This window comes from Dryas octopetala, chromosome 7, assembly GCF_963921425.1.
Source record: "Dryas octopetala chromosome 7, drDryOcto1.1, whole genome shotgun sequence".
Taxonomy (NCBI): Eukaryota; Viridiplantae; Streptophyta; class Magnoliopsida; order Rosales; family Rosaceae; genus Dryas; species Dryas octopetala.
In genome coordinates this window covers 15,396,886-15,541,064 of record NC_141372.1, presented here as the reverse complement: position 1 = coordinate 15,541,064, position 144,179 = coordinate 15,396,886, and the positions used below count along the sequence as shown (strand labels likewise).

Sequence of the window (144,179 nt, the reverse complement as noted above, 5' to 3'; positions counted from 1 at the left end):
AAAGAGTTGTAGAGCTTCATCATCAGTTAATAGCTTAACCTTATATGTTTTATCTACTCTACATCCGCGCAACACATGTTCATCTCTTGATGTTATGATGATTCTGCTCCCTAAACCAAACCAACTTGGATCACACAATGCTTCCAATTGTTCAAACTTATCCACGTCATCAAGAATTATAAGAACCCTTTTGGTACATAGTCTACGCCTTATCACCTTTTGCACATCAATATTTTGTATATATACGTTACTTTCCAACAACATATCAGAAAGAAGCAACTTCCCGACCCAATTCTTGTATCAAATCATGCATCCACAATTTTCTTCCAGACAGAGTTACTAAAGATTTCTCCATGAGAACTTCTATATCAATGTCTGGACTGTAGCCACAACTTTCTAGTATTCTTGTTACATGATCTTTGTCCTCTCCTTTAAAGAAACACACAATGTCCAAAAATACATTTTTTTCTGTAGTTGAAAAACCATCAAAACTTATTTTTAAAACATCAATAATTTCTTTTTTAGGATTTGCTTTCAGTCTATCCAATTCACTTGCCCATAGTTTTGCGCTTCGACCATAAAGAAACAAACTTAAAACTTTAATAGCTAATGGAAGACCATTAGCATATTTTAAAATATCCTTTGATAGCTTGAGAAGGACTTCTCCAACCTGGTCTCTCTGGAAGGATTTCCAACTAAAGAGTTGTAGAGCTTCATCATCAGTTAATAGCTTAACCTTATATGTTTTATCTATTCTACATCCGCGCAACACATGTTCATCTCTTGATGTTATGATGATTTTGCTCCCTAAACCAAACCAACTAGGATCACACAATGCTTCCACTTGTTCAAACTTATCCACGTCATGAAGAATTATAAGAACCCTTTTGGTACATAGTCTACGCCTTATCACCTTTTGCACATCAATATTCTGTATATGTACGTTACTTTCCAACAACATATCAGAATGAAGCTACTTTTCCTCTCTAACATTGTCAAGGAAGCTGTAAGCTTCAAACTGAGCACGTATCCTTTCAAAAACTACTCGTGCAATAGTTGTCTTACCAATTTCCCATATTCCCCAAATTCCAATGACTTTACGAACATCAAGCAACTCTATTTCTAAGCGTGAAAGCATTTCTCTTATGTGAGAATCCATCGCAACTAAATCCTTTGATACACTTAACATTGTTTGATTCAATTGAGTGAAGCTATTTTGTACAATATCTTCAATTACTTTGGATTCATAACTGCACATAAATAAATATATAAATAACCATCATATATGTAAAACAACAAACATATGTGGATAATGTAAAGTTTTATAATGTTTCCCATTTTTTGTATTTTGATTAGAAGGGTCATAGCTTTTATCTCTTATTTATTTGAGTGACAAGTGATCGATCGATATTCACGAGAAGTCATGTTTTATTGGTTATAGAACTTTTTTCAGTAAGTGTTGGCATGAGTTGTAATTAAAATATAATTAGGAGTTCTTGTCCTAGTACAATTAGAAGATTTGTTTTCTTTCCTTATTCTCTATATTTGTACTCCTATATAAAAAAAATTCTCTGTGCAGAATGTAGTTAAAGAACAAACGCATATGTTTTATGACTCTTTTTTCACCATTTGATCTTACACTTGAAATGATTTAATTATTTAGGGTATAAATCATCAAGGAAACATATTCCTTAATCAGTTTTAACTCTCATGATTTTGAGTTCCAGTTTATCGGTTAGGATTTAGGTTTTAACTCCCAAGTTTTGGGCTACAGCCCAAAATTCAAGAGTTAAAATCTAAAATATAGAACCCTATATCCTAACATGTTGAACCCTGTAAAAAATAGCCCAAAAAAGACAAAATGTCATAGAAATACCCATGTTCGTTCTTTAGTTAAAGAATGGACGTCCTACAGAGAGAATTAGTATTTATATATAACTGCTAAGTGGGAAGAAGAATATATTACGTACAGATAATTTTTTGTTTAGCAGTTATGTGTCTTGATGAAAATTGACAATAAGTATTTATATAGATGATCAAGCCATGATCTACCAGAATGGAGGGAATAAACAGTTACTTCCCATGCATGTTACGGGAAACTTCACATGTTAATCAGTCACATTATTTAAAACTGATCATGGATAGAGGTGGGCACGGTTCGAAACTCGAACCATGTGGCTGAAACTGACAACCAAACTGACGATATCGGTCTTGGAAGAACAGAGACCAAAACCTAACCGGAGACCCTTCAACCGACAAGGTCGATTAACCGATGTTACCAGTTCGGTACGGTTCGATTTCAGTTTTACACCGAAGAAAAAGGCGAGAGAGAAAAGACTTTGTCAGGGCCGAGATCTGCCGCCGGCGAGAGAGAGAAAGAGAGGTGAAGAAACGCGATGCAAGCTTTCTGAAAAATCGCGATGGAGACGCCGAAGATAGAGATTTGAGAAAGAGAGACGAGAGAAAGAGAGGGATAGAGGATAGAGAGAGAGAGAGAGAGAGAGAGAGAGAGAGAGAGAGAGAGAGAAGTTATAGGATTTTAATGTTTTAACTAATGAATAATGATCCTCTAATATATTTTACCCAAAAAATATAATCATCTAATATATTAAATGTATTAATGGCAATTTATTACCTACTATTATTATAAATATATTTATTGGGAAATCTTTTAATCAAACAATTGGTGGTTTAGTTGTAACCAAAACCAAATATTGATGTGGTTTAGTGGTAACCAAAACAATTGTTAGCTCCCTTCTTGACAAGCTAAAAACTTAACCAAAACCACCCTAAGACACAAATTTAACTTACAGGTAACCTTTTAGAAGATCCAAGATATGGGAGCCAGTGAATAGACAAAACACAACGCAGAAAATATAACAAAAGCTTACCTCAACAAATATAACAAAAGATAGGGAACAACCTCGTACTTATACGCTATGCTTACCTCAAGCGATTCGTATACTTGCGAGCTACAACTTGGTATTCATTTCAAATTTCAAGTAAAACAAGTTGTACAGAAAGTGGCAACAATACTATAATAGAGGGTTTGGTTTAGTCTATAATAGGTATTAAAGCAATATATAAACTAATTACTTTATAAAAATTAATATATTTTTAAGACTTAAGTACATTTACATCCACCAACTATAGGGTGCGTGCATTTCAAGTTGGTACACGAACTATAAAATATTTTAAATTTTCCCATTAACTAACAAAAAATATACGGAATAGTCCATTCGTTAGGAATTTTGTTAAAGGGACTGTTAAGTGCCACGCTGGACCTAGTCCACTTGGTCTTCTTAAACACTAATTTCCATAATATCTAACAAAAAATCAGCCTTTACACTGTATAAGATTCAATTTGCAATGGAAATCATGGACAAAACTATTGGGTGAACAAAAAACCCTAATTTCAATGGTTAAATACGTTGTTTTTGGCCTTTAGAAGAAAAACTCAATTTTTTTAATTTATGGAAGCTTACGGTTTCATTCACAAAAGGGGAGAAAGTGGTGGGCTTATATCAGAGTTAGGTGCCAGGTGTCGTCGTGGAATGGGTGGGAAATTATATTGGGGTCAAACCCAATTTTACCCCCTACCAGTCAATGCCATGCCATTAAAAATGTCAAGTGGACGTACTACGTCCAACGTGACACTTAACGGTCATTTTCTCGAAATCTCTAACGGATGGTGTGAGACTGTATTTTTTAAAGATTTATTTTAAATATTTTGAATATTTATTTTAAGGATTTTAGGAATTTATTTGGAGTATAAAAGGGTTTTGATTTAATTTAAAAATTTTGTTTTTAAATTAGGATTGACCCAAAGTTGACTTTTAATTCTATTGAGCTTTTGGTTTTGACTTTGGGCACGTTGGATAGGTCTCGAGTCCACGAGTTCGTAGACACGCAGCACGCGTCGATCGGAGTTACAGTTTGGAAGTTACAGACATGTGAAGTGACTGGCAAGTTTGTAATTTTTACAAAAGGGATTTTAAAAACAAAAAAAAAAACCAGATTTTTATCTGATTTCTCTCTCTCTCTCTCTCTCTCTCCCTCCCCGACACCACCTCCCTCGAGTGCCTTCTCTCTCCAGCCTCTCCCTCGCCGTCCGGCTAGGGGGCGGCGACAAGCCACCGTCCTCAGCCCCCTTCTCTCTCTCTCTCTCTCTCTCTCTCTCTCTCCTCCCCCGATCTCTCTGTCTCTGTCTCTGTTTCTCTCTCATCTCTCTCCCTCCGATCGCTCTCTCTCTCTTTCCTCGATTTCTCGGCTGTCCGACGGTGGATGGTAGCGAGACCGGTGGCGCTGGCTTCGTCTCTCTCTCCTCTTCCTCCTGGTGGCAGCATCGAGCATAGAAACTCGACGACGATGGCGTACGAACTCGAGTTGACCCGACTGCCACCGGCGGCGACTCGACTATTCCGGCGGATTCCAGACCGCAATCACTTGGGTTTCCTTCCCCAGGCTCCGGCGAGTTCAGCTGTGCCACCCCTTTGCTCCGGCAACTGCTCACAGCGGTGAATTGACGACACGTTTCCGGCGACTTTTGGCCATCAGTCCAGTTGACAAAATCAATCCTCTAGGTTCGTACTGCCGTTGCCACCATCGGAACCACCATTTTGGTGGCGGGTTAGTGGTAGTTTGACCCAATTTTGTTCAATTGAGGTCCCAGGATGTGAGATCCCATATTTTTTCAAAGTCTTATTTTAATTATTTTAAGAATTTATTTGGAAATTAAAAAGGTTTTGGATTTATTTTTAATTTTGTTTTAAATTGGAATTGACCCAAAGTTGACTTTTAAAATTAGTCGACTTTTGATTTTGCCTTTGGACACGTTGGATTGGTGTCGAGTCCGCGAGTTCGTAAACACGAAGCACGCATAAATCAGAGTTACGGTTTAAAAGTTACGAGCGTTTGATCGCAAGGGGCATTTTAGTAATTTCAAGATGAGGGGTTTTAAATACCCAAAATCCAGAAATTTCTGGATATTCTCTCTCTCCTCAATCCCGACCTCCCTCTCTCCTCTCTCTCTTCCCTCTCACCCCGGAACCTTTCTCCCGCCGTATCTTCGCCGTCCGGCGACGGATGCCGGCGATATGGGTCCCGATTTCTTCCTTTTCATTTCTATTGTATTTGAACAACCCAGAAATTGGAAACAAATTGAAAATCGAAGAGAGAGAGAGACTCAATCGATGCTCGTCGGCGACCTGGGTTTTCCGGCGGCGTCGAAGTCTCCCAGTACAACCATCTTCTTTCCCCCAACGTTTTGAGCATGGTGGTGTCTTCGGATTGTCCAACCGACCGCCGTACACGGTGGTTCGAGGCCGAGAAGCCTGCGGATGTTCCATCGCCGATTCTGACGGCTGATGGCGGCGATTCCGGTCCCATTCGTCTTCTTTCTTTCAGGCCTTGGTGTGGGCGTGCTTGGATGTGATCAATCGGGTCCAGAAATGGAAACCCAATCCGACTGCCACTGTCATCATCGCCTGCGGCGGCGGCTCCGGCCACCTTTGGCCTTGGGATTTTGGGTGAGTTCTGCTTCTCTCTGTGTGTTCTTGCTGCTGGCTGGATTAAAATTATGTAATTGGTTGGAAAATAGGAAATTGCAGGTGAAGCACCCACTGCATCCGCGAGCTTCTCCGCGTGTCAGTGTAGGTGATCTTATTTCGATGGTTTTATGTTCTTTGTTACAAATTGGGTTTGTATGTGATGGATTGCACCTAATTGATAGCTTGAGAATTCTGAATTAGCGTTTTGAGTAGGAAATCTAGCGTGGGCAGCCATTGTTTGTGGCGGCCGACCCTATTTCCGGCCATTGTTCATATTTATAGTGATTTCTTACGAACTTTGATTTCGGTTGTAGGCTGCTAACATTATTGAGCTTGATTTGATTGAAATATGTGAATTGCTATGGGTGAATTGGTGATGTTAATGGTTTTGCTGATTGTGGATTGGTAATTGAATACATGGTTAAATGAATTTAAATTAGTTTGGTTTTGTTGATTGCGATATATGATGACTCGGTTAATTATAATTTTGGAGATGTTGAAATAAATGATGGGTTTTGCTGTTAATTTGAATAAAGGAATATTTCGGTATGTTGAATCAAATGGCAGCTCTAGGATTAAATTGATGATATATTCATTATGAATTGAATAAATTTGGAAAATCTTTCATTTTATTATGTGAATTTAAACTAATCTTTTTGGATGAGTGAAAGTGATATAATTGAATTAAATGATTTTGTTGGTGAATTATGATGAGTTTAATTATTGATGAGTTGGCTTGAGTTGCCGAAATAGTCTCTACATTATTATTAATCGAATGAAGTGGAATTGAGAAATGTGGTTATATTTCTAATTGAATGTGTACTGAGATTCTGTTGATTTGGTTACACTCATACGAACTTCACAACTTATGGGGTTCCTTCTGTAACCCGGTACACCATTCCGTGGGGTAGAGCATTTTCTAGATTAATTAAGGTGAGGAGTCAGCGTGGAGGGGGACAAGGCAATGAGACTAGTTCAAATATGAATATTAATTGTTTTTAATTTGGCTCATTAAATTGTATTTCTTTAAATATTAGCTCCGCAAGTAGAATATATTTTTGATAAATTCTGCTTTTTAAATTTAAAAAGCCTTACGTATTTTAGGGAATTTGAGAATACAATGGCAGACAGTTAGACGTTGTACTCTTGAAATTCTGGAAGTACGTGCCGCACGTGCCCGGGGTTCAGGGCGTGACAAGTTTGAGACCTTGTTAATACTGATTTCACTCTAGAACGAGTTTTCCGAATCGAAGTGAGCCTCGGACAAGTTTCTTTTAAGTTTGAGATTTATTCAGTAAAATAACTCGAAAGCTTATCGATTTGGAAAATAAAGGATTATATTTGAACTATTATGAGTACTTATGTTATATATAAAAGTTTTGTTATAAACGTTTTAAGTTTTAGGGCTTAAGGGTTATTAAATGTTTAAACAAATTATTTAAATACTGTCTAAATACCCACCGATTTTTAAGCTAAGTAGGTCTTTGGGACCCATCACGGCACACACATAGGCTTTGGGCCGTGTGCCGGGATGCCTCGCCCTTTGGGGGTAGTCTACGTGCACGTACAACACTTGGGCTTATTGTACGACGGCGAATCGATAGTACAAGGGCCACCGTAAGTTCACTTGCATGACGGCGTTGCGACGATGTGGGTGGAAGGTTTAGGGTCTACGTGCATGTACGACATTTTGGCTTGTTGTACGACGGCGAATCGACGGTACAAGGGCCACCGTAAGTCCACTCGTATGATGGCATTGCGACGATGCGGGTGGAAGGTTATGTAGACGGTTCACTTGGTGCGACGGTCTTGTACGGTACCAATGTGAAGCCTGTCAATTGGGTGCTTATATGGCCAACGTTTTTACCAAAAACTATATTAGATAAAAATATTTTTAGTTATTTTCTATCAGTTCAAGACTCAAAAGAGGTTTAAAGGTCAAAGTTTCAGTGTATTTATGGGCTCGAGGTTCGGGGCGTTACATAGGAACCCTTCTAGTTCCGTATGGTACGCGGGCTCGGGAAATCTTATTCCCGATACCGTCATGCTGCCATATTTGTTATCCGAGTGTATTGTCGTCCAAGGGCATTTCGGTCTTTTCACGCGATTAAACTGTAAGTGAAACTTATCGGTTTTTAATGTAGAGTACTGTTAATGAATTGTCTGTTTTGTGTGTTTGTTGTTATATGTTAGACAAGGCTAAATGTAGGATTTAGATCATGAGAATGAATTGATGAAGATTTGAGGCTAAGGAATTAATTGGGAATTATAGAGTTGTCTAAGAATAATTGTTTGATTAGAGAATAAATGCTTATTGTCGAGGATTAATGAATAATAATTAGGCAATTATCTTATAGAATAATCAAGTTACTTATTGAGGAAGTGTTGGTATGATTTGAGTGGCAAACAAGTGGGGGTCATGAGTAGGAATTAATTTCGGAAAGGATTCGACACAGTTCGGAGTAATTGTGAGTGGACTAACTTCTAAATTTTCTGAAATGTTTTATAAGTTGATGACTAAATTCTATTTTTTGGTTATATTGAGTTTGAATTTTAAGCTAAAGGATTTTAAGTTAGAATTTGATTTTTAAAAATCTTATTTCATAAGTTTAAATTGATATTTATGGTTTTTGCATATTCAAAGTTTCATGGATTTATGAATTTGGTTTTGTTAAAGAAAGTTTAAAAGGATACGAAATGACTGAGTTTTATTTTTATATATTTACGTTGTGGTTGTGGAAAGTGGTTTCAAAACCACCCTTTTCAATACCCTTCAGGTTATCAAGGTTGGATAGGTCTTTGGGACCTATTACGGCACACATATAGACTTTGGGCCGTGTGTCGTGATGCTTGACCCTTTGGGGGTGGCTCTGCGTGCACGTAAGATAGAATTCCTGGCTCTGCATACGTAGACAGATTCTTGGCTTTGCACGTGTATGACAGATTCGTTGGGTAACTAACTGGTGTATGTTTTCAGTTGTTAAGTATTTTAAGTGATGCGTTTATGACAGCAAAGGTTTTTAAGTATGACGGTTTTAGTTGAACAGTTTTATTGATTTTCAGTATATTGAGAGTGGTTTGAGAAGAAAGTTTTCAGCTTAAATTATTTATTTATAAATTGACAGTATAGATTTCAGTTTGAGAACTTGTTATTTTCAAAGATTGATTTTCAGTTAATTAATTTGTTTAAAAGATTTGCATATGATGAGTTTCTTTTTGTTATTGCATGACTTCCTTTTAAGGTTCTCACACATTTATTATTCTACGAGTTTTTTCTAATGCATTGAGTATTTTGAGGATTTGAAATAGTTTTATGTTCATATGTTTTTCTCATACTCTAAGCATGATTGTGGTTTACAAGAAGATTTTGAAATAGACTTGTGAAATTGTTTCAAAGCTGGAGAATTTCAAGGAAACGATGTGAGTGAAATTAGATAGTCTATTTCGTTGCTTTGTGTGCTTGTGTGCATTTGTTTGCTAGGATTTGGTTTGGGTAGGACTTGGTAAAGTCTAGGCTTGAATCTTGAGGATGGACAATGATGAATTGATTATGCATTGAAGTTATGAGTTAGGATGTGAATGATTCGAAATTGAGGTTAATAGTTGACGTTTAGGCAATTGATTTGCCAGAATGATGATTATTATTTATTGAAGGGATTTGATTTGAATATGAGGATTTATGATTTATCTTGATGCTTGGTTGATTGGTGATGAAATTATCATATGATTGAGTAATTATGGATTTTATTGTGGATTATTATTAAATATGGAAATTGAAGATATAATTGAGGATAATTATTTCGTCATTTCACTCATACGAGCTCTAGTGAGCTTACCGGGTTGTTTGTTTGAATGACCTGGTGTACCATTGATCTGGTGCAGTGTGGTTAATGTTTTGCAGGTTAACAGGCTGAGGAGGCAGTGAGGAGAAGTCGAGGCAGTGGGATCCAGGATATTTATTTAAATTGTTTTTACACAATGTTTTTGGTAAAATTGTTTTTAGTTATATTTATGTGCATGGCTCGAAGAAAAGAAAAAACAGATTTAAAAGGTTCATGTTTCAGCGTTTTATGGGCCCGAGGTTCTGGGCGTTACAGATGACAGGACCACCCCCGGATTCCACCCTGAAACCCGGAGAGGTCCTGTGGGATCCAAAATTTAGGAAAATCCTACCGAAAATTTTGCAGAACCTCCTCTGAAAATGGACTAACCCAAAAATTATAAACCTGTGAAAACACTTCTAAAAACTTCAACCACCTCTACCACAACTAAAAAGTTCTTATTCACCAAGGCACATAATAATCAGAGTAAAAACTAAATTTCCATTACAAAATAAAAATTAACTCCATAACTTAAGGGAAATGACGCCGAAGATCTGAAAGTCCTGCCTCGACGTGGTACGGCTCAACCTTAGCGATCTATAACACCTCGAGGGAAAATGTTATAAACAAAATAAAAAAAACGTGAGATAACTTTCAGTGAGTGGACGAAATATAAAAACAAAACGTTAAGTTATTCATCCTTTCAAATTCCTTTAAAATCAAAACTCCTCTAAGACCTCACATCACTCTTTGAAATCTCTCAATTTTAAAACACTTTCAGAAACACGTTCAAAATTGTTTTCATAATTTAATAAACCAAATAGAAGCATAAACCATTTATCAAATAAAATTCAAACCTTTGAAATTCTGAATAGTTTATAAATTTAAAATAAACGATCGCAATAAAACCGTATAATATATATATAATACAACACACCAAGTCAGTTACCCAAAGAATCTGTCATACACGTGCAGAGACAAGAATCTGTCGTACGTATGCAGAGCCAGGAATTCTATCTTACGTGCACGCAGAGCCACCCCCAAAGGGTCAAGCATCACGACACACGGCCCAAAGCCTATGTGTGTGCCGTAATGGGTCCCAAAGACCTATCCAACCTTGATAATCAAAAGAGTACTGAAAAGGGTGATTTTGAAACCACTTTCCACAACCAAATCATAAATATATAAAAACAAAACTCAAATCCTTTCGTGTCCTTCTAAACTTTCTTTAACAAAACCAAACTCCTCAAATATGCATTTGTTCAACTCGCAATATCTAAATTCATAAATCCATGAAACTTTGAATACGAAACCATAAATCTCAATTGAAACTTAGGAAGAAGAATTTAAAAGCCAAATTTTAACTCAAAAATCCTTTAGCTTAAATTCAAACTCAATATAGCCAAGTAATAGAATTTAATCATCAATATATAAAACATTTCAGAAAAATTTAAAGTTAGTCCACTCACAGTTTAATCGATCAACGTCTAATCCTTTCCGGAATACGTTCCCATTTCACGATCCCTTATTGTTCGTCACTAGAAATAGCCAAAAGACGAAGCTCCATCCACCTAACACAAAAGTACCACTAACTTTAATAGTCGAGAATACGAGTGTCGATTGAAATTGAATGAAGAAAAATCTAAGTGCCCCTATGACTTATCCGAAAGTCTAGAGTTTGTCCCAAGTTCACTTAATTTAATATCAAACAGACGCGATTACTAAGTCACCCAATTATCAATACAACTCCAAGATCAACGTAAGCGATATAAACAAATCCTCCCCAAGTAATTATCTAAACCACCTTGTTAATTCGATTTCACGTTCGGCAACTGACCAATCACATAATCGAGCTTCCCAAACATCCTAAATTCACAAATAACCACCAATAGCACACCATCACCCTAACTCCAATTCAATACACACCCAAAATGAAAACATTGCAAAATACTCAGATACCAATTATACCTTTCTCGCGTTTGATAACCATCGTGACACGGCTTAAGGTTTCGTTAATTGATTGGCCACGTATTGCATGTTGTCCTTAGGATATGCATAATCTGTCCACAAAAACAATGCATTACAATCTAATTCCAGAGTTCACAAATAGTATTAATTTGGCCGTTGTTCAATCGATTTGGGTGATAACCACCACGCACGATGGCTGCTCGGCTCTAACTAACACACCAAAACTCACCCAAAACACAATGGAGTCTGGAATTAGCCTCGAGAAGTCTCGGGAAGACTGATTGGCGCGAAAACTATTCAACCCGCCACCACGAGTGGCAGAAATCGGAGGTGGCAGGGGCGGCATGACCTGGAAATTACCCAATTTCAACTCCAATTAATTCTAATTACACCAATGACCCTTCAATTGCATAAAAACATCTCAATTTCATCTCCAATTTAAGAAATTCGAAAAATAACAAAACCCTAAAATCAAAATTTTGATTTCTCAGAATTGGACAAACACACCTTAGGGGAAAGATAGCCCATACCGAGAGGGTCAATTTTTGTAACTGGGTCGATGGCCAAATCTCGTCGGAAACACCGGAATCGACGGCGGAAGCCGGCGGCTGCATTGGACTTCCAGAGCTCATTGCTCCGTCGTGGAGCATCATCGGAGCAGGAGGACACCACGGCTGAACTCGCCATGGTGAGACGAACAAGACCCAGTAGGTCCGGCCACCCAAATCTCGCCGGAACAGTCAGATCGATGGCGAGGCTCGAATCGGGTCCAGGCTGGGTTTCGGATTTTCGGGACTTTTCTGGGTTGAACGGAGACCAGGGGTAGAGGGAGGAAAGGGCAGCGATGGTGGGGAGCCAAAGCCTGACACCAGCCGCCGCCGGACGCGCCTTCACGCGCCGGTGGCAGGGGCGGCGAGAGAGAGAGAGAGAGAGAGAGAGAGAGAGAGAGAGAGAGAGAGAGAGAGAGAGAGAGAGAATCTGACTTTTGGGTATTTAAAACCCACTTTTGTAAATTTACAAAATTACCCCTCGCTTCAAACGCATATAACTCTCAAACTGTAACTTTGATCGACGCGTGCTACCTGTCTATGAAATCGTGGGCTCAAAACCTATTCAACGGGCCCAAGGTCAAAATCAAAAACCCATTTATTTTTAAAGTCAGCTTTAGGTCAAGCCCCACTTTAAAACGAAAATTAACAATTAAATCAAAACCTTTTTATTTTCTAAATAAATTCCCAAAATTATCAAAATAAATCTCAAAATATTTAGAATAAATTCTTGAAAAATACAGAGTCTCACAAATTTTAAAAAATGTAACACTTTTAGCCGATAAGTTTTAAAATAACGTTAAATCAATTGTCAGTGAACACACCAAATAAATTCTTAAAACACTTCTAAAATAAATAAATTTTTTTTTTCGAGGTCTTTCAAATTTCATTTCCTTATAAAATCTCTTAAAATGAACAACGTAGAATAAAAATTTGAAATTTCCAAAGAAATTTGGGTCCGATTGTTACAACAGATGGACCATTCTATATGTTTTTGTTAGTTAATAGGGGAATTGTAAATGTTTTATAGTTTGTAGATCAACTTGAAATGGATCTTATAGTTGGTGGATGTAAATGTAGTTGAGCCTATTTTTAACTGGTGTTTCGGTTCGATTCGGTTAAAAACAAAATTTTCATTATTGAAAACCAAAACTAAACCATCTTGATCGTTTTGGTTCATTTTTTAAACCACAAATAAAAAAAACCAAACCAACCCAAACCGGTTGGTTTGGTTCGGTTCGAAACTCGATTTTCCAGTATTTTTGCCCACTTTAAGTGTGAAATGTTTTGGTCTTGCTAGGATTAACTAGTCATTAGTATTATAAAGGGAATGTGGGGCGTTCAACATCCTTAAGGATTCTTAGCCGGTTTGCCAATTGCCTGCTGGCAATCCTAATTGACTAACATATATGCCACTTAGATGAAGGCAGTTGACACTCTCAAATCAATGCGAACCAAAAGGTCATGCATATAGAAAAAAGGCAATTACACGTATATATCATTTAAAAAAACTCAAAATTCAAAAATTTTAACTTTATGAATTCCCTAAAACATACTAAATCATGCCTAAGCACACTCAAATAAGACCCAACAACCAAAACGAATTATAAAAAAACATGTCAAAAATAGGGAAACTGAACTACAGTACTGAGTGCTCGGCATGGTTTTACTAATATGCGGTCGCGCGTCTACCAACATATATTTAGGGGCTTTTGAGTTTGAAAAAAATATAATTAAATATATGCTCACTTAGGCCATCCACAGTGGTGAGAGTGAGAGTGAGAGTAAGACATAGTCTGAAAAGTGATTTTTTGGCCTGAAAAGTGATTTTTTGTCCTGAGAGTGAGAGTGATATGTGCTGAAGCTACAGTGGTGCTGAGAGTAAGAGCTGAGAGTAATGTAATTGTATATAATTAAATTAAGCCTAAGTTAGATTAAGTTATAGTTAAGTTATAATTTATAGTTTAAATATTTATAAAAATTATACCATTAGTTTTATTTTAAAGAGATCTTTAATATAAGGTCAATATTGACTATATTTGAATTTATAATTTTATTACCTAAAATATAAATTCTATATTTTGTCTCCACCAATACCTTTATTTCATTTCACCAACATAAAACAAGAAAATTTAAGACAAACATAAATAAACATAAACAAATAAAACAAAAAACAATCACAAACAAACACAAAACGACAGCCACAAACACAAACACAAACACAAACACAAACAAACACACAATGGTATTGGAGACATCTTCAACATTTCGGCGTTCATCGCCGGCGTCGGCGTTGTGCTTGGCCACGACTTCCTTCTCGCGTCCAAAGGTGCTGGACCAAATCATTCTTCAGTTGCCGGTGGAGTGTTGTTGACCGTATCAACCTAACCCGAGAAAGCCGTTGCTCTAAAAGAATTGGCTGATAACTTTGGCCTCCATCATATGGTTCAGTGTCATACCGTGCCACAGCCCGGGAGATTCTTTCCTGAACGTGGTCAATGTCATCGTCCGATTCATCGTCCTCGTTCTCTGGACGCTCGTCCTCAATGATCATGTTGTGCAAAATTATGCATGTCTTCATAATATAGCCCAGATCATTGGCTTTCCATCCTCTGGCGGGCTTTTTTAGAATCTCCCATCTAGCCCTCAGAATCCCGAACGCCCTCTCGACATCTTTCCGGTAGGACTCTTGATATCTTGCAAATAGCTGACTTGCCTCTCCTACCGGATTCGTTATTGTTTGTATAAGCGTGGCCCATTTGGGATAGATCCTATCCACTAGATAATACCCCATTGTGTAGTCATTGCCATTAACCTTATACTTGATCTGATGGTTACGCATCTGCTCCTCATCATCAAAAAGGTGTGAGCCATCCAATACGTTGATGTCATTGTTGCTCCCTGGAAAACCAAAATTGGCATGCCAAATCCACGTGTCGTACCCGGCAACGGCCTCTAATATCACAGTTGGGGTGTGATAATGGCCTTGATATGCCCCTTGTTGTCCTACTGGGCAATTTTTCCATTCCCAATGCATGCAATCCAGACTCCCTAGCATACCTGGGAATCCTCTTTTTTTAGCCTTACGCAATAGCCGTTGGAGATCAGCCACTGTTGGTGTGCGGAGGTATTCCGTTCCGTACACCTCCGGAATAACTCTTATGAACTTCTTGAATGACTCCAGCACTGTGGTTTGGGCAATTTGGAAGCCCTCGTCTGGGGCATCAGCCGAGTACCCAGCGGAGAGCATTCTCATGACCGAAGTCAGCTTTTGCTCTGGCATACAGCCCCATCTTCCAGTAGCGTCTTGTCTTTTTTGGAAGTAGACATCTTTGTTGCACACATCTTGCATCATCTTTAAGAATAGTGATTTCTTCATCCGATAGCGTCGTCGGAACATCTCTTCAGTATATCTTGCTCCAGGGTCGAAATAGTTGCTCATAATAAGACCATGGCCTAGTTGTCGGTCTCGAGGGATATATCGTCGTGGTTGGGATGTGCCTCCATGTATTGGCCTTCTTTCACTTCGTTGTGTATGTCGTCGGTAAGCAGCCATGGCACACGCCGTGATATTTGCGAGCTGGTCATCGTACATGTCTAGTTGTGCCTGAAACATCTCTTCATCTGAATCATAATCGTGGGGGGTAGACATCCTGAAGCAAAGTGTAAACGAATTTTCTGCAATTACTAAGCAAGGTGAATTGGTGAAGGCACGACATGGTGAAATTTATAGACTAGGTGTGATAATGTAAACGAATCAAAATCTTATCATCTTGGAAAATTAAACGAATCAGAATCTTATCATCTTGGAAAGTTAAACGAATCAGAATCTTATCATCTTGGAAAGTTAAACGAATCAAAATCTTATCATCAGTCATAACAGGCTATCTTATCATCTTGGAAAAGTAAAGGAATCCGAGACATATTTAATAATAGGGTATTTTATTTTAATTCATAATAAAATGCATACATAAAGTACACGACAGAAATAGTTGGAAAAATAATGACACGTCAGTCATATTGTGAAAAGTCAGTGTTGGGGAAGTACCCTCCCGAGCTTGACGTGCCCTGATTGGCCTCGTTAGCAGCACTTGCATTCCACCTCGCCACAATTTCACGCTGTCGTGCCTCCCAAAACGCTCGTTGTTCTCCATGCATGTTGGTGAGGTCCTTGCCCATGACCTCATAATCTTGCTGCTTTTGTTTGAAATCGGTGTGCTCTTTGATCAATCGGTCGCGTGAAGCAGCTATGTCCTTCTGCCCTTGGCAAAGAAACCTGATACTATCGGCAAGGTCATCATCATTAGTATCAACTTGTTTGGCCCTCTTGGAGTTGTTTCTACCAGGTGGCCTCGGGCGACTACCGCTAAGTGGTTGAAAGGCCGGGGCATCCTCATCCGCGCTCAATTGAACCGCTTCAGCTTCGGTATCGGCATCAGTGGGGGTGTCGGTTTGTGCATGTTGCCACTTCACAAAGTGTTGCATCTTAGCAAAACAATGGTGCCAAGCAAAAGGACGGTTTTTCGAGTTTGTTGCTTGGTATCGTGCGTTGGCAAAGGTCACCTAGTAATATGAAAACAAATTAATGAATTATAAATGGTACTCAAATATTTGAATTTAATTATCACAAATATTTGAGTTTAACTAGCAAAAATAAAGTATACACAATCTGAAATATTGATCAAACATAAATATGTGAATTTAATTAACAAAAATATTTGAGTTTAACTAGCAAAAATAAAGTATACACAATCTCAAATATAGTACACACATATTGATCAAACATAAATATGTGAATTTAATTAACAAAAATATTTGAGTTTAACTAGCACAAATAAAGTATACACAATTTAAAATAAAGTACACACATATTAATCAAACATAAATATCTGAATTTAATTAATAAAAATATTTGAGTTTAACTAGCAAAAATAAAGTATACACAATTTAAAATAGAGTACACACATATTAATCAAACATAAATATGTGAATTTAATTAACAAAAATATTTGAGTTTAATTAGCAAAACTCACCGTATCAATTTGATTTTGCCCGCTAGTGCGTGATCGTTCGGCCGCCAAGATACATTTATGATATTTCGAGGTGGCTTGCCCTATTTTCTTGAAGTGAGCCATGACCGCCCCAATTTGTCGCCCATTCCTCACGGCGAGAGGAGATTTCCGAATAAATTGATCGTACACTTTATTCCAAAATTCCATGTTTCTTTGATTGGATCCGATTTCACAATCTTCCGAATTTTCCATCCAAGCTTCAACAAGCGCTACCTCTTCTTCATTGGACCAATTCTTTCTCTTTGCATTTTCCATGATTGGAAAAAAAGAATTTTCTAGGAAAAGTGAGGTGATTTGAATAGATTGATAAAATGAATGAATTGGATAGATAGATGTGTGAAAAAATGAAGTGTGAATGCTCAATTTATAGGAAAAATGATGAAATAGCCGTTATAAATTTTTCAGAATTTTTAAATATTTTTTCGAATTTTTTTTGTATTTTTTTTGTATTTTTAATTGCATTATAACGGTCAATTAATTCTAGCCGTTGATCTCCAACGGATACACTCATCTGAGCCTCCAGACGCTGCCACGTGTTGCTGCCTTCTTTTTTTTTTTTTTTTAATTGAAACCGGGCTTAAAAAGGGGACCGTTGATCTGCAACGGGCAAGTGATCTGGGCCAACGGTGTGAAGCAGGCGCGCGTGTGGGCGAGTGGGAGGCAGCTGCTGCGGTGAACAGTGGCTTGTCGGCCACTTTATTCCCTCCCTCCGAAGTACCAATATGCCCCTGCCTTCTTCGAAAATTCCGGACTGTGCTGAAGGGTTTTAATTTTTGTTGAAGCCCTTTTTCGTCTTTTCGATTTCGGTGCTTCTGCTGGTGAACAGTAGCTTGTCGGCCACTGTTTTCTCTCCCTCCGCAAGTACCAAATTGCCCCTGCCTTCTTCGAAAATTCCGGACTGTGCTGAAGCTTTTTAATTCTTCTCTCTGCCCTTTTTTGTCTTTTCAAATTCGGTGGGGCCCACTGTAATAAAAAACTCACACACTCTCACTCTCAGCCGGATCCTCTCCTCACCCTCAACTCTAACCCTCACTCACCCTCACTCTCATTACTCCGGCCCACTGTAAGCAAAATTAGAGCTTCAGGGCACTCTCACTCTCACTCTCAAGCTCACCACTGTGGAAGGCCTTATAAGTCTTCCTAAAAGTTTTTAGGAACTTTTCGATCAATAGTTTTCTAGAGGCTTATTTATTACTTCATCTCCTGAAAGTAACTTCTAATCTAACTTCACCCCCTAAGGTTTATTTTGTATCACATTATCCTTTAAAATTAATTCTCGTGTATCACTTTGCTCACTTCCTATATTTACAAACTTTGAAAATTAATTAAAAATAGCTCCGGACTCAAAAAAATACATGGAAAATTCCTACGGACTCGTCCTAACTAGCACTAATTTCCTATGGGGTCAAATTACTAATTTTCCATTCGAATGTTTCCAGAAAATTAAAATACTCTTGACTCTTTGGAAATTCATAGGATAATCTCTCGAACTCCAAAAAACACGAGGTTTGCAACATTGGTCTTCTAAACAATAAAACTACCTTTCTTGTGAACACTTGCTACCCAAAAAACCTCTCAATATTAGAGGAAAATAAATTTCCCTCTATAAAATAAATTCGAGAAAAATTCTAGAATGTTCGTAAAGTCTCGAAAGAATTCTCGAAAACAGATTTTTGGTAATTTCCAAAATATTTTTGAGAATTCATCCGAGACTTTACGAAAATTTTAGAATTTTTATAGAGGGAAATTTATTTAAATTTTCTTAGAATAAATTTGGACTTCCCAAATTTCTGGAAACTCTCAGAGGGAAAATTGGTAATTTGACCCATAGTAAATTAGAACTAGTCAAGACGAGTCCATAGAGATTTTTCGTGTATTTTTTTGAGTTTAGAGATATTTTTAATTAATTTTCAAAGTTTGTAAAAATAGGAAGTGGGTATAGTGATATACGAGAATTAGTTTCAGAAGGTAATGTAATACAAAATAAACCTTAAGAGGTAAAGTGAGGCTTGAAGTTACTTTCAGGAGGCAAACTAGTAAATAAGCATTTTCTAGAAGTTATTTGGGCAAACTGTAATTTAGTACCTAAATTTGTCACATTTATACTACTTGGTACCATATGTTTAATTTTCAACTTTCCAATTCCTCTACTTCAATTTCTTGGTAAATACTTGATTTCTTAAACATAGCCACGTGGAAAAATAAAATATAAAAATAAAATAAGTGGACTAAAATTGAACTTAAAAAAGACTCGTCAAATTTAAATAAATTTGAACTTAAATAAATAAATAAAAACAGAAAATTTAAAGACTCGTCAAAATCAGAGTAGCTATAAAAAAAAATAAAAAAAAACAAACAAACAAACCAAAACCAAACAAGCAACAAAAAGAGAGGAAAAGAAAAAAGCTTTCACATACACTCCACCATAACTTAGCATTAGAAACTGTTTTCTGAACTTCAGTTCACCGAGAGCTTCTAATTGTGCTTGTTCCGGTCGCTCTGGAACTGGTGACCGAGTCGGAGTCTCAGCTGTACCAACACACACTCTGAGAACTTGTTTGACAGTGCTTTTAAATAATAAAAACGCTTTTATTTGCGTTTAGTAAAAAAATTTAAAAGTGTTTTTGCGTTATAAAAAGAAATGCTTTTTTGTGCTTAATTCCTTAGTTAGTGCTTTCAAGTACGTTTAACAAAAGCACTTGAATTTTTTTTTTAATTTTTATCAAAAAAATCTATGTGCTTCTAACAAAAACGCTTCTAGTGAAAGCGCTTCCTATAGAAGCACTCCCAAACAGGCCAGAGAGAGAGAGAGAGAGAGAGAGAGAGAGAGAGAGAGAGAAAATGATAAATATGTGGAAAATGCGAAGGTGTGAGAGGAATGAAAAACCTTGGGGACTCACTGAAGGAGAGTGAGGAGAGGAGGAGGAGGAGGAATTATAGGGTGGTTGGCGGAGCAGGTGGATGATGAAGCCACTAAGGGTTTTGATTTCTTTGCTGCTGTAGATTGTGAGGAGGAGCTGGACCGCCAGGTCCTCGCTGAGGGTGGCGAGCCACCGCCGGACCTTGGCGTCCGGCTGGGTCTGGTTCCTCTCGACGCAGATTCGGTTCAGCAGCTGCTCCACGGACGGAGGTAGAAATGCATTTGCTTCTTGGAGTTGCTGCGCCGAAGAACTAGAACCGCCGCCCACGGCGGTTGCTGAAAGCTCCGTCATGTTGTTGCCGTTCTGGTACATTATTATTGTACGACACCAACCGAGAAATCATGAAGCTAGCTGCTTGCTTTTTCTGGAAAGTGGAGAGTGGAAACTACTATTAATAGCAGTATTAATATATTAAATTTACAAGGAAAAAACACAAAGAAGAAAACTTTCATTTCCATCAAAAAAGTACTTCTACAGTGCAGTTGAGATTCTCTTACAAGAGAAAGCAAGCATAACCGTGACTTTTCTGATTAGTCATAAAACCTATCTTTTCGTGCTACAGTATTGTTCAATTATACTAGGGGAATCCCCAAAAAAACCGCCCTGGATCTAATGATCTATTCAAAATTTCACATTTCAAGCTGAGCACTTGCTCAGGGCCCCACTTTGAGAGGGGCCCACATATTTATATATATAATTTAATAAAATTAACAAGTATATATATATATTTAATTGTGTTTATACCACCCAAAGTTTGAGTTGATTCTCACTTTATCACTCAGATGTTTATTTGTCTCATTTTACTACCTACAACTATATCTCGTGTCTTACTTTATCTTTCTCCGTCCATTTCATTGTCAAAACCGTTAAAAATGCTAATGTGGCAAAGAGATTATTGTCATTTGTGGCAAAGGGATTATTGTCATTTCGTCAACTTGAACAAAAAATAAATAAAAAATTCTCCTAAACTTTAAAAATTGGTGATGTGGCACCTATATGGCCATTGTTGGCCGTTTTTTCTTATATAAGTTGCCATGTATAAAAAAATTAATTAAAAACATAATATTCTAAAACTTAAAAAAAAAAAAACAAAACAAAACTCATCTCCTTCCTCCTTCCCTTCCCCTCCCCTATCCCAAAAAAAATCCTTATATTTTTAGATTTTAATTATTGTAATTAAATTTAATATTTTATAAAATATAAGAAATTTTAGTAGATATTTTTGTCCAAGTAGATGAAGTTGAATGAAGAGAGGAGAATATGTCCCTGCCATGTCAGCATTTTTTAAGGTTTGAATGACGGAATAGACGGAAAAATGAGTGTGACATGAGAAATAGTTGTAGGCAGTAAAGTGAGACAAATAAACATCTGGGGTGGTAAAGTGAGAATCAACTTAAACTTTGGATGGTAAAAACACAATTAAGCCTATATATATATATATATATATTACAATACAAATTTTTATATTATGGCTTAATTGCAATTATATACCCCAACTTTGGGTCGATTTACAACTACATACCCCATCTTCAAAAACTAGCGCTAAGGTACCTCAAGTATGAATACGCGTCGCTAAGCTACCTTCGTTAATTTGTTCGTGAACAGGTCTGTTAAACGCCTACGTAGCGCTGACTCAGCAAAAATAATAATAAAATATATAAAATAAATTAAAAAGGAAGAATACATGTGCAATTGATTTGAAATTACCTTGCCATCTCAAAACCACGCTCCAACCCTCTATTAAAGACCCCAAGAAAGTTGATCTGCATTTATTATGGGGAAGGTCGATCTGCATGTATAAGAGTGAGGATTTTGGTAGCCAAAGCTGACTTTGAATGTCTTAATCTTCATCGTGAGTTTTGTAAAATTATGGGTTTGACCCATTGGGTTTCTGTCTAGTTCTTATTTTTGGGTTTCTTTGTTGGTTTAGGGTGGACGAATGGATTGGGGAACGTGTAGCTGCGGTCGTCAACCTACGATGCTTACCTCCTGGACAGACTTGAATCATGGGAGGAGGTTCATTCGCTATTCGAGATATGGGGTATATGCTTGTTTGAAATTTGTAGATTAAATGGATCTGGATTTGATGAATAAACTGAGCTTTTACCCTTTTTAATGAAGCAAATTGGAGGTTGTCAGTTCTGGGACTGGGTGGATCCCCTGATGTGCGAACGATCTAAGGTCATCATACCAGGTTTGTTGAGAAACATGTCCAAGCTTGAAGATGAAGTGAGGAGAGATCGAAAGAAGAACAAAGTTTTTTGGTTTATACTGGTGGCTAGTTGGTTTGTTGCTTGGGTTATTTATGTGGGTAGTAGTTAGGATCAATGGGTAGAAGGTGGATGGTCTTCTTTTGATGTGTTAATGGTACGTGGAACTTTTTGGATTAAAGGTTGAAGGGTGATATGATAGTTTGGTTTGGTATACGTATTTTGTGGGAAGGCTGTGGTTTTATTAGTAGTTTTGTTAACCCCCATAGAATGTTGTAATTTGATGTTTTAAAGACGTGGAACCTTTTTATGCTATGTTTAATATTGTTCATCTTGTTGATATGTTATGATTTGGTGCTTTAGCTTCAATTTGTTTACATGTTTTTGCTGTACTTTGCAAAATTTTAAACTTGGCATTGAACAGTAAATTGGTAGATAAAAGTGTTCTAAAAAAGAACACATTCAAAATGATTATGAAAATACTTAATAATCTCACATAACCAAAGTACTTCCTGCAGTATCATATATAATTAATTACCATCAAAATAAGTCTTAAATACAACATTGTTAAAACATACCGTAATAGCATCAAATTAACTAGGTCTTAAATATTACACAAAAAGGGTCCTAGAGTACATAACAAATTAACTAGCAAAGTCTAATATGCACATAACATTGTGCACTATCTAGCAAAATATAACCATTCCAAACTGTCCAACACTACAAAAGTCCAAAATATTTAATGCATATGACTTTGCAAACAACCAGATAATGTACTCCACAAAATAATTTCCAAACTCCCAAAAATATTTGTTTATCCCCAAGTGCTTTGTGATATCAGTTTCCAGATGCCTGTGAACTTTGAGTTGGTAATGGTGCTGATGAAGTGCAACCTTGTGAAGACTGTCCATTGTTAGGTGTTGCTGTGGAGGTGCTTGTCTGTAAATCATCATTTAAATACATCAATTAATGTCCTTGCATGATAATTTATATGCATACATGCAATCATATACTTGCATATAATTATAAAACTTCACCCATGTTAATTAAATGACATACCTGAGATGGTCCATTTTGTATGCGGCTTCTTGATGGTCTTTCTCTTGGGGGCAAGTTTCTTTGGCAGATTCTCACATTGTGGCCAGGTCTTTTGCAGTGACTACATTTCAAAGTCTGCTGTTGCTTCCTACCAAGGGTTGTTAGGTCCAGGGCCGGTCCTAACTTTTGGAAGGCCTAGGGGCAAAAATCTAAATTGGGCCCCTAAATTTAGTTGTAAAATATATATATATATTTGTAAAACAATTGACAATTGAAAATTTGGAATCAATGCATTATAATACTTTCATTAACAAAATGTCTTCTTCTAACATTTATAGAAATAAAATCATCAATAATAGTTTCAAATTAGCTATGACAAAAGAAAAATAACAGCAACATCATTACATTGCACTTTTTCCATTAGCCTCAATAATATCCAACTATCCAAGTTATGAGCATCAATATGAGGTATGACCACCTACAAAAGCAAAATAGCAGCAAACATCATTGAAAATGTCTTATTCTAACATTTTGAGAAGCAAAATCATCAATAATAGTTTCACATTCAAGTTTTTCCAACGTCTCTCTTTCAATATATAAGATTGCCAATCCATTCAACCTTTCTTGTGATATAGACGACTACAAGTAAGACTTTAGCTTAATTTTGAAAAGCTTCTTTCTGTAGATGCCACAGTCACAGGAACCGTCAATAATACCTTATAAGCAATAGATACATTTAGATAACATTCTTAATTCTTTACATACTCTAAAATTTTAATGGCTAACATTATTTTATTTGCTAAGGCAACTTGTAACACTTTCAATTCAGAAAACAAATTTGAATCAACATCAGACAAGTTATTATGTTTTAAAGCAGCCTCTAAGTTAACACTACAATTTTTCAATTCATTGTCATCTAATTCAGTTAACTTCTTTGAATTAAACAAGAACCAAAAAATACCTTCATATATTTCCAACTGTTCAAATCTATAATTTAATGAAGCAAGAGCAATATTAACAACAAGAAGAAAATAATCAATTCTAAAAGTTTCTCCAACTGATTGTGTTGCCTCATCATTATCAATTTCATCAAACTGTTTTTTCCTTTAAACTCTACGTTTTGTAGGAAAAATAGGATCAACTTCCATATCAGATGCAATACTTTTGGCAGCAATCATGACAGATTTAAATCCATCCTCCCTATATTTTTTTAAAAAAGAAATAAGCTTCTTCAATTGTTCTATGGCAGCATGAACACACATATCTTTAGATTGCAAATTTTTGCTAACCATGTTAATACTAAACAAAATGTCATGCCAAATAGTCATACCAAGTAAGAACTCAAAACTTTCAAGATCTTTTACTAAAGTTTCAGCTTCTCTCTTTGTCTTGACATCATTACTTACTTTTTTAAATTCCAACAAAGCTTTTCTTATTTGGGGAGCTTGATATCTTATGGCTTTAATACTATTAATTCGACTCTCCCAACGAGTTGTGGACAATGCCTTTAAAGTTAAACCATGCACATTATCTTGTAAAATTTTTCATCTTTTAGGAGAACTAGAAAACAAACAATATATGCATTGAACCACTCCAAAAAAAGAAACCGCTTTAACATAAGAGTCAGCTGTCATATCACTAAGAGTTAAATTAAGACTATGACAAGCACATGGAATGTACAAAGCTCTAGGGGTTTATTTCACGCAATCTATTTTGCACCTCTTGGTTTTTTCCTTTCATGTTAGAGCCATTATCATAACCTTGCCCCCTCACATTATTAATATCAAGATTAAGAGATTTAAGTGTAGCAAGTAATTCATTGAAAAGACCCAATCCAAATGTATCATCCACTTTTAAAAACTCTAAAAAGTACTCTTCTACTCTTATTGGACTAGTTGACATGTCTACACTTCGTAATATTAAAGTCATTTGCTCTTTGTGGCTTATATCTGAAGTACAATCAAGAATCACCGAAAAATATTTAGCCTCTTTAATTTTTTTTAATGATTGCATTTCTAATATTAGAGGCTAACACATCAATCAACTCATTTTGGATTTTATGACTAAGATAGTGATGATGAATTGTTTTTTTTTTAATGTGTTGGATATGATTTTTCATCATTAAATCAAATTCAGCAACCATTTCAACCAAACCCAAAAAATTATCATTATTATCTTGTAAAATTTTCTCATTGGTTCCACGAAAAGCCAAATTATATTTAGCAAGAAATTTTACAGCAGCAATTATTCTTTTTAAAACCAATTTGGAACGTTCTTTCTCTTCTTTTATTTGCTCTTGTAACTCTTTATCAATGATTTCATTCTTTTGAAATCTAATTTGTAACTCAACCCAAGCTTTCATGTTAGTGATGTGCTCAATGCTATTTTTATGTTTTTTGAGCCTCTCACTGAGATGTTTCCAATCATTAAGTCCTTCATTTGCTAACAAACTATTGCAATTTATAGATTTGAACAACTTATAACAAAAACAATACACTTTGTCCACATGCTTTGAGTACACTAACCATTTCCTATCTTGATTCTCTCCATTTGGCAATTTTCTAGAATAATATACATATGAAAAATGTCTAAAGGTAGCATCCAAAGGAAAGTTGAGATTACATTCTCTTAGAGGATCTTTTTCTACTAAGATATCCTTTGCTTTGCTATCAATGTTATCCCAATTTCTTGGATCATAGATGTCCAAAGAAGGAGGTGCTGGTTGCTCAGTTTCATTGCTTAAAATTTCATTATTGGAAGCATTAAATTCATATCATTTTCATTTTCACCCAAAGCATCGACCTCCTCATTGAGTTGATTTTCAACATTTTCAGTTTCTCTTAATTCTTCTAAATTACTTGGTTCAATTGTTTGTTGTGATTCATTAACTAAACCTTTAACTTAACAACCTGTTTTCTTACAAATAAATTTTTCAAGAGCTCCTCTTTGAGATTCTGTTAATTGTTCTATTCTTTTTTTTTTTTTTTTCACTTCCAGACTGATGTTTTTTAGGTAACATTATGTTTATGCTTATGCTAGAGACAGACTAGACACTAGACAGTAAACAAAAAACATACAAGTAGTCAAGCACACAAACTGGCAATTTCCAACTTTCCAAGGTCTAACAGCAATAACGAATAAAGTGAGTGTGAGTCAAAGAACAACAACACATGTAACTCTGTAAGTGCTTGCATCTCTTATCTCTAATGATCTGATCTCTGTTATGTTCACACAAAATTTACTCCTCCTAACTCCCAAATTTTCAATCTTCTTTGTCCAACAGTCAATCAATCCCACAAAACCTGTTTTCAATCACATCAAGAAATCAATTAGCCAATTAGGAAATATTTGGTTGAATGTCAAGTAAAATTAGAAAATAATTGAAAAAAATAATATATAGGAATATAAGACAGAAATTAAAAGGAAAAAACACACAAATTAAACTGTCAAACATTACCTTTTTGAGTTCTTGCCTCTTTCGGTTTCTGTTGAATGTTTCCATAATTCCACAGTTGACAGACTGACAATTCTACACTTCTAGAGATGATAGAAACAAAGAGAGGATATGAGGAGTGAAGAAGACGATGAAACTTAATTGGAAGATTGAGAGAGAGAGATGAAATCGAGACTCAAGAGATTGAGAATTGAGAAAGCTAGAAAAGTGTACGCGCGCTAAGGCGAAAGATGGAAAGGCTGTATAGCTTTTTCCTAATCTTTCTTTGAGAATGCTGAAGGCCAAGCGTAAGTTTCTAGAGTAACATAAATGAATCAATTGATAAGTGATATTAATTGGGTTTGGGCCTCCGTGTATGTATTGATTGCTATTGATATTGGATTTGGCTATTTGGGCCTCTGTAGCTTGTAGTTGTTATTTTTTTTTTTTTTACAGCAAAAATTTATTGATAAATATATATATGTATAATATTAAAAAAAAAATTTGTGGGCCCCCCTTGAAGGTGGGCCTTAGGCAATCGCACTCCGTACCCCCCTTCAAGGCCGGCACTGGTTAGGTCTGCTAATGGTGTTGATGTTTCACCAGCACTCCTCTTCCTTTTCATCCTTGGCCTTCCTAGCTGTCGATTGTATGTAGGAGGGGATAGTATTGGTCCACTCTCATCATGCTCCCAGTGCATCATGTCACTGACAGGGTTAATTAGACAGTTGTAGTTTGCAAAGTATTTTTTTTTTTTTTTTTTTGTAACAAGAATCAGCAAACTTCTCAAGATCATCTCTCAGGAATTTACATGCACGATACACATGCACACATAGAATCCCTGTAAGGTCAAATCTCCTATAGGTGCAACTCATGTCTTCAAGGTCCACTGTGTGTACATCAAGCCCTCCACCATCAATTTGATACTTTTCCCCTCCATTCAAATTGCATAGATATCTGCTACACTCAGCTTTGTTGTTTTCAATTTTTTTTTCCTAATCTTTGGACATAAATCTCCTCCCTCATGAGCTCTCATTTTATCTCTTCTAACTTTTATCTTCTTCATGAGCATGGTCCTAATCATTTCAAGCATGGTTAGTATTGGTTTTTCTTTTTGGTGTTTATTAAAAAAAAAAAACTATTTCAATTTGTTATACACGTTGGTTGGACTTGGTCAGTAGGTGACCAAGTCTTTCTCAACAACTTGGAACTGGCTCCACGTTTTCAGCCCTCAACGTTACTCTTTGTTAGACACAACATTCTTATTGGTTTTAAAGGATAATAAATAGCAGGTGCAGTAGCTTAAAAAATAGCACAGAGAAAATACAGAGCTTTTGGGCTGTTTTCTTCTTCAACCTCTCTCAAATATTTTCTGAGCATAACAAGTATTCCAAGCAACAATATCAGAAGGGTGTTTGTATTCGGGTCTTCCTTTGTGCACGGAAGAATCTAGACAGAGGAGATTCTGGGGCTGTTTTATCCTGGAGGCGTCGTAGGCATCGTTGAACTGCTTGCACATCTTGGGCAGAGCCGCGAAACGTCTTAAAGAGAGCGACCTTGTACGCGACTCATCCCAAGAATCATCTACATCTACTGAAGTTAACGGGTAACATTGTTCTTTCATTATTTGGTTCAACAATTTTAAGACGTTTCTTCTACCATGGCTGCTGAAAACAACTCTCATACTCCTGATCTTAACAAACCTTCAAAATTTGAGGGTCTTCACTTTAAACGGTGGAGGCAGAAGATGTTGTTTTTTCTCACCACAAAAAAATTAGCTTCTAACTGTACTTCAGATAAACCTCTCATCCCTAATGTACCTACTGAAGAAGAAACCAAGATCCTTGAGACTTGGACAGAAAATGATTTTCTTTGTAAGAATTATATTCTAAAGGCTTATTTGCGCCAATGCCCCCTGAAAGTAACTTCGACTTTCAATTTGCCCCCTGAAACTTTATTTCTCCCACTTTGCCCCCCGAATTTTACAAAAAACCATATTCCGTCAAGTCCGTTTATTCGTCCGTCAAAAATCCTACGTGGCGCTTACGTGGAAGGGGTAATTAGGTCTTTTACTCGACGCAAACCTGAATCACCCTGACATGTTGCCAACTCGGCTCCACATCAGCATTTAGTGGGACCCCCAACTGTAATTGAACCCATTTCCCTCCTAATTTAGCCACCTTTCCCTCCAGTTCCTTAATCTAAGCCCTAAAAATCTGCTCTTTCTTTTATCCTGTACACTTCTCTTCATCTTTCTCAAAACCTCTACACCGCCATGAGCAACTTGAGCCACCAAAGCAGTAGGCAGCGTGCTGTGGGTGCTAGGGGAGAACAGATTCGCTGCTATTGTGACAGGGCCGCTCGATTTTCAACTTCTTGGACTGACCGCCACCCAGGAAGAAGGTTTCATTGTTGTCCACTATCTTCGGTGGTAGGTATTTGAGCTTTAAAATTTCTAATTTTTGTGTATACAAAATGGAAAATGGGTTTGATTTATTGTTGGTGTTGGTGCAGAGGTCCAAAGGCTGTGGGTTCTTTGAGTGGTTTGATCCTCAAATCTGCGACCGTGCGAAGACTATCATACCTGGGCTATTGAAAAAAATTGGAGGGTTGGAAACTCAAATTTCAAGGGGGAAAGCAAGGGAGAAATGTCTGTGGTTTGGGTTGATTTTGTCGTGGGGTTTTTTCATTGTGTGTATTTGTTTTGGTCTGGTGTGGCAGATGGGGTAGAGTGTGTATGTGGAACTGGTTTTTGGATTTGCAACGTTTGTTGGGTAGTTTTAGGGGTTTAATGTACTATGTAGTTTTTGTCCTGGCTTCATCTTGAACCTTGTAAATTTTGTCAAAGAAAACCCCTATATTTGAACCTTGTAATGTAATGCTGCATTTCTTGGCAGTGGTTCAACCTTGTAATGTTCTATTTGGCAATGAAGTTGGAATTTAGTATATGTATTTCCTTACCTCATTTTTTTGTAAATGTGATTGTATGAGCATAATTGAACATCATCAAACTGCATGGGTTTAGATATGTATCTGCCACAAATTAGATTGAATACAAACTGACTTTTCATCAAGCTCAAAATACACAAAATAAATGAGCTCACAAACTGTGTTTCCAAAATACTCTCTCACCCTAAACATATCTAATTGTCTTTCCAAAACCTTAATTGTTCACAAACTGTCTTTCCAAAATATTTTTCAAATGTCATAATGCAAAAGTCAGTCATGGATAAAAAATGCCAAAGTCAGAAGGGCTTCCTCTTCATGTACAACTTCTTGCACTTCTTCTTATGAGCTTCTGAATCCACCCTTTTTGCAGGAGACTTGTATCTCTTGTGACCACTTTCTTGCTGTGATGTAGATGGTTGCTTGGATTGGGACTGTGGAGGTTGGGCAGTGCTTGAAAGAGGTTGTGAAGGTTGGGCTTGAGATTGAGATTGTGATTGGGCTTGTGATGACCTTGCAGCCTGCCTTGTGGTCCTCTGTTGTGTAGGTCTTGTCTGACCTTCACCCCTCTTAACCTGTATAAGTAACCATCACAAGCAAAATACCACAGTTGTTATTGTCAAGTAAGCATGGGATTAACTAGTATAGATAATATTCGTAACTCACTGTCAATTTTGAAGATCTAGTCTGATTTTGTGTGGCTTGCCCTTCCTGTTGGGATGCGTCCTGTGATGTGCTCTACAACAAAATACCAATATCACTGTGTAAATAGGCTAACCAGCTACGCAATTATTCTTTAACATAGTCAAGATAGGTTACCTGACTGCTGCCTCTAGTCTTCATCTTAGGACAGGACCTGATGTTGTGGCCTTCATCCCCACATCTGCTACATCTTATCTTTATATTAAACCTTCTCAGCTTATGAGCTTGACTTGGAGGTCTTGGGGGCTCATTTGGAGCTCTGATCCTAGCCTTCTTAGGCCTTCCAGGTTGCTTGTGAAACCTTGGTGGCATCAATGGGGTGTCCCCAGTCTTCACCCACAAGTCATGGCTTGTCATAGGCTCAATCATTGGCTTGTAGGTTCTCTCATAATTCTCCTTCTTATAACAGTCAGTGACAAAGTCTTCAGGCTCACCATGAAAGTTACTAATGGCAGCACATGCATGTACACATGGCAGGCCACTAAGATCCCATACCCTGCAACTGCATGTTTTTTTGTCCAAGTCCACTCTGTGTGACTTCTGGTTGTGGTCCATCACTTGGTATTTTTTCTCCCCTGCCAATTTAGGAATGCACCAGAATGCCTCTTTCTTGTAATCCTCAATGATTTTATGGATTCTTGGTCCTACAGAATGCCTCCACCTATCAACTTGTGCTCTTCTACCTGCTGTCAACAACATCAGATATAGCCTAATTCTCTCTAACATAGTCAGAATAGGCTTGTCTCTTGCCTCTAGTATAGCCTTGTTAAAGGCTTCGCAGTTGTTATTGTGGAGCTTGTCACACTTGATATTTGTGCTGAAATGGGACTTAGCCCAATGTTTTGCAGGTCTCTCGCAGAGCCACTTGAATGCTGCATCATCCATATCAAGCATCTTTTTCATCTCAGCATCAAACCATTGCAGTGTGGTTGCCCTTGCTATATTCTCCATCTGATGCTTCAAGGCTAACCCCTTGTGTTGAGTATTAAAGTTAGCATAGAGATGTTTCAGACAGTGTCTATGCTCTGCATGTGGGAACAACTCACCAACTGCATCTATCAACCCCTTCTGCTTATCTGTCATAAAGATATATGCATGAGAGTGCTCAATACACAAGTCCACTGCTAACAACTCTAAAAACCATCTCCAAGTGGAATAATTTTCAACCTCGACCACGGCATAAGCAATGGGGAACATGCCATTATTGGCATCAACCCCAACAGCAGACAAGATCTGACCAGGGTGTGGACCCTTGATATGACAACCATCAAGACCTATGAATGGTCTACATCCATCAAGGAACCCTTGCTTAAGTGCTCCTAGACATATGTAAATCCTTTCAAATCTTGGACTCTCACCTTCTAGCTCTGATTTAATAACAACTGTGGTCCCCACATTTTGCTTCCTCAACTCTGCAGCATAATCCCACAAGTTTGCATATTGTTCAGTATAGGTGCCCTCTAGAATTTTTGCTGCTTTCTCTTTAGCTCTATATACCTGTGAATCACTAACATTAACCTTACATTCAACCCTCACTTGCTCTTTGAAGCCTTGCAAATTCCAATTGGGATTGCAGCTAAGTTGATAAGCATACTTAGTTGCCAACCAATTGCAACTAACAGCCCTATTTTTTGTAGACTTGCTGCATTTGTGCTCCACTTTTAAAGTTTTCACAATCAGATCAACACTCCCATTAATAGCTGATGCAAACACCACAAAGGGACATTTCTTATGGACACATATGGCTCTCACAGCATCTGGGTCATTCTTGTAAAATTTTAACTCTCTCTCAGTCTGAATAGAATATTGTCTTACTGCAGCCCTAAATATAGCTGCAGTAGCATATCTTTGCCCCAAACAGAACTGCACATTCTTCATATCAACTTCAGGTCTAAAGACTACACATTTAGATATATCAAACTTTGGGAGTTTGCCCCTGGATCTGCTGTCAACATCATCACATTCAGAAGAAGACCCTTCATAGTTGCCAATCCCATCAGAATGAGTACTATCTGAAACTTGCTCATCCTCTTCCAAATCAGGTCTGTCAGGTGCAGTGTGATCCACATAACTCTCATACAGTGTCTCATCCTCTTTCAAAATATTCAGCTCTGAGCCACTATCCATATAATCACTATCATACCAATCTGAATCACTTGCATCATCCTCATCCACCCCAGGCTCACCAGTATCCTCATCTACCCCAGGCTCACCAGTATCCTCATCCACCCCAGGCTCACCAGTATCCTCATCCACCACAGGCTCACCAATATCCTCATCCCCACCAGGCCCATCAGTATCTTCATCCTCACCAGGCCCATCACCATGATTATCTTCTATATCTGCACCTTCAACATCCACATTGGCAAGTACATCTGTCAATAACTCATCTAGTGTCACACTTTGTATCCTTTCATTTCCTGTCAAATATAGGCTAATCTCCCTACGGTTACCAGATGGTATTGCCTCAATTAAATCCAATATCATTTTGTCAGTTTTAATCTCAACCATGGAATTCTCAGCCCTAATGTAGAAACCAACATCGGTATGGCCTAACAGTTTGGCCATGCCATTTAGCTCCAACAATGACACAAAATCCACACAACAGTGGTCAAACCAACTTACACTGCCACCAACATAGCTCAGGTTGCCATCAATACACACTAGTTTACCCCCATGAAAGACTTTAAATGTTACCTCTTCTGGACCAACTACAAATAACACAAAAAGACAAAACCTCATTACTGTAAGTAACTACCTTCATAAATCCACACAAATAAATTTCACAAACCAAGTACCACTTCATTCAACAACACAATCCAAGTTAACACATTTTTGAATTCTAACAAATATGATATAATAGGTCGATGTTGTTTTCAAAATATTAAACTGCAAAAGACATATTAAAGTGAAATTTGTCCAATTAAAAACATGTTTTTTGGGTTATTAATCAATTTCAAAATTAATTTCAACCTAACAGTCAATGACAAAAGGAAAACAGTATAGCCCTAAAAGACAAGAGCACATGTGACCACCGACAAAAAAAGACTAAAGGAACCCTAACACAGCCTCAATAATGGAGATGAGCAATAAAAAAACCCAAAAGTTTGGGACCATTATCATCGATACAAACAAAGTGTAACCCTAAAGTAAAACCATATATGCCCACTTACTTTCCATCGGTCCAGCAGATCCGTATTCCCTGAGCACCGTCATGTTCCACCCAAGAATACTGTGAAACACCCTTTTCCTTCCAGTAGAATCGAAACTTCTACAGAGATTGACCTTTCCTTTTCGATCTGCACAAACCCCTTTCTTCCTTTTCGATCTGCACAAACCCCTTTCTTCCCCTTTCTTCCTTTTCGATCTGCACAAACCCTTTTGCTTTTGATTTGCACAAACCCTTTCGATTTCTGTATTTTCTTTATTTTCTCTGTTTACAACTTAACCCCAATTTTCTCTGTTTAGGGCTTAGATTAAGGAACTGGAGGGAAAGGTGGCTAAATTAGGAGGGAAATGGGTTCAATTACAGTTGGGGGTCCCACTAAATGCTGATGTGGAGCCGAGTTGGCAACATGTCAGGGTGATTCAGGTTTGCGTCGAGTAAAAGACCTAATTACCCCTTCCACGTAAGCGCCACGTAGGATTTTTGACGGACGAATAAACGGACTTGACGGAATATGGTTTTTTGTAAAATTCGGGGGGCAAAGTGGGAGAAATAAAGTTTCAGGGGGCAAATTGAAAGTCGAAGTTACTTTCAGGGGGCATTGGCGCAAATAAGCCTATTCTAAATGGCTTGTGTGATGATCTCTATGATTATTATTCTGCTTATGACACTGCTAAAGAGCTATGGGATGCACTTCAGAAAAAAATATGACACTGAAGAGGCTGGTGCTAAGAAATTTGCTGTAAGCCGTTATTTGAAATTTCAAATGATAGATGATAAATCGGTAGAAGCACAGTCACATGAATTACAAAAAATTGCACATGACGTTATTACTGAAGGTATGAGTTTAGATGAACAGTTTCAGGTTGCGGTCATCATTGACAAGCTGCCCCCAAGATGGAAAGATTTCAAGAATGTTCTTCGTCACAAAACAAAGGAATTCTCTTTGGAAAGTCTGATCACTCGTCTTCGCATTGAGGAGGAAGCCAGAAAACAAGATATGAAGGATGAGGTTCTGGTTGTGTCTAACAACAAGAACACCCATATTTTCAACAAGAATCAAACCCCTGCTGCTCTGAAACCAAATGGAAGGAATATGAAGAATCAGAACAAGAACCGCAACAACAACATCAACAAAAATCAGAATCGAAATCCTCAACAGAATCAGAATAGGTATCAACCCCCCTCACGTGATGATGATTCGAGACAATTTATATGTTATAATTGTCACAAGCCGGGGCATCTTGCCCGGAATTGTCGGAATAAGCGTCGTCCTGCTCCTCAGGCCAACCTTACCGAAGAGCAACTAGTTGCTATGATTTCTGAAGTCAACATTGTTGGCGGATCCGAGGGGTGGTGGGTAGACACTGGTGCTTCTCGCCATGTCTGCTATGATCGTGCTCTTTTCAAGTCCTATTCTGTGGCTGAGGACAAGAAAGTGTTGTTAGGTGATTCTCATTCAACCAATGTTGCTGGTACAGGGGAAGTGGAATTGAAATTTACCTCTGGAAAGACTGTCATCCTTAAGGATGTCTTGCATACTCCAGAAATAAGAAAAAATCTAGTTTCTGGCTACCTTCTCAACAAGGCTGGGTTCACTCAAATGATTGGAGCAGACATGTATACTCTTACTAAAAATGGTGTCTTTGTAGGTAAGGGTTATGCTACTGATGGAATGTTTAAATTGAATGTTGATGCTAATAAAAATTCTTCTTCTGCTTATATGCTTTGTTCTTTTAATACTTGGCATGCTAGACTTTGTCATGTTAACAAACGACTAGTCAAAAATATGAGTAGTTTAGGATTTATTCCAGATTTGTCTTTGAATGATTTTGAGAAGTGTGAATATTGTAGTCAAGCTAAAATCACCAAAACTCCACATAAATCTGTCTTTAGAGAATTTGAACCACTTGATCATATTCATTATGATATTTGCGAATTTGATGGAGTGACAACTAGAAATGGGAAACGGTACTTTATCACTTTTATTGATGATTGTTCGAATTATTGTTTTGTCTATCTTATGAGAAATAAAAGTGAAGCAATTGATATGTTCAAATTATTCTTGAATGAAATTGAGAATCAATTTAATCGAAAAGTTAAAAGATTTCGTAGTGACAGAGGTCAAGAATATTTGTCTAGTGATTTTATTGTTTTATATAATTCACTTGGAATTATTCATGAGACAACAGCCCCTTACTCTCCTGAAATGAATGGTAAAGCTGAAAGAAAAAAATAGAACTTTGGCTGAATTAACTGTTGCTATCTTACTTAGTTCAGGAGCTGCATCTTTTTGGTGGGGAGAAATATTATTGACTGTATCTTATGTGCTGAATAGAGTTCCCAACTCTAAAACAAAAATTTCTCCTTATGAAATTTGGAAAAATAAGAAACCTAATGTTTTGTATTTTAGAACATGGGGGTGCTTAGCTTATGTACGTATTCCTGACCCAAAAAGATCAAAATTGGCGAGTAGAGCTTATGAATGTGTTTTTATTGGTTATGCAACTAATAGCAAGGCATATAGATTTTATGATTTAAAGAATCATGTTGTGATTGATTCTATTGATGCCGATTTCTTCGAAAATAAATTTCCTTTTAAATTGAGAAATAGTGGGGGTTCAACTTCTTACAGTTTGCCTTCAACTAGAATTAATGAATCTTGTCTAGAACTAAGGAAGAGTAAGAGAGCTCGTATTGCCAAAGTTTATGGACCTGACTTTCATGTTTATAACTTAGAACAGGATCCTAGTACACTCAAAGAAGCTCTGTCTTCATTAGATGCTGGCTTTTGGCAAGAAGCTATAAACGATGAGATGGACTCCTTAGAGTCTAATAGAACTTGGCACTTGACAGACCTTCCACCTGGTTGCAAAACCATTGGTTGTAAATGGATTCTAAAAAGGAAATTAAAACCTGATGGTTCAATTGATAAATTTAAGGCCCGACTTGTGGCCAAAGGCTATAAGCAAAGAGAAAATGTGGATTTCTTTGACACTTTTTCACCTGTCTCTAGAATAACTTCTATTCGTGTTTTGTTTGCCTTAGCTGCCATTCATGATCTTGTTGTGCATCAAATGGATGTTAAAACTGCTTTTTTAAATGGTGAGTTAGAAGAAGAAATTTATATGGACCAACCTGAGGGTTTTGTCTTACCTGGACAAGAAAATAAGGTATGTAAACTAGATAAATCTCTTTATGGGTTGAAACAGGCACCTAAACAATGGCATGAAAAATTTGATTGTTTAGTCACTTCAAATGGGTTTAAGCTGAACGAAAGTGACAAATGTATTTATTTTAAGTATGAAAATAACATTTGCATTATCATATGTCTCTATGTGGATGATCTGCTTATTTTTGGCTCTAATATTTATGCTGTGAATAATGTCAAATCTCTATTATGTGCCAATTTTGAAATGAAAGATTTGGGTGAAGCTAGTGTAATTCTTGGAATTAAAGTAACAAGGTCAGAAAATGGATTTTCTTTGGATCAATCTCACTATATTGAGAAAATTCTAAAGAAATATGATTACATTGACTGTAAACCAGCATGTACTCCATATGATTCTAGTGTAAAGTTGTTCAAGAACACTGGTGACAGTGTTAGACAAACTGAGTATGCGAGCATCATTGGTAGCCTTCGTTATGCTACTGATTGCACTAGGCCTGACATAGCTTATGCTGTGGGAGTACTTTGCAGATTTACTAGTAGACCTAGTAAAGAGCATTGGAAAGCTATTGAGAGGGTCATGCGTTACCTTAAAAGGACGATGAACCTCGGATTACATTATCAGAAGTTTCCCGCTGTCCTAGAAGGATATAGTGATGCAGATTGGAATACTCTATCTGATGATTCCAAGGCCACAAGTGGATATATATTTAATATAGCTGGTGGTACAGTTTCATGGAAGTCTAAGAAACAGACTATATTAGCTCAATCCACAATGGAGTCAGAGATGATAGCACTAGCTATGGCTAGTGAAGAGGCAGGATGGTTGAGGAACCTGCTATCAGATACCCCTTTATGGGAGAAACCAATACCAGCTGTTCTTATCCATTGCGATAGTACCGCGGCTATTGCAAAGGTTCAAAATCGTTATTATAATGGTAAGAAGCGACAAATACGTCGCAAGCATAGCACCGTTAGAGCGTTTCTTGATACTGGGGCTATAAGAGTGGATCATGTACGCTCCAATGAGAATTTGGTTGATCCTTTGACGAAAGGATTAGCACGAGAAAAGGTTTGGAAAACCTCAAAAGGGATGGGACTAAAGCCCTTAGATAATTAAGTCACTTGTGATGGCAACCCAACCTATAGACTGGAGATCCCAAGAAATAGGTTCAATGGGTAATAACAAGTCACAAAGTGATATAAGTAAAGTCATGCTAGTAATGTCATATGGGGTTAATACTCCAAGTCCATCCCTAAGAAGCATGACATCCTGAAGCAAATAATTAAGGTTGAATTATAATTCTTAATGAAGTCTATACTCTATGTTGAGTGGGATATCTAGCTGCAGGAGTATCCTTGATAGAGTCACCTATGTGAATGTGGAAGTGAGGCCGCTTCCCATGAAATTATGGGCAAATTTCTAGAGCGTTCACTACACAAGGATACAAGCACAAGGCCGTAATGTGCTGGCTTTTTGAACTTCACCTCAGTAAGGTTATGCGTGTGATGCTGTCAGAGGTAGAGTTCAAAACTATATGTTACTCTTGTTTAATCTGAAGCATCTTCACTATGTAAAGGTTCAAGTTGAATAAACACCTTTATTTATGCATAGCTTTATGGTATGTTGCTTGATGAACTTATTTTTTTAAATAAACAAGTGGGGGATTATTGGTTTTTCTTTTTGGTGTTTATTAAAAAAAAAACTATTTCAATTTGTTATACACGTTGGTTGGACTTGGTCAGTAGGTGACCAAGTCTTTCTCAACAACTTGGAACTGGCTCCACGTTTTCAGCCCTCAACGTTACTCTTTGTTAGACACAACATTCTTACTGGTTTTAAAGGATAATAAATAGCAGGTGCAGTAGCTTAAAAAATAGCACAGAGAAAATACAGAGCTTTTGGGCTGTTTTCTTCTTCAACCTCTCTCAAATATTTTCTGAGCATAACAAGTATTCCAAGCAACAATATCAGAAGGGTGTTTGTATTCGGGTCTTCCTTTGTGCACGGAAGAATCTAGACAGAGGAGATTCTGGGGCTGTTTTATCCTGGAGGCGTCGTAGGCATCGTTGAACTGCTTGCACATCTTGGGCAGAGCCGCGAAACGTCTTAAAGAGAGCGACCTTGTACGCGACTCATCCCAAGAATCATCTACATCTACTGAAGTTAACGGGTAACATTGTTCTTTCATTATTTGGTTCAACAGTTAGGATAGGAAGACTTCTTGCTTTCAATATAACACTGTTAAAACTTTCACACAAGTTGTTGAGGAGCATATCACATTTTGGCCAAGTGCTGAAGAATGCCCTAAATTAGTTTTGAGCTAGCCTCTTAGTCAACCATGATGCTGCCTCGCTGTTGAGTATTCTTAGATCTTCCATTGTTTTCTTAAAATAATTAGGAGTTGTAGCTCTAGCACATTTCCATAGAGCATCTTTCAATGTCAATCCCTTGAACTGTATGTTGAAATTCGTATACAACTGTCTTACACAGAACCTATGGTGACTCCTTGGTAGAACTTCTTGAATAGCTAGTAGTAGTCCTTTTTGCTGGTCTGAAATGAAGGTGTAATGGTGCTGGTTCTCAATTTCAAGATCATCTGTTAGCAGTTCGAGAAACCACTTCCAAGAGTCTTTGCCTTCAACCTCAACAACAGCATATGCGATTACCCAAGTTTCTTCATTGGCATCTACCCTTACTGCAGATAGAAAATGACCCCCAAATACACTTTTTAAGTGACAATCATCAAAGCCAACCAATGGCCTACACCCTCTCTTAAACCCCTCCTTGCAAGCCCCTAAACATATATACATCCTCATAAACCTCTCATCATCCATTTTAAGCACCGCAGTGGTCCCAGGGCTAGTCCTTCTAAGCTCCCCACAGTAGTCCTATAGCTTTGAGTATTGCTCTGCAAAGGTGCCTTCAATTTGCGTACGAGCTATCCTCAGTGCCCTATATGCTTGACCCATAGGGCAATCCACTTTCCATTCTTTTTCAACTATGTCTCTAAAGGACTCTGCTGAACAATTGGGGATAAGCTTTATCTTATCAATGTACATGTCAGCAAGCCATCTACTATACACATTGCGATTAGCATGCAGTAAGGTGCATGTGTGATACTTGTATAACTTTTTCACTTGCAAAATATCATCTCCATACATCTTGCCAGCCCTAATCATCCAAGGGCAACCAACTTTGTCACACATGGCATTCAGCTTCCAAATAGAATTTCTCGTGAATTTAATCTTCCCATATTCATTCTTAATAGAATACATCCTCACTGCTGCCCTGAAAAGTTCTGCATCTTTGAACAACTGGCCACATATGAACTCTAGCCATCTAACAACCCCTCCCTCATCATCAGGTCCATCACCTCTCCAAGCTCCTCAGTACAATATCCTTCCTCAATATCCTCAAGTTCATCCACATTCAGACTTTCTTTCATCCTCTCCACTTCTGCCATAGTGCTACTACTCCCTCTTTATCTAGGTCTTTTAACAGGTTCAGTCCGATGGCCATTGTTCCCTTCACTAACACCAGGTTGAGTGTGGTCTACATTGTTCTCTTGACCAACACCACGTTCAGTTTGGTCTGCCTTGTTCACTTCATCATTAGCATTGGCAGTAGTCCTTCATGCATTAATATTCTCTTCACATTAGCATTTGAAGTTATTTTACAAGACATTATTTAAAATATATAAAATTATGTGGTTATTTTACAAGGCATTATTTAAAATAAAAAAAACTAGTGCCTCATAATAAAATAAAATAAAAGCTAATGCCTCACCATCTGCCCCATCTTCATCATTTGGAGGTGGAGGCACATGAATAGGTCTGTCTCTCTTGTCTTGAGCATCAAGAGTACCACCCACGAACCTTTTGAAAACAGGGTGGTCATCATCAGGTCCATAATCATTATCAACAAAATCATCTGGTACACCTTTATTTGATGCAGCACCATCATCTTCTCCAACAAAATCACCACCACCTCCCAAAATATCATCTACACCAAGGTTGACACTAGGCATTGGTCCATCCTCATTATCACTTACTGGTGGTGAAGGTCCAAGCATCAAGGTTGACTTAGAGACTTTGTTATTACCATTAATGGAGTGCCCAAAGTACATATGCATAACTGAGATATCATCTCCACATATCTAGCCATCTGGACAACATCATTTTCCCACTTCAACCACTTAATTCCATCCTTAAAATCAATTCCTAGAATTTTGTAATAATAGAAAATGAAAGTATCCTCATACCCCAACTTCTCAGCCATGACATTAATTTGGGCCAAAGATATCAAGTCTTTATCACAATAGTCTATTCAAGTTACATTTCCTCCTTTGTAGTCTTCATATCCCAACTCTCCACCATGATGCAGCATGATTGAGAATCTTTTAGGAATATCTGCACAACACAAACGAATCACTTCATGCACTACCAGCAGGTGTGATAATTCCTAAATTGACCACACACACTTAAGAATGTAGGTAACTAATGGGGACTTGATGCAAGTGTTATGACCTTGTAATCATTAATTTGTGGATTCTAATTCTCATGGAATGAAGATATTTGATTTTTTTTTTTTTTTGCCAATGAAACATCAATTCATTAAACAAGCCCAAAGACAAATAACATGTTTACAAAGCAGTAGAAAACAAAAATGACAACACCAAACATACTAACTAATCTACGATGAACCAGTGATCAACCAAAAACTCAAAGCTTGACTTAATTTAATTTAATGAAGATATTTGATTAAATTTACTTGTATATGCAATTGCAATGCTTGTTTTTTAATTTTTACTTGTTGGGTTATTAGTTGCTTCGTACTCAAAGATTGCTTTCATTGACTAGTATTGTATTGTATTTGTATGTACTTTATTACACTGGAAGAAACTCAACTGTCTTTGTCTACACTTGTCAATACATTAATTAGTATCAAAGTATCATTTTTGCTTTGTTTTCTCTTCTTTGTTCTTCAACTCGTATAGTATGGGTTATTCGAGTTGAGCCCGTCGCATATTGTGGAGGACTGAGATCAAGCCCATGCATCAACCGAGGTTGAACATCGACCATCGAGATCCGTCGCAGTGGTTGAGCTTGCCCATCGATGTTCGTCAAGCTCGTGGTGGAACATGGGAGTCGGAGCTGCATGAGCTTGCAGGTCTTGGTTCGAGCATGTAAGTAGCGATTAGAGCTCGCATGTTGGAACTCGCTTTGGGTCGAGCTTGGGTTTCGCGGCCATAAGGCGGAGAGTTAGGGCAAAATGTTGTTTGAGCTCATCAAAGTAAGAGCGTGTGTTAAGGTCGAGCTTTGCCGAGCTCTTGTCGAACTGGGTCCATTTCCTTGCAGGGGCGATCTCGCAGGTCTAAGCTCTCTTCGAGTCGAGCTCGTTGCTTGGAGTTTGCGACCTTGCAAGTTCTAAGTCATTCACGTCGAGCTCCTGAAAGAGTTGAGCTAGCTCGCAGCGTCATCGATGCACCTCTCATATAATGGCTTGCTTATTTTAGCAAGATCTTGGTAAAAATCTGAGACATATATAATTTAGACTTCTCAGGAATCTCTGTAATTTATTTCCCTGTGAAGGGCTACAGTGATTCACCAGGTACTTTTTAGCAACTTCTGGTGGAGGATTAGTTAAATCTTGATTTTCAATTATGGCTACAGATCGAAACCTCCAAAGAGGGATAATAAGGAGTCCTTTTAGGCTCCTCAGGCTGGGGCTCTCTAAGCCACTGAGTGTTGTTGAGCTTTCTGCTGTTGTCTTTGGTTCATTCTTGAACCCGAACCTTTCCTGAAATAAGAACCTCTTCTCATTCTTGCCCTGCGGAAATTCTCTTGTTAGAAAATCGGGAAGAGAATTATCCTCCCCTTTTATATAATCAATGTCAAAATCAAAAGCAGAGAGAATGGTTTGCCATCTGGCAAAAATTTGTTTAGAGGCCAGGTTTTTGACATCTTTTTGTAAAACTTTTTTAGCAGCTTTGCAATCAACACATATAAAAAACTTTTGGTTTAGTAAATCACTTTCAAATTTGGTAACAGTTAAAAACAATAGCCAAAATTTCTTTTTTGATTGTGGCATAATTTTTTTGCGCACTATTCCAAACTCCTGAAGTGAATCTGACCAATTCTTCTTTTTTTGAATTTAAATCCTTTCGTTTAAGGATTCCTCCATAACCCTTTTCTGAAGCATCCGTTTCGACAATTTTGAACATTCCTGGTTTAGGAATAGATAAGCAAGGAAGTTCCTTGACATGAGCCTTTAAGGTTTTTACAGCTTGGGTATGTTTTTTATCCCAAGGAGGAGGGTTTTTCTTTAACCTCTCATATAATGGCTTGCTTATTTTAGCAAGATCTTGGTAAAAATCTGAGATATAATTTAGACTTCCCAGGAATCTCTGTAATTGAGTTTTGTCTTTTAACTCATCTGGGAATTTATCTGCAAAAGCAATGGCTCTGTCAATAGGGACGATTGTTCCCTGATCAATGTTATGTCCAAGAAATCTTATTTTAGTCTGAAATAAGACTATCTTCTTGCTTGAAACAACTAACCCTGCATTTTTCACCACTTTAAGAAAGATGTTAACATGTTTAAAATGTTCTTCCAGAGAGGAGGAATAAATTAAAACATCATCAATATAAGTAATAGTGAAAAGAGAATAAGGGTTAAAAATATCATTTATGATATTTTGGAATTCAGATGGTGCATTTTTAAGCCCAAATGGCATGACATTCCATTCGTAATGTCCAAAAGGTACAGTAAAAGCTGTTTTGTACCTTTCATCTTCTCTGATCTGGACTTGCCAAAATCCAAATTTCATATCAAATTTTGAGAAGATCACGGCTTCATGTAATCTATTTAACAAATCCCTTTTATTTGGGATTGGATACATTATCCATCTTAATGCTTTATTTAAAGCTTTATAATTAATTACTAACCTTGGAACCCCGCGTTCGATTTCTACAGCTTTTTCAACGTAGAAGGCTGGACAGCTCCATGGGGATTTGCTTTTGCGGATTAATCCTTTTTTTTAAGAGATTCTTTATTTTCTTTTCGCATAGTTCCAAATGAGTTTTATTCATTTGGATGGGCTTAGCCTTGGTAGGGATCATCGACTCTTTAAAGTCAGGTTCATAGGGAGGAATAACAATGTGCTTTTCTCTATTCCAAAATGCTGTTGGAAGATCAAAGCAGACTTCCTTAATAATAAGATCTTTTAGATCTTGTATTTTCTTTTCAACCTTGGGGTCTTGCAACATTTGTATAGTCCTCTTGTTCCTAATTTCTCCTTTTAATGACAGTATAAAATTCTTTTTTCTTTTAATGAGGTTATTTAGGGAATTTACTTGTCGTGCTAAAGGCTCTATTATAAAAGGGAAATTTATTTTTATACCTTGTATCTTACCTTTGATCCCTGTTTGATCTATTGAGATGGGCCCTGACTGGTACAAGGTACTGAGAAAAGGAGTTCCTAAGATACAAGCCTGGTTCAAGTCTTTAACCAGGATGAATGGTGCGTCAAGACAAACACCATTGTTACAAACTGCTGAGTGGGGTAGTTTGTACTTGATGTCCATCCTTCTTCCGTTGGCTACTCTTAGCACTTGGCTAGTTTTGGTAAAGAATCTGGATGGGACTAGTCCTTCTCTTAAACAATTTGAGTCGGCACCTGAATCAATAAGGGCAATAGTGAGAAAATGAAAGTTTTTTTCATTAATATTTACTATAATTGTTACCTCCGTATACCATTTTTTGTATATAATTTTCTCTATACTTTGTATATGCTGAACCAGGTCTTGACCTTTTCCTTGCTGACTTTCTCCTTCTCCAAGAAAGTATTGGTTAAAATATTCTTCATTTTCCTGGCATGTTTCCAAGACTTCCATTCTTGTTTTAAAGAGTTTGACCTCATCTTTAAGTTGATTGACCACAGTTTTTAGGTCAGCAACTGTTATTTCCTTTTGTTGCGGTCTCTTGATCCTATTTAGGACTTCTTGAAATGAATAAGGTTCATAAGATTTTTTAATCTTATCTTGACCTTTTCTTTCTTCATGATCAGATTCCCATTTTAGGGTTTCTAAGTATCCTTCTAAGGCTTTTCTTTTCTCACTAGGATCTTCTATCCTGTCAATAAGATCTAGCAAAAACCCATCTTGTTTAGTAATAACATTAATAGTTTTGCAGGCACAATTATCCTGACTAGAATCATTTTCCTCATAATCACTAAGACCTGCAACTTCATTATCAGAATAGTCAGAATTTAGAGATAAACGTTTAAGTTGTTCTTTATGCTCATCACTTATCTCTAAGGAGTTTATCTTTTCTTCCATTTTGCATTGACTCCTACAGTGACCTACTTTTTCACATTTAAAGCAAACAGGGGCCTTACCTGCGCTTTTGCCTACAAACCTTTTTTTGATAGGTTCTTTCTTGCTTTGGAATGGGCTCTGGAGTGGACTTGGCCTCTTAGCCTGTTTGAATCTTTTGGTCATAAATTTGGGTTTTAGCTTCCTTTTCTGTGTTGGGCTTTTCTCAATGGTTAGCCCAAACTGTTCACAGAAATCACCCATTTCTTTTCCTTTAAGAAATTTTTCTTTTTCAAGCTGCCTTTTAAGCTTCATATCTATACATATGGCTATTCCTTATGCGCATATTTCACTGTGCAGTTCTCCATATGTACAATTTCTGAAGAGAATCGTCCCTCCATACTTGTCTTTTAGCCTTTGCCTAACCTTTTCTTCGAATAGTGGTGGTAATCCAAAAAGGAACTTTTCTTTCCAGAAGTCAGAGTAACAGTCATCTCTGGTGAAGACTCTAGCCATAAAAACATCTTTATACCACCTGTATTCAGTAAGACTTGAACATTTTAAGTTCATAAGGACTTCTCTGGATTTATCAGCCATTAACCTTTCTGTTCCTGCAAAATGGAGAGTAAATGTATAAATCAAAGTATTAACAGCATCTCCTTCTGCCGTTTGGACCATATTTTGTCCCTCAGTCTTAACAACTAGTTTAGTTGCATTTAGAATTGCCTGCTTATCGGTTTCTGGCAAGAAATCCCACCAACCTCTTAGTTGACCTGCAAAACCTGCAATGATTGCTCCTGCAATTTGTTTTTCTGTGTTGTTAGAGGAAGCTCTATAGACAGTAGCCAACATCATCATGTATTTAAAGGTATCAAGAATTTGATACTCAATTTTACCATCAATGTTCCATTCGACAATGGAATTTCCATCATACCTTGCAGAGTCGTTGTACCAATTTTCTTCATACTGCATGTCCACAGGTGTCGGCCTATGATAATAATTCCTTGTGGGGGCAAACTGGGGTTTTCCTTGAAAATCATAATTGGACCTTAAATTAAAGGTGAGCCTATTAAGATCTAAGGCTTGGACATGATTTTTATCATGTTCGTTGTCAGAATCCTGGAAGGCTTCTTGCATCTCATCTAATTCTGAATCAGATCTAGATTTAGATAAAACATTTATCATTTGTTTTTCTTTTGATTTCATTTGTAGGTTATTTAACCTACTTGTGATTTCCTCAACTAATTCTGACTGATTTCCTTTAGAAAGTCTAAATTCTCCTAGTTCTGGTGGTGGCTTAAAGATTGATTTATCAGTTTCAGAAACCACCTTAGACTTTAAGTCTTCCTTTTTAGGAGTTAGTTCATTTAAACTATCTTCAATCCTACTGGCTTGTTCTCCTAAGGTCTGCAAGAATAGATTGGTATAATTGTTCTGCTGTACTAAAGCATCAATATGCTTATAACTTACCTTTGCCTCATTGTCTGCTCCAAAAAGAGAATAAGCTTTAACTGGTGCAGCCACAGTGCCAGAAACAATTATAAGAATGTTTGGAGGATGTACTAACCTTACTTTGTCTCCTTCTTTGGTGGCCCATTCTTTAATTGAGCTGGTGATGGTATTGATTGAAGCTTTTAGCTCTTCACTACCATTGTTTTGTATATGCTAGTAAACTATGCCCAAAAGGGTATTTCACTCTTCTTGCTCTCCATATAGGAGATCCATTCAGAGTGTAACAACACCCTTTGCATATTGTCAAAGTTATCATAAAACCAGACCATTTTAAGCCTATGCTTTGGGCTCATAAACTCCATTTTTAGAGCTTTAATATCATATTGGAACTGAGATGTGCCTCCATCTTCTAAAACATTCAACTGCAGCCCAGTATAAATTGGTCCCTGCACATTAGAAAAGGTTGGCCCAACTGGGTCATCCTTTGCGTTAGATTTCTCAAAATCAGTATATATGGGCTTACTAATTAATCCTTCTCTTTTTGTTCCAACCATCAGGGGTTCATCCATAGTTCTGGATGAGGCAGATCTTGGCAAGGTTACTGGTCGTCTTGGTGGGTTTTCTGAATAAGAAAACCTGGAGTTTGTGGATGTTCCAAGGCGTGTAGATCTTTAAATGGAGAATCTAATTTCTACTTCTCCATTATCATGTTCTATAATCTGGTCAATTTCCTGGTTTTGGAGAGGCCTTTGAGGCGCCTCCTGAGCTACTGTCCATTCTAAAGGGAGATTGACTTGGTTCCAGTTAATTGTCTTTGAGATCGCCACATTAGATCGTTTTAGATGTGTTTGAAACATAATTGTCTTTTTTTCTTCATGCAAATCTTTTGCTCCTGGACATTAAGTAGTCATGGCTTTATAATAGATCCTGTAAACGATAGCCATGTTCTCAGATCTTGGAATCATATCAAATCTATGAGACTTAATATTCAAGGTTAAGGCTTTTAGGACCCCCTTGTCAGTTAAGAATACTAAGAAATTAGGAAAACAATTAAAAAATATAGGACCCTCACTCAAAGAGAATTCAACTACTCCCAAGAGTGAATCAAAGAATTTGTTATGTCTTTGATCCCTTACACAGACCAAGACAGAGGTATTTAAACCTGTTCTTACCAGTGGTTTTACCGCAACCTGTACTACACCTATGTGTAGATATTTGAATTTTTTGGAAATATGCTGATTTAACATACTTGGTGTGAACAACTGGAAGTTCTCCTGAGAATTGGAGATAGGCACTGGCCTTTCAGTTGTTTTGATGACATAGTCTATCCTCCAATCGAATGTGCCTTCCTATATATCTCCTTAGTAGGAAAAGCTGGTATGGACCAGTTCTGGAGTTGCTTTTCATAGTCAGGAAAGACTATTTCTTCGGTATTATTCAGCTTCATCTTTCTTGAGATACTAGCTTAAGAAGATCTGGACATATTTCTTAAGAGATTGGCCACACAGAGAGATTAGAACATAAAAGTGTTTAATTTCTGATTTCGAGTTACTTCCTGGGACTTACCAACAGCTAACACTGCCTTCAACTGCCCTTTACTCCACCGATTTCAACACTTTTATCAAACTAAAAACCTCTATAACTACCTCCCTTGAAAAATGGCTCTGATACCATAACTAACCCAGGAAAAGGGGGAAGAGTTTTAAAACCGAAAATTTAATCTTTTTTAACTTTGAAAACAGGCAAAGTCCAGATGTACGAGATAAACAGTATAATTAAAATGAGTTGAAATGCACAAACAAACAGAAGAACATAAATTAAATTAGACATTCAAACTTACAGGATTCAAAAGCACACCACTCTTCCAAATTGAAAACAAACTTCACTCTTTTATTAATACCAAGTCTTTACAGGAGACTTGTTACAAACTTACACACTTTAGAAAACTTGAAAATTATTCGATGATTACAACTGAGGCTCGAGCCTCTCTTAAATAGATAGAAAGGAAGGATCCAGACCAAATAGCTGGCCCGACAAGGAATCCTTATCCTTTTAAAAGTAAATAGTGAAAGTAGAGTCGGTAAAACCACCGAGAAAAAAGTCAAAAAGTGAATAGTAAAATACTCAATTATTTTACATAATGCCAACCACCGAAAGGTGGCCACTAGAGAAGAGGGGACCACGAAGGATACTGATAAGCATCACAGGAATTTACTTTACTTTTAGTAAAGTCATTTTGTTGGAGTGAAGATTCCAAAACAGTCATCTTCGTTGTCATTATCAGAGGTAAGGCTGGTTGCTGAAGAGTCAGGCTTTTTACCTGTTTTACGAAGGAGCTGGCTTCTCAGGTTATTGCATTCGGCCTCAAGTTGCTTTAGCCTATCTGAATCAGAAGAAGAAGATGAGGAGGAGGATCCCAAAATATCTTTAACCCTTTTAGGCTTAAAATAAACTCCTTCAATGGATTTGGAGTTAAATTTGTCCCACCACTTGACACAAATAGAGCTGCGAAGGTTGGGTATATAGATGTCTTCATCTTCATTTGGCAAAGAGATTGTGTAGGACCATTTGAGGATCCAATCAACACTGTAAAGATGAAAGAACCATAGCCCAATTTCTCAATTGGGAACATCATCTTGATTGAAATTTTTAAAACGGGTCAAGCAGTCCATAATAGAGGTAGGAATAATGTCTGGAGAATGACCCCAAATAGCATACTAGGCTTTAAGCCAGTTTGAGAGGGGTTTTAGTCCAATTGTTTTAAACTGCAGGAACCATGAATGAGTAAATTCATTGTTCTGGTAAACCAAAGAGGCTTCCCAAGCTTTCATATAATCATAGTAATTAAATCTGTTTGGGATAAGGCCTTGGTCAGTATTAAATCGCTGTTTAGCGAAAATGGATGTTCCACATTCATCAGGTGTGATAAAATCACAGATGATGAAGTGAGAAAAGGCAATAATCCCCCTATTTCTAAAGTTGTGCTTAATTTGCCTGATCCACAGTCTATTAAGACTGCCTCGTACCATTCACGAGTTTTATTTCCTTGTGAAGGGCTACTGTGATTCACCAGGTACTTTTTAGCAACTTCTGGTGGAGGATTAGTTAAATCATGATTTTCAATTATGGCTACAGAAACCTCCAAAGAGGGATAATAATGAGTCCTTTTAGGCTCCTCAGGCTGGGGCTCTCTAAGCCATTGAGTGTGTTGTTGAGCTTCCTACTGTTGTCTTTGGTTCATTCTTGAACCCGAACCTTTCCTGAAATAAGAACCTCTCCTCATTCTTGCCATGCAGAAATTCTCTTGTTAGAAAATCGGGAAGAGAATTATCCTCCCCTTTTATATAATCAATGTCAAAATTAAAAGCAGAGAATGGCCTGCCATCTGGCAAAAATTTGTTTAGAGGCCAGGTTTTTGACATCTTTTTGTAAAACTTCTTTAGCATCTTTGCAATCAACACGTATCAAAAACTTTTGGTTTAGTAAATCACTTTCAAATTTGGTAACAATTAAAACAATAGCCAAAATTTCTTTTTTGATTGTGGCATAATTTTTTTACGCACTATTCCAAACTCCTGAAGTGAATCTGACCAATTCTTCTTTTTTTGAATTTAAATCCTTTTGTTTAAGGATTCCTCCGTAACCCTTTTCTGAAGCATCTGTTTTGACAATTTTGAACATTCTTGGTTTAGGAATAGATAAGCAAGGAAGTTCCTTGACATGAGCCTTTAAGGCTTTTACAGCTTGGGTATGTTTTTTATCCCAAGGAGGATGGTTTTTCTTTAACCTCTCATATAATGACTTGCTTATTTTAGTAAGATCTTGGTAAAAATTTGAGACATAATTTAGACTTCCCAGGAATCTCTGTAATTGAGTTTTGTCTTTTAACTCATCTGAAAATTTATCTGCAAAAACAATGGCTCTGTCAATAGGGACGATTGTTCCCTGATCAATGTTATGTCCAAGAAATCTTATTTTAGTCTGAAATAAGACTATCTTCTTACTTGAAACAATTAACCCTGCATTTTTCACCACTTTAAGAAAGATGTTAACATGTTTAAAATGTTCTTCCAGAGAGTAGGAATAAATTAAAACATCATCAATATAAGTAATAGTGAAAAGAGAATAAGGGTTAAAAATATCATTTATGATATTTTGGAATTCAGATGGTGCATTTTTAAGCCCAAATGACATGACATTCCATTCGTAATGTCCAAAAGGTACAGTAAAAGCTGTTTTGTAACTTTCATCTTCTCTGATCTGGACTTGCCAAAATCCAGATTTCATATCAAATTTTGAGAAGATCACGGCTTCATGTAATTTATTTAATAAATCCCTTTTGTTTGGGATTGGAACATTGTTTGACAAATCCTTTTGTTTGAGAAGATCACGGCCCCATTGAAAGATCTACACACCTTGGAACATCCACAAACTCCAGGTTTTCTTATTTAGAAAACCCACCAAGACGACCCGTAACCCTGCCAAGATCGATCTGCCTCATCCAGAACTATGGATGAACCCCTGATGGTTGGAACAGAAAGAGAAGGATTAATTAGTAAGCCCATATATACTGATTTTGAGAAATCTAACACAGAGGATGACCCAGTTGGGCCAACCTTTTCTGATGTGCAGGGACCAATCTATACTGGGCCGCAGTTAAATGTTTTAGAAGATGGAGGCACATCCCAGTTCCAATATGATATTAAAGCTCTAAAAATGGAGTTTATGAGCCCAAAGCATAGGCTTAAAAGAGCCTGGTTTTATGATAACTTTGACAATATGCAAAGGGTGCTGTTCCACTATGAATGGATCTCCTATATGGAGAGCAAGAGGAGTGAAATACCATTTTGGGCATGGTTTTACTAGCATATACAAAACAATGGTAGTGAAGAGCTAAAAGCTTCAATCAATACCATCACCAGCTCAATTAAAGAATGGGCCACCAAAGAAGGAGACAAAGTAAGGTCAGTACATCCTCCAAACATTCCTATAATTGTTTCTGGAACTGTGGCTGCACCAGTTAAAGCTTATTCTCTGGAGCAGACAATGAGGCAAAGGTGAGTTATAAGCATATTGATGCCTTAGTACAGCAGAACAATTATACCAATCTATTCTTGCAGATCTTAGGAGAACAAGCCAGTAGGATTGAAGATAGTTTAAATGAACTAACTCCTAAAAAGGAAGACTTAAAGTCTAAGGTGGTTTTTGTTTTCTTGAGTGATCAATCCATATGCCCTCGCAATTATCTCTCTTGTAAGTGTTATCACCATCACCAAGTATATCATCAAATTCCTCGACAGATGGTATTCCTTCAGTAAAGGATTGAGCGTGAACACCAGTGTCCCCTAAGTCATCCTCATGTGCACCATCTTGATAATCTCTAGTCGGGGCTGCAAGCACTACTGACCAGCCAGAGTCGAGTGGGTCCTCTACATAAAAGACTTGCTTCACTTGGGCAGCCAAAGCAAATACGTCTCTCTTGTGACCTATTTTATTCAAGTTTACCAAAAGGAACCCTAATTCATCTGTTTTTATTCCCTTGTTATTCTCTACCCATTCACACTTAAACAAAGGCACTTGAAAACCGTTATAATCAAGCTCCCAAATCTCTTGGATAACCCCATAGAAAGCCATATCAGCGTAAACTGGATTTTTATCCTTCGCGCTCGCCACCTGCATTGTATTTGCCACCAAGCTCACCCCACTGTTTTGGACAGAACGTACCATGTCACGTGCCTTTGTGTGATAATGGCACCCCCCTATCTCATAACCCTCGTATTTAAGCACACTCATAGGTGGCCCTTGAGCTAGTCGCCTCACTGAGGGTGTTATGTCATTTGATCCACTGTTTATCTCATCTGCCACCTATATTAATTATTAATGGTTAATTAACACTTTTAAAATATATTAATTATTACCAAACGTTTACAAAGGGTAAGTGCATTGAAAGGGTAATTAAAAGTATAATACCTTGTCACGTAACCAATAGATAAACGTGCGGTTATGCTCATCTAGCATCCACTTTTCACTCTTCTTTTTACTCTTATAAAAGTCACTCAAGTAAGCTTTATGTAATCTGCAAATAGATTTCATAAAATTTAATAAATTGTAACTTACTATAAGTGTTAATTAGTAACTTAGTTATTCTATAAGTGCTAGTGGTGGATAAAATGTAACTTACTTAGCATAAGGGTCGACCTCATCAGCATTCTCCAATACACAACGGTGTGCCTGCTCCCAGTCTTCACGATGGACTGATTGTACCTTAGCACCTGAGATAGGTCTGCTAAGGGTTGGTTGACCCATTCGCGAAGGCGGGATTCCAACTGATTTTGCATCAGACAAATATTCGGAGCAAAACTCCACAGCTTCCTCACCTATATAATTCTCAGCGATGCTGCCCTCCGGACGGTTACGGTTCCTTACAAAACCCTTTAGCACTTTCATGCCTCTTTCAAATGGATACATCCATCTATAATAGACCGGTCCACACAATCGAACCTCTCTAATAAGGTGCACAGTTAAGTGAACCATTATATCGAAGAATGAAGGTGGAAAGATCTTCTCCAACAAACACAATGTGGTTACAAGTTCTGATTGGATTTTATCCAACTTTGACACATCAATCACTTTATTACATAGGGAATTAAAGAAGAAACATAACCTAGTAATCGCGTATCTCACATGCTTGGGTAGCACCGAACGTATGGCTACTGGTAACAATTGTTGCATCAAGGCGTGGCAATCATGGGACTTAAGACCAAATAGTTTCAACTCTTGCATGGATACTAGATTTCTTATATTCGAGTTGTAACCTTCTGGGACCTTTATACCCATCAAAGATCTGCACAATGCCTGTTTCTCACCCCTAGACAGTGTATATGGAGCAGCAGGTAGAAAGGTTCTTTTCGGCCCAACTTCGGGTGCCAAGTCAAGTCGTACCCCTATTTCCATAAGATCTAGAAGGGCAGCAATCTCATCTTTTGTCTTCCCTGGAATGTTTAGTAAGGTTCCAATAACACTCTCGCACACGTTCTTTTCGATGTGCATAACATCTAGAGAATGCCGAATGTGAAGAGACTTCCAATATTCAAGGTCAAAGAATATGAACCTTTTCTTCCAACATGGAACATGAGTTTCACCACCTAGGCTGCTCTTTACATGTTGCTTTCCGAAGATACAATTGATACCCGACACTTTAGCTAAGACCTCCTCTCCACTTAGAGGTTTAGGAGCAGAACCAAATTCCTGCTTGTTATTAAACGCTGTCATTTGATTCCGATATGGATGGTGGCGTGGCAAGAACCTTTTGTGGCCTTGAAAACTGATTTTCCTACCATGTTTCAGCCTAACACTATCCGTGTTTTCACCGCAGATGGGACACGCTTTATACCCTTTAACGGTGCACCCCGACAAATTACCATAAGCGGGAAAGTCATTGATTGTCCACAAGAGTATACCCTTCAAGGTAAATGTGTTTTTTCTAAACCCATCGTACACCCCATCAATTCCATTCCATAATGCTTTTAGATCATCAATCAATGGTTGCAAATAGACATCTATGTCATTTCCTGGCTGCTTAGGACCGGAAATCAAAAGAGTTAACATCATAAACTTCCTCTTCATGCAAAGCCATGGAGGAAGGTTATACGTCACTAAGATGACGGGCCAGCAACTATATCGGCTACTTAAGGAACTGTGTGGGTTGATCCCATCTGCCGAAAGAGCCAACCTTAGATTTCTAGGCTCACTTCCAAAATCTGGCCACTTATGGTCAACCAACTTCCAAGCCGGAGAATCAGCTGGATGACGTAGCATGCCATCGTTGACTCTATGATCGGCATGCCAAGTAAGATGCTTTGATGTCTCACCACATTTAAACATTCGTTTAAACCTTGGAATAGGTGGAAAGTACCACAAGACTTTTGCCGGAACCCCTTCTTGCTCAACCCCTTGCTTGTTTAATTTCCACCTAGATAGGTCACACTTGGGGCACTTACTTTCATCTTCGTACTCATTTCTATACAAAATACAATCGTTTAGGCATGCATGAATCTTATCATACTCCATTCCTAAAGCAGACAATGTCTTCTTTGCCTCATACATAGACAAGGGTAGCACATGACTTTTTGGCAGCATATCACCAATAGCAACCAGCAGTTCAGAAAAGCTAATATCAGACCACCCATGTTTTGCCTTCAGATTGAATAGTCTAACCAATGCAGATAGTTTGTTGTACTTCACACAATTATCATATAAGGGTCTCAATCCTTCATCAACATAATGACTAAACTCGTATGGATTATCATGGAAATTATCAAAGGCACTTTCGCACATGTTTACTGTTTCGGACCCACAGACACTAGGTTCTCTTTCGTTTTCTGTATTTCTACTTGTACAACCAGCAACTTCACCATGCCATATCCACTTTGCATACCTTGTGTCAAAACCATTAAAGTATAGATGCTCCCTAATCACTCTAACGGTATGCCTTTCCAAGTTTACACATTTCAAGCAAGGACAATGGATGTACTTCGGATTGGTAGCATTCTGTAATCCAATTCTCAAAAAACTCTCAACTCCCTCCTCATACTCCACAGACCTTTTATCAGCATGCATCCATGTTTTATCCATACTCTTACACAAAATAACACCATTTCAATACGAACCCAATTAAACATATGCAAAAGGAAGCATATTAACTGATAATATATAACTAATATTAATGTCAATTTTAATTAGCAGAAACTCATCTAAAGAACACATATACCTTTACCTAGAACTCATCAAATATTCAATTATATTGACACCATATGACCTAGTTGAAGCCTGGCAATGTATTGGGTTTAAACCTATATATCTTTACCTAGAACTCTACCCTTAATTGCAAAACCCACATAATATATTAGACCTCAAACCCAAAATCAAACGAATTAACCACATACCCAAATTCATAACACAGTCGACCCAAGTTCCATATTTCAATTAAATACAAACAATTCCAGCACCCAAATTCAAACAGACCCAAGTTCAAACAATCTACAAAACACCCAAATACAAACAAATCCAAATTCCAAAAACACCCAAATAACAAAACACCCAAATAGCAATGCATACATGTTCAAACAACTTGCAGATATTAGAAGCATTAATCCGGAATCTAAAATTCAAATTAAAAAGAAAAAATAACAAAACAATCTCATCAAATACCTGAAATCGCGAAGGCTGGGTGGGGGTATCGGGAAGGGTTCTCTGGGTCGATCTCGATCTCGCGACGTTGTCCAGAATCTTCTCTCCTCTCTCTTTCTCACTTCCCGACTTCTCAGACTTCTCTCTGTCTCTCTGTCTCTCTGTCTCTCTGTCGCCTTCGCTCTCTACAAGCCTTCGCGCGGGCTCAACCCATCGATCTCGATCTGCAAGCGTTCGCTCTCAACGTCTTAAGGCTGGGTGGATTGGAAAACCAGCTAGCTAGCTTAACCTTCGAGCTCAATACATATATCTTCGTTAGAGATTGATGAAGAAGATGATGAGTTAGGGTGTGGGTTTGAGTCTGGTTCAGTTTGGATGTGAGTGACTGAGTGTGGGTGTGTGAGTCTAAGTGTATAAACGCGGGCTGCAAAATTTTTTTTAAGTCACGAACAGTACCCCTATTTTCCCATTCTAAAATTTAAGCATCATTTATTTGTATAGATATCACTTTTAAATCAGGGTTAATAAATTTGTCCAACATAATATATCACATTCAAAATCCTGATGATATATAAACTAGTTTAAATATCATTTTTTGAAAAAAAAACTTTTTAACGATATTAAAAACCATATTATATCGAATACCCTTAAAACTGATATTAATCTAGTGATATATATGAGCTTTTTTGTAGTAGTGAAAGTTTGATATTTCTTTTAGTTATTTTAAACCTTAAACTTTAATACATTTCTAATTTTCTATATAAAAAAATAATTAAGTATCCTAAAGGGCTTAAAACCTAATATCCTAAAAAATATAGAGTATATAAGGTTTAATGTATAGATTATAGAGTATAAAAAGTATTAGGGTATATAGAATATATAGAGTATTAGGGTTTAGATTTTAGTATATAATTAAATTATACAGTAGAAAGACTATACTAATTTTATTTTTTCATTATACTAATTTTATTTAACAGTATTTGTTCAAGCGTGCATTATATTCACTTTATATCACATAAAACTTACTATATAATTTAATTTTTTCTATTTTTTTTATTAATTTAATAGATAATATGTTAAATAAACATATGGTAAAGTTTCATTCAAAATTTTCGTATTTTGATAACAATTTTCGTCATTTCCATCTAATTTTTGTCGAAATTTAAAAACCTTCGAAATTTCCGTCGAAATTTTCATCGAAATTTTATCGAAACCCAAAATTTTATTCTTTGAATAAGAAATACAATTATAAGTTGAAAATGTTTTTAAAAATTGATTTTTGAAAACAATTGTTTCAAGTATTTTTTGTTGTCTGAAATTTTGTTGCCAGTTTAAAACTAAAAACAGAATAAAAAACGTTAACAAGCGCGCCTCCCCACGAAGACTCTCTCGCTCTGTGTGGAGTGTGGATATATATGGTTCGTTCAGAAACACCAAGAGAGGCTTTGAGGCTTTGAGGCTGTGAGAGCGAGCCAGTGACAATTGACAAAGGCTCTCAGATCCATTGCACATTTCTATTTTTTATTTCATTATCATTATTTAATTTGACGAAGGCTATCACATTCAAATTTCTAACTGTAAGCTCCCTCTCTCTCTCTCTCTCTGCGTTCCTCTTCTCTCTTTTGATTCTTGTGTGGTACTGCTTCATTTGCATCACAGATTTACTAGAGCTTCTATCTAGCATTGCCACTGATATTGGTATTTTGTAGCTAATTCTTGAATGGGTTTCCTTTTGTTAAGCACATGAGAATCTTTTCTGGGATTTTCACATTTGGGTTCATGCCAAATTGCTCTAAATCCTCCTTCTCCATCTGGGTTCATGTAAATTCAAACAAAAGCTTAATCACATCTGCCTAAGCGATGAAATTTCTAATTTCCCATTTGGTCTTTTTCCTAATTTTCTTGTTATCTTCATTTCGTTTCAGCTATAAGTCTCACAAACATCATTCTCAATAAATAAATATATATATATATTTTTTTTTTCTTATCAGATTTTCCATTTCCAATATTAACCTGTGTTGAATATCCTATTTGTTTTATTGGGTCCCTAAGAATGACAATTCTAATCTTAGTATTTCTGGGTTTCTTTTTTATCTCCCATTTCATCTCAGAAACTTTAAACAAACACATTTCATTTGTAGATTTGTAAGACGAGGGGAATTAGTGGATGCTCAGCACAAATAACAAACCTCAAGAGTAGTCTTACATAGCTTAGATTTCCTGTAACAAACCTCAAAAGTGGTCTTAGATAGCTTAAATTTCATATAATCATAATATCTAACTAATCTTAACCAATCTTGTTTCTTTCTGAAACCTTAGTAATTGTGTAATTCTGCTAATTTTTGTCAACATTTTTAGTCTAGTTTTTAAATCTTGCTAAGTCTGCTACCTGTTCCATTGTTGTGCTCACAGAATGGACTCTCTCCCTGATGCTGTTGTTCAATACATATTGTCGTCTATGAAAAACGCTCGAGATGTGGCAGTTTGTAATTGTGTATCCAAGCGGTGGAAGGACTCAATGCCTTATATAAGGAGCCTTTTCTTCCCTAGAAACTCCTTTGATAACCATACAGGAAGGGACAGTCCTGAATCTCCTGATGACATTGTATTGAGGATGATTTCTGTGATTGAAAGATTAGAAGATCTTATTGTGTATAGCCCATTCTCAGGTGCTGGCCTTGCTTCATGGTTAACACTCATAGGTCCCTCTCTTAGGTATCTTGAGCTCCGAATGGACAATCTTGCTCAACATCAGGCCTGCCACGAGAGCCCTTCAAAATTAGATTGCTTAGCTGCTGCAAAAAATTTGGAGTCTTTAAAACTTTGGGGAGTTTTAATGACCCATTCGCCCGAGTGGGACGTCTTCCAGAAACTCTGTAACCTTGAAATTGTTGGTGCAAGGTTGGAGGATCCTGCGTTATCAACTGTGCTTCTGGCCTGTCCGAATCTGACCAATTTGTTGCTGCTCGGTTGTGAAGGAGTGAGATCAGTTTCAATTGAGTTACCTCATTTGGAGCAGTGTAAGCTTGACTTTTATGGCTTGGGAAACTGCTCATTTTCTATGGAGTGCCCAAAAATTGAAGTCCTTGAGGTGCAAGGCTGTAGTTGGATTCGGGTTCGCAAGACAAAGTATTTGCGGAATCTTTCAATTGCCAATAATGCAGGTAACAATTTGTTACAAGGTTAACTTTGATGACTTCAAATATCTACTATATTGGGTGCATTTTATTTTTTCTTGTTTTCGGCCAAAAGACCATTCCCTGATGCTGTGAATTATAATAGTGACTCATTCATCTTTGTGTTTTCTGGTATATTGGGTGCATTTTATTTTTTCTTGTTTTTGGCCAAAAGACCATTTCCTGATGCTGTGAATTATAATAGTGACTCATTCATCTTTGTGTTTTCTGGTATGGTTTTAGGGAGAGTTTACATGGTTGATTTTGAGAAACTTGTGGCTCTGGAGTTCTTATCCATTAGGGGTGTTCAGTGGTGTTGGGATGCAATAAGAAATATGCTTCATTGGGCAAGTGAAGTGAAGCACCTTTTTATGAAGGTGGAATTCACAGGGGATTTTGAGACTCTTCAACCCTTTCCGGAGGTTGACTTTGTTGATTTTTTCAATAACCATCCCAAGCTACAAAAGTTTGATATCCATGGAGCCATGTTTGCTGCTCTTTGTCAGAAGAACAGTCTGAAAAATGTGAGTAGATACGTTTTTGTAATTCTAGTATTTCAGTTCCAGGTCAATCTTCAAGGTATAATTGACTTTGTATTTCTATTTTTCTCAGGTTGATTCAGGATTTGTAATCCCGTGTCTGGAGGAAGTGGCGATCACAGTGAGATCACCACTGAATGCTGAACAGAAAATGAGCACTCTAGAGTCCTTGTTGAAGTATGGGAAGACTCTAAAGGCAATGGTAATAAAGATTCTTCAGATGAAGAGCAGTCATAGCAGTGCAGATGATTTCTTTGATGAGATTTGCAGGTTTAGATACATGAACCGCAAGATAGTTAGAATAGAATAAAGCTTACTTGGGACACTTCCTCATTTTTCCTTTTTAACTCACATCTTTCCTTTTATTCTCTGATTACAGCTTGACTGATAATTTGGTTGAAACTATGATAATTGTTTGCCGAATGAATTCAAAATTCAGATTAAATAAGTTGCCAGCTTTGGTTATGATTTTGTTGTCCCTAATCTGCTTTGCATGGTATGCACTATAGTTTCTCATAAGTTATGAACCTAACTTTCTGTGTTGGGAAGTTGAATGCAACTAATTCTGCCCTAGAAAATGCATGCATGCAATGCACAACTAAATTGTATTACACTGATAATTGTAATTGGTTTGTAAATTGATTCTTTGATGGAGGAACTCTTAGTTCCATTCAAAGGATGAATTATAAGGTAAAAATCACTGTAAGGCATCTATGCTTTTAGAGGTAGCATGGAAATTGGAAAATTCTTTCTTGCAGTTGGATAATTCTCATTTGCCCAAGTCTTAACTTAATGGGAGAGGAGTAAAGGTTGATTTTAGTTTAAAGTCCATAATTCTCATTTGCCCAAGTCTAAGGTCCAGGTCTCTTTGACCAAAAAAAAAAAAGGTCCAGGTCTCTCAGTAGCCGCCATTGAGTGATGAGATACGGCTACAAACTTTTGTCTGATTTTGAAGGCATTATCATCTCCTCAACACAAGTTCTTATAAATTCTTATAGCAGTTCATTTGTGCATTTCCTATAATGCCTTTATATTTTATGTTATGCTGTTGCATAATTTTAAAGGAAAACTACAATCTTTTCCTCATTTGTACCAATTTCTGCCAAGTGGGTGTCTTCCTGTCCTTTCTACTTTTGCAACTATCTCATTTTAGGCCAATTTTGAAAATTTTTTACCTTTATGTTGCAAATTTTATTTTGGCCAGAAAATTTTACCTTTATTCTATTGAGCTCCAGTTGTGAATTTTTCTTTTTAAGTGATAGAAATGCTTCATTTGGAGTAATCACAAAGTACAAAGTGCAAAGCTATTTGCCTCATGAACAAAGGCTTCCCTTTTTTCTTTTTTCTTTTTCCTAAAAGAAAATATATTATTATTATTATTATCAAAGTAAGAAGGTAATTCTGAAACTGCCAATTCTATGCATCAGGTTATGACTCTATCAGTCTTTTCATTAACCATATCAACTACCTCTTTTGCGTCTCCTTGATTCCTTCCAACTAAAATTCTAAAAGCCAGATTAACTGCAAACAGTCATGCACATCCAACAAATCTGCAGGTTTAATTTGCATCAGCCATCAGGCACCAACAGACCTTTATATTTTTTGGGCAAAACCTGCCATGAACTCACACCCTTTTGTCTCAAATAACATTTCAACTCCTTCCATTGCGTTCTCTTTGATGAGTAATTATTATGCATAAATACAAGTATAAACACGTAGTCCACCCATATTATAATACGTGGATTGGTTACACTATGTGTCTGTGTTATGGTTATACATAATAATTCTTTCTCTTTGAGCCACCCCTCGTTAAAATTTATTGCCTTGAGAGCCCTCCTAAAAGGGTTTCCATTTACTAGTAATCTGCAGTTGTAAAATTCCTCAACTATGACTTGCTCAAAGTATTATGCATAGTAGCCTGCTTCCCAGGCAATATCAAGCGGCCTTCTTTGCTCGTGGTTGTACAACAACGGTTCAAATTCTCCAATGTACATTACGTAGTCTTATTTGGTTTTGTAACTTTGCAACAATGTTTAACATAAGCTATTTTGGATTTTGATGCTGCAATGATGTGTTGTGATTTTCCTAAAATGTGTAGAATAAAAAAAAAATTAATGCGCAAACTCGATCTGTATAGATAAAATGTCTCTTTGCCTCTATTTGAAGATATCCTATTCCTTTAAATTCATTGTCGTATGGTACTTTGAAGCATATAGGTAGCAGATACATATTCCCTTTGCTTCCCTAGCAAATGGGCATATTTTTGTCATACAGAGATTAAGAGAAGCTTAGTGGAACACTGCTAGTCGGGATATTAGCTTTGCTCTATATACATATATATATATATATTTATAGTATTGAGCTTATGCATGTGTTTCCATGCTTCAAAATGAAGAACAATAATGAGCTTCGTTGCAATGTAAAAAAAATTAAATTCAAAAGTTCCATACATGCCCTGGCCTTTTATTAGCATGAACTTTCATGCAGTGTCTTAGTGACTAATTTTGGGTAATTTTATGAGCATTCATAATAGAAGAGGCTGACATTTTTTAAATGGAATTTATGCAGTTAAGTTGAAGCTTGATTTATCTTTGACTTACGGTGTTGTGATATATTACTAAATTTACCAACCTCTTTTAGTCTCATTTGCTTCTTGTTTGAGTGTGACTATATGTTAGTGGTTCATTTTTAATTAAAAGTCTCTCTAGATTTATGTATGTGTTGTAAAAATGTAAAATGATACCAGAACAATGAGAGTAACAGTAAAATTTTAGAGAGAATATGGGTGATGAGAGATCAGATTTGTTTCATTTTTACATTTTGATAGCCTATTTATAGGCAATACAAGTCGGCGATCATCCTTGTGTGTACTAAATGAAGCCACTGTTTTTGACATGCATAGCAACCTTCTGGAAAATCACATTCTAGAAATGGGTTTGGAAGCTACTACACGTTTGCAGTATTCATGGAGAGCGAGTATCTTTGAGTTATTTGATGATGTGCAAACCAATTTCTGTTTGGTAGATCGCCATGATATTGCGGTGTTGTCACAAATAAATACATATCCAGTTTGAGAACGACTTTTATGTAGATAAGAGAGATAACCAGAATCTACAAAATATGCTTAATACCATTAATCCAATGCCTCTTTGTTGGAACAGAGTTGTATCTTGCCAAAAATTTCACTAAAAATACTGTGTCTGGTCTAGTGCATTGTGTTAGGTACAACAAAGTACCTATTGCACTAATATATGGTACTTCAGGACCAATGATCCCTTCATCATCTTCTTTGGGGTAAAAAGGATCTTTCTTAGTGTCAAGAGACCAAACGACCATTGGGGTATTTAATGGATAGGCTTTTCTCATACCAAATCGTTTCAACACTTTCTCAGTATATGTTGTTTGATGAACAAGTACTATATCAAACTCAACCTTCTGTTGAGATGGCCTTACAACCAACTTCCCTTGTGAGCAAGTTTTGTAAAAGCTATTGTTGGGAAACACAATATCTTTATTTGCCAATTTGTGCCTATATGAACTTACTATGATTCTACGCATCATCGTGGATCTCGGATGACCAAGACGATCATGCCAAAGCATAAAGAGCTCCGAATTAGTGAAATTCAGGTCACTAATAATATGAGCCTCAACAATTCTTATGGTTGTATAATATAACCCAAATAAGAAAGTAGGAAGTTTCTCCAATATATTCTTTTGGTTGGAGGTAATTAACGCAAAGGTACTCAAGATTATGCTCATTACTTGTTTCAATATGATATCCATTCAAACGTATATCCTTGGAGCTAAGCAAATTCCTTTTAGAATCTCGCGGAATATAAAGCTTCATTAATGGATATATATATATATATATGAATACGTACCATTAGGCAACATGATATGGGCTCTTCTAGACCCTTTAATTAGGTTTGTAGAACCTAAAATAGTAGTTTCCTTACCTTCAATTTTATTAAGCTAGCTTTGAAGTATTGGCGAATTCAAAGAATTGTATGTGTAGTTAATTACACTATCAACAATACAAATTAATGTCTTCGCCTCCATAATTTGCATCCATGCCCAAGAAAAGTTTGCTGAGCAATCGGTTACAATGCCGAGCAATCACTGAACCAAGAGCAAAGTTTCGTGATGATAACATGTTGTAAAATGATAGAACAATGAGAATAATAGTAAAATTTTAGAGACAATATGGGTGATGAGAGATCATATATGTTTCATTTCTGCATTTGATAGCCTATTTATAGGCAATACAAGTCAGTGATCATCCTTGTGTGTATTGAATGAAGCCACTGTTTTTGAAATGCATAGCAACCTTCTGGAAAATCACATTCTGGAAATGGGTTTGGAAGCTACTGCACGTTTTCAACATTCACAGTACAAGTGGACATTCACACTTTACTATATTACAACATCATGTGTATTGTAACTATATCTATTGAATGGAATCGAATGACATACAGTTTTTTTTTTTAAAAAAGACCTGAATTTCATTAATTCGGAGCTCTTTGGATGTTGAATGGAATCGAATGACATACAGTTAAAAAAAAAAAATGCAAAGTTGGTGATGGAATCGAATGACATGCAGGTGAGCTTTGTCAAGGAAGACAAATGCATATATGCATTGCATTGTTCTTTAATTTAACATGCATTTGCATCTCATGATTTAATTCATGGATAATTGTGATTTAGTGATATGTTGCCATGATCTGAGATGGTTGCTTATAGATTCGTAAACAACAAGTGACCTTGGAAACTTGTTTACTTGTATTTTCTTGATTGTACTAAGCTTCTAGCTAAATGACATTAACTTAGACATAATGAAGCTACCTAGTTACCTCTATTATGTTTTGAATGTGATTGAGCCAGTTTGGAAAATGTACCTGTTTTTGTTAAAACTTACTTTGTTATTAAAGAACTATCTTGAATTGTCTGCAATGATTTTGAACTAGTTGAGCAATGAATCAGTTGTTTTGGTGATGCTCACCCCTAAAGAGTTTGTGAGTACATGATACACTTAGGCCAATGCTTAGCTTTGTCGAACTTTCAGATTCAGAGGAGGGAGGATATTAGAAGAGGAGAACTCCCAACATTGATATACCAACAGCCCCAACTTCAGAAGACTCGAGTGAGGAGGAAGACCCCTCATTGGATGAGTGTGTAACAACCCTTTCTCTTTATTGTTTTAGTTAAGAAACCTAGAGTTGAAGTTACTAAGGATTGGCATGGCTCATTATTGAACTTACTTTGCCTTTATTTTCAAATGTTTCGTTTTAATACTTCAATTAAAGGAATTCAATTTACAAATCTTGTTTATAAAAACTTACTGCTTGGTATGTCTCAAGCAAGGGTCTGATACCTATACATATTTCTTTTAATTCCATTCAACTACTTAACCTAAGGGGCTCATCATGATGATAAAGCTTCCATTTCTGCTATCTCTTTGATTTACAATTAAAAAAAAAATAAAACATATTAACTTATTTGCTTATAGTTAACTTGCTTTACATTGATTATTAGCTTTGGATCACTCTCATTGGGATTTTAATGAGTTTGTTTCATGGTTAATGGCCAATGTGGCACTGCCACATGCCCAAAGTGACATATCCCATTTTGGGTGTGACATATCCCATTTTGGGTGTGATACATTTCCTTACTTTGACAACCACCAACGACAGCGGTGCGAAGCCACCAAAAACGTGGCTTCTCCGACGAGTTTTTCGGCAATTCTGACAATTCAGGTTGATTTTGATATATTTGTAATCCTTTTGTTATGGGCTTTCTGTTGATGTAATTGGTTAAGATCAATTGTGGATAGATGTGAAAACCCTAAACTAGAACTCTCGGCCACTGTGAGCTTCACCATGTGTGGCGATGTGTGTGCCATAATGACGAATATTTTAAGTCCTTTAATGATTCTAAACTTGTTTACAGTATAAGAACTCTGAAATTTGATTTTGGGTATGAAATTCGGCCAGGGCAGCCACTGTACATGGCAGCCAACCCTATGTCCAATCATTGTTTGGCAATATAACTATTAATTATATTAATTTAAATGTTGTTTCTGCTGCTAGATTATCTTTTAATCAAATCTGGTTTCAAACTAAAATGACTTATGTATTTTAAGAAATTTGAGATTACAATGCCGAATCATTGGGCATTGTACTCATGAAATCCTTAAAGTACGTGTCGCACGTGTCTAAGATTCAGGGCGTGACATTGTGCAACTCAAAATTTTTATTAATGGAGCCCACAACTTTCATTCACAACAATTTTGAAAAGCATGTGGATAGCTACTTTTCAAAATTGTACTGAGTGACCTAGAAGTGTGAGACACTATAGCTTTTGCTTTAATTACCAAATACCAAAACTGTTGTGAGTGACCTAGAATTGTCATCTACAACAGTTTTTTGTTGTTCAAGTACAATCCCAAACGGGCCAATATCATACATAAAACAAACACAAAGAAAAATCTCCCATGATTACAATAAGCAGCAACAAATCTTTGCAATCAGAATAAATTGAGAGATAACCCAACAACAAATCTCAATAAAATATAAAAACCCAAGAGGAAAAATTCTATTTCGCAAATAAAATAAAATAAAAACACTAAAACCCAATAACTCCTCTTGGGGTCGATCTTCGGATTTGGGTAGAGAAGTCATGACGGAACAGGTCTTGACAATGATATTTGATGAGGACTTTGGTGAGAGCTAGGTTGAACTTCTTATTTCAAGCAAATCACGATGACGAAGAGCAGAAAAGAGACAGAAGAGCTGATTGATATAGATGCAACAATGAAAGAATTAGACATGGCAGAAAACAATTGGGAGTTGGGAAAGGGATTATGAGCCTTCACGAAGTGACAAAATTACCCTTGAGAATGTGGTCATGTACAAAGAGTTTGGATAGTTCTGTTAAATTTTGTAACGGAAATTCAAATTGATATCAATTAGAGACAAAATAAAAAATAAGATACCAAATTGGGATAAATTAGAATTTAAGTATCAATTTAGGACATGGGTTAAAGTAGGGTTCGGTTCGGTTCGGTTACCGAACCGCTGTAGCCAAACCACCGACTTAAAATCGTCGGAATGGCCCAATTGCCTACTGCTGCCAACTCCAACAATGTCGTTTAACTGTAGGTCGGGTTACTGACCTTGTCGGATTGTTCGGGTCGTATGGGCTTTACCGACAGTCATATTGGGCCACTTTTTGGCCCAACTTTTAAGGCCTAAACCAGATTGTGGCAATTTTTTTTGCCATATTTTTAAGGCCTAAAACCAACATTCTCAATGTTAGTAAAATATTGGCACTGTCAAGGTATTGTTAAACCTTAAAATAAGAATTAAGGCATAACCATGCATTAATTTATTCATGATATAAGAATTTAAACTACTTAACATTAAACCTAATTAAAACTAGGGGTGAGAATGGGTCGGGTCGGGCCTATATCGGCCAAACAACCGACCCACCCGACTAATTGAGTTTGATGAATTTTGAAAACCATTATCGGCCCGACTTTGGTGAGTCGGTTGTGGGTTGGCCCGAATTGTTTTTAGACACATTCCTAATAAACATTAAACAACATCAAAACCCTTTAAATTAAGCTTCGAAACTACAAAAATGGTCGGAAAAGAGAAGTCAGTGGGAGAGAGAAGTCGGTTGGGAATATGGTATAAAAAAGGTGTTTGGAGAGAGCAAGTGATATTTGTGTTTGAGTTTGGCTTTTGTTTTGGTTTGTTCAAGACAATGGAGCTTGGAGAATAACGCATGTTTGATGACCTCTAACAAATCTTGAGGAAGAAGAAGGGTATCTAGCAAGCTGTTGAACCTATGTTGAGAAAAAAAAAACAGTGAATTTATGAAGCTAAGACTGAGAATTCAGAGTGATAGGGTTAGAATGTACCAGGAAGATAGATCTATGGCTTTCAGGGTGGTGCGGGCGTGGTGGCGACGCGGTGGTGAATGGTGAATTGGTGATGGTATCGAGCTGAGAGAGATAGAGAGTGAGAGCTGAGACTGAGAGATGGTTGTTGAGAGAATGAGAAAGTGAGTGGATGAGTTGGGTTTGGGCCTGGGATCCACTCACACACACACTCTTGGGTTTGGGATAAACACACACACACACACACACACACACACACTACCACACAGCCCAAGCTTCCCAAAGGCCAAAAGAAAAAAAAAAAAAAAAACATCCCAAAGTCGGTTGATGGGTCGGTTGGTCTACAACCAACTTTCCCCAATTTAGAAACCACCAACCGAACCAACTTTTTTGGTTCAGTTGGTAATATCTGACACGACCTTTGTGGGTCGATTGTTAGTTGCATATCAGCCAAAAAAAATGGGTTGGTTGTTGGGTAAAAATCGGCCCATTCCCACCCCTAATGAAAACCATGCATTATTCAATATGTTAACTTTAAACCTATTTGGCTACTTATAGCTAGTCTATACAATTACAATCCATTACAAGTTTAAGATCTTACAAGTTTACAACCTAACCAACCTAACCAACCTAACTTCAAAGTGACCAGCAATCAGAAACGCTTTGAAACTTCAAAGTGACCTTGACCCCTTCAAACTTCAAATTGAGCAGCAGTAGCAGCAACATTGGCCATCAATTTGAAATGCCATCAATCTAATAAGAAATGACATTAGTGTGTACAAGTGATTGGCTTAGAGCAAAAGAATTTAATTTCTACAAGGATCCAACTGATGAGGAAGTTGAATTCTACAAGAAACTTCAAGAACTTGAATCAAGTAATAATTTAAGCTTGATGCCTTTATGTTTGAACTTGACTCTGTTTGTTGCCTTTCTGATAAAGTAATAATTTTTGTATTTTTTGCAGTGGTGGCTACTTCACAACTGTCCACAAGTGAAGTACCAGTTGGTGGCTCCATCAACTAACTGATAATTTGTGATAATGCTTGTATTTTTGTATTTTTGGTTTCTTGTTAGTTGTTACCTACTTTGCTGGGCATTTGGTTCAAATGCTGGCATTTCAGATTGTGCAAAGTTGCAAACAATCAAGTAACTTGAGAATGTGCAAACAGTCATACAACAAGCACATTCTCAAGTTTCATTGTCAAGTATCAATCATATAGTCAACACACACATTGTCGATCAAACAGAAAGGGATTGAATGTATGATTGATACTTTTAACCAATTACAATTCACAACTATAGTACTATAAGTCTATCATACAGTCAACACAGTCATATAGTATTGTCTATTTCAATTACAGTCAAGGCATCACAATTCACAACTTGTAATTGAAATAGACAGTCCTATAAGTCTATTACATATACTAGCTACAATTCACAATTCACAACTATAAGTCTAGATACAATACTATAAGTCTATAATTGAAATTCACAAGCAAGCAATCAACAAACCAACTATAAGTCTATATATAGAAAACAGTGCAATAGCAAGAAATCAGCAACCAAAATCACAAGCAAGCAATCATCAACCTTGCAATAAAAGCATTCAAATAACAAATGTTAAATTGAGCCAATTAACTAGAATTGTAATTAATCGATGTGAATTGATTTAATTGAAAACCTAGATAGCCCTAATTCGTAAAAGCCCCAATCCCAGAATCAATTCAATTCATGATCAGAGCCTTTGATCATGAATTAAATTGATTATGTACCCTACAAGCCCCAATCCCCAAACCCCAAACCCCAAAAGCCCCAATTTAAAAAACCCTAAAAGCCCCAATTTCGAAAACCCAAAAAATTAAAACCCTAACTACTAGTGACAGAGGGAGATCTGGTTGTCTTACCTCTAGTGGTGGTGGCATTTGGTTACTCAGAGAGAGAATAGACAGATCGAGGGAGATTGATGAGATATTTGATCTCGAAGAAAGAGAAGAGAAATGAGAGAGGGAGAAGATATGAGGTTGAGATGAGAGGGACGTGGTGGTGGTGGTGGCGTTTGGTTGTGGTGGTCTGAGAGAAGAAAAGATGATGAGGTCGCAAAGAGAGAAAAGAGTGAAGATAGACTGAGAGAGATGAGAGTGTGTGTGATCTAAATGGGGTTAGGGTATATTTTAGGGATCTGGTGGTGTAGGCTGCATGATAAAGATCGTGCACCCTCCATTTAATAGCCATAATTTAATTGTTAATTAAAAAATAATAAATAAATATATATATAGGAGTGCTCTAAAACTAATTAGTTAGCAAGTTAATATGAAGCTAACTATGCTTTTGAGACCACCACATAACCAATCTCATAATCCGAACCGTCAATTATTTAGGTCATACTTCAAAGATTATCATTACAAAAAATCAACTAAATCAGAAATCATTTAGTCATCTAATTGAGATCAAATAAATAGACGATCAGTGTTTTCGATAAAAGCATATAAATAGTTGTTGTTATAATCGAATGACTAAATGATTTCCGATTTTAGAGATTTTTTACAGGGATGATCTTTAAAGTAGGACCTAAAAAATAGACGGTTCGGATTTTAAGATTACATTATGCGGTGGGCCCAACATGATAGTTAGATTTGTATTAACTTACTAACTAGTTACTTTTAGAGCATTCTTGATATATATATATATATATATATATATATATTGGTTTGAGTCGATTTATTGACAGTTTGGAGGTTTCCAAACCGTTGCCGTGAATTGCGTGGTCGGTTCGGTAGAAGAACTGCCACTTCCTTTTTTTTTTTTTTGTCATTTTTGCAGTCGGTTTCGGTTAATCAGTTAATTTTCCCAGCCCTATGTTAAAGTTCAAGTACCAAATTGAAAAAATAATTCAAAAAAAGAATTTCTTAAAGAGCAAACAAGCAACTTTTTTATTTTTGGCCAAACCAAACAAGCAACTTCAGACTGAGAGAGAGAGAGAGAGAGAGAGTAAATCATTGAAAGGAGCTATGATGAAGAGTGCAAGTGCGAGTGCGAGTGCGGTGTCCATCTTCTTAACCCTATGCTTGCTGCTACGGACGGGTCAAGCAATTTGGCTGACCCTACCGGCCTCTGGCACCAAGTGCGTCTCCGAGGAAATCCAGAACAACGTCGTCGTTTTGGCCGATTACGTCGTCATTTCTGACGATCACTCACTCGCCCCCACCATCTCCGCCAAGGTTTGCTCGAATTTCCTTTTTTATCCCTGCCCATTACCCCCCTTCAAATTCTAAGAAACTGTGCTATATGGGTTTTTGATTTCCATTTTGATCGCAATTATATAGATATGTATATTACCCACAAAAAAAAAACCCCAATATTTAGTTGATTGGATATTCTTTCCATGCTTAATTAAGAAAAAAACAATCTAAAATGTAACAGGGGATCTTGGGTTCTACTTGATGTTGTTTTTGGGTACTACTTGATGCTGTTCTAGGTTCTAGAACAAAATACAGGTTGTGTCAACTGTCAGTGCAGTTGCTTAGATCTGCAACTAAATTTACTCAGACACCCTTAGTTGGGTTATGAGTTAGTGCCACATTGGGAATTACTCAAACTATAACTAAATTTATCAACAATAAGACCGTTGGACATCTTAGTGGTTGCTAGTAAATCGAAGGGATTCTCTTTTCTATATTGGGGATAGAGGCTAAATGGTTGTGGTTCATTGGTGTTCAGATTTGTGTTGTGTGTAGCTAACGAAATTTTTTATGTTACATTTCTTTATTGTCTTTCTCTAGAATCCCAAGTTTAGTAAACTTGAATAAGATACATCATTGCTAGAACGTCAAGTCCTATAGGGGCATCAAACCTGTATTTACTTGATGTTTGAGGAGGGATTTAAGTGACTTTGTGGGCAAAGTTCCTGCTGTAATCAACTTAGTTGGGCTGTAGATTTCACTTATTGATAATGAGCAAATGAAGTTTTAAGGAGAAATTAATTACATTGACAGGTTCTCTACCGTTTGACTTGTATAATTATGCTTCTTCTTTTTTTTGAAAGATAAAGTAATTACATTGACAAGTTCTCTACCCTTTTAACTTGTATAATTATGTTTCGTCGTAGATTTGGTATAGCTTTCTTGTTTTAATAGAAGTTCTTGTTCTTCTTTAGGTGACATCGCCTTATGGGAACAATCTTCATAGCAGGGAGAATGCAACACATGGTCAGTTTGCCTTCACAACTCATGAGGCTGGAAACTACCTGGCATGTTTCTGGGTTGATGGTAATAATCCTGGTGGTGGTGGGATAAGTGTGAACCTTGACTGGAAAACTGGAATTGCAGCTAAGGATTGGGAGTCAGTGGCAAGAAAAGAGAAGATTGAGGTAAGCACTGGGATAACTATACAATATGCTTATATGATATATCTGTATATGCATGTGTGCATGTATGCACGTATGTATATGATGTTTTTTCATTCATTTTTTGTTTTATTTTTATTTTTTAATGATGACATTTATTTATCCCAATAAAGGAAATTAAGAGTGAACTGAGCATTGTTTTCAAAGGTTATTGAAATCTGGTGCTTCAAATGGTCATAGAAATGAATTTCTAAATTGAAAGCTGTAGATACATGTAACTGAAAATTCACTTTCTGCCCACTATATTGACTTATTAAGTGCGGTGCCTTCACTCTAAATTTTGAGTAATGGGGGTCGATGTGGTGCCTGAGTCAAATATACGCTTTGTTGAAGTCTTATATAAGTACTTTAACCAATCAGTATACTTCCAAGTTTTGATGAGAAAGAGGCATGACATATTCTTTTTTATGTTTTAACCATAATTTGATTTTTTTTTTAAATGAGTATTGGTAAGATTGAGTAAATGTACATTTTACTGATCATGTTCTCAGAAGTGCGAACACCATTTTATTAACATCAGAAGTTTTTCTTTGTGATAATGTTGTATGTATTAGTTACGACCAATGACAAATATACTGATATAGGTAGATGGTCTAGATTTATGAAAATATCAGTAAAAAATATCGATATTGGTGGAAAATAAAAAATGACGGAAGTTTGCTTTAAAATATTGGAATTTTGAATGGAACTTTAAAAAACCTCAAAGCAAGCAATAATGCATCAATTAACCATGTAAACTTATAAAATAGTATATCTGTGATGGAATATGACATGGAAGGTAAAAACAATGGGCGTCGAGCATGCTGCCGCCACATTTTAAATCTTGAATGCAATGTGCAAAATAAAGACATAATACAATGAACTAAAAACATAATAAGTAATAAACATTTTATATTTAACTGTTATAAACATATTATGAACCTAGTAAGGATGAAATTTTCGGTGAAATTGCTGAAATTTCAGCCAAATCATGGTATCAACATTCAATAAGGGAAAAGGTGTAACTTTCTACCATGTCACTGAAATATCATAAAATTTTAAAAATTTTGGTAGTTTCAGTAAAATTTCGATGTACTTGTTTCAGTCAATTTCTACTGAAATTTTGGTAATTGGAACAAATATCGGCTGCTCTATTATTTGTTTCTTTCTAGCCCAGCATCTCACCTGATATATTTCCACTTTCGGGATAGAAGCCTTTAGTCTTTATTTGTTTAAACATTAAAGTCTACCCTATTTTAGCACTGAAATGATTAGGCTTTGATGTTTAAATAATAAAGACTAGATGCTTGTAGCACCAAAAGTGGAAATATATAAGCTGCTTTTGTAGCTTTAAAGTTTGAACAAGTACTTGAGATGGTAAACCAAGAAATAATAAAGAAAAATTTCAGTTGATATTTCTGTTCCAATTACTGAAATTTCTACCCAAATATCGGTAGAAATCGACTGAAGTTAATAGATTTTTTTCTTGATACACCGAAATTTTACCAAAACTATCGAAATTGGCGTAATTTCGTTGATAGGTTGAAGGTTGGAAGAAAGGATAAATTTCACATTACACACTGACTTTCACATGAATGCTGATGCACGTGTACATATTTAAAAGGTTAATATTGTATATAGACTCAATACATGTACGGTTGGTTGCTTAAGGGAAAGATATACCTAGAGGCTAGGGACCATTAGCTGGGCTAGTTGGTGTGTTCATATAGTTATTGTTATACCATTGTCATGCAACTAATGTTTCCAGCATGCCCTACTTTTAAATTTTGTTTCGCATCATCAGCCTTAATTGTGCTTATTTCTTTGTTCCTCTGTCCACATATATCTGCTTGAAACTTCACTGTTTGTGGTATTTTACAATTCTATAACTAGCCTAGAAAGGGTGATGGGCTTTTCAAAACTTTATGATTAACACTGCAAACACAACCAAATCAACCTAATAATATATCAATCAAAATCCAACTTAAAGTCTTGAATTAAGCAATCTGAGCCTATATATATATTAGAAACATATACACCTAAAACTTAAATTGCTTGCTTCACACTGTCAATCACTTAGCAATAAAGTAACGTGCACAAGGAATTTTTAAATGGACAATCCAAATGGGAAAACTACTAGACCTAGTCTAGAAAATGCAAAAATTTACTAAGAATAACAACCATACAAGACTTGACACTTGTACAAGCACAATGATCTAGTTCTATTTATACACCTTATTGTGCTTATTCGTGAAAAGCTATATGTCATCTCTGCTATAGCTTAAATCCATGATCAACCCAAAATTGTAACCTTCCTATGGCTTTTAAGCTACTTCTAGCTACGTTAGTTCTAACATCGACTCCCCTAAGGTTCAATAGGTCTTATATAGCACACTCGCTCTTATCTTTCACCAATGCTTGTTCTGATCTTTCTACAGCTTCTTCAAGTGTTCTCACCTTCCATGCTTGTCTTCTTGGATACCTTCACTGGCGCAAGCTTCTTCATGAAATTGTCCTTGATCTTCAAGGCACAAGCTCTAATGCTCTCACAATGAAAGAATAAAACAAAGGATATGGTAGCCTACAGAAAGAATAAAAATGTTAGTATTGGTGGAAATATTGGTAGTTCATATTTATGGAAATATCTGTTGCAATATTTGTAAATTAGCAGAAACAATGGAAATTAATTTATAAACACAGAACTTTGTATAACACCTTTGACCTTAGGAAATGCTAAACCAATTAATAGCACATCAATTAAACATGTACATTCAAAATTAACTCAGCAGTTTGCTCCTAATGAAAGGAAGCAAACCCAAGATGAAAACTTAAAGAAAATAAAAGCTGAAAAAGACCCTGAAGTAAGTTTATATACCTTTTAAAAGTCCAAATATGTTTAGAAGTAAGGGTGCAAAAATACATTGAAATCGACTATCCAAAACTTGACGCAACAGTCTTGAAGGAACTACCAAGAAATTGTGTGAAAAACCATTTGAATGAGAGAAGAAAACATTTGAAAGAAAATTCAAGATAATATGGACAACCTATTGGGCTATGGGCTCGATCGTTTGACCTATATATGCAGAAAAATTGGCCGCTCAATTTTTCACAGAAAACTCATGTGCATGAATCCGATTCCAAAAATATGTATTCATATAACATCAAATACATGTTTAATCACAGAATGCATAAACCTAGACATCTAAGTCCAATCTTTGGACTTAAGTTTATAGGAATCGTGAGTAAACTTAGATGCTTAGGTCCTACATTCTAAGTGATAAACATGTTTTTGATGTTATAGGAATACATGTTTTTGAAATAGCCAACACAGATGCTTATACTTATCATGCAACATGGCTTGGGCCTCTGCCGAGTTCTTGCAACTTCACTTGGAACTATTACCAACTTGACTAAATTATAACAGAGTCAAGTGTTTTGGATACTGAATTAGCCAACATAGGCATGCATGAGACTCAAGTGTTTTTCTGTTTCTGATTGATTGACCTAACACTGGCCACGTAGGGTCTTGAGCTAGAGTTGCGGAAACTTGAAGGAGCAGTGGAGGCCATCCATGAGAATCTACTCTATCTCAAGGGCAGGTAACATTTACGTATCTAATAGGAATGCATTCAACATTCCTGTACTTTATTTCTGTTGTAATCCATTCCTTGTACTGTGTTGCATGTACTCAGAGAAGCAGAGATGAGGGATGTGAGCGAAAGAACTAATGCCCGGGTGGCGTGGTTTAGTATGATGTCCTTGGGTGTCTGCATCATAGTTTCAACACTTCAGTTATGGCACTTGAAGACATTTTTCCAAAAGAAGAAGCTCATTTAGATTATGCTACTCGAATTATCTTTGTAGATGAAAAATGAAAACTGAGAAAGAAAAGTTTTAATACCATGTAGTGTAAACTATGATTAGACAGACAAGTAGTTTTCTTGTTTTTGTTGAAAGAGAATTGAGAAAGGAAAAACATAGATACTTAAGTGAACTAAATGCGCAATTGCTATGCATTCATTTTGGTGCTGTCAAACTCATATTGCTTTCTGAAAATTTGTAATTGTCAACCAACTTTTTAGAGCATCTCCAACTAGGGGTCGGCAATGGCCCGGCCCAAATTTTTCGGGTTCCGGCTTAAATTATAAAGGCCCAATAGAGCTTTCGGGCCGGGCAGGGCCGGGCTTGGGCTTGGGCTTTTAATACACAAGCCCAAGGCCCGCCCATCGGGCTTTGGCTTGCGGGCTTGGAGGGCCGGGCCGGGCTAGGCCCGAACGGGCGGCCCAAAATGGGCTCAAAGTCTATTTAGACACATATATATCTTAAAAAAAAAAATAATATAGGATTTTGGCTATGTTGTGATTTGAACATGAGACCTCACATAACAACCTTCAACTCTCAACCAACTGAGATGACTAGTTTATTTGTCAAGTTTGTGAATTATAACATATTTAATAGCTCTTTCGTTTGTTTACTTAAATAAATTATTAATATGCTTATTAAGTTATTATATAATACTATTATGTTAGTAATAGTGTAATACCATAAATAATAAACTTTTAAAATTATATACAACATTATAATAAAACATAAATGTACATATGTTTTATTATATATTTTTATAAACAAACGATGCAATTGTGTTGTTAACGATCCGAACCGTTCAAATTTTAGTTCCTCACTCAAAGATAATTTGTGTAAAAAATTAGCTCAATCGGAGATGTGAAAATGACATAATGGTGGTCGAATTAATGAACGATCGTAGTTTTTCTAATGATGATCGAATGGGTAAATGAATTTCGATTTAGCCGATTTTTTGTACGGATGATCTTGACTATGAACATAGAAAATGAACGGGTCAGATTGTTGAAATCACGTTATGGTCTTCATAATTATGGAAACAACAAGGTTTCAACGAGAAAGTTATTATAATTATACTCTTCAAGTGTATTTATATGTAGAAGCTCACATATCGATCGTGTTTTCAACGATCCGAACTGTTCAAGTTTTAGTTCCTTACTCAAAGAGAATTCTTGCAAAAAATTAGCTTAATCGGAGATGTTAAAATGATGTAACAGTGGTCAAATTAATGAACGATCGTGGTTTTTCTAATGATAATCGAATGGATAGATAAATTCTGATTTAGCCGATTTTTTGTAAGGATGATCTTTGACTATGAAAATAGAAAATGAACGGTTCAGATCGTTGAATTAATGAATTGACGATCGTGGTTTAATAACTTTAATTATAGTTGTATTATAAAAGTTGTATATACACATATACATTTATGTTTTATCATACTTGTAATGTTGTATATAATTTTAAAAGTTTATTACTTTATTATTTATGGTATTACATAGTTTACACTATTACTATTTACTAATATTATAGTATTATATAATAACTTAATAAGCATATTAATAATTTATTAGAGTAAACAAACGAAAAACCTATTAAATATGTTATGATTCCCAAATTGGGCTTTGGGTCGGGGTTTGGGTCGGGGTTTGGGCGGACCTAAATGGGCCGGGCTTCGGGCGGCCCATGGACTTCAAGGGGATGGCTCAAGCCCAACCCAAGAGACTTTCGGGCCGGATCGGGCCAAATCGGGCTTCGGGCCTAATGGGCCAGGCTGGCTTCGGGTGGGCTTCAGGCCTTGGGCTTTTTGGTGAGGCCTATCTCCAGCTTACCTAAACCTTTCTCTCATTTGGGGGAAATTGACATAAAACACATCTCCAACCTTCTATTAAAATATCTCATAATTTAAGTTTTTTAATCGAGTTGAATGAATGAGGCTCTTTAAATTATCCTCAAACCTTCAACAATTTGATTTTAGACTATAAATCCAAACAAAAAAAAAAGATTTAGGAAAAATTTCAATTTTAGAATTGGGTTGGGCTTGGCCCATCCCCTTGAAACCCATGGGCTGCCCGAAGCCCGGCCCGTTTAAGCCCGCCCAAAGCCCGGCCCAAACCCCGACCCAAAGCCCAATTTGGGAATCATAACATATTTAATAAGTTTTTCGTTTGTTTACTATAATAAATTATTAATATGCTTATTAAGTTATTATATAATACTATAATGTTAGTAAATAGTAATAGTGTAAACTATGTAATATCATAAATAATAAAGTAATAAACTTTTAAAATTATACACAACAGTACAACTATAATGAAACATAAATGTATATGTGTATATACAACTTTTATAATACAACTATAATTAAAGTTATTAAACCACGATCGTCAATTTATTAATTCAACGATCTGAACCGTTTATTTTTTATTTTCGTAGTCAAAGATCATCTTTACAAAAAATCGGCTAAATCAGAATTTATCTACCCATTCAATTATCATTAGAAAAACCACGATTGTTCATTAATTCGACCACCGTTACGTCACTTTTGCATCTTCGATTAAGCTAATTTTTTGCAAGAATTCTCTATGAGTGGGGAACTAAAACTTGAACGGTTCGGATCGTTGAAAACACGATCGATATGTGAGCTTCTACATATAAATACACTTGAAGAGTATAATTCTACTAACTTTCCCGTTGAAACCTTGTTGTTTCCATAATTATGAAGACCACAACGTGATTTCAACAATCTGACCCGTTCATTTTCAATGTTCATAGTCAAAGATCATCCGTACAAAAAATCGGCTAAATCGAAATTCATCTACCCATTCGATCATCATTAGAAAAACCACGATCGTTCATTAATTCGACCACCATTATGTCACTTTTACATCTCTAATTGAGCTAATTTTTTGCACGAATTATCTTTGAGTGAGGAACTAAAATTTGAACGGTTCGGATCGTTGACAACACAATTGCATCGTTTGTTTATAAAAATATGTAATAAAATATATAATAAAACATATATACATTTATGTTTTATTATAGTTGAAATGTTGTATATAATTTTAAAAGTTTATTATTTATGGTATTACACTATTACTAACGTAATAGTATTATATAATAACTTAATAAGCATATTAATAATTTATTGAAGTAAACAAACGAAAGAGTTATTAAATATATTATGATTCACAAACTTGACAAATAAACTAGTCAGCTCAGTTAGTTGAGAGTTGTAGGTTGTTATGTGAGGTCTTATATTCAAATCACAGCATAGCCAAAATCTTTTTTTTTTTTTTTTTTGAAGATATATATGTGTCTAAATAGGCTTTGAGCCTATTTTGGCCCGCCCGTTCGGGCCTAGCCCGGCCCGGCCCTCCAAGCCCGCAAGCCAAAGCCCGATGGGTGGGCCTTAGGCTTGTGTATTAAAGCCCAAGCCCGGCCCGAAAGCCTTATTGGGCTTCTATAATTCAAGCCCGAGCCTGGCCCGAACCCAAAAAATTTGGGCCGGGCTAGCCCAGCCAGGCCCATTGCTGACCCCTAGATAGTAGCCGTTGTTGACCACTTTCGGCATCAATAATTGAGTAGGGATTGTAGAGAATTTTTACCATTGGCTGGTTTTTTCCTATTTTGCCCTCACCAATTGTTTTCAGCACCTAGTTATTTAGGGTTAATTACAAAGCGATCTGCTTGATCTTTCTAAATTGCTTGGATAATTTGATGATTGTAAGGGTTAATTATGCGCACACCCTTAAGTCGTTTTATTCTCGTTTCATAACTTCTGAGGTTTCGGAAAATACAATGGCATCCCTCAAGGTTTTAAATCATTTTTACATAATCTCGTCCATTGAAATTCCTCAAAAAAGTATTAGCATCAATATAAAAACATTTAAAGATTAATTTACACAGACACATTCTATCGTACGTTTATATAACTTCTATCTAAGATTCCATATATTACAGTAAGATCCCTGAGGTTTTATCATGTATTTTCACACAATTCCTTAATCAAAACACATGTGATTTAATAAAACAATTCCAAATCAACCTCACAAATGCAATGTAAATACATTTAATTGGCAAGTTTCTAAGACAAACCTATCTTCGTAAACATTAGAAAAGTTAGAGTTTGTGTGTCTATGTTTAGTCTAAGTTGGTGAAGATTATCAAGTTTAGTCATGGGTGATCGATGCGCTCCAATGTTTCAAGCTCAGATTGTGGCGTTCGAGTTCATCTCCATCCTAGATGAGGTAAGTTAGTGATCATGTATTCATATGTGTCATCATTGTGGTTTATTTGATTTTTACTGAAAAAATGCCACGTTTTATACAATTTGGTAATTCTAGTTTAAACTTTCATTAAAATTTATTTGGGAGTTACTTTTCTATATATAGACAGTATATTTTAAACCCATAATCAATTCATGGAAAAAAATAATCAATTAATCATGTGAAAATATGACAAATTCACCAACCAAAAATATTCACCAAATAGCTTTAGAAATTAATTAAGAGCAATATGAGAAATTGAGAACCTTCTTGTCCTCAAAATATATGTGGCCAAATAAGATGAGACGTGTTATTTTTAAAATTTTTAACCCAATAACCAAACGCTATGTTTTCTTGTTAACCCCAAAGCTTCCCTCCCTCTCCCCCCCGTCCTCTCTCTCTTCTCCCCAATCTACTATGTTTACATTAGAATTTCTTCTCCTCTTCACTTCTCTTTCCTCAGCAAAACACCACAACACCCCAACAAATACACATTTGTACTCTCAACAAATAACAAAGCAAAGATGTCCTTGGATTCGCAGTAGAATGCACTAAAAGAAAATATAATTTTGAGATTGAATAAATAAAGTGTGGTGGCGTGATCTGGCATGATCATCTAAGGAAAAAACTAAAATAGACCTTGCATGCACAACTTAAACGGCACATAGAAAAGTTACACTAGTCTAAACATAAGGGGTATATGAGATTTTGAATTGAAATGATCAAGAGTTATAACGTGATAGAGAAAGAAGATTATATATTATACTTCAAAATGATTTAGAGCTCTTCACTATATATACATGCAGTCTTCCAAGTTTCATAGAAGCACTACTCAATGGTTAAACACTTAAATTATCCCTCCTTAAGTAAGAGAATAAATAACATACAATCTGTCAAATATGAAAACAAATGATATTCTTATAACCAAATAATGAAGCAACGAATTTAGCATAAGAAAATATCTAGCACAATCTGTAATAGGTACTAGAGCAAGGAATTGTTTCTCTTCCCCCATTGGGAAGGCAGCCAGTACTGGTTAAACAATACAAGTCAACCATGCATCGATTTCTAACTCTTCTTCCTTGTCACCTTTCAATGCGATCATACTTCCGTGCCAATGACTTAATGACTTTGATAATCACTGAGTAATATCCTGTACGTGTGCAACAAGCAAAAGGATTATAATGCAATACCTTGTCTGATGTAGCACGCAGGAAATTACTCGGTGATGATCAAAGTAATTGGCACGGAAGTATGATGGCATTGATAGGAGACAAGGAAGAAGACTTTGAAATTGATGGTTGACTTGCATTGTTTTACCAATATATGGAGAACGTACAAAATACAATTCCTTTCTTTAGCACCTAGTTGTTGTTAATAAAATTAAACAGGGGTAGATATTTTATTATGCTAAATTCGTTGCTTCATTATTTGGTAATTATATGAAAATATCATTTGCTTTCATACTTCACCGAGTGTGGTAAGAGGGATATCATGAGACTATTACCAGATCCTATTTGGCAAGGTACACCTATATATGCACATCAAGCCGGCTGATTTAATTATTTATATATTTGGGGAAGGGAGTTTCGAACTCTTTCAACAAAATGGAAAGAAACAACTTAAACCAACTACCAAGCTAATTGGTCTAGTGTATTTATAATATTAATATTACAGATTAGATCAAACAAGTACATCAGCAATAGAAATATGTATTAATTAGTTGCTTTTCGGTAATTAAATATAACCAAATTGCTTGCAATATATATTCAATTTGACAAAGTCACGGGTTTGTCATTATAGCCGTGTTTTGTTGACCGCTTGCACGCGGCATTTGGACGAGGGAAAAATTTACAAACATGATACATACTTTAATGGTTGTTTCATTTCAAGACATTAATTTTGTTTTGTGTTAATGAAGGACACATACTTTCATTTTGTATTAATTAAGGACTATATTTTTTTTTCAGTTTTTATCTCAACTTTGGTTCGACGTTTGACCCATCAAAACTCCACCAAATTCAAAAAACTTATACTGGGTTTAAAGATATGAATCTCCTCTTTACAACCATATAAAGATTACCCAAATCGGATCTCTACAACTCCAAATAATCGGCCTTAAAGTAGGGTACCCGAAATTGTTTGATTTTCCAAATTTTTTTTCCAGAGGTCTGATTGGATAGTTTCGGGTACCCTACTTTTGGGCCAATTATCTGGAGTTGTAGATGTCTGATTTAAGTGATGTTTATATGGTTGTAAAGAGGAGATGCATAGCTTTACACCAAGTATAAGTTTGCTAAATTTGGTAGAGTTTTGATGGGTCTAATGTCGAGCCAAAGTTGAGATAAAACAGGGTCCTTAATTGACACAAAATAAAAGTATGTGTCATTCATTAACACGAATCAAAATTAATGTCCTGAAATGAAACAGTCATCAAAGTATGTGTGCTGTTTGTAAATTTTTTCCTTTGGACGATTTACATATGAAAAGAAAAAAATAAATACAGGATTTATATGTTGTATTTACACCACCTTCTTTCAATGCTATTTGGTGATGATTTGTCATCTTCTCCTTTTACCTTCTCTTATATTTCTTTTAATCCGAAATATAATTTTATGATCGAAATCGTTCATTTTTTAGATTATATTATAAATATTATTTATGTAAAAAAATAATTAAATCAGAAATCGTTCAGTTATCAAATATATTAGAGATTTTGGTAGCAATTTCATTCACCGTCTATTTATTTGATAACAGTTATATGACTAAATGATTTTCGATTTGGTTGATTTTTTTTATAGATATCTTTAAAGAGTGATTGATCATGATATTACACTACAAATTAGGAGAAATATGGAAGAAGGTGAAAAAGATAATGTAAATAGCATTTCTCATTCCATAGGATTCCTTTTACCATAATATATATTTTTTTGGTCAACTTTTTCCATAATTTATTTGTCATCACTTCACATTAATTAATTAAGAATGATTGATTGTAGTTATGGAATATCGAAATAGGAAAGTAACTCCAGTACGTACCCTAGTAGGAATAATGGATTTTTTTAAACCCGGAAATTTCTATGACATTTCAGCAAACCAAGCCCTATAATTAGGAAGAAATGCAAAGTTTTTATTTGCATACACCTTTCTGTAATCTTGACCATAAACTAAGCAGTAACCTTCCAGTACTCCTTTGATGGCCACCCAAACAAATACTTCTTCTTCTTCTTCTTCTCCTGCTACTACTCGATGGACATACGACGTCTTCCTCAGTTTCAGAGGTGAAGACACCCGCAGAAATTTTACAGATCATTTATATGCTGCTTTGAATCGGAAAGGAATATTCACATTTCGAGACGACGAACAGCTTAAGAAGGGAAAAGACATCTCACAAGATCTCTTGAAAGCAATCGAAGAGTCCAGATTTGTGATTGTCATTCTTTCAAGAAATTACGTTGATTCAACATGGTGCTTGGATGAGCTTGCAAAGACTGTTGAATGCATGAAAGTGAATATAGAACAAACTGTACTTCCAATTTTCTATGATGTGGATCCATCTCAGGTACGAAAGCAAACAGGGAATTTCCAGGGAGCCTTGTGGAAGCATGAACAAGCCTTTAAAGACAATCCAAAGAAGGTGAAAAGGTGGAGAGATGCTCTTTTTGAAGTAGGCAGTCTCTCTGGATGGCATTTGCAAGATGGGTACGTAAACTTTACTTCTTTTTTCTTTTACAAAAAATTAAAAGAAAAAACGCAGATTGTTTTATGTACACATGATCAGTTGATCACTAATATTTTCTCGAAGCTTTTAGATCCCAACCTTAAAAGTATAGCTCCTATTAGATTTAACCTAGACATTTTTGTTCTTTTGATTTTATCCCATTGACTTTCGTTCATTATTTTCTTATATCCATATATTTAATCTGCCCATTAAAGTAAATAATTGAAAATTTAAACCCTTTAATTTATTGTGTTTTTTCATATAATTTTGAATTTTGTATTGCGGCTAAGATGCACCTGTAACCAAACATAAAAATTTGTAAGAACAATTTGATCAAAAAAACAGTGTAAGAACAATAATGTGCCTCCTATACATGGATCAATACATAGGTTAGAGTTTATAGTCTCTTTCACAATACCTAGTTAAAAGGTAAATATGGCAAATACACTTTGGAAACTCTAACCTATTATGAGGCAAATTCATATTCTACACTAACTACACAACACGAATTCCAAACAACACAAGAGTAATTAAGCAAACTGTACCTCCTAGGAAGATTGCTTTACCTTATAAGAAACTATAGAGTTTTAATGTCTATCAACAATTATATTTACCAGCCTTATTCTCAGAACTTTCATGGAAGATAGACAACCATCAAAATTCAAAATCCACAAAGGGTAAAAAGTAATTATAAAAAAATATGATTGTTGATTGCTTAATATAATGCACTTAGAGAGAATCTCTAAGGCCGCGTTTGTGTCACGACCCAAAACTCGAGTACGTAACAACAAGACTTATCTTGAAAACACCCAATTCTCGAGTATTATAATATCAAATATTCTCATTTCTAGAAAGAACTCAAAAATGCGCTGAAAATGACAGCTAAAGAGCGAGGGACCTATTTATAGGGAAAAACTGGCGAGTTGACTCGGCCAACTCAATGACTCACTGGGTGGACCCGGGTGAACCATCACAAAAGGAGCCAATCCGAGAACACATGGACATATGAATGAGAGAAGGCAACATGTGGCGACTATTGTAGCTGAGAGCATAAAATGTGGCGCGTAGGGTACACGCGCCAACGCCTCCAGACGCCTTGTAGCGTTTTTAACTGACACGTGGTCCCTCAATCTAACGCGGGGATGATTCTGGGCTGTTTGATCTCCTCGCGTGGACATTCAAGATGGCACCACGTGTCTTCCTATCAACGGGCCTAGCGACGGTGTAGTACCGTCTGTCTGATGCATTAGTTTGGCACGTGATCAATTCTAAGATCGTGCTACGTGTCGCTGCTCCAAATTTTACTTTCCTATTTTTCTAAATTTTTCCTAACTTCTAAAATTCGAAAAAAATAGCTTGGGACTTGAGAAAATACCCCGAAAAATTCTACGGACATCTCTCGATGAGTATTATATTCCTATTAAGTGAAAACAAAAATTTGACTTCATCAGTTTTCCAAAAAATTTCAACTTCCTTAAAATGAATTGTGGAAAATTAAAATAAGTCTTTTCTACTTCCAAAAATTCACCGAAATTCTAGAAATTTTCCAATAAATCACCAAAAATTCAAATATATTGAAAATGAAATATAGAAATATTTATGGCGTCGTCTCACCGTTTGGTTCGTGAATTGAATTCGTAGAAAATCATTCCCATGTTAATTAGTTTTCCAATCATACATAGTCTTATAAGTGGGTAATTAATGCTTTTCCGTGGAAAATAATTGGACATAATTGATATTTTTAAATGTTGATGGGGGAAATTTAGTCTTAAAAATGTGTAATTAATGCTTTCATATGGGAAATGAAATGCAAACCAAAGTTTCTTAATTGGAAGGTTTCATTTTCCCCCTTTTGGGGGATCACTTTCCCATGGAGTAGGAAATGATTTCCCATGCATGATTTCACTTACCAAAATAACATGGGCAATGAATTACTTTCCCATTTTGAAGCTCAAATTACGCCAACCAAACGGGGCCTACGAGATTTCCTAAACCAATAACTTCAGATATTTGTCCACCTCACCGTGACACCACGTGACGGTGTGACCAATCCATTAAAATTATAATATGTATACAATCATTAAAATCTAAAACCCTAAATCCTAAATTTATAAACTTGTTGTCCACTCATATCATAACACGTGGATCCGTAACACCACGTTGCGTTATGGTCACACTATTATCCTTAGTACATGTTATTCTGACTAATTTTGTCTTAAGACCTTGCTCCAACATGTTAGTTATTACCTTACTATTATAGGATTTACTTTTTGGTTACATAAATGTGGCTAGGAGGAGAGCGAAAATAGCTAATAGGATTTGCTTTATATTTTGCTTTTGTTGAGCATTTAGTTGATGCTTTTGGTTAAATAAAATATAAAATATTTTGAGGTTAGCTAAAATAGTGAACATTGTTAGAATAAATTTTCAAAAGTTGGTAGTCAAAATAAATTTGTAGTCAAAACGACCACTTTCAGGCAACTGGAGTCCAATTCACGTTTCGCCATATCACAACAATCACTAGCTTACAGGTAACTAGAGTCCCTAGTTCGACAAGAAAACATTACACTAAATTCTAACTTTACATAACCCATTGAGCTTAATAAGGTTAGGTCGGGTTGTCAAATCTTGAGGCGGATCCCTAGTTTAGTCACTAGGTGAACCATCTCAGTTCATAGGTTTGACTTGCCTCGTAAGGTCAAGTCATTCCGGACCATTCAAGAACCTGAGTCACGATTTGGTTTCTGGAACCTAAATTCCCATTTTTAATTAGGTTGAGGAGGTTTCTACTTAATTAGGGCGACATTCAAAGAATTTTTGAGATTTGTAGATCGCGACTGTTTGAGCACGATGATGCCGATGGTGTTGCTGGGCGAGGTTTGGTTTCCAGCATTGTGGTTATGGCCAACAGTGGCATTGCCGACCGAATCTCTCTCTGTTTTTTTTTTTTCTATGTAACATTATGGTAAGTTTTTTTTTTTTTTTTTTTTGTTTTTTTCTCTAATCAATAACATGGGAAATGAGTTACTTTCCCATAGTTACACTTACCAAATTAACATGGAAATTGAATTACTTTCCCATTATGAAGCCCCTATTATGCCAACCAAATGGGGCCTACAAGATTTCCTAAACCATTACTTGAGATATTTTTCCACCTGACCTTGACGTACACCACGTGGCAGTGTGACTAATACATTAAAATTATAACATGTGTACAATCATTAAAATCTAAAACTCTAAATCATAAATTTATAAACCTATTGCCCACCCATATTATAACACGCGGATCCGTAACATGCACCACGTGGCGTTATTATAGTGACACTATTATCCTTAGTTATTCTGACTAATTTTGACTTAAAACCTTGCTCCAACAAGTTATCTATCACCTTACCTATTATAGGATTTACTTTTTAGTTACATAAATGTGACTATAAGGAGAGAGAAAATAGCTCATAGAATTTGCTTTATTTTTTTCTTTTGTTGATAATTTAGTTGATGCTTTTGGTTAAATAAAATATAAATATTTTGAGGTTAGCTAAAATAGAGAACATTGTTGGAATAAATTTTCAAAAGTTAGTTAAAATAAATTTGTAGTAAAAAAGACAACTTTCCGGTAACTAGAGTCCAAGTCACGCTTAATTCGCCACCTCACAACGATCACTTTAGGTAAGTGGAGTCCCTAGTCCGACAAGAAAACGTTACACTAAATTCTAACTTTACGAAAACCGTTGACTTTATTAGGGTTAAGTCGGGTCGTCAGATCTTGAGGCGGGTCCCTAGTTTAGTCACTAGGTGAACCATCTTAAGTCATAGGTTTGACTTGCCTTGTAAGCTTAAGTCATTCAAACCTTTCGAGAAACCGAGTAACAATTTGGTTTTAGAACCTAAAGAGTTTCTACTTAATTCCCATTTTTAATTAGGTCGAGGAGATTTCTACTTAATTAGGACGATGCTCAAAGAAGTTTTGGAGTTTGTAGGTTGCAACCATCTGAGCACGATGATGCCGACATTGATGGTCGAGGTATGGTTGCCATTGTCATGGTTATGGCCAACAGCGGCATGGCCAAATCTCTTTTTTTTTGGTTCTTATGTAACATTATAGTAACTTTTGTTTTGTTTTGGTTTTTTTTTCTTAAATCATCCTGTAAGCTACAAAAAGAAAAAAGATAGGCCTTTGATTTCATTTTGGTGTCTTGTTTTTCTTGTTGTTCTTGGTGTTCTTGCTTTTAATTATTTTTAAATTTTATTTGAATTTCGGTGGCCGGGGTGGGTGAAGATGAGAGATTTTGGGGATTGGTTTAGGGGGCGGGGGTGGTTTTTCTTAGTTTTTGTTGTTTTCTTTAATTTATTTGTAGAATTTTGTTTATAATTTATTTCTATTTTATTTTTATAATTTTTTATACTTTATTTGTCCATGTGGCTATATTTAATAAATTAAGTATTTACCAAGAGATTAAAGTAGAGGTATTGGAAAGTCAAAAATTAAACATATGGTACCAAGTAGTGTAAATGTGACAAATTGAGGTAATAAATTATAGTTTATAGTTTGCTCAAATAACTTCAAGAAAACTATTGAAATGTTCCTACAAACTTTTAGGAAGACTTAAAAGTGAGCATATATATATATATATATATATATATATATATATATATACAGGCTCCTTCTATTGAAGTATATCTCAACTTAGTTATGTTGAGGTATGACTTTGTTGGGGCCCACACAAGTCGTTTTGTGTCGATCTAAACCATTCAATTTTTACATCTCCATTGATAGATTATTCTTGCAAAAAATTAGCCAAATCGGAAATCATTTGCCTATTTAACTTTGATCAAACAAATGAACGGTTTCATCGAAAATATTTGGTTCGTCCATTTATTTGATCAAAGTTAGATAGGTAAATGATTTCCGATTTGGCTAATTTTTTACAATGATGATCTATCAATGAAGATGTAAAAATTGAATGGTTCAGATCAACACAAAACGACTCGTGTGGGCCCTAATAGGGTATACCTCAACATAACTAAGTTGAGATATACCTCAATAGAAGGAGCCTGTATATATATATATATATTATTTTTTTTTAACTCAAAATGCCCTAAAAATACATTGGCGGACGCGCGACTGCATTTCAGTAAAATCGTGCCGAGCGCTCGTAGAATTTCAATCAAGGAAAATCGGATACGATGGTTTAAGGGATGATCAATGGTTACAAGTTTGGTTTTCCACCTCTAACCGAAACTGACCCAAACAAATTTACACAAAAAAATATAACAACCTATCAACCCACTAAGAATCAATCCATGTGAGTTTCAACATGTCAGAACAGAAGTTCACATGCACCCAATCTGTCGCCCACGGCAAAACCTGTTGCAAAATCAAGATTTTAAAATCAATCACCAACTCAGAATTTCAATCAACAAATTGAAGGCCTTAAAGAATGGGATAACCAGTTACCACAATCATGACAAGAAATGGTCAGAACCGCTGATAATCGAAGTGGTAGGGGCTTCAATTTGGGGATTTCTGAGTTAGCTTGAATCTGGCTCAATACCATAGACCAACAGAGAGACCTCGAGGAGAGGAGCAAAACCCACTAAGTATCCTCGTCATCCGCCGCCGCTCTCCTCGGAATCGATGGAGGAAGTGGCGGGTTTGGTCGGTGAGGGGGTTTGGTGACGGTGGAGGAGGAGAAGGAAGAGCGCAGGATGACCATCGATCTCGGAAGGCGGAGGCGGTATGGTGACTGTGGAGGAGGAGGAGGAGGAGGAGGAAGAGCGCGGGATGGTCGTCGATCTCGGAAGGCGGAGGGGGTTTGGTGACCATTGGTGCTGTGTTGCACAAGAAGAAAGAATGAAGAAGAAGAAAAGAGATGGGTTAACAGTGTTAGATAGCTGTTAAGTGGGAGGACATGTGTCAAGCTATTATTGCAAGCGATAGAGAGGGACATGGGAATCGGAGATATGTGATATATATACACCCGTTTATATGTGTTTTAATTTGATTAATTAAAATTTGGGTTAATTACATATATATATATATATATATATATATACAAGAGGCTTCAGTTGCGGGATCCCGCATCCAGCCTATTTGCGGGAGAAGATTGCTGGCCGTTGGATCTCATTAAAAGAGATCCAACAGTGGAGGCTTTAACATATCTCTAACCCGCATAACCCACTTAACCCATCCCCCAACAGAGAAAACCCACACCTGAAGAAGAAAACCCACCCTTGCGCCCACGACCCAGCAACCGACCACCACCATCACCCAGCTCGCCGTCGACCCCCCCCTTCCGACCTAAGCTTACCAGCGAACACACCAGGCGCCGACCACCCTCCCGAGCTCACACTCTCCCCTCATTCTCTCTCTCGCCCCGTGTCTCTCTCTCTGCTCTCCCCCTCTGTGCGCAGCACCGGCCATCAACGCCGGCCTCCCCTCGCAGTCGCCACTCTCCGGTGACCTTCCCTCAGGCCGGCGACCTCGCCCAGCACTCCTCCAGCCAGCCCAGCCGCGCGCACAGAAAACCCAGAAAACCAGCAGTTTGGCTCGCCTTTGTCTCGTCGGATTCTGACCAATTTCCAGCGCCAATCACCTCCATTTTTGGTGAGATTTCTTCCTCTTCCTTTGGGCTTTTATTTTCCTAACTGATATTGATTAGATTCGAGTATATAGGAATTTGAAAATTTTGGGTTTTGAAGCCATTCGGGTTGTTCTTAAATTTTCGGACTAGAGGGCTATTTTGTTGATTTGAATAATAAATTCTATTCCTAGGAACCCCAATTGTGGTTTAAGATTGAAGGATTTGAGTGGGTTTGAGGAATTAGGCATTTCTTGGTTGAATTTAGAGTTGGGGCAGCCACCTTGGGTAGCACCCATAGTAACTCCGAACCCCCCACTGCCATTCGTGAAACTACGGATTATTTTGGGCATTTGTGCTTGGTATTGAAAGAGTTGCTGCATTGTTGGTTGCTGCATTGTTGGTTAGTCCTGTACAATTTTGGTTAGTCTTGTTGGTTGCTGAATTGTCTTGTACAATTCTATAATGTTTCTAAATTATATGAATCTGAAATCATGAACACTAGATGGATTGGATAGCTCCATGTATTCAATTTATTTGGGCTTTTATTCTTAGAATTTGGGGTTTTCAAAATGCAGGTGCAGTGATGGCAGAAGCTAATGAGATGGTAGCTGTAGAAGCTAATGAGATGGTAATGGTAGAAGCTAATGAGATGGTAGCTCCATTGGAAAGTGAGTCAGAAGGAAATTCATTGGAAAGTAATGCCAATGATGAAGAAAACAATGAGTTGAAGCCATTCAAAGGTCAACAATTTCAGACAGTTGAAGAAGCTGAACACTATTACACTAGATATGCACAGAATGTTGGATTTGACATTCGAAGTCACTCAACTAAGAAGGGTAAGGATAATGAGATCACAAGGAAGGAGTTTGTGTGCAATAAAGAGGGAGAAGGCCCAAGAGAATTGAAAGGTACCGAAAAAAGGCGTCGTGGAGTAGGAAGAGAAAGTTGTAAAGCGAGATTGATAATTGTGAAGTCGAAAGTAGGTGGATTTGTAGTCACCATCTTTGATGAGGCTCACACCCATGCCTTGGTAAGCCCACGAAGACGCCACTTGATGAAGTCTCGTCGTCGATTTTCAAGTGCTCAAAAATCATTAAGTGAACAACTAAGCATGGTGAACATACCCCCTCATCGACAATTTGACATTTTTGGAGTGCAATCAGGAGGAATTGAAAACATTGGTTGTACAATGCAAGATATGTACAACTATCGCAGAGATAAGCGTGCTGAGTTGAAGGGGCATGATGGAAACATGTTACGGGACCATTTTCTGTTGAAACAAGAGAGAAATTCTGGATTCACTTACAAGATCAAAGCAGATGACAAACAGAAGATAACTCATTGTTTTTGGGCAGATGCAAATTCTAGGAAAGCATATGGTTTCTATGGTGATGTGGTTATCTTCGACACTACCTACAACACTAATAGGTATGGGATGATATTCGCACCAATGATGGGGGTAAACAATCATGGCCAGACAATCATTTTATCTGGGGCATTCTTGAGTGATGAGACTACAAACTCATTCAATTGGTTATTCAGAGAATTCTTGAAAGTTATGCCAGGTCATGCTCCTAAGATGATTATTACTGATCAAGATCCAGCAATGACAAAAGCAATTGGAGAAACTCTCCCCAACACATATCACAGATATTGTAGCTGGCATATTCTAAATAAATTCTCCGAGAAACTTGACACGGTCAAATATACTGATTACTGGGATGACTTCAAACGTTGTGTTTGGACATCAGAGACTAGAGATGAGTTTGACTCAAGGTGGAAGGATATTCTTGAAAAAAGTGGGTTAAAAGAAAATAAGTGGCTGCAATCACTATATGAAATTAGATTTAAATGGGTGCCAGCCTATGTAAACCATGTTTTCGGAGCTGACATGTCTAGTAGTCAACGAGCAGAAAGTGGGCACTCATTCTTCAAGGGATATGTGGCCAAGACCAATTCTTTGGTGGACTTCATGATTCAATTCAATAGGGGACTTTTACGACAGCGTCAAAAGGAGGTTATGGCAGATCACACTGATATCACTGAGAAGCCTAGACTTAAGTGCCCTATTAAGATGGAAAAGCAAATGGCTGACATTTACACGCGCAAATATTTTTATAAGTTTCAAGATGAGTTGTGGGAGAGTTACAACTATAACACAGAGCTTATCAGAGAGAGTGTCACTAATTGCATTTATAAAAGTTACATGGATGATCATAGTGGGAGAGTTCGGGAGATTATGTATGACAAGTCTCTGGACTTTGCATCATGTAGCTGTCAGATGTTCGACTGTGCAGGAATTCCATGCAGCCATATTTTATCATTTTTACATAAGGTACGTCAACTCCATATCTTGCCGGATCAATACATTTTGAGGAGATGGACTAGATCTGCTAAAGATGATGTTGTGGTGGACAACTCTGGTGTGGAGATAAATATTGACAAATCATTGCTTGAAAAACGTAGTACTTTATTCCACCGATACTCATATGTGATTGATAAGGCCATATTAAATGATGAGGCAAGACAAATATTTTGTGAGGCCATGGATTCTGTTAGTGAGCAGATTGAGGCCATCTTAAATATTGGTAGTACTGGCTCTTGTGTTGGAGTTTCTAATAGACCGAGTGTTACTTGTGATGCTAGTTATAATGAGCCGGATCCAGTTAAGTTTAAAGGGAGTGGAAAAAGACTTAAGAAAGGAAAAGAAAAGTCGAAAGGAAAGCGACGTGAAAATGGTAGGCGCTGTAATGGTTGTGGGAAAACTGGAGTGTCTCATGACAAAAGAAATTGTCCACTGCTATTAAATAGGTATGAAGTTGTACCTTTCTGCCACTAATTCTTCATTTGCTATTTTTGAGTTTTTTTGTTGTTGCTGCATTATTTGTCTAATTGTAGGTGATTGGTTTGATTAATTTGAGTTTTTTTATATTTTTTGGTAGGTCTTCTGATCCCCAAAAGCCTAATGACTCTCAAGTTGAGGCCTTGGATGATGATAGCTCTTCGTCAGAGGTAATATAGACTTTGTTAGTTGATTTGAGTTATTTTTTATTGCGTTGTAGGTCTTCAACGTACTGATATCAGGATGATGGGCTGCTGTTAGTAATGGTACTTGCTCTTTTTTTTTTTTTTTTTTTTTTATCAGGATGATGGGCTGCTGTGTTTTCCATAAGTGGCTGCTGTGTTTTCTTTTTTCTGCTATCCATTCAAGAGGGGTCACAGAGGGGTCAAAGAGGAGAAGAAGAACAAGAGTGGAAAAAAGACATTGGAAGAATTGAGGGAAGAACAGTTGAGAAGGGAGAAGCGAGAAAAGGAAAGGGAACGCACTTTACTTCTGAACAACAGCCGAAAACATGGAGCTGCTTTTAAGGCTAGAGGGTTTTCTAGGAGTGTTGTTTAACTAAGTAGCACTTTGAATTTTCTGATTCCAATTGTTCTTTGTAGTCTGTATAATGAAATCTTTGGTGTTTAATGTTTTAAATGCTTGATAACAGACATTTTAAAGTAATAACTTATAATATATTTCATCTGCTGGTATTTCATCTACTCCATTTCCCCCTGTTATATTGCAGGCTATCTTTCCTCGGATATTTGGCCATGAAGCAACAGGGTAAGTTATCTCCCTACTTTTTCATGTACTTGAATATTTATGCCTACTATCCTATGGAAGATTTAGAAACTATAGCATAAAATGAGAAAGTTAGGATATGCTTAGGTGTTTAAGATTAGGATATCTTTCTTTCTGCCTTCCAAGAAAATTCAGTGGAAAAATTAGGATATGCTTAGGTGTTTAAGCTTTATTTTACTTTCATTTGTACTATTCACAAAACCAAAGTGAGAAAGTTAGGCTATCATTTTTTTTTCCCTTGTTGTTGTTAAAGTTAGTATAATATCACCCTGCTGTAAATTGTTTGCTCATTTTTCTTGAAATCATTGGATGAACTGCTAGTTTGCTGCTTTGGATCTTCAAACCAACAATGGAACTCGGAGAAATTCAACACTAATCTGCGCGCCAGTAATGGCGGAATCAGTTGATCAGATGCTGGTCCAAATGCAAAAGGCTAAGGAAGTCGGTGCTGACCTTGTTGAGATTCGGTTAGACTTCTTGAAGAACTTCAGTCCAAGACAAGATCTAGAAATATTGATCAAACATTGTCCTTTGTCAACTCTTGTCACTTACAGGTAATTATTGAACCTATTGATTTATCATTTAGTTTAATAAAATCTGTTTAGTATATATACTAGTCAAAATTGCAGTGTTCAAGAATTTGAGTACAAACTTATGCCCTTTATGGCTAGGGGACTGAATAATGTATACCAAATCTCAAGTTATGCTTTTAGTTGCTGAGAAAGTTCAATAAATATAGGGTGACAAGAGTAGTTAATTGTTTTGTTTATGTTGTTTTAGTTACTTCATATTGAAAACTCACTTTGAAACTCAATTTTGTGGGTTCTCAACGGTAGAAAGGTTCACACCCTAAATTTCATCTTTTCTTTTCTGCGTTATCTCCACTACTAAATGGGGCATTATCATTAAAAATTTGAGTGTGATGATGGCCATGGGTTACTGTTATTGGTTTCAAGGATTGTTTGTAGGGACAAAAATTCCTCTCCAAGTATGCATCATGTATTGGAATTCACAAAGTTGTGTAGTTACAGTTGAAATGTTTATTTATTTATTTTAATCTTCATGTCCACTGCATATATGCAACCTTTAATGATATATAACCAACAAACTGAATAGCATAAAGCATAGACAGAACGGCATGAAAGAATAAAAGTTGGAATTTGCTTTTAGAAAATTGGTCAATCAGAACTCAAGTTGGCAGTTCTGATAATCTAGTCACTAAGACTTTCAAGTTTTTCTCTTGAAGGTAGCCAATGACTTCTACAGTTCCATTGAAGGGAAGAAGCCAGAAAAAGTCAAAATCATTGTTTCTTCACACAACTATCAGAATACTCCGCCAGCTGAGGAAATTGGTAATCTTGTTGCAAAGATACAAGCTACTGGAGCTGACATAGTGAAGGTCGCATGGATTTTAGACTTCTCCAAGCATTATGATTGGCTTCCTGCAGGACTCAAACAATTTGTTCCTTTTTTTGAAGCTGCAGCAATTGAAAGCTCTCTTTGAGAAGTGGCTCCGCCAAGACCTGCTGCACCCCTTCGGGTTTTTCCTGTTGAAGATTTTTTTGTTGGTTTTACAAACTTCAGAAGATGCAGACAAAATGTGAATGCCTTCTATATATACTATATGACTTCTGACATACACCCTCGATACCTAATCTGCCCTGACTAACCACCCATTGTATGAAATAAGAAGTCGCTAGAAATGCAAATATATGTTCTGTTGGTGCAGTGGACTATTTGTATCTCCATTTATGGTGCTTTAGGACAAATATTGATTTGAAAAATGTTAAGTTTGACATTCCAACTCATTCGAAGTTTGTCTTTTTGCATTTTGATTACATACAGTAAACATGAAAGTGATCAGAGCATAGTTTCTCGAGCAATGAGATAATGTACTTGTGTTTAAACTTTTCTTCAAACATAATCCAATTTGGTTGGTGATTTTAAAGTTATGTGGGTTGTACTGAATGATTATGGCTTCCAACACAAAGACAAAGAGCTTCATACCAATTAATACAATAATCATTCTACCAAGAACATTGTCAAATTTTTAGAACACACATGGCCATCATTCATACATAACCATTACAAAAGTAAGGATTTGAATACCTCATTCCAAAGTAATAATACAACCAAGTTTGTTCTTGTTACAAAAGGAATAAACATTACAACAAAGTAACTTTAAACATAAAAAACATCAAAAGTAGTACAACAGTTTTCATGAGAAAGCCAAATCTAGCTTGGTTCCTCCTCTGGAGTTCTTCCTCAAGGGCTACATTTTTTCTTGAAATATGGGCTACCTGTGCAGATAATCGAATCACAGTCTCGTTCAAATTTCTCATTGTTCGAAGCTGTTGCTCAATTACATCAAATCTTACTGTTAATTCATGAACGTCATCAATTAAATTCTCAATAGCCCATATAAATTTCCCACAATTCATGCATGTCCAAAACAGACGGTTTGGATTCCTATCTGTTTTAGACATTTTCAACTCCAAAACACTGCCACACACACATTGTTGTTGTCTTGGCCTATGTTGAACTTCACTGCTACTGCTTCCGCTACGATTAGACATTGTGGATTTCACTGATTACCAGCTACCATTATGCACTTTTGTCCATGCTTATCATTCAATGAGAAGACCAAACTGAGGGAACTTTATGCAATGATATTTTAGAACTACTAAAATCTACACACACACACAAAAAAAAAAAATTGCAACCACAAGTTAGGCACTCACTGCACCTGCATTTTGAAAACCCCAAATTCTAAGAATAAAAGCCCAAATAAATTGAATACATGGAGCTATCCAATCCATCTAGTGTTCATGATTTCAGATTCATATAATTTAGAAACATTATAGAATTGTACAAGACAATTCAGCAACCAACAAGACTAACCAAAATTGTACAGGACTAACCAACAATGCAGCAACTCTTTCAATACCAAGCACAAATGCCCAAAATAATCCGTAGTTTCACGAATGGCAGTAGGGGGTTCGGAGTTACTATGGGTGCTACCCAAGGTGGCTGCCCCAACTCTAAATTCAACCAAGAAATGCCTAATTCCTCAAACCCACTCAAATCCTTCAATCTTAAACCACAATTGGGGTTCCTAGGAATAGAATTTATTATTCAAATCAACAAAATAGCCCTGTAGTCCGAAAATTTAAGAACAACCCGAATGGCTTCAAAACCCAAAATTTTCAAATTCCTATATACTCGAATCTAATCAATATCAGTTAGGAAAATAAAAGCCCAAAGGAAGAGGAAGAAATCTCACCAAAAATGGAGGTGATTGGCGCTGGAAATTGGTCAGAATCTGACGAGACAAAGGCGAGCCAAACTGCTGGTTTTTTGGGTTTTCTGTGTGCGCGGCTGGGCTGGCTGGAGGAGTGCTGGGCGAGGTCGCCGGCCTGAGGGAAGGTCACCGGAGAGTGGCGACTGCGAGGGGAGGCCGGCGTTGATGGCCGGTGCTGCGCACAGAGGGGGAGAGCAGAGAGAGAGACACGGGGCGAGAGAGAGAATGAGGGGAGAGTGTGAGCTCGGGAGGGTGGCCGGCGCCTGGTGTGTTCGCCGGTAAGCTTAGGTCGGAAGGGGGGGGGTCGACGGCGAGCTGGGTGATGGTGGTGGTCGGTTGCTGGGTCGTGGGCGCAAGGGTGGGTTTTCTTCTTCAGGTGTGGGTTTTCTCTGTTGGGGGATGGGTTAAGTGGGTTATGCGGGTTAGAGATATGTTAAAGCCTCCACTGTTGGATCTCTTTTAATGAGATCCAACGGCCAGCAATCTTCTCCCGCAAATAGGCTGGATGCGGGATCCCGCAACTGAAGCGTCCTGTATATATATATACCTCAACTATATATCACTTGTCAATTGGGTACCTCATGTTCAAAAACTTTCATTCGGGTACATCAACTTCAATATTTCGTCAACTAAGTACTTCCGTTAGTCTGACCGTTATCTGCTGAGTTAGCGCTGACGTGGCATACGTGGACCCCACCATAAAATATTGACTTGACATTTAAAAATAGCCACATGTACAAAAATTAATAAAAAAACCCATTAAAATTATATTCAATAGAAAAAAAAAAAGACAAAAAAAAAAAAAAAACAGCCCCTCTGCCCGACTTCACCTCCCTACCCAGCCCCTCCCTCCTCCTTCCTCCCCTACCAATCCCCGCCCCTCCCTCTGCCACCCAGCCCCAGCTAGCTTCATCGCACCCCTCACCTCAGCTGGCCCCTATCCTACCCAACCCAGCCTCTTCCTCTTCCTCTTCCCCGACGCTCCTCACCCCTAACACCCCCCCCCCGGCGCCTCCTCTCCCAACAACACCACTGGGTTCTCACCCCCTCGGCACGGCGAGTCCCTTGGCACCTTCAATTTGGTCATCTGAGCTGCGACGGCGGCGATTCGAAGGGAAAGGCCGTCGGGCTCCACCGTTGACTTTCTGTTCCCTTTGTGGGTATGGTGGAAAATGGCGTTTCCGGGAATAGCCTTGAGGTCTGAAAGTTTGTATTAGGTGATCTATTCACTTAATAAACTTGATTAATTTCACTTTCAGTGATCGGACCCCAATTTTTGATTTATGTGATCATTCAGGAACTAGTCAAACAAACACAACTCAGACGATTCAGTAACTAAAATCTGAAACTCTAGATTGACTTCTAAAACCAAAAATCACTTTTGTAAACAACACAAATCAAACACACCAAAGGATCAAGTGACATCCTATACACTCAGAGGACCCATCACAGTAGGCATCCCAGTGTTATCCACAACTACAGTGGTGTGTGATTAGCTAGACAGTTCTATATGACATATATCATTTTCATGCATATAGCTACAGTGCAGATTTGTGTTTAAAAGTTGAGTGAGTCAGTAAGCATAACAACACAAAAAGGGAGATGAATGCACACAAGATGTTCACCCAAAAAAACCACAAAGGGTAAAAACTGGGGGTCTTTTTCAGCTGACCGGGCAATCCACTATAGAAGAGGTTCAATACAAAAGGAGCATACAGCACACAAGCTCAATCACTAGGTCCTAAACTAAGTGGCAGCTTCTTACCCCTTTGTGCAACTTCCATAAACAAGGCAATCGGTCATTCATGAAGAAGGCAGCTTCAACTCCAAGCTCATCAACCTATGGCACCAATTCACACCAAGCCCAGCAGATTCTTCAATGTATGAATATGATATGCAAATTTGGATTCTATAAAAATCAGCCTTCTCAAGCAAGAGACATGAAAAGGCTAATGGACAATCCTTCAACTAAAACACTAAATGAATGTGTTTGAAGATATATGAAAAGATTTAAACAACACTCAAACCCATTCAGATTTTAGATGAAAAAACAAGTTAAGAAAATCATTTAGTAGGGGTGGGCATTAATACCGGAAATACCGAAACCGTCCCGTTCCGTCTCATTCCGTCCCGATCAGTCCCATCCCGAAATTTTGTTCTCTCATCCCGTCCCGATCCCGTCCCGTCCCGTTCTTAAATGGGATGGGAACGGTTCTGAAGTTTGAAAACCATCTCGTCCCGTACCGTCCCGAATTATATTTTATTTATTATTTTAAATTTTAAAACTTTCTTTCTCTCTCTCTAATCATTTATTTATTGTTTAAAATTTTAAAACACACACACTCTCTCTCTCTCCAACCCGTGACAACCCAGTCCCCAGCCCTCACTTCTCTTCCTTTTTCTTCCTTCTCACTTCCTCCGTCTCTCTCTGTCGCGACCAGCACCAGCCACCCACCCACCTCAGCCACCAGCCAGGCCGCCACCCAATCACCTCCTTCTCTCTCTCGCAACCAGCACCAGCCACCCACTCACCTCAGCCACCTAGCCAGGCCGCCACCGAATCAGCTCCTTCTCTCTCTCGCGACCAGCACCAGCCACCCACCCAGGCCGTCACCCAATCACCTCTTTCTCTCTCTCGCGACCAGCACCAGCCACCCAACCACCTCAGCCTCCCAGCCAGGCCGCCACCCAGTCATCTCCAGCTTGCGCCCGACCCAGCCCAGTCGATCACCCACCTCACCCAGCCAGGCCGCCACCCAGTCATCTCCAGCTCGCGCCTGATCCAGCCCAGTCGATCACCCACCTCGCCGTCTGGCCAATTTCCCAGCAACCTAAGGCCACCCAACCACCTATTTTTCTTCTTTTTTTCGTTTGGGACCGGGTTGGTACCGAATCGATACCGAACTAGTTTGGTTCGGGACAAGACGGTACCAAAGCTCCAAAACACCCACCCCGTCCCGTACCGAACCCGAACCCAAAGCATGAGATGGGAACGGGATGAGGTTAGTCCCGTCCCCCCCCGTCCCGTGCCTACCCCTATCATTTAGTTTTTGAAAATCAAAAGCATTTTCTTACTTGATAAAAGATGAGCACTCACCCAAAATACTCAGCCATAAACACACGAAATGCCCACGGAAAATATGCTCATCAACACTGACGAAAAAGTCTGAACGGATCCCACATATACCCGTACATCACACACACCATTTTCATGTTTGCCCAAGCCACGTGGAAACCATGCAATGGCTGTCCACAAGAGACAGAAAAAGAGCATATTCCTTTTGTCCTAGAGGGGTATCCTAGTATTGCTAAGGATAGGAATGAGGAGCTGTAAAAACAAATATTGCTTTATTTGGCAAAAATCAGAAATGGAAAAGATGATGAACAGTGCTGAGGTGTGTGTAAGTGTGTGGCGTGAATGAGATGCAATCATATCTGATTGCTGCAGTGGGGGAACCAAGTCATGTGCAATGCACATGCATGTTTAGTAAAGACAGAAAATGGGCTTTCAAGGAAATGGGCTTTAATAAGCAAAACCCGAAATGGCCCCACTGCAGTGACTGTTACTTAAGTATCAGTATCAGCCACTGTACGTGAAAAAACATTGTTCTTTATGATTAGTCAAAAGGACAAAAAAACTGTTATTTTCCTGAAATGAATGAAGTGCAGTATACCTTGAGTCTTTGTTTATTTTTTACTTCTTCAATACAACTGATCTTGTCCTTAATCTAGCCTAGAGCTTGTGAGTGATTAAATAAAAATAAATACAATGGTTTTGACAAGGAAAATAGCCAATATAACAAATCCTAGAAACTAACAATCTCTCCCTTTGGCTTTCCTTGAGAAAACATCAACCCATTCACCTCACAAGACTCTCAACACTCAGCCCAACACTATGTTATAATGTACCTGCAAGAAGAAGTACTTGCACAACACAAAATATGATAGTACAGCAACCAATGCAGTTTAAACACAGCAAGCAATGTAGATTAAACAAATACATTCTCCCCCTTTTTGTCATGGAAAGACAAAATGACATACATAAAAAAATAGGAGTGAAGTTCAAGAGCACAGAAAGTTGGAGAAATATTCAAGAGAAAAATACATGCTTAAAGAGTAAGTTCCACAAAAGACTGACTCCTCCTAAATTCTAACTCCCCCTAGGACTGATAACCAGCAGCAGCATCTCTGTACCGGGCTTGCATGGCAAGTTCAAAGTCATCTACAGGCTGAAGCGCGGCTGAACATGCTGCCACTGGAGAAACTGATGAAGGTTCTGAAATGTTAGGGATTTGAAGGAAGAAAAAGAGGGGCGCGTGCACTATAAGGGCTGCTAGAGATAAAAAATGAGAAAAATGTCCGAAAAGCCCTTAATAAACAGTAATCCAAGGTGCAGAATGACCCTGTGAAATTGACTCTGTGTGACTGTAGTAGACCAGTCAAAAGGGACAAAGTTCGTACAAGACAGAACTGGGACATAAAACAGTCATGGAATTTGACGAAAAGATAGAGGAATCCTGGAAGAGTTGGAAGCAATGACACACAAGAAAAAATTTATGAGTTAGATGTGCTTCAGGGATTTTATTTTGACAAAAACAACAATAACAATTGAAATGAATTAACCACCAATGTCAACACTCTAATAGATATGGAAAATGAAAATTGCAAAATCTTGTGCAAGAAAATAAGCATATTTGGGATATAGGGAGGTCAATGCTAGCATTCAAGACTTGTTCTAGATGAAAAAACAATGTCAAAGACAACCAAAGAGGTTGAATAAGTTTCATCCACAACAAGAGATTAGAATTTGATCACTCAAGAGAATTTCTACTTTGGGAACAAATCTTGAAAATAAAGTTTTTCAACTCATGACAATGGCTATGAGAAAATTATTTTCATTTGTTTTGTTTAGGCACATCCCAAAATAAGTGCAATGATTTGGTCCAATTTTGCGACTCTTTACCCTAGAACACCATAAAAACACCTTATTTCTCCCTAGGGCCGTGACTTCTTTGGTTACACTTCCTTTTTTTGTTATTTTTGTATGGTGCACATTTGTTCAAATGAGAAAAACTTAGCTTAAGATGGGTCACAAAGGAGGAATTATATTGAAAGACTAAATTGCATCCTCAAACAAATTGTCTTTGAAAAGCATTTAACAAGTTTGATTGACCATGACAAACTATTAAATAGAAAGAGACCTCAAAGCTAACATTGGACAAGAAGAAAGGATTATTCTTATTGACATGACACATGTGATGCAAGAACCTTTTTGAATATCAAAGAGAGTGTGACAAGTAATGTTAAGACCTTTCAAAATGGTTATTTTTTTTTAATAAAAAACTAGTTAACCAAATAAAAGAAACTGAAACAATGAAGCACATTTAACTACAAAGAATCATGCATGTGTACAAATGCCAATTGACTTCCGAAGACTAATGTGCTTTGGATTCTCTAGAGCTTTTGTAAAGATGTCTGCAAGTTGTTGTTCGGAAGGAACAAAAGTCAAAGTAAGAGTTCCACTCTCCACAAGATCTCTAATGAAATGATGTTATATGTCAATATGCTTAGTTCTAGTATGTTGCACCGGGTTCTTGGAGATATCTATAGCACTCATGTTATCACAATAGATGAGAAATGTTTTCTCATCAGTTCCATAATCGGCTAACATTTGTCTCATCCAAATGAGTTGTGTACAACAACTCCCTGCTGCAATGTATTCAGCTTCAGCAGTCGACAAAGAGACAGAATTCTGCTTCTTGCTATGCCAAGACACCAAGTTATTCCCAACATAGAAAGCACCACCCGAGGTGCTCTTCAAATCATCACTACACCCAGCCCAATCGGAGTCACTAAATCCAACCAATTTAGTGTTGGTGTCATGAGTATACCACAACCCATAGTCAAGAGTCCCACATACATATTTGATTATCCTTTTTGTTGCAAACAAATGAGATTCTTTGGGATCACTTTGGAACCTAGCACACACTCCTACCGCAAACGATATGTCCGGTCTACTAGTCGTGAGGTAGAGGAGATTTCCTATCATGCTTCTATACAAGGTTTGGTCCACTTGCTTACCACTTGGATCCTTATGAAGTTTGGAGCTTTTACTCATTGGAGTAGTAGTCACATTGGAAGACTCAAGCCCAAACTTTTTGACCAAGTTTCTAGCATACTTAGATTGGGAGATAAATATCTCACTATCTACTTGCTTAACTTGCAGCCCTAAAAAGACAATATCATCCACATAAACTTGAGCAATCAAGACATCCTTTTTAACCTTTTTACAAATAGGGTCTTGTCAACTGACCCTCTTTGATACCCATTCGACAACAAGTGATGAGAGAGTCTCTCATACCAAGCTCTTGGAGCTTGCTTCAGCCCATACAAGGCTTTCCTCAATTTATAAACACCATCTCTCATGTGAGGATCCTCAAGACCTTTTGGTTGTTCCACAAAAACTTCCTCATTCAAGTAACCATTTAAAAATGCCGTTTTAACATCCATTTGATACAATTTGAACTTAAGAAAAGTAACCTAACGGACTTAAGTCTAACAACGGGTGCAAAAGTCTCATCAAAATCAATACCCTCTAATTGAGAGTACCCTTGAGCGACAAGCCTAGCCTGGTTTCTAACTACATTCCCAAATTCATCAAATTTATTTTTGAAGATCCATTTGGTTCCAATGACATTTGTGTTGGCTGGTCTTTCTACAAGAGTCCACACTTGGTTTCTCTTAAATTGGTTCAATTCCTCATGCATTGCACTCACCCATTCCTTATGATTGAGTGCTTCTTTGACATTTTTAGGTTCAACAATGGACACATAGCACACATGAGCAAGTTCATTTGCCATTTGTTTTCTAGTCCTAACTGGCTGGTCTAAAGGACCTAGAATTACATCTTCACCATGGTTACACCTCACCCATCTTGGTTTTTCAGATCTGTCACTCAAGGTTTTGTCATTTTGTTCGCTCTCTGACTTATCAAACTCAACATTTTTTGAGTCATCAGTAAGTTCATCACTGCCTGACTTGGACTCTCCTTTAACCAAATTATCCTCTTTAGGATCAGATTAAGGGAACAATTCATCCTTATCTGCAGCCATTTCAATAGATGCATCATGATCATCTATTTTCACATTTATGGACTCCATCATAGAATTTGTTTGCAGATTGAAAACTCTGAAAGCTTTACTGTTGGATGAATAGCCTAAAAACAGACCCTCATCACTCTTAGAATCAAATTTCCCCAAATGTTCTCTATCCCTAAGGATGTAGCATGCACTCCCAAACACTCTAAAGTGTGTAACCTTGGGTTTCCTACCCTTCCACAGTTCATAGGGAGTCTTTTTGGTTCCCGACCTAAGGTAGACTCTATTAATGATGTAACATGTTGTGTTGACCGCCTCAGCCAAGAAGTGTTTTGCAAGATTTTTGCTATTCAATATCACTCTTGCCATCTCAATCAAAACCCTATTCTTCCTCTCAACAATTCCATTTTGTTGGGGTGTTATAGGAGCTGAGAATTCATGTTTGATGCTCATTTGACAACAAAACTCATCGAATTAAGAGTTTTCGAACTCAGTTCCATGGTCTGATCTAATTCTGGACAGGGTTGACAGCCTTGACATACCTTCACTTTTTAGCAGTTTCACAATCTTGAGAAAATGATGAAAGGCCTCCAACTTGTCCTTTAGAAATGACATCCAAGTGTACCTAGAAAAATCATCTACCATGACTAGAATGTATTTCTTTCCACTTATTGACAAGGTTTGGACAAGACCAACTAAATCCAAGTGAATTAGTTCAAGTTTTCCTAGAGGTGCCTATGTCTTTGACCTTTTTGTGTGGTTCTTTAGTTTGTTTCCCCATTTGACATGGACCACAAATAAAAGTTTCGGGCTTTCCTATCTTTGGTAGACCTCTAACAACCTCATGCTTAGACAACTTGTAAAGGTCATGAACATTAATGTGACCAAGTCTTTAATGCCAAAGAGAGCTAGTGTCATCAATAGCTCTATTGCAAGTATTCTCAATTTTTCTAACATTTCCATCAAATACATAGCAATCATCCCTAGACCTAGGGGCATTCAAGATCTCCCTTCCTTGGAAGTCAACAATTCTACATCCACTCTTGGACATACACACTTCACCACCCCATTCATCACAATAGTTAGCTAATACTAAGCAAATTAGAATTCAGCCCATCAACAAATCTTATATTTTTCAATTCAGGTATACCGGGAATGTGTACAACCCCTTTTCCACTCACATAGGACTTCTCTCCTCCTCCAAAAGTCACACTACCACCATCATAAGGAGCAAGTGAGGTAAAGACCTCTTTATTTCCGGTCATATGTTTGGAACACCCACTATCTAGGTACCAAATGTTCCTCTTAGTGGCTGAAAAAGCGTTCAAGGTTACTAGACATTTAGTGGAGCTCTTCACAACCCATCTTTGATGTGAACTTGACTTATTTTTGGGAAGTGGGGTGACAAGTAAGGCAATTTTGGTTACCTCGTTGAGTAGATTGTTCACTTGCTTTTGTAGAGAAATATTTCTCTTTGGTTCACTTGATTTATTTCCTCTAAGTTTGTTGCAATTTGGTCTAATGTGACCCTTGGCATGACAATAATGACAAACCGGGACAAACCTTGTTTTTCTATGTGAAGTAGAACAATCAATTTGTGTGACACTTGGTGTAGCTTGACTTGACTTAGAATGAGATGCATTTTGACCAATGTCAATGAAACCTAGACCCTTTTTGACACCATGATCAGATTTTGATTTGACAAAAATGGTCTTTGTGTTGGATACACTAGGACTATTTTCACTAAAACCCAAACCGGTCTTGTCCCCATGATGTTTTCCAATCCTAAGCATCCTATCAACCTTTTCAGCCCCAATGGTGAGCTCAACAATGCTCTCATTTGCATCATGTACTTCTTTTTGAAGTTTCTCATTCAAAGATTTAAAGTAGATGTTGCTCTCCTTGAGCACTTTGACTTGACTCTCAAAATTTTGTTTCAAGATAGCCACACTTTCTAATTCACTCGCTAATGACTCAATCTTCTCACACAATTTCAATTTAGCATTCTTTAGTTTCTGATTTTCTTCTTTTATGCTAAGAGTTTCGGTGAAAAGTAAGTCATACTTATCACAGAGTGCAGTGTAAGACTCATCATCAGGAGCAGATTCTGAGTCAGACCCACCATCAACTTGTTCAATCTCCTTGATTGATGCAACAAATGCAACTTCATCACCCTCAATGTCGGAAGAAGACTCACAATCATTTGAGTCCTCACTCTCACTATCACTCCAAGTGATTTTCATGGCTTTATTCTTACTTGAAGAATAATTCTTTCTATTATTTGCACATTCAATTGCTATGTGACCTATTCCACCACAAGTGTAACATTTCACATCTCTCTTGGTTGTTCTTCCTTTCTTAAAGTTAGACTTCCTCTCTTGTTTTCTCTCAAATGAATTCTCTTCTTGAGGTTTGAATTTGAACTCCTTCAAGTTGTTACCACTAGTCCTAGCTTCTCTCCCTTTATTTCTAAGAATTCGCTTAAATCTTTTGACAAAAAGGGCAACCTCATCATCGGACATAGATGATTTTTCACTCAAGTTTTCACTCATTTCTTTGACACTTTACAAAGCAATATCCTTTGACTTCTTGCTGTCCCTTTCATCCATTTCAAGCTCCATCTCAAAATTTTAAGCTTTCCTACCAATTTACCAATTTTGAGTTCATCCAAATTTTGGACTTCTTGTATTGCATGTTTCTTAGATTGAAATCTCTTAGGTAGAGATCTAAGAACCTTTTGGACAATGGTAGACTCCTCATATGGTTTACCTAAGGACATGGCTTCATTTGTGAGGGCTTCCAACCTTTCATAGAACTCGGAGAATGACTCGGACTCTTTCATTCTAATTTCTTCAAATTTGGCATGTACCATTTGAAGCTTAAGTGACCTAACTTGTTTGTCCCCTTCATGAACAACCCTAAGCTTGTTCCAAGCTTGCCTAGCCGTGACACAATGTTGTATGTGTGCAAATTGTGAGGAAGATAGTGAACGTTTAATTTAGGTGATCTAGATCTATTCACTTAATAAACTTGATTAATTTCACTTTCAGTGATCGGACCCTAATTTTTGATTTATGTGATCATTCAGGAACTAGTCAAACAAACACAACTCAGACGATTCAGTAACGAAAATATGAAACTCCAGATTGACTTCTAAAAACCAATAATCACTTTTGTAAACAACACAAATCAAACACACCAAAGGATCAAGTGACATCCTATACACTCAGAGGACCCATCACAGTAGGCATCCCAGTGTTATTCACAACTACAGTGGTGTGTGATTAGCTAGACAGTTATATAAGTCATATATCAATTTCAAGCATATAGCTACAGTACAGATTTGTGTTTAAAAGTTGAGTGAGTCAGTAAGCATAACAACACAAAAAGGGAAGACGAATGCACACAAGATGTTCACCCAGAAAAACCATAAAGGGTAAAAACTGGGGGTCTTTTTCAGCTGACCGGGCAATCCACCATAGAGGAGGTTCAATACAAAGGGAGCATACAGCACACAAGCTCAATCACTAAGTCCTAAACTAAGTGGCAGCTTTCTTACCCCTTTGTGCAACTTCCATAAGCAAGGCAATCGGTCATTCATGAAGAAGGCAGGTCCAACTCTAAGCTCATCAACCCATGGCACCAATTCGCACCAAGCCCAGTAGATTCATCAATGTATGAACATGATATGCCAATGTTGGATTCTGAAAAAGAAGATCAACCTTCTCAAGCTAGAGGCATGAAAAGGTTGATATTGAATCCTTCAACTAAAATCTAAAATGAATGTGTTTGAAGAATATATGAAAAGATTTAAACACTCAAACCCATTTAGAATTTTAGATGAAACAAACAAGTTCAGAAAATCTTTTTGATTTTGAAGAATTAAATGAACATTTTCTGACTTGATAAAATTGAGCACTCACCCTGAAAAATACCCAGGCATGAAACATAAAAATACCCACACAAAATGCTCATAGACACACCCGAAAAGATCTGAACAGAATACATAATATACCCGTACACACACACACAACTTTCATGTTTGCCCGAGCCACGTGGAAGCCAATCAATGGCTGTCCACAAGAGACGAATGAGGGGCATATTCTCTTTGTCCTAGAGGGGTATCCTAGTATTACTAAGGATAGGAATGAGGAGCTGTAAAAAGGAATTTTGCTTTATTTTGCAAAAATCAGAAATGGGGAAGATGATGAATAGTGCTGATGTGTGTAGGTGTGTGGCGTGAATGGCAAAGAAGCAATTAGATCTGATTGATACAGTAGGGGAACCAAGCCATGTGCAATGCACATGCATGTTTAGTAAAAAACAGAACATGGGCTTTCAATGAAATGAGCTTTAAAAGAAAAACCCGAAATGGCCCCATTGTAGTGACTGTGACTTAAGTATCAACCACTGTACGTGAAAAACATTGTTCTTTATGTTCAGTGAATGACTAGTCAAATAGACAAAAAACTGTTATTTTCATGAAATGAATGAAGTGCAGTATACCTTGAGTCTTTGTTCATTCTTGACTTCTTCAATACACTTGATCTTGTCCTTAATCTAGCCTAGAGCTTGTGAGTGATTAAATAAAAATAAATACAATGGTTTTGACAAGGAAAATAGCCAATATAACAAATCCTAGAAACTAACAATCTCCCCCTTTGGCTTTCCTTGAGAAAACATCAACCCATTCACCTCACAAGACTCTCAACACTCAGCCCAACACTATGTTATAATGTACCTGCAAGAAGAAGTACTTGCACAACACAAAATATGATAGTACAGCAACCAACACAGCATGCAATGTAGAGTAAACAAATACATTCTCCCCCTTTTTGTCATGGAAAGACAAAAGGACATGCATAAAAAATAGGAGTGAAGTTAAAGAGCACAGAAAGTTGGAGAAATATTCAAGAGAAAATTACATGCTTAAAAAGTAACTTCCACAAAAGACTAACTCCCCCTAAGTTCTAACTCCCCCTAAATTCGAACTCCCCCTAGGACTGATAACCGGCAGCAGCAGTAGCAGCGTCTCTGTACCGGGCTTGCAGAATATAGACATATAATATGAGGGGCAGCTAGAGAAGAAAATAGGCATGCAAAAAAGATTGAAATGCCCTTTAATGAACAGTAACCCAAAGAGCTGAATGGTTGTGTTAAAATGACTATATGTGACGACTGCAGACTAGTCAAAATGGACAAAGTTCGTACAGAACAGAACTGGGACATAAAGCAGTCATGGAATTTGACGAAAAGATAGAGGAATCCTAGAAGAGTTGGAAGCAATGACACACAAGGAATAAATCTATGAGTTAGATGTGCTTCAGGAATTTTATCTTTAAAAAAAATTTGACAAAACAACAAACACAATTGAAAAGAATTAACCATCAAAGTCAACACTCTAATAGATATGGAAAATGAAAATTGCAAAATTTTGTGCAAGAAAATAAGCGTATTTGGGAAATAGGGAGGTCAATGCTAGCATTCAAGACTTGTTCAAGATGGAAAAACAATGTCAAAGACAACCAAAGAGGTTGAATAAGTTTCATCCACAAAAAGAGATTAGAATTTAACCACTCAAGAGAATTTCTAATTTGGGAACAAATCTTGAAAGCAAAGTTTTTCAACTCATGACAATGGCTATGAGAAAATTATTTTCATTTGTTTTGTTTAGGCACATCCCAAGTTAAGTGCAATGATTTGGTCCAATTTTGCGACTCTTTACCCTAGAACACCATAAAAACACCTTATTTCTCCCTAGGCCGTGACTTCTTTGGTCACACTTCTTTTTTTTTTGTTATTTTTGTATGGTGCACATTTGTTCAAATGAGGAAAGTTTAGCTGAAGATGGGTCAAAAAGTAGTAATTATATTGAAAGGCTAAATTGCATCCTCAAACAAATTGTCTTTGAAAAGCATTTAACAAGTTTGATTGACTATGACAAAGTGTTAAATAGAAAAAAAATCTCAAGGCTAACATTTGACAAGAATGAGGGATTATGCTTATTGACATGACTCATGTTATGCAAGAACCTTTTTGAATATCAAAGAGAGTGTGACAAATAATGTTAAGACCTTTCAAAGTGGTTATTTTCTTTAAAAGAAAAACTACTTAACCAAATAAAATAAACTTAAACAATGAAGCACATTTAACTACAAGGAATTATGCATGTGTACAAATGCCAATTGACTTCCGAAGACTAATGTGCTTTGGATTCTCTAAAGCCTTTGTAAAGATGTCTGCAAGTTGCTGTTCGGAAGGAACAAAAGTCAAAGTAAGAGTTCCACTCTCCACAAGATCTCTAATGAAATGATGTCTTATGTCAATATGCTTGGTTCTAGTATGTTGCACCGGGTTCTTGGAGATATCTATAGCACTCATGTTATCACAATAGATGAGAAAGGTTTTCTCATCAATTCCATAATCGGCTAACATTTGTCTCATCCAAATGAGTTGTGTACAACAACTCCCTGCTGCTATGTATTCAGCTTCAGCAGTCGACAAAGAGACAGAATTCTGCTTCTTGCTATGCCAAGACACTAAGTTATTCCCAACATAGAAAGCACCACCCGAGGTGCTCTTCAAATCAACACTACACCCAGTCCAATCGGAGTCACTAAATCCAACCAATTTAGTGTTGGTATCATGGGTATACCACAACCCATAGTCAAGAGTCCCACTTACATATTTGATGATCCTTTTTGTTGCAAACAAATGAGATTCTTTGGGATCACTTTGGAACCTAGCACACACTCCTACCGCAAACGATATGTCCGGTCTACTAGCTGTGAGATAGAGGAGACTTCCTATCATGCTTCTATACAAGGTTTGATTCACTTGCTTACCACTTGGATTCCTATGAAGTTTGGATCTTTTACTCATTGGAGTAGTAGCCACTTTGGAAGACTCAAGCCCAAACTTTTTGACCAAATTTCTAGCATACTTAGATTGGGAGATAAATATCCCACTATCTACTTGCTTAACTTGCAGCTCTAAAAAGAAATTCATTTCACCAACTAGACTCATTTCAAATTCACTAGACATTACATCAATGAATCTCTTAACATGAAAATTTGAAGTTGACCCAAAGACAATATCATCCACATAAACTTGAGCAATCAAGACATCATTTTTTAACCTTTTTACAAATAGGGTCTTGTCAACCGACCCTCTTTGATACCCATTGAACAACAAGTGATGAGAGAGTCTCTCATACCAAGCTCTTGGAGCTTGCTTCAGCCCATACAAGGCTTTCCTCAATTTATAAACAACATCTCTCATGTGAGGATCCTCAAAACCTTTTGGTTGTTCCACAAAAACTTCCTCATTCAAGTAACCATTTAAAAATGCCGTTTTAACATCCATTTGATACAATTTGAACTTAAGATGACATGCAATGGCACAAAGTAACCTAACGGACTCAAGTCTAGCAACGGGTGCAAAAGTCTCATCAAAATGAATACCCTCTAATTGAGAGTACCCTTGAGCAACAAGCCTAGCCTTGTTTCTAACTACATTCCCAAATTCATCAGATTTATTTTTGAAGATCCATTTGGTTCCAATGACATTTGTGTTGGCTAGTCTTTCTACAAGAGTCCACACTTGGTTTCTCTCAAATTGGTTTAATTCCTCATGCATTGCACTCACCCATTCCTCATGATTGAGTGCTTCTTTGACATTTTTAGGTTCAACAATGGACACATAGCACACATGAGCAAGTTCATTTGCCATTTGTTTTCTAGTCCTAACTGGCTGGTCTAAAGAACCTAGAATTACATCTTCACCATGGTTACATCTCACCCATCTTGGTTTTTCAGATCTGTCACTCAAGGTTTTGTCATTTTGTTCGCTCTCTGACTTATCAAACTCAACATTTTTTGAGTCATCAGTAGGTTCATCACTGCCTGACTTGGACTCTTCTTTAACCAAATTATCCTCTTTAGGATTAGATTGTGGGAACAATCCATCCTTATCTGCAACCATTTCAATAGATGCATCATGATCATCTATTTTCACATTTATGGACTCCATCATAGAATTTGTTCGCAAATTGAAAACTCTGAAAGCTCTACTGTTGAATTAATAGCCTAAAAACAGACCCTCATCACTCTTAGACTCAAATTTCCCCAAATGTTCTCTATCCCTAAGGATGTAACATGCACTCCCAAACACTCTAAAGTGTGTAACCTTAGGTTTCCTACCCTTCCACAGTTCATAGGGAGTCTTTTTTGTTCCCGGCCTAAGGTAGACTCTATTTATGATGTAACATGCTGTGTTTACCGCCTCAGCCCAGAAATGTTTAGCAAGATTTTTGCTATTCAACATCACTCTTGCCATCTCAATCAAAACCCTATTCTTTCTCTCAACGATTCCATTTTATTGGGGTGTTATTGGAGCTGAAAATTCATGTTTGATGCCCATTTGACAACAAAACTCATCGAATTGAGAGTTTTCAAACTCAGTTCCATGGTCTGATCTAATTCTGGACAGGGTTGACAGAGTTGACATACCTTCACTTTTCAGCAGTTTCACAATCTTGACAAAATGATGAAAGGTCTCCGACTTGTCCTTAAGAAATGACACCCAAGTGTACCTAGAAAAATCATCTACCATGACTAGAATGTATTTCTTTCCACCTATTGACAAGGTTTGGACAGGACCAACTAAATCCAAGTGAATTAGTTCAAGTGTCCTAGAGGTGCCTATGTCTTTGACTCTTTTGTGTGGTTCTTTGGTTTGTTTCCCCATTTGACATGGACCCCAAATAAAAGTTTCGGGCTTTCCTATCTTTGGTAGACCTCTAACAACCTCATGCTTAGACAACTTGTAAAGGTCATGAACATTAATGTGACCAAGTCTTTGATGCCAAAGAGAGCTAGTGTCATCAATAACTCTATTGCAAGTATTCTCAATTTTTCCAACATTGCCATCAAACACATAGCAATCATCCCTAGACCTAGGGGCATTCAAGATCTCCCTTCCTTGGGAGTCAACAATTCTACATCCACTCTTGGACATACACACTTCACCACCCCATTCATCACAAAGTTGGCTAATACTAAGCAAATTAGAATTCAGCCCATCAACAAATCTTACATTTTTCAATTCGGGTATACCGGGAATGTGTACAACCCCTTTTCCACTCACATAGGACTTCTCTCCTCCTCTAAAAGTCACACTACCACCATCATAAGGAGCAAGTGAGGTAAAGACCTCCTTATCTCCCGTCATATGTTTGGAACACCCACTATCTAGGTACCAAACGTTCCTCTTAGTGGCTTAAAAAGCATTCAAGGTTACTAGACATTTAGTGGAGCTCTTCACAACCTATCTTTGATGTGGACTTGGCTTATTTTTGGGAAGTGGGGTGACAAGTAAGGCAATTTTGATTACCTCTTTGAGTAGATTGTTCACTTGCTCTTGTAGAGAAATATTTCTCTTTGGTTCACTTGATTTCTTTCCTCTAAGTTTGTTGCAATTTGGTCTAATGTGATCCTTGACATGACAATAATGACAAACCGGGACAAACTTTGTTTTTCTAAGTGAAGTAGAACAATCAATTTTTGTGACACTTGATGTAGCTTGACTTGACTTAGAATGAGATGCATTTTGACCAATGTCAATGAAACCTAGACCCTTTTTGACACCATGATCAGATTTTGACTTGACAAAAGTGGTCTTTGTGTTAGATACACTAGGACTATTTTCACTAAAACCCAAACCGGTCTTGTCACCATGATGCTTTCCAATCCTAAGCATCCTATCAACCTTTTCAGCCCCAATGGTGAGCTCAACAATGCTCTCATTTGCTTCATGTACTTCTTTTTGAAGTTTCTCATTCAAAGATTTAAAGTAGATGTTGCTCTCCTTGAGCACTTTGATTTGACTCTCAAAATTTTGTTTCAAGATAGCCACACTTTCTAATTCACTCTCTAATGACTCAATCTTATCACAAAATTTCAATTTAGCATTCTTTAGTTTCTGATTTTCTTCCTTTATGCTAAGAGTTTCGGTGAAAAGTAAGTCATACTTATCACAAAGTGCAGTGTAAGACTCATCATCAGGAGCAGATTCTGAGTCAGACCCACCATCAACTTGTTCAATCTCCTTGATTGATGCAACAAATGCAACTTCATCACCCTCAATATCGAAAGAAGACTCACAATCATTTGCATCCTCACTCTCACTATCACTCCAAGTGATTTTCATGGCTTTATTCTCACTTGAAGAATAATTATTTCTATTATTTGCACATTCAATTGCTATGTGACCTATTCCACCACAAGTGTAACATTTCACATCTCTCTTGATTGTTCTTCCTTCCTTAAAGTTAGACTTCCTCTCTTGTTTTCTCTCAAATGAATTCTCTCCTTGAGGTTTGAATTTGAACTCCTTAAAGTTGTTACCACTAGTCCTAGCTTCTCTCCCTTTATTTCTAAGAATTCGTCTAAATCTTTTGACAAAAAGGGCAACCTCATCATCGGACATGGATGATTTTTCACTCAAGTTTTCACTCATCTCTTTGACACTTTGCAAAGCAATATCCTTTGACTTCTTGCTGTCCCTTTCATCCATTTCAAGTTCCATCTCAAAAGTTTTAAGCTTTCCTACCAATTTACCAATTTTGAGTTCATCCAAATTTTGGACTTCTTGTATTGCATGTTTCTTAGATTGAAATCTCTTAGGTAGAGATCTAAGAACCTTTTGGACAATGGTAGACTCCTCATAAGGTTTACCTAGGGACATGGCTTCATTTGTGAGGGCTTCCAACCTTTCATAGAACTCGGAAAATGACTCGGACTCTTTCATCCTAATTTCTTCAAATTTGGCATGTACCATTTGAAGCTTAAGTGACCTAACTTGTTTGTCCCCTTCATGAACAACCCTAAGTTTGTTCCAAGCTTGCCTAGCCGTGACACAATGTTGTATGTGTGCAAATTGTGAGGAAGATAGTGCAGTGACAATAGCATTTCTAGCCTTCTTGTTGGAGCTAGAGGCCGTGACTTCGGCTAAAGACCATTCGGACCTAGGCTTAGGAGTTTCAATCCCATCAACAGTTCGTGTGGGAGGAGTCCACTCAACAGTGAGATACTCATATGCCAACTCGTCATAGGCATCAACAAAAATTTCAAATTTTTCTCTCCAAGCAGCGTAGTTGCTGCCATCAAAGAATGGAGGAGAGTTGCAAGATCCTGCAACACGATTTCTTTCCATCTAGACACACCTAGAAAATAGACAACACCCTAAGATCTCTCTATTTGCTTTTAGAGTAGCGCTCTGATACCAATTGAAAGTTTAATTTAGGTGATCTATTCACTTAATAAACTTGATTAATTTCACTTTCAATGATCGGACCCCAATTTTTGATTTATCTGATCATTCAGGAACTAGTCAAACAAACACAACTCAGACGATTCAGTAACGAAAATATGAAACTCTAGATTGACTTCTAAAAACCAAAAATCACTTTTGTAAACAACACAAATCAAACACACCAAAGGATCAAGTGACATCCTATACACTCAGAGGACCCATCACAGTAGGCATCCCAGTGTTATCCACAACTACAGTGGTGTGTGATTAGCTAGACAGTTATATAAGTCATATATCAATTTCAAGCATATAGCTACTCTACAGATTTGTGTTTAAAAGTTGAGTGAGTCAGTAAGCATAACAACACAAAAAGGGAAGACGAATGCACACAAGATGTTTACCCAGAAAAACCACAAAGGGTAAAACTGGGGGTCTTTTTCAGCTGACCGGGCAATCCACTATAGAGGAGGTTCAATACAAAGGGAGCATACAGCACACAAGCTCAATCACTAAGTCCTAAACTAAGTGGCAGCTTTCTTACCCCTTTGTGCAACTTCCATAAGCAAGGCAATCGGTCATTCATGAAGAAGGCAGCTCCAACTCTAAGCTCATCAACCCATAGCACCAATTCGCACCAAGCCCAGTAGATTCATCAATGTATGAACATGATATGCCAATGTTGGATTATTAAAAAGAAGATCAACCTTCTCAGGCTAGAGGCATGAAAAAGTTGATATTGAATCCTTCAACTAAAATCTAAAATGAATGTGTTTGAAGAATATATGAAAAGATTTAAACACTCAAACCCATTTAGAATTTTAGATGAAACAAACAAGTTCAGAAAATCTTTTTGATTTTGAAGAATTAAATGAACATTTTCTGACTTGATAAAATTGAGCACTCACCCTGAAAAATACCCAGGCATGAAACACGAAAATACCCACACAAAATGCTCATAGACACACCCGAAAAGATCTGAACAGAATATATAATATACCCGTACACACACACACAACTTTCATGTTTACCCGAGCCACGTGGAAGCCAATCAATGACTGTCCACAAGAGACGAATGAGGGGCATATTCTCTTTGTCCTAGAGGGGTATCCTAGTATTACTAAGGATAGGAATGAGGAGCTGTAAAAAGGAATTTTGCTTTATTTTGCAAAAATCAGAAATGGGGAAGATGATGAATAGTGCTGATGTGTGTAGGTGTGTGGCGTGAATGGCAAAGAAGCAATTAGATCTGATTGATACAGTAGGGGAACCAAGCCATGTGCAATGCACATGCATGTTTAGTAAAAAACAGAACATGGGCTTTCAATGAAATGGGCTTTAAAAGAAAAACCCGAAATGGCCCCACTGTAGTGACTGTGACTTAAGTATCAACCACTGTACGTGAAAAACATTGTTCTTTATGTTCAGTGAATGACTAGTCAAATAGACAAAAAACTGTTATTTTCATGAAATGAATGAAGTGCAGTATACCTTGAGTCTTTGTTCATTCTTGACTTCTTCAATACACTTGATCTTGTCCTTAATTTAGCCTAGAGCTTGTGAGTGATTAAATAAAAATAAATACAATGGTTTTGACAAGGAAAATAGCCAATATAACAAATCCTAGAAACTAACAGATAGTGCAGTGACAATAGCATTTCTAGCCTTCTTGTTGGAGCTAGAGGCCGTGACTTCGGCTAAAGACCATTCGGACCTAGGCTTAGGAATTTCAATCCCATCAACAGTTCGAGTAAGAGGAATCCACTCAACAGTGAGATACTCATATGCCAACTCGTCATAGGCATCAAGGAAAATTTCAAATTTCTCTCTCCAAGCAGAGTAGCTGCTACCATCAAAGAATGGAGGAGAGTTGCAAGACCCTGCAACACGATCTCTTTCCATGTAGACACACCTAGAAGACAAACAACACCCTAGGATCTGTCTATTTGCTTTTAGAGTAGCGCTCTGATACCAATTGAAAGTTTGTATTAGGTGATCTATTCACTTAATAAACTTGATTAATTTCACTTTCAGTGATCGGACCCCAATTTTTGATTTATGTGATCATTCAGGAACTAGTCAAACAGACACAACTCAGACGATTCAGTAACTAAAATCTGAAACTCCAGATTGACTTCTAAAACCAAAAATCACTTTTGTAAATAACACAAATCAAACACACCAAAGGATCAAGTGACATCCTATACACTCAGAGGACCCATCACAGTAGGCATCCCAGTGTTATCCACAACTACAGTGGTGTGTGATTAGCTAGACAGTTCTATATGACATATATCAATTTCAAGCATATAGCTACAGTGCATATTTGTGTTTAAAAGTTGAGTGAGTCAGTAAGCATAACAACACAAAAAGGGAGACGAATGCACACAAGATGTTCACCCATAAAAACCAAAAAGGGTAAAAACTAGGGGTCTTTTTCAGCTGACCGGGCAATCCACTATAGAAGAGGTTCAATACAAAGGGAGCATACAGCACACAAGCTCAATCACTAGGTCCTAAACTAAGTGGCAGCTTCTTACCCCTTTGTGCAACTTCCATAAGCAAGACAATCGGTCATTCATGAAGAAGGCAGCTTCAACTCCAAGCTCATCAACCCATGGCACCAGTTCACACCAAGCCCATCAGATTCTTCAATGTATGAACATGATATGCAAATTTGGATTCTATAAAAATCAGCTTTCTCAAGCAAGAGACATGAAAAGGCTAATGGAGAATCCTTCAACTAAAAAGCTAAATGAATGTGTTTGAAGATATATGAAAAGATTTAAACAACACTCAAACCCATTCAGATTTTAGATGAAAAAACAAGTTAAGAAAATCATTTAGTTTTTGAAAATCAAAAGCATTTTCTTACTTGATAAAAGATGAGCACTCACCCAAAATACCCAGCCATAAACACACGAAATGCACATGGAAAATATGCTCATCAACACTGACGAAAAAGTCTGAACGGATCCCACATATACCCGTACATCACACACACCATTTTCATATATGTTTGCCCAAGCCACGTGGAAACCATTCAATGGCTGTCTACAAGAGACAGAAAAAGAGCATATTCCTTTTGTCCTAGAGGGGTATCCTAGTATTGCTAAGGATAGGAATGAGGAGCTGTAAAAACAAATATTGCTTTATTTTGCAAAAATCAGAAATGGAGAAGATGATGAACAGTGCTGTGGTGTGTAAGTGTGTGGCGTGAATGAGATGCAATCAGATCTGATTGCTGCAGTGGGGGAACCAAGTCATGTGCAATGCACATGCATGTTTAGTAAAGACAGAAAATGGGCTTTCAATGAAATGGGCTTTAATAAGCAAAACCCGAAATGGCCCCACTACAGTGACTGTTACTTAAGTATCAGCCACTGTACGTGAAAAAACATTGTTCTTTATAACTAGTCAAAAGTACAAAAAAATGTTATTTTCCTGAAATGAATGAAGTGCAGTATACCTTGAGTCTTTGTTCATTCTTGACTTCTTCAATACAACTGATCTTGTCCTTAATCTAGCCTAGAGCTTGTGAGTGATTAAATAAAAATAAATACAATGGTTTTGACAAGGAAAATAGCCAATATAACAAATCCTAGAAACTAACAAGGTTGTATTTGGAAAAGGAGCAATCTTCGAAGACATGGGTTTGGGGGCTTCGGGATTTGCTTTTTTGTTGTTGGGTTTGATCTCGGAAATCGATGAAGGTGATGGTGGAGGACTCGGCCTGAGCTAAGAAGGCGTCGTCCAGTACTGGTCCTTGTTGTTGTGGTGGATTAGGAGGTGGTAGAGGTGGAGCAGCCATGACTGGGTCAAAATTGTGAGGTGGGTTGAGCTCGGAGATCATGCTCTCCAGCCATGTGGATAGATCCGACGGGTTGTAGTGAATGGTATTGGACGCAAGGTGTGAGAAGGGGCTGGGTGGCAGAGGGAGGGAGGGAGGGAGGGAGGGGGCTGGGTAGGGAAGTGAAGTCGGGCAGGGGGGCTGGTTTTTTTTTTTTGTCTTTTTTTTTTCTTTCTAATTAATATAATTTTAATGGGTTTTTTTATTTTTTTATTAATTTTTGTACAAGTGGCTATTTTTAAATGCCAAGTCAATATTTAATGGTGGGGTCCACATATGCCACGTCAGCGCCAACTCAGCAGATAACGGTCAGACTAACGGAGGTACTTAGTTGACGAAATATTGAAGTTGATGTACCCGAATGAAAGTTTTTGAACATGAGGTACCCAGTTGATAAGTGATGTATAGTTGAGGTATATATATGTAATTAACCCTTAAATTTTTAATACCCTGAAATTAAAAAATGCAAATATTGAAAGCATGTCTGAGGTTTGAACACAGCTCACAAGAGGGAGGGAGCTAACATCTTACCACTAAATATATTTATAACAATACTAGGTAATAAACTGACAACTTCCATTTAGGTCTTTTAATTTTATAATTTACTGACTAAAGTCTTATAGCTTTTAAAATTCTAACTAAAGTCCAATAATATTGTAACCATTCCATGTTATATAATATTGGTTCCTTATTTTCTATTTTTTTCATACATACTAGGTGCAGAGCGCTTGGCGGCCATTTTCGAGTGTTCGACAGTGCATTTTTACTTGTTCCTCAAGCCCTGGTTTGTCGGCTTTACATTAGGTTTTAACTCTGAGATTTGCTCAAAATCTCATAGTTAAAACCTAACATGCAGCCTCCACAAACCTCATTCTATATACTCTAAGAAGGTATGAAGTGAATCCATACCCTATATCCTCATAAAAAAATAATGACATATTTGTTTGACAAGGCAATGGTCAAAGACTCAAAGGGCTTTATTTAGAAAAAATAAAGGATTTATTTGGGAAAAAAAAAAAGCCATAAGGTTTTTTTCCAAATAAAAAATATTAGTAGGACTAAACTCTAATTTTTTAGATGATTATTATTCATTAGTTAAAACATTAAAACATTAAAACCCTATAACTTGTCTTCCTAAGTTTTGCGCCGCCACATCTCTCTCTCTGTCTCTCTCTCTCTCTCTCTCTCTCTCTCTCTCTCTCTCTCTCTCTCGATCCCTCTCTCTATATATCTCTCTCTCCTCACTATCCCTCTATTTCTCTCTTTCTCCAATTTCTGTCTCTAGCGTCTCCGTCGTGATTTTTCAGAACGCAGGCATTGCATTTCTTCTTCTTTCTCTCTCTCTCTCTCTCTCTCTCTCTCTCTCTCTCTCTCTCTCTCTCTCTCTCTCACCGATGGCAGATCTCGGGCCTCATGAGATCTCTGCTCTTTTCTCTCTCGCCTTTGTCTAAAATGTAAAAACGAAAGCGAATTGCACCGAATCGGTAACATCGGTTGATCTTGTCGATTGAAGGGGTCTCCGGTTCGGTTTCGGTCGCCGTTCTTCCAATACCGACATCATCGGTTTGGTTATCTGTTTTAGCCACACGGTTCTGAAACCGAACCGTGCATGCCCACCCCAGTTTTAAATCACGTGACTGATTAACATGGGAAGTAACCGTTTATTCCCTCTATTCCGGTAAATCATGGCTCATCTATATATATACTTATTGTCAATTTTCATCAAAACACATAATGGTGAAACAAAAGTTATATGTACATAATTGTCTGATATATTATTCTTCCCACTTAGCAGTTATATATATATATATATTATATATACACAAATTCTCTCTGGGTATTTCTATGACATTTTGTCGTTTTTTAGGCTATTTTTTACAAGGTTCAACGTGTTAGGGTATTGCCCAAAACTCGAGAGTTAAAACCTAGATTCTAACCGAGGAAATGAACTCAAAATCATGAGAGTTAAAACCAAGGAATAGGTCTCGATTGATGATTTATACTCTAAATAATTAAATCATGCCAAGTTTAAGATCAAATGGTGAAAAAAAGTCATAAAACATATGCATCCATTCGAACGTCCTGCAGAGAGAATTTCTATTATATACAGGAGTACATATATTGCCAGCAGTTACTGAAAAAAGTTTTTTAACCAATAAAACATGACTTCTCGTGAATATCACTTGTCACTCAAATAAATAAGAGATAAAATCTATGACCCTTCTAATCAAAATAAAGAAAATGGAAAACATTATAAAACTTTACATTAACCACATATGATTGTTGTTTTACATATATGATGGTTATTTATTTATTTATGTACAGGTATGAATCCAAAATTATTGTAGAAAGTAGTTTCACTCAATTAAATCGAACAATGTTAAGTGTATCGAAGGATTTAGTTGCGATGGATTCTCACGTAAGAGAAATGCTTTCATTCTTAGAGCTCGAGTTGCTTGATGTTCGTATGGTCATTGGGATTTGGGGAATGGGGGGAAATTGGTAAGAAAACTATTGCACGAGTAGTTTTCGAAAGGATACGTGCTCAGTTTGAAGCTTACAGCTTCCTTGACAATGTTAGAGAGGAAATTGGGAAAAAAGGTTAAGTTCATTTACAAAAGCAGCTTTTTTCTGATATGTTGTTGGAAAGTAACGTACATATACAAAATATTGATGTGCAAAAGGTGATAAGGCGTAGACTATGTACCAAAAGGGTTCTTATAATTCTTGATGACGTGGATAATTAAGTTTGAACAAGTGGAAGCATTGTGTGATCCCAGTTGGTTTGGTTTAAGGAGCAGAATCATCATAACATCAAGAGATGAACATGTGTTGCGCGGATGTAGAGTAGACAAAACATATAAGGTTAAGCTATTAACTGATGATGAAGCTCTACAACTCTTTAGTTGGAAATCCTTCCAAAAAGACCAGGTTGGAGAAGTCTTTCTCAAGCTATCAAAGGATATTTTAAAATATGCTAATGGTCTTCCATTAGCTATTAAAGTTTGGGGTTTGTTTCTTTATGGTCGAAGCGCAAAACTATGGGCAAGTGAATTGGATAGACTGAAAGCAAATCCTAAAAAAGAAATTATTGATGTTTTAAAAATAAGTTTTGATGGTTTGTCAACTACAGAAAAAATGTATTTTTGGACATTGTGTGTTTCTTTAAAGGAGAGGACAAAGATCATGTAACAAGAATACTAGAAAGTAGTGGCTATAGTCCAGACATTGATATAGAAGTTCTCATGGAGAAATCTTTAGTAACTCAATATGGAAGAAAATTGTGGATGCATGATTTGATACAAGAATTGGGTTGGGAAGTTGTTCGTCAAGAATGTGGTGAAGACCCTGGAAAGCGTAGCAGGTTGTGGCTTCGTGAGGATATCATCCGTGTACTTGTAAAAAATAAGGTAAGAGAGATTCAGAGATTGGAAAACAAATTATTATTGTCTTTGTAGTTTGCTATATGAATTGTGTGCTTAACAACTTATTCTTTGTTCTTCTTTATTAGGAAACGAGTAAAGTTCAAGGCATAGTCCTCAATTTAGCAAGAAAAGATGAGGTGGTTCACTTCATTACTGATCCCTTCTCAAATATGGACAAGTTAAGATTACTCAAAATTTGGAACGGGAACTTTTCTGGAAACATCAAATGTCTTTCCGAGGAGTTGCAATTTCTGGAATGGCATGAATATCCATTCGACTATTTTCCTTCAAACTTTGAGTCAAACAAGCTTGTTGAACTCAGAATGTATTCAAGCCGCATCAAACAACTATGGAATGGAGAAAAAGTAAGATTATTAATTCTTATATATGCATTTTTAAATTCTTAACTATAGCAACCAATTATTTATTTCAAATCATATGATTATTTTTTGACTTCTTTCAGAACTGGAGCAGGCTACAATTTATCGATATGAGTTATTCCCAATACTTGATCAAGACCCCAAACTTCAGTGAGGTTCCAAATCTTGTGACTTTGGTGCTTGAAGGTTGTACAGGATTGGTTGAGGTTCACCCATCCATTGGGAATCTCAAAAAACTTACTTTGTTGAATATGAGAGACTGCAAATCTATTAAGAGCCTTCCACCTTCAATTAGTTTGGAATCTCTTAAAACTTTTACTCTCTCCGCCTGCTCAAGACTCAAGAAGTTTCCCGAAATTAAAGGAAATATGAAAAGCTTGTTGGAGCTTCATCTAGATGGGACTGCCATAGAGGAATTACCTCCATCAATTGATCACATGACTGGTCTTACTTTGTTGCATTTACGGGACTGCAAAAGCCTTTTGGATCTTCCAAGTACCATTAAATATCTGACATCTCTGAAAAGTCTCATTCTAACAGGTTGCACAAAACTTGATGGCATACCTGAGAATCTGGATTGTGTGGATCAATTTCTGGAGGAGCTTGATATAAGTGGAACTACTGTAAGAGATTTTTCTTCCATTGCAGATATGAAAAATCTAAAATATCTATCCATCCGAGGATGTGATGAAGATCTACCTTCAAAATCATGGCTTAGAAAGAGCCTTGTCTCCATGATCTTTTTGTTGCCTACTTCCTTCTTAGGTTTAAGTTCTTTGACATATCTAAATTTAAGTGATTGCAGTCTAATGGAAAGACCAAAATTTCCAGATGATCTTGGCAGCTTATTATCTTTAAAAGACTTAAATTTGAGTGATAATAATTTCACCTGCTTACCAGATGGCATCTCTCAACTCTCCAAGCTTGAATTTCTCAACTTGAGCAATTGGAGCAGGCTTCAATTACTCCCTAAGAAGCTTCCATTAAGTGTTCGACATGCGGAAGCAAAGGATTGTACTTCACTGATAGATTTTTCGAATCAGTACAGACTGTATTCTTCTGTCTTGGGAACAACTATTGTCAATACCCGCATTTCATCCATGAATCAAGAACTTTGTACTTTAAGTTGGGGCAACTTCACAAGAGGGTATAGTAGTTTTTCAGGTTGTGATGTCAGAAGAAAGTACAGTAGATTTTATGTCGAACGTTTTTTTCTTAGGTTGCAGCTAATGGATCATAGTATAAATCGCTATTGTCTGTCTTGTAACCAAAATGAAATTCCAGAGTAGTTCAGCAATACAGTTACTGGTGATTCCATAGTAATCTCAATACCTCTAAGATTGAAATCTAATAAGAAGTAGATGGGGGTTGCTGCTGTTGTCTTACTCAAGGGACCCCCTGATGTCTCTCTCATTGAATCAGATTCAGAAACTTCTAATTACTTCTGTCAGTGCAAATTGAAAACTCAAGAATTTTCAATGCAACCATTTCTCTTGAATGGCAGTAAACAGCACAACTGCATGAGTTCAATATCTCCTCCTCTTTGTATTTTCTATCAACCTTGTGTGAGCTTTCCAGAGTTGTTAAATAAATCAAGTGCAATGGAGGCTTCATTTGAAACCTACCAAGGCATTGAGGTTCAGAAATGTGGGATTCGTCTACTATATGAACAAGATGTTGCAGGGTTTATCCAAACTGCAGTGACGCAGTATTCTAGACTCCAACAGTACTGCAATCAAAACCAAGATGATGGAGACACATTTGAATCTGGGTGGTATAATCTGGTGGATAACATGTTGAGATGGTATAGAATTTAAAGTTTTTGAGAATTACTTACATTGCTTCTTATTAAAACTTGTTAAATTCATAATTGTCGACGTTTTTCTTATATTTGGTATATATTGCATTATTGCAGGGAGTCATTAATTCCAAGTTCTGAAGAAGGTTCCATAATTCTGCTGAGAAAGAACATTGAGTCATTTCTTCCAAGATACCTTGAGGTCTCTCTCTCTCTCTCTCTCTCTCTCTCTCTCTCTCTCATATTAATTATCAGTTTTTCCTGCAGGGACTAAACCATAAATGTCATGGCTATAATTATTTTGTAAATGGAAGCCCAGAGTGGTTCAACCCTAAAGTTAGGTCCTACATGTCAATAGATCTGCCACCAAATCTACGTATGTGTAAGAAGTGGATGGGATTTGCTCTATGCGTATCAGTTGAAGTGAACAGGCCTATGTTAGGAGATGTGTTGAAAATTAATGCACATTATTGGAAAATACTACAAAATTCTAGAGACTTCCTCAAAGCCCATACAAATTAAAGCTAGAATATTCCACATAGTTCTACATAATTCTAAAAGTCTAGAAGATAGCTTGATAAGAAGAAAGAGTATTCTAGATAAATCTATTAGTAACTATCTTAACTAGACAAGTCTAAGAATTTGTGGAATTATCTAGAATATATGATAAACATGTGGATAATAGATGTTCTAGAGAAGTCAAGTAGGTTCATCTACTCTCTATATATATAGCATGTACCCATATCTAAGTGTAAGCAAGAGGCAATGCTAAAAGCCACTACTTCTAAGTCATATTGTCCTAGACATCTACTAAAGCCTTGTATTCCTCCTCTACTTCTAAATAAAATTGTCCTATTTCTAACTAAGGTCTCCACTCCACTCTAATACTTTTCACCCAAGTTTCTCATATCAAACATAAGTAGCTAATAGAAGCTTACACAAGCCATTAGCTACAAGTGTCCTAAACACCCTCTAAATCTCTAACAAGATGATTATCATGTTTTTTGTCGACTCCAAATGGGTAAATATCCTGATCATGAGATAGGTTTAGTTCTGTCGCTAAATAGAATATCAGCTGTCAAACCTCAACTTTTAGTTACTTACATACCGCGGGCAATGATGAATGTTGACTGGTTCACTCACGAATCATCAAGAAAAATCTGCGCTTCCTTTAAAACCAATAGTCCTGATGTAAAGGTTCAAATGTGTGGGCTCCGTATTTTGTACCACCAAAATTTACAACAGTTTGTCCAGGCAATCACCCAATGTATATTACGCAGCTCAGATATTTCCTTTGATGATTATAATAAATTGCTGGTAACAGATTGGTTAAATTTCATAAAGTTGGAAAGTCGTGAATTGGATTTGGATGCTGGAAAAGAAAATTATACTTCTGGAGAAAATGTCTCAAGTCAGCTAACGGCAGAGGAATGTGAAAGTGATTTTAGATATATGGTCTCTCTCTCTCTCTCTCTCTCTCTCTCTCTCTCTCTCTCTCTCCCTCTCTCTCTCTCATATTAGAATTTGATCTCTCGAGAAATTAATATCTCACATTTGAATTTTTTCTTTATTTACAAACAGTTCTCGTCTGCTAAACACTTTGGACATACGTTCACTGGAACTGAAATTCCCAAGTGGTTCATGCATTTGAACAAAGACAACTATGCGCGAATCCAAGTGCTTCCAAATTTGTTCAATGATGATGATTGGATAGGGATTGCTGTCTGTGTTTCTGTATCGATGCACAAACATCCAAGCGTCGTCATTCTCAACAATCCTGATTTAGAGTTTACTCATGGGTTTATTTGTACTCTGGACACCAATGTTTCTTGTGGCGGTGAACTCCTTTATGGGTGCCATATAATTAAACTGATGGGGATGCATGCATGCGATATCATTCGGTTCATATACATAGCACGTACTGAATTTCCTCAATCGTGGAATCAATGTAATCGCATTGGTGCAACTGTTGAATCCAATAACCCAGTTGGCTTAGGAGTTCGTGAATGTGCCCTACGTCTAGTGTTCAAGGAGGATGTGGAAGAGCTTGTACAAACATTGACCCTCCGCAACAGTCTGTCCTGCACACAATTAGCAGAGTATTTATGGTAATCAATATATAACACCGGAACCTATGAAAGAATATTAGTTAAGAAAGCTTAGTGATCTCAAAATGAAGTACAAGCTAGGGCAGACGTACGTGGGAGTTGTAACTTGTAAGTAGCCTTTTACCTTTCTCATTAGATCAAATTTTGTTACTTTTAATTTGGGCTAGTGCAATAGCTTGTTTGATATTTCCTTTTGCTTGTTGCACACGTACATGATATTACTCAGTGATTATCAAAGTCATTAAGTCATTGGCACGGAAGTATGATCGCATTGAAAGGTGACAAGGAAGAAGAGTTAGAAATCGATATTGCATGGTTGACTTGTATTGTTTAACCAGTACTGGCTGCCTTCCCAGTGGGGAAGAGAAACAATTCCTTTCTCTAGTACCTATTACAGATTGTGCTAGATATTTTCTTATGCTAAATTCGTTGCTTTATTAATTATTTGGTTATAAGAATATCATTTGTTTTCATACTTGACAGATTGTATGTTATTTATTCTCTTACTTAAGGAGGGATAATTTAAGTGTTTAACCATTGAGTAGTGCTTCTATGAAACTTGGAAGACTGCATGTATATATAGTGAAGAGCTCTATCATTTTGAAGTATAATATATAATCTTTTTTTCTCTATCACGTTATAACTCTTGATCATTTCAATTCAAAATCTCATATACCCCTTCTGTTTAGACTAGTATAGCTTTTCTATGTGCTGTTTAAGTTGTGCATGCAAGGTCTATTTTAGTTTTTTCCTTAGATGATCAAGCCAGGTCACGCCACCACACTTTGTTTATTCAATCTCAAAAGTATATTTTATTTTAGTGCATATTCTACTGCGAACCCAAGGACATCTTTGCTTTGTTATTTGTTGAGTGTACAAATGTGTATTTGTTGGGGTGTTGTGGTGTTTTGCTGAGGAAAGAGAAGTGAAGAGGAGAAGAAATTGTGATGTTGCAGAGGAAAATTTCTGACAAAAAAAAAAAAAAAAAATAGAGCTTTACATATCTGCAATTGTCAAATTATTAACTGGAGCCACAACACTATAGTACATTGGGCACATCTCATCTTATTTGGCCACATATATTTTGAGGACAAAAAGGTTCTCATATTGTTCTTGATTAATTTCTAAAGCTATTTGGTGAATATTTTTGGTTGGTGAATTTGTCATATTTTGAGTAGGGATTGTAGAGAATTTTTACCGTTGGCTGGTTTTTTCCTATTTTGCCCTCACCAATTGTTTTCAACACCTAGTTATTTAGGATTAAATATAAAGTGATCTGCTTGATCTTTCTAAATTGCTTGGATAATTTGATGATTGTAAAGGTTAATTATGCGCACACCCTTAAGTCGTTTATCCTCATTTCATAACTTATGAGGTCAGAAAATACAATGGCATCCTCGAGGTTTTAAATCATTTTTACATAATCTCGTCTATTGAAATTCCTCAAAAAAGTATTAGCATCAATATAAAAACACTTAAGGATTAATTTACACAGACACATTCTATCGTACTTTTATATAACTCCTAAGATTCCATACATTACAGTAAGACCACTGGTTTTAACATGTATTTAATTTAACACAATTCCTTAATCAAAACAAACGTGATTTAACAAAACCATAATATCTTTCTAAGAAAACAATTCCAAAACAACCTCACAAATGTCAATGTAAATATATTTAATTGGCAAGTTTCTAAGACAAACCTATCTTCGTAAACATTAGATAAGTTAGAGTTTGTGCATCTATGTTTAGTCTAAGTTGGTGAAGATTATCAAGTTTAGTCATGGGTGATCGATGCGCTCAAATGTTTTAAGCTCAGATGGTGGTGCTCGAGTTCATCTCCATCCTAGATGAGGTAAGTTAGTGATCATGTATTCATATGTGTCATCATTGTGGTTTATTTGATTTTTACTGAAAAAAGGCCACGTTTTATACAATTTGGTAATTCTAGTTTAAACTTTCATTAAAACTTATTTGGGAGTTACTTTTCTATAGACACTATATTTTAAACACATAATCAATTCATGGAAAAAGAAAAAGAAAAAAGAAAGCCCATAATCAATTAATCATGTGAAAATATGACAAATTCACCAACCAAAAATATTCACCAAATAATCAATATATGTTGCCAAATAAGATGAGACGTGTTATTTTTAAAATTTTTTAACCCAATAACCAAACACTATGTTTTCTTGTTAACCCCAAAGCTTCCCTCCTTCTCCCCCCGTCCTCTCTTCTCTGCTCCCCAATCTACTATAGTGCTATGCTCCAATTAATAATTTGACAATTGCAGATATGTAAAGCTCTCTTTTTTGGGCTGTTGCTTCTTCTTTTCTTCTTTCTATTATTTGGGCTTTTAACTTCAAAAACCTACAAAACACAAATAAAACTAATCAATAATAAAATTAAAAATTCATAATATTAAAACTAATAAAATAAATACAAACATAATATAATCTAGAAAATAAAATGAAAACCCATAAAACTAAGTAAATAACTAGATAATTAAAATAAGAAGTAAAATACTAAAAAAATGCTAAAAGACATGGGCAAAAAATGTATGAATTTAAAGATAAAAATTATAAATAAAATGAGCTCAACACTAGCCCAAATTAAAAGTAACAAAATTTGAAATACTTTTGTACTTCATTTTGATATCACTAAGCTTTCTTAACTAATCTTTCATGGGTTCCGGTGCTATATTTTGATTACCATACTTTGCTTGTGTGCGGGACAAATTGCATGTAGAGGTGGGTCAATGTTTGTACAAGCTCTTCCACATCCTCCTTGAACACTAGACGTAGGGCACATTCACGAACTACTAAGTCTGGGTTATTGGATTCAACAGTTGCACCAATGCGATTACATTGATTCCACGATTGAGGAAATTCAGTGCGTGCTATGTATATGAACCCAATGATATCGCATGCATGCATCCCCATCAGTTCAATTATATGGTACCCAGAAAGAAGAGAAACATTGGTGTCCAGAAAAAAAAGAAGCCTATGAGTGAACTCTGAATCAGGAGTGTCGAGAAGGATGCTTGGCTGTTTGTGCATCGATAAAGAAGCACAGACAGCAATCCCTATCCAATCATCATCATTGAACAAATTTGGAGGCACTTGGATTCGCGCATAGTAGTCTTTGTTCAAATGCATGAACCACTTGGGAATTTCAGTTCCAGTGAAGGTATGTCCACGCCGGTTTACAGCAGACGAGAACTGTTTGTAAATAAAGAAAAAATTCAAATGTCAGATATTAATTTCTCGAGAGATCAAATTGTAATATGAGAGAGAGAGAGAGAGAGAGACCATATATCTTCTTCATATAGTAGACGAATCCCACATTGCAAAATAATCATATAGTGTGGTTCAGAAATGTTGAACCACACTGGGTTTCCGCTTACAAAATAATCATATTTTTGACACTCATGGTTTAGTCCCTGCAGGAAAAACTCATAATTAATATGAGTACGTGAGAGAGAGAGAGAGAGAGAGAGAGAGAGAGAGAGAGAGACCTCAAGGTATCTTGGAAGAAATGACTCAATGTTCTTTCTCAGCAGAATTATGGAAACTTCTTCAGAACTTGGAATTAATGACTCCTGGGCTGCAATAATGCAATGTATACCAAATGCAAGAAAAACGTCGACAATTATGAATTTAACAAGTTTTAATAAGTAGCAATGTAACTATGTAAGTAATTCTCAAAAAGTTTAAATTCTATACCATCTCAATATGTATTCTATACCATCTGAATTTGTTATCCACCAGATTATACCACCCAGATTCAGATGTGTCTCGATCATCTTGGCTTCCATTGCAGTACTGTCTGACTTCAGTATTAAAACACTGCCGCACTACAGTTTGGATAAACTCTTCAACATCTTCTTCATATAGTAGACGAATCCCACATTTCTGAACCTCAATGTCTTGGTTGGTTTCAAATGAAGCCTCCATTGCACTTGATTTATTTAACAGCTCTGGAAACCACGCACAAGGTACAAAGAAAATACAAAGAGAACGAAATATTGAACTCACGCAGTTGTGCTGTATATTGTCCTTAAAGAGATATATTCGTTCCATTGAAAATTCTTGAGTTTTCAATTTGCACCGACAGAAGTAATTAGAAGTTTCTGAATCCGATTCAATGACGGAGACATCAGGGGGTCCCTTGAGTAAGACAACAGCAGCAACCCCCATCCACCTCTTATAATATTTTTTCAATCCTGGAGGTATTGAGATGACTATGGAATCGCCAGTAACTGTATTGCTAAACCACTTTGGAATTTCATTTTGGTTCCAAGTAATCAAATAGTCCATTACACTATGATCCCTTCGCAAAAAACCATGGACAGTATAAAACAACGTTCGACAGTAATCTACAGTAAGTCTTGTAGATTCGCCCCGACTTAACATACCAAGTTCTTGATTCTTGGGTGAAATGTAGGTATTGATAGTATTTTCTCCACATAGTATGTATTGATTCGGAAAATCTATCAGTGAAGTACATTCCTTTGCTTCCACATGTCGAACACTTAATGGAAGCTTCTTAGGGAGCAATTGAAGCCTGCTACAATTTCTCAAGTCGAGAGATTCAAGCTTGGAGAGTTGAGAGATGCCATCTGGTAAGCGGGTGAAATTATTATAACTCAAATTTAAGCGTTTTAAGGACAATAAGCTGCCAAGATCATCTGGAAATTTTGGTCCTTCCATTAGACTGCGATCACTTAAATTTAGATCTGTCAAAAAACTTAAACTTGACAGTGAAGTAGGCAACAACGAGCTCATGGAGACAACGCTCTTTCTAAGCCATGATTTTGAAGGTTGATCTTCACATCCTTGGATGGATAGATATTTTAGATTCTTCATATTTGCAATGGACGCAAAATCTCTTACAGCAGTTCCACTTATATCAAGCTCCTCCAGAAATTCCACACAATGCAGATTCTCAGGTATGCCATCAAGTTTTGTGCAACCTGTTAGAATGAGACTTTTCAGAGATGTCAGATATTTAATGGTACTTGGAAGACCCAAAAGGTTTTTGCAGTCCCTTAAATCCAACAAAGTAAGACCAGTCAAGCCTTCAATTGATGGAGGTAATTCCTTTATGGCAGTCCCATCTAGATGAAGCTCCAACAAGCTTTTCATATTTCCTTTAATTTCGGGAAAATTCTCGAGTCTTGAGCACGCAGAGAGAGTAAAAGTTTTAAGAGATTCCAAACTAATTGAAGGAGGAAGGCTCTTAACATATTTGCAGCCTCTCATATTCAACAAAGTAAGTTTTTTGAGATTTCCAATGGATGGGTGAACCTCAACCAATCCTATACAACCTTCAAGCACCAAAGTCACAAGATTTGGAACCTCACTGAAGTTTGGGGTCTTGATCAAGTATTGGGAATAACTCATATCGATAAATTGTAGCCTGCTCCAGTTCTGAAAGAAGTCGAAAAATAATCATATGATTTGAAATAAATAATTGGTTGCTATAGTTAAGAATTTAAAAATGCATATATAAGAATTAATAATCTTACTTTTTGTCCACTCCATAGTTGTTTGATGCGGCTTGAATACATTCTGAGTTCAACAAGCTTGTTTGACTGAAAGTTCGAAGGAAAATAGTCGAATGGATATTCATGCCATTCCAGAAATTGCAACTCCTCAGAAAGACATTTGATATTTCCAGAAAAGTTCCCGTTGCAAATTTTGAGTAATCTTAACTTGTCCATATTTGAGAAGGGATCAGTAATGAAGTGAACCACCTCCTCTTTTCTTGCTAAATTGAGGAATATGCCTTGAACTTTACTCGTTCCCTAATAAAGAAGAACAAAGAATAAGTTGTTAAGCACACAATTCATATAGCAAACTACAAAGACAATAATAATTTGTTTTCCAATCTCTGAATCTCTCTTACCTTATTTTTTACTAGTACACGGATGATATCCTCACGAAGCCACAACCTGCTACGCTTTCCAGGGTCTTCACCACATTCTTGACGAACAACTTCCCAACCCAATTCTTGTATCAAATCATGTATCCACAATTTTCTTCCAGACAGAGTTACTAAAGATTTCTCCACGAGAACTTCTATATCAATGTCTGGACTGTAGCCACAACTTTCTAGTATTCTTGTTACATGATCTTTGTCCTCTCCTTTAAAGAAACACACAATGTCCAAAAATACATTTTTTTCTGTAGTTGACAAACCATCAAAACTTATTTTTAAAACATCAATAATTTCTTTTTTAGGATTTGCTTTCAGTCTATCCAATTCACTTGCCCATAGTTTTGCGCTTCGACCATAAAGAAACAAACCCAAAACTTTAATAGCTAATGGAAGACCATTAGCATATTTTAAAATATCCTTTGATAGCTTGAGAAAGACTTCTCCAACCTGGTCTCTCTGGAAGGATTTCCAACTAAAGAGTTGTAGAGCTTCATCATCAGTTAATAGCTTAACCTTATATGTTTTATCTACTCTACATCCGCGCAACACATGTTCATCTCTTGATGTTATGATGATTCTGCTCCCTAAACCAAACCAACTAGGATCACACAATGCTTCCACTTGTTCAAACTTATCCACGTCATCAAGAATTATAAGAACCCTTTTGGTACATAGTCTACGCCTTATCACCTTTAGCACATCAATATTTTGTATATGTACGTTACTTTCCAACAACATATCAGAAAGAAGCTGCTTTTGTAAATGAACTTGACCTTTTTTCTCAATTTCCTCTCTAACATTGTCAAGGAAGCTGTAAGCTTCAAACTGAGCACGTATCCTTTCGAAAACTACTCGTGCAATAGTTGTCTTACCAATTCCCGCCATTCCCCAAATCCCAATGACCTTACGAACATCAAGCAACCCTATTTCTAAGCATGAAAGCATTTCTCTTATGTGAGAATCCATCGCAACTAAATCCTTTGATACACTTAACATTGTTTGATTTAATTGAGTGAAGCTATTTTGTACAATATCTTCAATAACTTTGGATTCATATCTGCACATAAATAAATATATAAATAACCATCATATATGTAAAACAACAATCATATGTGGATAATGTAAAGTTTTATAATGTTTCCCATTTTCTGTATTTTGATTAGAAGGATCATAGCTTTTATCTCTTATTTATTTGAGTGACAAGTGATCGATCAATATTCACGAGAAGTCATGTTTTATTGGTTAGAGAACTTTTTTTAGTAAGTGTTGGTATGAGTTGTAATTAAAATATAATTAGGAGTTCTTGTCCTAGTACAATTAGAAGATTTGTTTTCTTTCCTTATTTTCTATATTTGTACTCCTATATATAACAAAAATTCTCTCTGCATAACGTAGTTAAAGAACAAACGCATATGTTTTATGACTCTTTTTTCACCATTTGATCTTACACTTGACATGATTTAATTATTTAGGGTATAAATCATCAACATATTCCTTAATCAGTTTTAACTCTCATGATTTTGAGTTCCAGTTTATCGGTTAGGATTTAGGTTTTAACTCCCAAGTTTTGGGCTACAGCCCAAAATTCAAGAGTTAAAATCTAAAATATAGAACTCTATACCCTAATATGTTGAACCCTATAAAAAATAGCCTAAAAAAGACAAAATGTCATAGAAATACCCATGTTCGTAGTTAAAGAATGGACGTCATGCAGAGAGAATTTATATTAATATATAACTGCTAAGTGGGAAGAAGAATATATTACGTACAGATAAATTTTTGTTTGGCAATTATGTGTCTTGATGAAAATTGACAGTAAGTATTTATATAGATGATCAAGCCATGATCTACCAGAATGGAAGGAATAAACAGTTACTTCCCATGCATGTTACGAGAAACTTCACATGTTAATCATTCACGTGATTTAAAACTGATCATGGATAGGGGTGGGCACGGTTCGAAACTCGAACCATGTGGCTGAAACTGACAACCAAACTGACGATGTCGGTCTTGGAAGAACGGAGACCAAAACCTAACTGGAGACCTTCAATCGACAAGGTCGATTAACCGATGTTACCGGTCCGGTACAGTTCGATTTCAGTTTTACACCGGAGAAAAAGGCAAGAGAGAAAAGACCTTGTGAGGGCCGAGATCTGCCGCTGGCGAGAGAGGGAGGTGAGAGAGAGAGAAAGAGAGGTGAAGAAACGCGATGCAAGCTTTCTGAAAAATCGCTATGGAGACGCCGAAGATAGAGATTTGAGAAAGAGAGACGAGAGAGAGAGAGAGAGAGAGAGAGAGAGAGAGAGAGAGAGAGAGAGAGAGAGAGAGAGAGAGAGAGAAGTTATAGGGTTTTAATGTTTTAACTAATGAATAATGATCCTCTAATATATTTACCCAAAAAATATAATCATCTAATATATTAAATGTATTAATGGCAATTTATTACCTACTATTATTATAAATATATTTATTGGGAAATCTTTTAAACAAACAATTGGTGGTTTAGTGGTAACCAAAACCAAATATTGATGTGGTTTAGTGGTTTAGTGGTAACCAAAACAATTTTTAGCTCCCTTCTTGACAAGTTAAAAACTTAACCAAAACCACCCTAAAACACAAATTTAACTTACAGGTAACCTTCTAGAAGGTCCAAGATATGGGAGCTAGTGAATAGACAAAACACAACGCAGAAAATATAACAAAAGCTTACCTCAACAAATATAACAAAAGATAGGGAACAACCTCGTACTTATACGCTAGCTATGTTTACCTCAAGCGATTCGTATACTTGCGAGCTACAACTTGGTATTCATTTCAAATTTCAAGTAAAACAAGTTGTACAGAAAGTGTCAACAATACTATAGTAGAGGGTTTGGTTTAGTCTATAATAGGTATTAAAACAATATATAAACTAATTACTTTATAAAAATTAATATATTTTTAAGACTTAAGTACATTTACATCCACCAACTATAGGGTACGTGCATTTCAAGTTGGTACACGAACTATAAAATATTTCAAATTTTCCCATTAACTAACAAAAAATATACGGAATAGTCCATCCGTTAGGAATTTTGTTAAAGGGACTGTTAAGTACCACGCTGGACCTAGTCCACTTGGTCTCCTTAAACACTAATTTCCATAATATCTAAAAAGAAATCAGCCTTTGCACGGTATAAGATTCAATTTACAGTGGAAATCATGGACAAAACTATTGGGTGAACAAAAAACCCTAATTTCAATGGTTAAATACGTTGTTTTTGGCCTTTAGAAGAAAAACTCAATTTTTTTAATTTATGGGAGCTTACGGTTTCATTCACAAAAGGGGAGAAAGTGGTGGGCTTATATCAGAGTTAGGTGCCACGTGTCGTCGTGGAATGGATGGGAAATTATATTGGGATCAAACCCAATTTTACCCCCTACCAGTCAATGCCAGGTCATTAAAAATGCCAAGTGGACGTACTACGTCCAGCGTGACACTTAAGGGTCATTTTCTCGAAATCTCTAACGGATGGACCATTCTGTATGTTTTTGTTAGTTAATGGGGAAATTGTAAATGTTTTATAGTTTGTGGATCAACTTGAAATGAATCTTATAGTTGGTGGATGTAAATGTAGTTGAGCCTATTTTTAACTGGTGGTTCGATTCGATTCGGTTAAAAACAAAATTTTCATTATTGAAAACCAAAACTAAACCGTCTTGATCGTTTTGGTTCATTTTTTAAACCACAAATAAAAAAAACCAAACCAACCCAAACCGGTTGGTTTGGTTCGGTTCGAAACTCGATTTTCCAGTATTTTTGCCCACTTTAAGTGTGAAGTGTTTTGGTCTTGCTAATATTAACTAGTCATTAGTATTATAAAGGGAATGTTGGGCGTTCAACATCCTTAAGGATTCTTAACCGGTTTGCCAATTGCCTGCTGGCAATCCTGATTGACTAACATATATGCCACTTAGATGAAGGCAGTTAACACTCTCAAATCAATGCGAACCAAAAGGTCAGGCATATAGAAAAAAGGCAATTACACGTATATATCATTTTAAAAAACTCAAAATTCAAAAATTTTAACTCTATGAATTCCCTAAAACATACTAAATCATGCCTAAGCACGCTCAAATAAGACCCAACAACCAAAACAAATTATAAAAAAACATGTCGAAAATAGGGAAACTGCACTACAGTACTGAGTGCTCGGCATGGTTTTACTTAAATGCGGTCGCGCGTCTGCCAACATATCTTTAGGGGCTTTTGAGTTTGAAAAAAAAATAATTAAATATATGCTCACTTATAAGTCTTCCTAAAAGTTTTTAGGAACTTTTCGATCAATTGTTTTCTAGAGGCTTATTTATTACTTCATCTCCTGAAAGTAACTTATAATCTAATTTCACCACCTAAAATTTATTTTGTATCACATTACCCCTTGAAATTAATTCTCGTGTATCACTTTGCTCACTTCTTATATTTACAAACTTTGGAAATTAATTAAAAATAGCTCCGGACTCAAAAAAATACATGGAAAATTTCTACGGACTCGTCTTGACTAGCACTAATTTCCTATGGGGTCAAATTACTAATTTTCCATCCGAATGTTTCCAGAAAATTAAAATACTCTTGACTCTTTGGAAATTCATAGGATAATCTCTCGAACTCCAAAAAACACGAGGTTTGCACCATTGGTCTTCTAAACAATAAAACTACCTTTCTTGTGAACACTTGCTACCCAAAAGACCTCTCAATATTAGAGGAAAATAAATTTCCCTCTATAAAATAAATGCGAGAAAAATTCTAGAATTTCCATAAAGTCTCGAAAGAATTCTCTAAAACAGGTTTTTGGTAATTTCCAAAATATTTTTGAGAATTCATCCGAGACTTTACGAAAATTTTAGAATTTTAATAGAGGGAAATTTATTTAAATTTTCTAAGAATAAATTTGGACTTCCCGAATTTCTGGAAACTCTCAGAGGGAAAATTGGTAATTTGACACATAGTAAATTAGAACTAGTCAAGACGAGTCCATAGAAATTTTTCGTGTATTTTTTTGAGTTTAGAGCTATTTTTAATTAATTTTCAAAGTTTGTAAAAATAGGAAGTCGGTATAGTGATATACGAGAATTAGTTTCAAGAGGTAATGTAATACAAAATAAACCTTAAGAGGTAAAGTGAGGCTTGAAGTTACTTTCAGGAGGCAAACTAGTAAATAAGCATTTTCTAGAAGTTATTTGGGCAAACTGTAATTTAGTACCTAAATTTGTCACATTTATACTACTTGGTACCATATGTTTAATTTTCAACTTTCAAATTCCTCTACTTCAATTTCTTGGTAAATACTTGATTACTTAAACATAGCCACGTGGAAAAATAAAATATAAAAATAAAAATAAAGTAGAAAAAAATTATGAAAAAAAAAAAGTTTCTACAAATAACTAAAAATAAAACAATAGTTCCCCTCCCCCCAACCAATCCCCAAAATCTTTAATCATCAAATCATCTTCACCAAACAATTCCCTCAACAAATCCCCATAATTATTTTTTTCTGCTTCTCTCTTCATCATCTCACTTCACCCACCCTCGGCCACCCAAATTAAAATAAAATTTAAAAATAATAAAAAACAAGAACACCAAGAACAAGAAGAAAAACAAGACACCAAAATGAAATCAAAATCCTATCTTTTTTCTTTTTGTAGCTTAGAGGATGATTTAAGAAAAAAAAAACAAAAGTTACAATAATGCATGTTACATAAGACCAAAAAAAAAAAAGAAAAAAAAAGAGGTTTGGTCATGCCGCTGTTGGCCACAACCATGACGTTGGCAACCAGACCTCGACTAGGTCGGCACCATCGTGCTCAGATGGTTGCAACCTACCAACCCCAAAACTTCTTTGAATGTCATCCTAATTAAGTAGAAACCTTCTCAACCTAATTAAAAATGGGAATTAAGTAGAAACTCTTTAGGTTCTAAAAACCAAATCGTTACTCGGTTTCTTGAAAGGTTTGAATGACTTAACCTTACAAGGCAAGTCAATTAAACCTATGACTTGAGATGGTTCACCTAGTGACTAAACTAGGGACCCGCCTCAAGATCTGACGACCCGACTTAACCCTAATAAAGTCAACAGGTTTCGTAAAGTTAGAATTTAGTGTAACGTTTTCTTGTCGGACTAGGGATCCACTTACTTGAAAGTGATCTTAATTTGTGACTTGGCGAATCATGACTTGGACTCTAGTTACCTGAAAGTGATATTTTTTACTACAAATTTATTTTAACTAACAACTTTTGAGAAAATTTACTCCAACAATGTTCTCTATTTTAGCTATAACCTCAAAATATTTATATTTTATTTAAACAAAAGCATCAACTAAATTCTCAACAAAAGCAAAAAAAAAGCAAATTATGTTGGAATATGCCCTAAAGCAAATCGTTTTAATAAACGTATTGTGTATATTTCTAACAGCACGGGTAAACTTGTCTTTTATGTTCTATCCTTCATATACATACTATATTCTAATATATGTGTGTATGTATAAAAAAGGTCCATGATTTCAAGTTAAACGAATAATGTTCTAAAGAAGTTAGGATAGTGAGACTTATATTCTTTAGTACTTGAAGTCTAAACTGTTCCTCGTTGTATGATTGATATCTGGACAATATCAAATCCAGTAAAACCAATATGATCTATCTCCGCTTAACGTCTAGGATAATCGGTCTCAGAGTATCGCTGTAGAGACATTAGGAGAAGATCATGAATGCCAGTATATGGTTCACTAAACGTAACCAAAGTAACGAATACCTGTCATGGAGTATTACACACTCGCCAATAGAAAATTGTTAAGTCTTGATAATACAACTGATCCCTAGACGTGAGACACCATAGTTGTCCTGAGCACTCAGTCGCTATACTTTGACTGTATCATAAGGCTAGGCTCCTAGAGTTTAGTTAAAGGTAGAGATTGGACATAGTCACTGACGTATGGGGACATATGTGTGTTCAATAAAGAATCTATCACTCTTGGCAATATGAGAGATGTTTCAAGAGGCAACAGATGTCTATATTCAGGAATCTTTGGCCAGAGTACTAGATCATGGAAACAAACTTCCATAATCGAATGGAATCTATACATAAGCGTTGGACCTCAAGGATCATGCTAGGATTGACGAAATTCCATACCCGATCATAATTCAGGAACATAAGCGTTGCACCATAGTACCATTGTTACGTAGAATATGAATATGCCTCGTAATAGGTTAGTTCCAAAGTGTATTTGTCTTTTTGACCTTTTAACTAGGTACTGTGAAAGAGACCATAAACTCTAACCTATGTGTCGAATCTTGTATAGGAGGCACATTATTGTTCTTACAAATTTTTATGTTTGGTTACAGGTGCGTCTTGGCCACAATACAAAATTCAAAATTATATGAAAAAACACAATAAATTAAAGGGTTTAAATTTGTTTCAATTATTTACTTTAACGGGCAAAATGGATATAAGAAAATAATGAACAAAAGTCAATGGGATAAAATTAAAAGAACAAAAATGTCTAGGTTAAATCTAATAGGAGCTATACTTTTAAGGTTGGGATCTAAAAGCTTCAAGAAATATTAGTGATAAACAGATCATGTGTATGTAAAACAATCTGCGTTTTTTCTTTTAATTTTTTGTAAAAGAAAAAAGAAGTAAAGTTTATGTACCCATCTTGTAAATGCCATCCAGAGAGATTGCCTACTTCAGAAAGAGCATCTCTCCACCTTTTCACCTTCTCTGGATTGTCTTTAAAGGCTTGTTCATGCTTCCACAAGGCTTCCTGGAAATTCCCTGTTTGTTTTCGTACCTGAGATGGATCCACGTCATAGAAAACTGGAAGTACAGTTTGTTCTATATTCACTTTCATGCATTCAACAGTCTTTGCAAGCTCATCCAAGCACCATGTTGAATCAGCGTAATTTCTTGAAAGAATGACAATCACAAATCTCGACTCTTTGATTGCTTTCAAGAGATCTTGTGAGATGTCTTTTCCCTTCTTAAGTTGTTCGTCGTCTCGAAATGTGAATATTCCTTTCCGATTCAAAGCAGCATATAAATGATCTGTAAAATTTCTGCGGGTGTCTTCACCTTTGAAACTGAGGAAGACGTCGTATGTCCATCGAGTAGTAGGAGGAGAAGAAGAAGAAGAAGAAGTATTTGTTTGGGTGGCCATCAAAGGAGTACTGGAAGGTTACTGCTCAGTTTATGGTCAAGATTAAAGAAAGGTGTATGCAAATAAAAACTTTGCATTTCTTCCTAATTATAGGGCTTGGTTTGCTGAAATGTCATAGAAATTTCCGGGTTTAAAAAAATCCATTATTCCTACTAGGGTACGTACTGGAGTTACTTTCCTATTTCGATATTCCATAACTACAATCAATCATTCTTAATTAATTAATGTGAAGTGATGACAAATAAATTATGGAAAAATTTTACCAAAATAATATATATTATGGAAAAAGGAATCCTATGGAATGAGAAATGCTATTTACATTATCTTTTTCACCTTCTTCCATATTTCTCCTAATTTGTAGTGTAATATCATGATCAATCACTCTATAAAGATATCTATGAAAAAAATCAACCAAATCGAAAATCATTTAGTCATATAACTGTTATTAAATAAATGAGGAAATTACAGATTTAGTCCAGTTATTTTATACCTAGTTCAATATTGGTCTACAAACTTTTTTAAGTTCTGTTTTGGTCCACTAATTATTCCACTTGTTTAATAAATGTCCAGATTTATTTCTCAAATTTGGTCTGCCTTTTACCCTATCAAATCTCACCCAAATTCAGCAAACATATACTTGTTTTAAAGCTATGCATTTCTTCTTTACAACCATATAAAGATCATTCAAATTAGAGTTCTAAAACTCAAGATAATTGACCCCAAAGTAGGGTATCTGAAACTGCCAATTTTTCAAACTTCACCCAATCTCAATTCTCTTAGATTATAATACTCCAAATTTGTTTTTATGACTAAGAAATGATGAAATATAACTTATATTTCAATTATAATTGAAGAAAACACAAACTAAAGGATTTAAAGTCACAAATCTGGACCTTTATTGAACAAACGAAATAATTAGTGAACCAAAATAGAACTTAAAAAAGATCGTGGACCAAAATTGAACCAGGTATAAAATAAGTGGACCAAATTTGTAATTTCCTCTTAAATAAATAGACGGTAATTGAAATTGCTACCAAAATCGCTAATATATTTGATAACAGTTTGATGACTGAACAATTTCCGATTTAATTATTTTTTTACATAAATAATATTTATAATATGATCTAAAAAATGAACGATTTCGATCATAAAATTATATTTCGGATTAAAATAAATATAAGAGAAGGTAAAAGGAGAAGATGACAAATCATCACCAAATAGCATTGAAAGAAGGTGGAGTAAATACAACGTATAAATCCTGTATTTATTTTTTTCTTTTCATATGTAAATCGTCCAAATGCCGCGTGCAAAGGGTCAACAAAACACGGCTATAATGGCAAACCCGTGACTTTGATCTAATCTGTAATATTAATACTATGACTATATACAATACAAGTCAACCATCAATTTCAAAGTCTTCTTCCTTGTCTCCTGTCAATGCCATTATACTTCCGCGCCAATGACTTTGATCATCACCGAGTAATTTCCTGGGTAAATTAAAACTAACAAAGGCAGAGTAATTTCCTGCAAATGCGATAGGCTTGAGAATTTTCTTGAAGACAGTATTTGGTTAAGATGTTTCTCCTCCTCTTTCACTTCTATTTCCTCGGCAAAGCACCAAAAGCACCCAAACAAATACATGCAGTACACTCAATAAATGACAAAGCAAAGATGTTCTTGGGGTTGGCAGTAGAATGCACTAAAATAAAATATACCTTTCAGATTGAATAAGCAAAGTGTGGTGGCATGACCTGAAATGATCATCTAAGGAAAAATCTAAAATAGATATTTGCTTCTACATAAAGAGATATTATTTTTAGAAAAATGACTCCAACATATATGCCAGTAGCAATTAAGAGTACAACCCTTCAAATTTACTCATGCTAATTAACTAGGCCTTAAAGTACAGGTGGTATTGTGCAAACTTCTTTTTTTTTTTTTTTTTTTTCAATAAATGATGGAAGTGATAATTCTCTCCTAAACAATCATCACATGCCTGGCATATATGCCATCAATTTTTGACGGAAATTATAAGGATTTGACAGAATATCCTTATATATTTGAGTCAAAAGTGATATTTAATTGCTATGGTTTAGGTTTTAGAGTTTAGGGTAACCAATCTACCACCTCCGAAAGAAAGTTTGGGTGTTTAACCACCGGAAAAAAATTCCAAACTTTCTTTCAACATATATAGTTTCAACGAGTGCCATTGCAGAGAAGTGGACAAAAAAACTTGGATCAAGAATTCAAGACACAACCTTATATATAGTAAAGATCTCCAATTTCCGTCGGCATTGTCGGCCAAGAATGAAGGTATTTGTAGTAGTGAGGGTTGCATAACGATGACCTTGAATTCGACTCCCTAAATCTTTTAGAAGTGGTGTTATTAAGATTGTGAAGGCCTAACCAAGTCATTACGTTGCGACGTATACATGTTGGACTAGCATATGCTCATAACTTATAGGTAGCAGATGTTGTAAATGGGACTCTGTTGACTATGACACTCTCACTAAGGTAGCTGTTTCTTTTAATTATGGCTAGCTGTAATAGTACCGTATGTGAATTGACCATCATGTATGAATGATTTGTTATACATTTGCATGTTTATAAATAGACCATGTATCGATTCAAATTTGATGTGGTGCAGCGTTGCTTTATTCTTCGGTTCAACTTTACCGCTCAAGTCTTCGTCCGCCAAATGCGTTTAATAAACCACGTGCTGCAAGTTAGATTCTCCACCAAAGGTTGTGTTTTATTTTAATTATAACATATATCTTAATAGTTTAATCAGTTGGAGACTTGGTAACCGGTTTGCCCTGCTGAGTATTATCCACAGCCATTGGATGCCTACTTTAATCTAATGGCTCACATTGTTCCACGTCATCTTCTCCATTGGTGGAACACTCCATTGTAGAATTGGCCCAGAAAAGCCTGCATTTTATACAATTTGGTAAGTCTAGTTTAAACTTTCATTAAATTTAGGTGGGAGCTAGTTACTTTTCTATATTTTAACCCCATAATCAATTCATGGCAAAAAAAAAAAAAAAAAAAAAAAAAAACACCCATAATTAGTTAATCATGTTAAAATATATATGACAAATTCACATTTAGCTTTAGAAATTAATTAAGAGCAATCTGAGAACCTTCTTGTCCTCAAAATATATGTGGCCAAATAAGATGACGGTTTTTTTTTTTTTTTTTTAACCCAATAACC

General features: G+C 36.6%; 7 protein-coding genes and 3 pseudogenes across 8 annotated transcripts in view; 3 read left to right on the top strand and 7 right to left on the bottom strand.

Annotated features, from left to right (window-relative positions):
* Positions 1-269, bottom strand: part of LOC147280039 (TMV resistance protein N-like) — a 4,951-nt gene extending 4,682 nt beyond the window's left edge. Inside the window, exon 1 of the mRNA XM_086251553.1 lies at positions 1-269. This exon is cut by the window's left edge and continues 507 nt beyond it. Coding sequence (XP_086107679.1) covers positions 1-264 — 264 coding nt within the window. The 5' untranslated portion in view covers positions 265-269.
* On the bottom strand, positions 266-1,165 carry LOC147280038 (disease resistance protein Roq1 pseudogene; annotated as a pseudogene).
* A 12,996-nt stretch (positions 1,166-14,161) lies between these two features.
* On the bottom strand, positions 14,162-15,538 carry LOC147280037 (protein ANTAGONIST OF LIKE HETEROCHROMATIN PROTEIN 1-like). The gene has a single exon (XM_086252118.1). It carries the CDS (start codon positions 15,536-15,538, stop codon positions 14,162-14,164), a length of 1,377 nt encoding a protein of 458 aa, XP_086108244.1.
* A 300-nt stretch (positions 15,539-15,838) lies between these two features.
* On the bottom strand, positions 15,839-17,499 carry LOC147280036 (uncharacterized). The gene is made up of 2 exons (XM_086252554.1): positions 16,920-17,499; positions 15,839-16,449 (listed from the first exon to the last, which is right to left on the bottom strand). Exons 1-2 carry the CDS (start codon positions 17,211-17,213, stop codon positions 15,898-15,900), a joined length of 846 nt encoding a protein of 281 aa, XP_086108680.1. The 5' UTR covers positions 17,214-17,499; the 3' UTR covers positions 15,839-15,897.
* A 5,246-nt stretch (positions 17,500-22,745) lies between these two features.
* LOC147280035 (uncharacterized) lies at positions 22,746-26,846 on the bottom strand (annotated as a pseudogene). The gene is made up of 5 exons (XR_015123509.1): positions 26,585-26,846; positions 24,701-26,429; positions 24,290-24,658; positions 23,149-24,178; positions 22,746-23,028 (listed from the first exon to the last, which is right to left on the bottom strand). The product of XR_015123509.1 is annotated as an uncharacterized LOC147280035 (transcript).
* Positions 26,847-51,507: 24,661 nt separating this feature from the next.
* LOC147280034 (uncharacterized) lies at positions 51,508-54,948 on the bottom strand. The gene is made up of 3 exons (XM_086252116.1): positions 52,496-54,948; positions 52,285-52,390; positions 51,508-52,179 (listed from the first exon to the last, which is right to left on the bottom strand). The coding sequence occupies exons 1-3, from the start codon at positions 54,946-54,948 to the stop codon at positions 51,508-51,510; spliced, it is 3,231 nt and encodes a 1,076-aa protein (XP_086108242.1).
* Positions 54,949-56,885: 1,937 nt separating this feature from the next.
* LOC147280033 (F-box protein At1g10780-like) lies at positions 56,886-59,666 on the top strand. Its single transcript, XM_086251932.1, has 4 exons — positions 56,886-57,080; positions 57,916-58,667; positions 58,923-59,203; positions 59,292-59,666. The coding sequence occupies exons 2-4, from the start codon at positions 57,917-57,919 to the stop codon at positions 59,526-59,528; spliced, it is 1,269 nt and encodes a 422-aa protein (XP_086108058.1). The 5' UTR covers positions 56,886-57,080; position 57,916; the 3' UTR covers positions 59,529-59,666.
* Positions 59,667-70,066: 10,400 nt separating this feature from the next.
* On the top strand, positions 70,067-75,555 carry LOC147280032 (transmembrane emp24 domain-containing protein p24delta3-like). Its single transcript, XM_086251149.1, has 4 exons — positions 70,067-70,336; positions 71,272-71,484; positions 75,022-75,098; positions 75,192-75,555. The coding sequence occupies exons 1-4, from the start codon at positions 70,127-70,129 to the stop codon at positions 75,334-75,336; spliced, it is 645 nt and encodes a 214-aa protein (XP_086107275.1). The 5' UTR covers positions 70,067-70,126; the 3' UTR covers positions 75,337-75,555.
* A 7,250-nt stretch (positions 75,556-82,805) lies between these two features.
* LOC147280031 (TMV resistance protein N-like) lies at positions 82,806-126,831 on the top strand (annotated as a pseudogene).
* A 2,706-nt stretch (positions 126,832-129,537) lies between these two features.
* LOC147280030 (TMV resistance protein N-like) lies at positions 129,538-140,999 on the bottom strand. Its single transcript, XM_086252115.1, has 5 exons — positions 140,460-140,999; positions 132,740-133,829; positions 132,360-132,638; positions 130,577-132,261; positions 129,538-130,078 (listed from the first exon to the last, which is right to left on the bottom strand). Exons 1-5 carry the CDS (start codon positions 140,963-140,965, stop codon positions 129,538-129,540), a joined length of 4,101 nt encoding a protein of 1,366 aa, XP_086108241.1. The 5' UTR covers positions 140,966-140,999.
* Between the last annotated feature and the right edge of the window lie 3,180 nt (positions 141,000-144,179).

What these genes read in the sequence shown, in the direction of transcription:
- LOC147280037 (XM_086252118.1), bottom strand. Translation starts at nt 15,538, where the DNA reads ATGTCTACCCCCCACGATTATGATTCAGATGAAGAGATGTTTCAGGCA.
- LOC147280036 (XM_086252554.1), bottom strand. Translation starts at nt 17,213, where the DNA reads ATGGAAAATGCAAAGAGAAAGAATTGGTCCAATGAAGAAGAGGTAGCG. An exon ending in GGCAAAATCAAATTGATACG is followed by an intron (nt 16,450 to 16,919) that starts GTGAGTTTTGCT and finishes TCATATTACTAG; the next exon opens with GTGACCTTTGCCAACGCACG.
- LOC147280034 (XM_086252116.1), bottom strand. Translation starts at nt 54,948, where the DNA reads ATGGATAAAACATGGATGCATGCTGATAAAAGGTCTGTGGAGTATGAG. An exon ending in GAGGTCGACCCTTATGCTAA is followed by an intron (nt 52,391 to 52,495) that starts GTAAGTTACATT and finishes ATCTATTTGCAG; the next exon opens with ATTACATAAAGCTTACTTGA. An exon ending in TCTATTGGTTACGTGACAAG is followed by an intron (nt 52,180 to 52,284) that starts GTATTATACTTT and finishes TAATTAATATAG; the next exon opens with GTGGCAGATGAGATAAACAG.
- LOC147280033 (XM_086251932.1), top strand. Translation starts at nt 57,917, where the DNA reads ATGGACTCTCTCCCTGATGCTGTTGTTCAATACATATTGTCGTCTATG. An exon ending in TTCAATTGCCAATAATGCAG is followed by an intron (nt 58,668 to 58,922) that starts GTAACAATTTGT and finishes GTATGGTTTTAG; the next exon opens with GGAGAGTTTACATGGTTGAT. An exon ending in AGAAGAACAGTCTGAAAAAT is followed by an intron (nt 59,204 to 59,291) that starts GTGAGTAGATAC and finishes TATTTTTCTCAG; the next exon opens with GTTGATTCAGGATTTGTAAT.
- LOC147280032 (XM_086251149.1), top strand. Translation starts at nt 70,127, where the DNA reads ATGATGAAGAGTGCAAGTGCGAGTGCGAGTGCGGTGTCCATCTTCTTA. An exon ending in CCCCCACCATCTCCGCCAAG is followed by an intron (nt 70,337 to 71,271) that starts GTTTGCTCGAAT and finishes GTTCTTCTTTAG; the next exon opens with GTGACATCGCCTTATGGGAA. An exon ending in CAAGAAAAGAGAAGATTGAG is followed by an intron (nt 71,485 to 75,021) that starts GTAAGCACTGGG and finishes CTGGCCACGTAG; the next exon opens with GGTCTTGAGCTAGAGTTGCG.
- LOC147280030 (XM_086252115.1), bottom strand. Translation starts at nt 140,965, where the DNA reads ATGGCCACCCAAACAAATACTTCTTCTTCTTCTTCTTCTCCTCCTACT. An exon ending in GTGTACTAGTAAAAAATAAG is followed by an intron (nt 132,639 to 132,739) that starts GTAAGAGAGATT and finishes CTTCTTTATTAG; the next exon opens with GGAACGAGTAAAGTTCAAGG. An exon ending in GTGGATAACAAATTCAGATG is followed by an intron (nt 130,079 to 130,576) that starts GTATAGAATACA and finishes TAATATCTGACA; the next exon opens with TTTGAATTTTTTCTTTATTT.